The sequence below is a fragment of the Thermobia domestica genome, chromosome 10, assembly GCF_964235325.1.
Source record: "Thermobia domestica chromosome 10, izTheDome1.hap1.1, whole genome shotgun sequence".
In the NCBI taxonomy this organism is placed as follows: Eukaryota; Metazoa; Arthropoda; class Insecta; order Zygentoma; family Lepismatidae; genus Thermobia; species Thermobia domestica.
Window position 1 is genome coordinate 261548766 of NC_137463.1, and position 144179 is coordinate 261692944.

General features: G+C 34.6%; 1 protein-coding gene across 1 annotated transcript; it reads right to left on the reverse strand.

The window, feature by feature from the left end:
* Positions 1–15876: 15876 nt before the first annotated feature.
* On the reverse strand, positions 15877–95819 carry LOC145661918 (pyrokinin-1 receptor-like). Its single transcript, XM_081727267.1, has 4 exons — positions 94964–95819; positions 56534–56736; positions 25931–26092; positions 15877–16149 (listed from the first exon to the last, which is right to left on the reverse strand). Exons 1-4 carry the CDS (start codon positions 95817–95819, stop codon positions 15877–15879), a joined length of 1494 nt encoding a protein of 497 aa, XP_081583393.1.
* Positions 95820–144179: the final 48360 nt, after the last annotated feature.

Below are 144179 nucleotides of genomic sequence, written 5' to 3' on the forward strand. Positions count from 1 at the left end.
TGTGCATGAGTCCGGCGTCTAAAGTTTACACTCAAAAATTTGCGTACCTGCTAAACTGCTCCCAAAGGCCTGAAACATTATCGTAAAGTTTGAAAATTATGCCAATTTAGCATATTTCACTGTCCAATATCTCCAATGGGCTTGAATTTAAAAATCTGAAATTTTGGATATAGTTACTCCTTTAGCATACCATAACACACAACAAAGCGCTTTTTGTGATTTTGAGTAGAAGGAAGTCAAAGTATTAAGGAATGACGACATACTCTAGGAGGTGTTTTGTTCCCAAATTCAACTGAAAATTCGTTGATGTGAAGTAAAATAAAGTAGTATTGGTTACCATCCCATGAACCGGTTCCAAAACAGCCGAGATCAGCACTGCTCTACAAGCAGGTCCTCCTGTGAGTTTGGGGGACTGCTCGCGGCATTGTGCATTGGGATCTGAAACCAGCTGGTTACAGCATCAATCCTCAGCTGTACTGTCAGCAGTTGAGTCGTGTTCAAGAAAAACTCAAAACTCTGGGACCAGCACTGAAGGCGAAAGGTGGCCCGACACCATATTAATCTGGTAAGTTGCAAATTCGTTCAGGTGTTTCCATTTTTGTGACCACCATCTGTATATATATATATATATATATATATATATATATATATATATATATATATATATATATATATATATATATATATATATATATATAAGAAACATAATCTTTTTGAGGGATGCTAAAACCAAAATTATTAAATCGAAGAAATATATTTTTGGGTGTCCTTACCTACTATATTTAGCTACCTATAATCTTGTTTACATCTAAGGATTGTTTGCTAAGAGAAGAGCAACCAACTGTGACGAAAATACCTTTTCGTTAGGAATTACATTCAACGTTTTATTTCAGAATTTTGTTTTAGAGATAGTTTTGTATTCATTCTGGTAATATTAACCCCGTATGCCAAGTATCGCTTTATCCTTTAAATTTTAGAGAGCTTTTTGTAACGTTCTAATTGAGAATAATGAAAACAAACCTACATCATACACATAAATCCTATTTCCTCTCTTTTAAGTTCTCTGTAGTTCGTAAAATCGTCATTGAATACTCAGGGAGAAAAATGAAGCTTAATACGAGAGGAGATTTGGGGAAACCGAGCAATAACAATTAAAAATATACTTGTTCGTCACTGAGTATTGGATTACTTGTGTTTCTGCTGTCGTCAATGATCCTTATGTTTCCTCAGGCACACAGTTAAAGTGTTATCAAGGAAAAGACAAAAATGCGTTAGGTGGAACTTAATCGACATTCTGTTGCTGGAAAGTTGTTCGATATTTTGCTTTGATGAGTGTGTGTGTTAGAGCCGAAGCAATTTGCTTGTTTACTTTAGTAGAATCTCCAGTGGGTTGTGAACTCTTAGTCAGTACTTCTTTTCTTTGTTCTATCAAGTTCTCTTTTTCCTTGGGAGAATTCTCTCCTGTAATTTAATTCACTCTATAAACTAGAAGAGAACGGTTTTCTCTGTGTTTATGTTTCAAGGACATTTCTGTAATGAGTCTCTTGTGTGCGTGTGTGGTCGTATTATTATTTTTTTATTTTTTATTTTTAGAAAATGGTAGTTTGCTTGGCTACTTCACCAATATCGTATTCTTCCGTACTCATTACCTAATTTGATTTCTGTTTATTGATCCTTTTACCCAATCTTGTACAGTGCATATCATGCACTTCCTCGAAGAGTAAGAAAATGCAATCTTTCAGTTCTACGTTCACAATTATGCCGGCTAGGCTAAAAGAGACGGTAATGGTGAGAAATGAAGGAAAAATGAACTGATATCTTGGAGTTTTACGTCCCACGTTTATGCCGGTTAGGCTAAACAAGACGGTGGTGATGAGTAATGAATGAAACGGTGGAATGAAGAAAGTGTGAGGAAACGGGAGAACCCCAAGAAAACCCACGCACACGGTGTTTGTCCACCACAAAGTTTACTTGGCGGGGGCTGGGATCGAACCCGGGACTCCAAGCACCAGAGGGAAATGCTCTACCACTGAGCCACCGCGGCCCCAGAAATGAAGGAAATGGTGGATTGAAGAAAGTGTGAGGAAACGGGCGAATCCCGAGAAAAGCCACACGCACGGCGTTTGTAAGCCACAAAGTTCCCTTGGCACGAGCTGAGGGCCCATGCACCAGAGACGAACGCTCTACCACTGAGCCACAACGGCCTTTCTAAGAGTAAACTAAAGCTATGAAATTGTATAGGGAATAAATCATTTATATAAAGGCGCTGTTATACGAGGTATGCAAAAGAAAGTCCATTAACTATTTTGAGTCTGGTAGGTTAATATGTTAGCTATATTTGGTGACAAGCAGATTTTCTCTTTTAGAAAGACATTAAGAGAAAAGAACAAAGAAAAATTAGTTAAGTTCCACAACTCTGGCGCTAGGTGGCATGAAATGTACTGAATTGTTCATAGTTTCGTCAAAAATGGACAATTTGATTACATTTTTATTTAAATACGTACTATCTGAATTCCCGTTCTTCGCACGGGGAGAATACTTTTCATTTTGGACTTGAATGGGTGAATTTGGATTTAAACGTCATCGGAAGTGTCACTGTTTATCACAGCGATCCCAAAAACTATGTATTCGATTTTAATATCGTTCACTTCTGATCAGTGTTAAATATCTCCCTCTCTCCTCTAAGTTGCACCGACAAAGTGAAATAATAAGAAAAATCTCTGGCTCGAACCTCATCTATGTGGAAAATTTAATAGAGATCAGTTGGATGGTTCTAGAGTTATTAAGTCTAAAACATAGCAACTTTCATTTGTATATATATACTAGCTGAACCTGCGTTGTCTACAAAAAAAAAAAATAATTCATAAATAAGTATGAATCTCCTTGTCGTTCCTCACAACATCTCTACATGACCCTTTACAGGCAAAGTGAAGGACGTTTTGATAAAACTCGGCAAGGAATGCAATAAAGGGTTCTTTTATATATTTTTTCAATATCTCGCATCGTTTGCAAGATTTGAACATACTTTCTTTGGAGTTTGTAATTCACGTGTAATTAGTGTTTTCTTTCTTCTTGTATGCAGTATGTAATAAACAAATACATTACACACACAATTAATTATAATGTGAGTGATACATGGTGTTCATCGGACAAAACACTCCATACAATAAAGATTCGTTTTAGACGGGAGAAATAGTTATACTTCGTTTTTCATTATCATTTGGCCATGAAAAAAAAAAAAAAAAAGACACCGGAGAGATAAACTAACATCGCATACAAATGTGAGGTGTTGGAATATATAACACTCAGGAAATGGTGCTTTTTTAACATTTCAATGCTACCCCTCAAAAATGTAATAATAAAGAAATTACGACCTTTAATAATATTCAATTAGAACTGAACATTCTATACAAAATTTCCAATCCATCAGTAAAAACAACATCTTTCTAGAGCTTGTGGTTTCCGAGAGAGCATTGTCAAAATAATTGCCCACAGACATATTTTTTTCTTGACCACAAACATATAAACCCAACATTTTAAAATATAAATTACAAATAACATGCACTGACTATGGTCTGGTTTACGTCATTTTCCTTTTCATTGGGTAAACATATTTGTTTATTTTTGTTTAAAGAAGAACTATATTTTGCCAGATCTTCCACGAAGCATGTTAATACGCTGTGTTGCCAAACGTCACACGAATAACTGTTTAGATTTCATCATATAACATGAAGATGCTCCCTTTATCCTGTGTGTATTCAGCTCTGGGAATAGTGAAAAGAAGAATCACATATCAGAGGTTACAAAATGTTAGGTAGCAAAACATATCAAATTCAAAGAGGAAGGAGAAATAGAGAAGTTATATGGAAATTTCAGTCAATCTATTACTGCGTGTCACTGACAATGTTTGATGTATAAATTTCATGCAACCCGAGCCTATTTGTTACGTACTGTTTAGCTATTCTTATGATTTTGATATAATGTAGATACTTTAGGTAATTCCCTCATTACAATTACTATTTTAATAGTCTTCTTCTTGTTGTTCACCTCAACCATAGAAATTTTAAAACTTTTCTCTCCATCGGGAGAGCTGTTTTATATTTTGATAAGTTCTTTTCTTCGTAACAGCATCTAGATATACTATCCTTGCTCTTCCTCTTCCAGGTTTTCCTTCTTCCTTTCCCTCTATCAATACGGTGATCCACTTGGAGTGCCGAATAAGATGGCCAACCATACTGTTTCTTCTTTTTCCTATTATCTTTATGATCCATTGTCCTTTATTAGCTTCCTTTAATATGTCGTCATGCTTTTTCATTTCGGTCTATGATATGCGCAGCATTCTGCGCCAACACTACATTTCAAATGCTTTCAGCTTGGATATTTCAGCTTTTCTCAATGTCCACGTCTCTGATCCCTAAAGCTCCACGCTCCATGCTAGAGTCTTAAGAAATCGTTTTCGGGCGTCCAACGACATACGTATCTCTTGATGTAAGCAATCCTTTTTTCTAATTGAAAGTTTGTTTAGCCTGCGCTGTTCTGGAATTTACGTCTTTTTCATTTCTTCCGTCCGAAGATATTAGACTTCCTAAATAGCGTAACGTATTAACGTCTTCTATTTTCTCTCCCTCTATCCATGCGTTTTCCTCTTCCTGTCCTGTTCTTGTGTACTTTATCACTTTGATTTTCTTCTTATTTATCTTCATTTTACATGTTTTTTTTTTCAAGTTGGTAGTTCGATTTTGAAAATGATTCCTGCGCGTCCTTTTCTTTCTCTGCTATCAGTGCCATGTCATCATCATCAAACCTTATTGTACTGAAAACCTGGCCATTTACTTTTACGCCTTTCTCGTTTTCATCAAAGAATTCTTCCATATCTTCTTCTATATAGAATTTGAACAGGAGAGGTGAAAATTCACATCCTAGCCTCACTCCTTCACTTATTCTTGCTTACTTCTGATCTCTTCCTATAACAACTTTTCCGTTCCTGTAAAGTTGGTATATTATTCTTCTGTCTGTGTAATCCACTTTCAGATTTTAATAGTGGATAAGATAAATAAATAATCAATATAGTTCAAATTGTTACAATGTGATGTTTGGAATAAGACAATAGTACCAATATATGATTTTTTCTTGATGTGGGACTTCAACTTCCATTTTAGAGTAGATCTAATCTTTTGTTTGTGCTTTTACATTTCATACTATTACCATTGCACAAACCTAGACAGGGTTCACTGTGGTAACGTAAAAAAGCACTGTTTTCTTTTTAATATTCTGAAGTAATGGATTGCCCATAGGTAAAACCTACTTTAGAGATTTCATTCAGTTACTTAGAAACAAGTTCAGTGAATGAATTATCTAATGAAAGTCTTGGCGTAGTCTGATTTTCCTTTACTTCTCTACTTGCTTGTAAATGAAAAAAGTGAAATGAAATCTTTCAGTTTTACGGCCCATGGTTGTGTAGGTTAGGCTAAAGGAGACGTTGATGACGAGAGAGATGAAAAAAGTGGGAGGAAACGGGAGAACCCCGAGAAACTCACGAGCACGCTGTTTGTCCACCACAAAGTCCACACTGCGCGAGCTGGGATCGAACCAGGGACCCCAAGCACCGGAGGTGAACGCTCTACTACTGAGCCACCGCGCCCCCTTCCATTTGCTTGTCTTAAAAGAAATTGAATATAATTATTTGTTTTATTTGTTTATATTTTTTAACTATTCAACCTGTCGTATGTCTTTCCTAAGTAATTAAAAAATAAAACTAATATGGTGAATAGCAAAGTTTTTTTTCTGCCATACTTCGAGCACCTTCCAAGATAAGAAAAAAATGATTTAATTACGTTTCACACTCTGCACGAACTCCTTTATTTAGCAAAATATTTTCCAGAGTCGTCTCTTCACAGTTTGATTTTCTACTCAGGACATAATTTCCTGGAAGAAAGTCTCGTCCCTAGTATAAATATTTGTGTTACATTTAGAGCAATGCGATGCTTATATTTTTATTCAATTTGATTTCTGAGGATCTGCTCTTTAGAAATATTTCAGGAAACCTTTACCAAGAAAATAGTGATTAGAAGTTGATTTATTAAATGAATTTCCTCAAATCTTGTTATAATGTATAGTGTTTTGATTGCGACCATACATAAATATAATAATCACCGTCTTAAGTGGGAAGACTTGTGATTTCTAGGGAAGGAAATAATGACTATAATAATAACACTAATAAATTTTACTTTTTTAATTCTATTATCTAACACTCATCTTTACTAAATGTATTGATACAAACATTATAATTTTCTTCAAGCACTCGTAAGTTTGGGAGTCTGAAAATACCATCAGCAATAAACGATAGGCGAGTAGCTTTTTAATTGGATTTTCAGTTTAACGTCCCTTTCAGCAGCGAGGCTGTTTGAGGTGGACCTACAGCTAAACGTGGAATGCAGAGAATCGACGCCAGGTCTCCCACGCAAAAGGCGAATACGCTAACCGCTTAACCACATGGAAACTCGGCAAGCGCGCAGTATACAGGATTTGGGCGCAAGGGTTAGTGCTGAGTATATGCGTTGCGACTAACATGGATTTGTGAGATGGAGATACACCTAAAATGATGGAGTAAGTCACAATAGAATAGGTTTATAAAAATATTGTAGGTTCCAAGAAAACTTTATTCTCGTTCACATATCTTACCTTGATCTGATACGTTTTCTCTTTTTATGTCTATCCTGTTGTTGCCTCTATTCAGTTTGTAGTTTCATATTTATCACATATTTTGTTTTCTAAGATGCCTACGAAAGTCCAAACAACAGGGCGAGTCTTACGCGTAACAGTATTCACCTGTGGTGCCTGGAGTTCTTGATTTGTTCCGAGTTCTCGCCAAGTGAGCTTTGTGGTGAACAAACAACGTGTGCATGGCTTTTCTCAGATTTTTCACGTTTCCTCTCACTTTCAAAATTCTACCATTTCCTTCATTTTTCATTCTCAACTTCTCCTTTTGCCTAGCCGGCATAAACGTGGGACGTAACATTCTAACGAAAGTACACACCTTTACTGCCTGAGTTCCGCAGCCTTATTTCATAAAAGTTTTTTTTTTTTTTTTTCGGAAAATTTGGACGCCACAGCGCAAGTCACGCGAAAGATTATTGTAAATGCTATGCCAATTGACGCAAACTAAAACGGTAGTTTGTAGTTACGTTGATCGAACTGTTAAGGAATGAGGCACTCAGATTCCATTGTCGATGGGAGCGCATGGGGTTTGGATCCCACCTTACGCTCAGGATTCACGCAGCCTTGGTGCTCGAAGAGACGCTGGACTTCAGTTCAACCAACGAAGAAAGTACGCAAAAAAACGCAATATTGTATTTTTTGTACACTCTTATAAACACGAGGTTTGCGTTTCTACTACTTGCGCGAAATTGAAGAGGAATTTTGTTGTATGTTTATTGTTATCTTTATGTGTTTCAGCATGAATTTTGTATTAAAGTCACTTTCCAGATTAACTTTCTGGGCAAGGTATGTTTGTGAAACATTGTGGTTCAGTGGTAGGACGCTTACTCCTGGTGTTAAAGTTTCATGCTTCAGTCTTAGACCATGTAAGCATGTAGGGAACAATATGTTATTTCTAACTTTCCTTTTGGTTCTTTCGCTTTCTCCCACATACTCATTCCATCAACTCATTTACAATCGTTCACTTTCATTTATCATACATCTTCTTTCGCCAATAGGGTATAATAATAGGACGTAAAATCACAAATTTCAATTAATTTTTCATAAACTTTCTGAGGCCAAACAATAAAGTGAATACTCACGCATTACATCAATAAAACGACTTTGTATTTAATTTCTTATGACTTTACCTTGTCTACAATTGTACTAATTTACTTGAATGAGTGCATCTCATATTCATTTTATGCTTATAATAACAGATTTAAACCATAAAAAACACATTTTTTCCGACAACTAGTTTTGCACCATTTAATAGGATAGGTTAGATTAGACTAAATTTAGTTGTGGATTGTTAAGAAATGACTTACGCCGCCTGAAGACAGGCCTAGTCTGTGTAACCTTACCTGCGTAGGTGGAATCAACTAAACTACTGAATTCTGTACGCTTTATATCAGACCATTTTTGACGGGTACTCACCTTAACAGATAGCGCGTCGCCCCCGTCGATCATATTCTATTGGATCCCCAACATTGTGGACTATCACACGGCATCGAAGTTTTCACGTCAGCAAACTTCAGCACAGAACATGCATGAAAATTCTGTCCCACTCCTCCCTGCACGTTTTCTATAGACCATACAAGGAGCGCGAGCGGGGTTATTAATGACGTCGTTATAAAAGTCGAAACGCACAAAAATCCGTTGGTCTGGTACCTGGGCTTTTCACAGGAATTTCTTCCTAATTAGTCTGCATTTCCTTACAGAAACGTGATGATATTCTAGTGGTATGACTCGAAGCCTTGTTCATGTGGATCATCAACTGGCTTGCATCCATTTCATACAATCGTGGGATTCTCTCCGATAGAAAAGCCAGAATGGATTTTTGGAAGTATCTTGAATTCACCTTCATGTTTTTGTCCACCTTACGTATCAGCAACTTAGCCTCATATGAGAATCCCGTAACAACCATACAGCCAAGAGAGAAGCTTTTTCTACACTGATGAACAAAGTTGTTGAGCCCTTGCCGTTAATGTCACGGTATGTGATGACACGGCAGGCACTTTTCCTTCAGTTCGTCTTACTTTCGGCAATGTAACGCAGCAGCAGGTGGTGTACATGGACCCTTAACACATTATTAAACCTTAAGCGCTTGGGAATTTTTTTGTTCACAGTTGACGGTGAGAGGTGGAATTTGTGGCCCATATCACGTTGCGTCATGGGGATTTTCTTGGCATGCCCATCGATGGATCTCCTTTAACTGTACATGTGTCACTTTGCTTGCACCCTTCTCCCGCTGGTTTCGTGGGTGAATGTTTCTCAAGGAGAACCTGTTGTGTATAACGGGCCACAATGTGTAAATACGTAAATATAACATAGAAAAGGGAAATTACGTAACCTTCCCAATACCGGTTGATTTTCGGCGTTATTTGATAACATTTACGTACCAATAAGGTCAAATAGAACATGGTACCACCAGTAAACCCATAGTTCCAGCATGTTAAGCCAGATGGAAGCATGAAGTCGAAGATGGTGGGATACAGTAAACAACCTTCTGTAGTAGAGCAAGGTATGGTGTTCTAAGACAGGATCGTAACACCATCACAAGTAGCAAATCAGAGGCTGGGGACTTCTCATCTCTACTTTTAACGATTGCAATATGTGATTATTAGGTAGGGTGTTTCATTTATGATTTCTTGTCAGTGGAAATAAGTGTAGAGGGAAACAATATTTATTTGTGGAATGTACTTCTCACTTGAATCTAACATTGAGTGTTATGAGGAATTGTTTACCCAAATTAAATTGTCCCCAAAATAGATCGATCAGTGATATCAGCTTTACAAAGATAAGTTCCAGTAAGTTTAACTCTGAAGCCAGCTAACTTGATCGTAAAAGTTTACATGATTTTAATGAGTTATTGTAATTTAGAACTATTAAGCAACCGAGTTTCGTTTTACAGTTTGAAACCACAGTAAACTTCCAAATTATGGTAATTCAGTACTCAAACTGGAGGTACTGGTATCTACGTAGCTACTAGTTGCAGTATATATATATATATATATATATATATATATATATATATATATATATATATATATATATAGTTTAATAGTTATATATATATATATATATATATATATATATATATATATATATATATATATATATAAAACTCGGTATTCCTTACTGTTTTTTTAATCTACGGCGATGAAGATTGAAACTGGATATGCTTAATTTGAACCACTTCCAACTTGAATGGAGGGCTAGTGTAGATGAATCCTATTCTTAAAGCACTGGATCAATTGCAAACAACACATTTAGATATCTCTTTATGCATTATGAAATTAGTATTGAAATCAGAAGTATAGTAAATGTATAACTTCCGGTTTCGACGATGGATTTTCTTGAAACCCGAATCGATTGCAGAAAACAATTTCCTCTAGCTGTTACCATTTTTGTTCTATGACGATAAGTGTTGAAAACGAAAATGGTTAACTTCATCCACTTCCGGTTTGAATAGCCTTAACTAAGAAGATGAAACATATTTTTTTAGGACAATGAGTCGATTGCAGAAAACTGCATCTCGATATATCTTATCGCTTTCTGCTCTGTAAAAATCAGTATTGCAACCGGAAGTATTACTTCTGGTTCCGGTAGGTAATTTCGGGCTGTGATGATATGTTTCCTTGAAAACTTGAATGATTTTCAGAAAACCACTTTTCGCTAATACCGTTTTGTTATATGACAATAAAGCTTGAAGCTGGAAATGATTAAATTGAACCAATTTACTGTGTGTTTTTTTAATAAAGGCTTAATAGGATAGATCTACCTATTCTTGGAACGCTGAATTAATTCCAAGAAACAGCATCTCGATATCTCTAATCGGTCTTGTCGTATGGAAATCAGCATTTAAAGCCGAAGTAGTAGTAAATTTGAACCATTTTCGGTTTTCGTAAAGAGTTGTGGGTTGTGATGATATGCTCTCCTGAGACACTGAATCTTTAACAGAAAAGGTGGATTTAGGATTTAGATTCCTGGGCTTTAGGCATCTGTGACCATGTTAGCCCATCACGTTTGAGAGATAACTTCCCTCGGCGAGTATACTATCCGGGGAAAGGGAAGGAAGAAAGGATTGGGATGGCAGAAAGCGGACTGGCAGCTATATATTGGGTACCATCCTAGCATTTTCCTGGTGTGAACGAGAATTCCCAGGAAAATCTCATTCACGATGACTGTCCTGATAAAGCTTTTTACACTTTTTCGAGCGGTGCCCCCATCAGGAATTGAACCAGGGACCGACTGGAGCTACCGTTTACTCAGAACCGCTTGTAGTTTTGTATTACCATTTTGCACTATGCTGTAAGGTTTGAAAGCGGAAACGATTAATTTGCTCTACTTTGAGTTCAAATAGAGAGTTGATGAAGAGGATTAACCTATTATTCGGACAACGAATCGATTGCTAAAAACTACTCTCGATATATCTTACCGTTTTTCCTCTGTGGAAGTCAGTATTGGAACTAGAAGTGGTATTAAGTTTGAGCAATTTCTGGTTTTGGTGGAGTGTTCGGATAATCATGGTACGTTGTCGCTGAATCGTTGGCGGAAAACCGCTTCTCGCTATATTTTTCCCACTTCATTCTATGGTGATAAACGTTAAAACCAGAAATGAATGATTTGAACCACCTCCGGATTGAATAGAGAGCTAATGGAGGAGATTGAAACTGATTTTGGAACTCTGAATGGATTGAAAAGCTGTACTTCACTACTACTTACCGGTTTTGCTGGAATACCTGTCGGCAGACGGACAAAGCCGTTCTCTAAGTCTACCGAAACTAAGCACAGCATAGCTTAGAATTCTAACAATCTTGTTAATAATTTTAATCGAACCTCAGATTTAGTATTTTCAAATATGTCAAAAGTGGGAGTCATTTAAGAATGACATCCTTTAGCTAAAGAAGATATTCATAATCTGGAATTTGTAATAATCGTCAAATAATAGGCGACGGCAAAATTTAAAATCTCCAGATACAACTAAAAGAAGTACACCTTTCAAAGTTATATCACGAATTTTCGTTGATAGATTTGACTTGCTTAAAAATATTATAACGTTAACGATTTAGTAAGAAATATTTATGATGCTAGCTTCTGTAGCATATTTGGTAGGTATATTCAGCCTAAACAGAGATTATGTTATAACTATTCTTGCTAGTTTACAAGGGAAATTATTTAAAAATCAAAACGAACGCTTAGTATCATACAAAGTAAAAACTTATCAGCTCAATTAACGTATATAAATATTTTTTTTTAATTTCATAAGAACATTAAGAATTATATCAAGGCAGCATTCAAAACTTCGTCTCTGTATTTTCATCCTCTTCCTGAATTTCGAATATTACTATTGCAAATATCTTACTAAGTAAAAGGAATGAAATCATAGGAACACTAACAGTAAGTCTTAACAATATTCATTTATGAGAAATTGAAATGGCATACAAACTTAAAAGTCCAGCATATCTGCAGGACCTGATGAAATACTCTCTTTTATCATAATGACCTAAGTCTAATAAATATCAAATCAATAATTTTTGACCAAGGTCAATTTTATGTACTTTTGCGAAAGTATTTGACCATATTTTCTATAAATGAACTATAGATAGTGTTACACCACTAATTTCAACTTATCACCAAGATTTTGTTACTCATAAATCAACAAGTATTAATCTATCAAAGTCACCGACTTTATTGCTAACTAGCTAGATGAAAGATGCTAAGTTTACGTTTTAGAAGGTCTTTGAAGAGTAAGTCATAAAATACTGTTAAACAACCTAAATTATTGTCATTTTTCTTCAGCCTTCACCAAATTCTTTTCATGTTATGTAAGTGAGCTTAAGCATACAGTTCTCTGTTCAGAATTTAAATCGTACGAGTATTGTGCGTTATCACAGCCTTATCTTTACTATTTCTTTTAATTACAAACTATATTCCGTATGACATACCAAATAATGAAAAATTATTTTTCACTGATGATCTCAAAATATACGCATCCGTGCATCATGTCCTTATTATTTACGTCACAGCTTAGAGAGTCCTGCGAACTGTTGTTCAGTAAATAAGCTCCGGGTAAACATAAACAAATGAAACATCAGAAACAAAAGTAGCCTTGAATATGGTTACAAATTTAGTAATACTTCTACAGGACGGTAAAATACAGGTGTTACATTTCACAAAAACTAAGTTCAATTATCACGTGGAATATATTGCTCATGATACTTTAAAATAATAAGGATTCATAATTCGAAGTTGAAAGGACTTAGAACAACGTCACAACACTCATGAAAATAATATTACTCATATTTATGCTCCAAACGGGAATATGCTGTTGTAATTTTAACCCCTTGCAGCAAAGGTATAGGCAAACAATTAAAACAAGTTTAATCAAAATTTCTTAAGTATCCGGTAAACAAAATAACTGGACTTTATTACTTATTTGGAAATGAATGACACACTGGTAGAAAATTTTAATATTTACTCACTAGAACAGAGGTGTAATGGTGGTCTCTGGTTGTAATGTAATGTACTCCTCTAATAATAGTGCGTGTGCAATTCAAAATAAATTCGATTACTCAAACTTTATCAACACTAAACGCCCGTGTTACTTCAGATCGAACTAGAACTAATAATACATGTCTTTTCTGTTGGATAAAAGGGACCAGCATAATGCTGAAGTCACCATTTTGAATAATATATCCTGTCTATAACAAATTATGCGATTAACGTAATGAAATTAATACATGCACAATGTTCTATAACGCACCAGGAAAACTATTGTAAAAACGTAATATCTTAACATGGTAATTATGCATCCGTCTGTAATGTCGATAAACAAATAACCAAAACATTTACCCAATCAATCAGAAAAATATTTCCGTAAAGTTATTGATTACTCAAAACTCTAAAGTTTAATTGAAATGAAATGAAATGAAATGTTTGAGTTTTACGTCCCACGATTATGCTAAAGGAGGTGGCAATTATGAGAAATGAATGAAATGATGGAATGAAGAAAGTTAGAGGAAACGGGAGAACCCAGAGAAAACCACAAAAAATCCGCACGGCTCGAGCCGGGATTGAACCAAGAACTCGAAGCACCGGAGGTGAACGCTCTACCACTGAGCCATCGCGCGCCCTAAAGTTTAATTGAGGCGTCTCATTGAAACAAATGCTTAAATTTTTCAGAGAATAAATATTTATTCATATATTCACTTGGAAATGAATGCAAAATGTACGTTATATAGAGTCTGACTTATATTTACATACCTAGGTTAGATAGGTATATTCATATCATATAATTGTTGTGTTGACTCTTCTTATTCTTTTATAAATGTTTTATAAACAATATTTACCTGTATATATATTTCTTCCAAGTTCTTTATCATATAGTTGAATAAGAAAATCAATTCACAATAAAATCAGTGTTGAACATCGCATTTTTTGTTACAAACATAATAATATTAATTCTTTACAAGGAACTTCCATACATTGTTTATTTCAGTAAATAAATACATTTTAAAAAACATTTATATTTCCTGCACTTTACACACACACACACATACACACAGACACACACACACTGGAACACCATGTACATTTTTCATTATTAAGTACGAAGTAATATTTGAAAATTTTCGAGTTGTGAAAAGTAGATATTGGAAAATGTAATATAATTTATTGATATTTAATAACACACTTACAAAATGGATTCATCAACTTACAAGCATAATGTGGAATTAATACTTAATCATGGATATTTTCTGAGAACGGAGAATTTTCCTTCGGAGTGCATCTTATCAAAAAGTTTGTATGTACCGATCACTTTGAAATGATTTGTAAAAATATTCAGCACGTATAAACATTTTTTACATCAGTTCCTTACGTAAGCGTGGTGAAAATCTTGATTATATGTACGATGGATATCGATGTAATTTGAGTTTTAGATCATGTATTAGAGATATTCTGTAAAATAAAGTTATAGTATATGATAACAGCAACAATTACACATTGACATATTGAAGCGTACAGCATTACTGTTACGAAGGTATCAAAAATTTATATAGGAATAGTGACTTTTGGCTTAAAACAAAGCAATAATAACTACTTCATGTAATACGTTGTTATTCCAATCGCATTTTATACTTTACAGGTCATGCATTAGAGATATTCTATAAAAGAAAGTTATAGGATATGAAAACACAAACATACAGATTGAATATTAGAGCATACAGCATTACTATTACAAGGATCTCACAAATTTATATAAGAATAGAAGTGTTGCCTTTATAACGAAGCAATAATAACTATTTCAAGTAGTATGTTGTTATTCAATAACTTTTTTCTACCTTACACATCATGCATTAAAAATATTCTGAAAACAAGTTACAGGATATGATAACACAAACAAGTACAAATTGACGTATTGGAGCATACAGCATTACTATTACAAAGATTCATAAATTTATATAGGAATAGTGAGTTTTACCTTAATAACGAAGCAATAATAACTATTTCGTGTATTATGCTGTTATTCCAATGGCTTTGTTATACGTTGAAAGAACAAATTAATTTTATTTCATACTAGAATTTAATAAAAACCCATAAGATTTAATAATAGCACATTCGAAAATTAGAATAAGAATTATTTTGATCAAAATATAAAATCACTATTTAGTCTCAAAAATGCTATGTTTTGCTTGTGTTTTGTGTTGTTAAATGGCCTTATCACTGCGAAATTAAAATATCGCTAATTTTACAGTATTATGTGATATCTTCAAATAGCTAAAAGATAATCGAAATGTGGAACAAAAGCACGCTCGAGAATATTATTTTGCATGAGATACCGTTATCACGAGTCACCTAGTAGCTTTCCGTTTGCAGCCATTTAGAAACGCGAAAATAAATGCCGATTTTCTAATTGGCTGGATATCGAAAGCAGATAAGTGAGTGGTGATAAAGGTATCGGATGTAAAATAATATTGTCCAGCGATGTCTTGTTTCACCTTTTGATTATCTTTTATCTATTTCAACATATCACATAATTATTGTAAAATTAGCAGTAACTTCACTGTGTTGGGGCCTCCTAAGAAGAAAACATAGAAACGGCTGTCGTAGGTAGCTTGTGATCAAACCAAACATTTCTTCAGTTTGTCAATCCTAACTATATTCAATGTAAGGTTATATAAGGTCATTATTAGGCGTGTTTGAAGAAGGATGAACTCTATCTTGATGCAGAATTATTCTGAATGGCGGCTGTAATTCTTGCAATGAGCTGCTTCTAGTAAGGTTTACTCGGAGGTGATCCTGTTGATTGAAGTGGAAACTTGAATGTCTGGACAGATGCGAAGTCTCATATTGGTCGTCAGATGAAAGACGATTTGCTCGTTTCAACACAAAATACGCTCTGCGTTCAAGTCGCTTCTGATTACTTTCGAAACACAAGAAAGTATCCTAGAAGAAAGAAAAGAATAGAAATAAGTTTACATAAATAGGAACCTACAAACAGTGTCCAATAGTTTATTTCGACTGGCAAAATATTATTATTTATTACAATTGTAACTTCAACTTAAACAATGATTAATGGGACAAGACGGAAAGGACCTCATAGAAGATTGTCAGAGAAGAAATTATTCTCCTTCTCTGGTAAACTATCAAAGCAGCAATCAGGTGTAACATTATCAGTTCGGAGGAACGGTTTAAAAATCTTTGGCTGACAATATATATGTACTACAGTGTAATAAAAATACGATATAGTCTTTTGCGGAAACTAGTCACATGGACACGGTTAACATAGCATTTGTAAAGTAGGGTTGCCAACACCACTTTCCCCAGACTGTTCTGATCGTGACTATGTAATAAGATGACTCTTGATCAGCTTTGGTAATTTTTCCCCAATTCTCATCTATATTTTTTATGATAAAGCAATAATATAAAGTGCATAGTTTTGTTATTGAATAAAATATGTACGCTCATGTCCAAAATGATTGTCGCATATCAATAACTGTTTCTTGTAAGAATATCATTTGATAATGATTTTGCAGGGTACTTTTAATATTGATAGTATGTGTATAGTAAAAGAATTATAAATACGAAAATTAGAATGAGTAAAACAAAATGTTGCTAAATGGACAAAAAAATTTATTTTCGTTTTATTGTTCTTATTTACTGCTCTTTTGACATGAAATTTGTCAGACACACGTCTTTGCTGATTATACACATACTAATATTATGGGAAACACTGGGCGAATTCGTCATCAAATTATATTACTACAACAATATATTTATAGACATGCAACAATAATTTTGGACATGAGTGTACATGTGTATTATATGAGATGATGCAAAAGATGAATCAGTGTTTTGGAAATCTTTCTGATTCTAGTCCTTCATTGTTTAATTATTTTCACGACGTTTTGAAAATAATTGACTTGAAAGTGGTTTTGTGACCTACCAGAGTAGGTACCTTTCTGGGCATGTATTGTTAATCTGTAAAATATGAGGCAGAGGTGACTCCAGTTCTCTATCTCTTTGGAATTAATGGATGCATTTTACATGAATTTCTACTGAATTAGAAACATTCGATTTTTTCTAGTATAATATCGTAAATACCAAATCATTTTTAAAGAAAATAATACTGTGTTCCATAAAGTACAAGTGGGATGTTTAGTGTCTGAATTATACGTCATTGATTAAGAAGATAAAATAATGTTAGGATGATACAAACGAAGCATTTTCCCAAGTAAGTATATTTTACAAACTGAGAAATGAAAGCTACAGTACCATGTTAATCCAAATAGTCGCCTTTTACAACCACACACTTTTCTGTCGTTCGGTCAATGATTGAATTCCTTGACTAAGTACGGAGTCAGTAATGCGAGGCAGTTCTTAACCGCAAATTGCACCACTTACTTATCAGGGAAGATCTTTCCTTTTATAAAGTGACCAAAATGACAGAAGGGACGGTACTCGGAGTAACAGACATCAGAAGTATGTAGAGGGTAAGAAATACTATCATACTGTAACTAGTGTAGATTCTTCACCATTATATGTAGTTTTGGACAAGTTTTGGCTGCAAGTAATGGTGTTTAGGTGCATAACGGTTTGCAATGATAGTTTTACCTGCCGGAAATACGAGATAAATCACATCAACAATATCATACACACTTTCTGCGTGTAAAGTGGAGACTTGTGATATGGTTTTGGATGTTGTATACGCCCCGTTGCTTTTCTTATCGTTCACAATTGTCTTAGAAAATCCACACTTTATCAGAAGCTACAGTTCGATTAAGATAATCTTCCAAGTTATTCCTCACACTCAAGGAACTACACATCTTGAGACGGAGATTCTTGTTGCTAAGTATCAAGTCATGTGACACCATGACACCATGACACCATGACACCATGACAACATGATTTTATGAGTTACACGAAACCACCAAATAAGAGAGGTATGATGATGAACAAATCGTCTGTAATGCCACTAACACTGCATCAGCAGAAAGAAATTTGGCAACCTTAAGCTAATAGTATTTTCCCTCGCCATTTTTTAACCAAATGCGCAGGGGACTCTGTGCAGAAATACAGGACTCAATTCTTTTTGTGTTGCTTTGCTGAATGTTCTAGTTTGAACTTTTATAGGAAACTCACTACCAATTTTGTCTTATCCAAGATTCACTTTGATACAAATTTCCTCAACTAACCACTTTCTTCTGTTTGTCTGAGAGTTCCAGCTCATTTGCTGTGTGCGGTGGCTGAGTGGTAGAGCGTTCACCTCCGGTGCTTAAGTCCCTGTTTCCGTCCCAGCTCGTGCCCTGTGGACTTTGTGGTAGACAAACACCGTGCTCGTGGGTTTTATCGGGGTCCTCCCGTTTCCTTCCACTTTCTTCATTCCACTATTTCATTCATTTCTCATCATCACCGTCTCCTTGAGCCTAACCGGCCTAATCGTGGGACGTAAAACTTAAAGATTTCATTTCATTTCATTTTCCCATTTGCTGTGCAAGTAGTTTGTAAGGTTAGATATCTGACTTTATTCCATTTCTGTGTTTTGTTGCTGAGATAAGTTATCCACCAAACATTTAAATTAACATTAATTTGCACTAGCCTATTAATTTGTTAAAGAAATGATCTTTAATCGTCGTTATTGTTAGATAATTTATTTATTTCCATGATTTCGTTGTTTTATCCTAGCAATAGTTCTGCTATATTTTGCTTAATACCTAAATTAGTGTTTTATGTTAACACTTAATTAAATGAGTGATTTACTGAGGTATCTCTTCTGTTTCAAACAACTTGCACTTCTGTTTACAGTTTGTTATTAGGTCATTGTTTACTTAAGGGTGAATATGACAATGAGATGTTTGTATTAATCTGAAGCAATACATGTTAAAACAAGTGATTTATTCCTATGGGAGTGATTTCTCAATCAGAGCGTTAGTTTATGAATATAATTTTCCTGATTTAATGTTTGCATCATCCATTCTTCTGGCTTATGAAAAGCATAACCTCGTGTCGGGAACATCTGTTCGACATTGGATAGATTCTACTCGACAAATATTAATTTAGAATTTATTTTAATATGCTTGTTCGAAGAGAGATTAATCATATTCAGCCATAGCTGAAGTGTCCAACCCGTGAATAACAGCTAGTGGGAATTATCATGCTTCCAATGTGTGTTAGCTCTTGCTCCGTTTCAATGTATTGAATTCAATTACTTTTTGTTTAATTTTTATCTCCTCTATTATGTCATAGTAGTTATGTATTTAAACGAATTGTAATAATATTATTTTTTACCGGTATAATTGATTTTTTTCACAAAAAATTCAAAGGGGATCAAATTAAGCACACTTACATTCATACTTTGTATTTCTTTCTTCTTACAATTTAAGTTTTTGGAAAATGATTGTAACATGAGATATGATCCAAAATTTCTTAGAACTTATTTTAATTCAGATCAATGAACGGAAACAGTTTGAAGTTAATTTTGAAATTCATTTATAATCTATCTCACACTGTTTTCTTATCTTGTTACTTGATTAAAATATAATTTAAGAGGGAAGGGAACTAAAATCAATACGTTGGCAAATGTCGTATCTCATTACCCGATCAAAGCCGGAAAATGAAACATTCAGGTAGGTGGTTCAAAATTGATACCAATACCTAGTATTTGAAAAGAGTATCCCAAGGAAAAAAGTTTCAAATGTTTTCTATAAAAATATTCTCCCATTTCAAGGTGATAACTTATAAGGGTCTTTGTTACTAGTAGAGCATGAATTGAAAAAAATCCATATGTGTATATTTTGAAGCTTAGTGCATAATCTAAGGGTATTAGCATATCATTTCGTATATTTAAAATTACGGATCATTTTAATGATTTAAATCCCAGAATCAGTACTTTTACATATTTTTTCATCATCTAACTAATGGAAAAACCCTATCCTAGCATTAATATTTTAATTTCATCTCTGTATATTTTTTTGATAATTGTTTAAAGGATTCTGGAAAATAAAGCTGCATTATTCTACGAGTCACTCAAACTTGTTACAAAAACGTTCTTATGCTCTACCTCAGGCGAAACTGAAAGAAAAGCTAAAGAAAAGTTGGATGCGGTGCTTACCTCAAATCCATGATAAAGTGTTTGGTTAAAATCAAAGACCGAGTCAATCAACAATAGAATCGATTAATCTTTTATCGATCGGTATAGCCCCATGGTTTGTTTAGCTGCGGGCTACCATACATATTTGTAATTTGGTTTACATAATAGTATTTAATAAAGATCATTTATTTATTTATTTCACTCATTTCTTTACTTTCAGATATTTGCCATGAATATTGTCGTTCCCTTCAACTGGTACAGATATGAAATATTTATACGCATTTGTTTTTCTGTGCATATAAACACATCATTACTGCTAATTGAAGCCGTGACTTCCATAACCACAAGTTGAGCTGGAGAGTTATTGAGAAAATATAAACAATATTTGTTGGAAATATGAATTTCGAAATCAGACTTTTTTCATACTTTGTGACATTTGTGATTCAGCAAAGTGTAAGTATGAAAAAAGTCTGATTTCCAAGTTAACAATTCCAACAAATATTCAGTTTATAATGATTTTCTCAATATCTCCCCAGTTGGACTTGTGTAATTATAGAAGTCACGACTTCATTTGGTGTTCAAGAGTTAGGGGTACAATTGGTAAGAGTTTCGAATATTCTCCTGTTCTACTTTAAATGATTGTTTTTGATTTCTTTTATCTCTTTTCCCGTTGGACAAACACCTTATAACAAAAAAGAATGCATTTTCTCACACTAAACTGAAATAATTCAATAATTTGTTTTCTGAAAATTAACAGTCTATAATTTCACTATTACACGATCTAGGAGTACATTGTCTGAGTTCTTAATTAGAATAGGATGTAAGCATTATATTTTGAATTGTTCCATGTTATTTCCAAGTTTGTTCTTCTAATGTGTCGTTCCAACTTTATGAAATGAAATTTTAGAGTTTTACGTCCCACGTTTATGCCTTTATCTTCTCCTCCGGGTGCATCAGAATTCATCATACTGTCATAATCTTAATGTTGTTCAATGGCATCTATTTTGTTTTTTATTCAATAACTTTAACTACAAACATTCTTTTTATTGAACTATGCTTTTTAGGGTAAAGGAGGAGAGTGATCAATGAAAGCGAAAAGTTATGAAGTAATTGTTTGAATATTACGTGAGAGAAAACGAAAACCCTCAAGGGAATGATATTGTCCACCACAAAATCACATGAATGAGGGCGCGGTGGCGTAGTGGTAGAGCGTTCACCTCCGGTGCTTGGGCTCCCTGGTTGAATTCGAGCTCGCGCAGTGTGGACTTTGTGGTGGATAAACACCGTGCTCGTTGGTTTTCTCGGGGTTCTCCCGTTTACTCCCACTTTGTTCATTCAACCATTTCACTCATTTCTCATTATCAATGTCTCCTTTAGCCTAACCGGCATAAGCGTGGCACGTTAAACTTAAAGATTTCATTTTCAATTTCAGAATCACATGACCCAGGATCAAACAAAAAATATAGGAGTTACTGTCACGGATTTAACTTCTCTGATATTATTTGTACTTATATTTACTAGCAATAGAGAAACTGTACATATCTATAATTAACTAAAAGAGAAAAAGATTAAAATATCTATAACAATAAAATCAGTTGTAGATCAAAAAAGAAACATAAAATGGGCCTTACAAACTGAATTCTGGAATAATGAGCTCTAAAAATTATTGTGCAAATTTGGGGACTGTTATGGCTCACTTGTAGAGCGTTCGTCTCTTGTGCTTGGGGTCTCTGGTTTGATCTTGGTCCCGATAAGTGAGTTTTCTGGTGGGCAAATACTATGTGCGTGGGTTTTTGTCGGGGCTCTCATATTACCTTCCACTTTTTTCATTGAAACACTTCTTTCAATGCCATCATCAGTGTTTTCCTTAGCCTTGGTGGACAATGGTAGGAGATGAAACTACCTAGGTCGAAATTTAATTTAATTTCATTGATATTTAATATGACGATAGAGCCATTACTTTTAATTCTATTCTGAATGGGAAGGTGGAAAGTTTATTGTCATCAAATGATTCGTTTCAAGCGGCGAGAACGTGTATCTGACAATTGGAACATGAGGCTTTTGCTGCATAGAATATATCTTTTTCATTTCCATAATGTTTGTTAATTCCCCACAAAAAAATGAAAGGGCAAACAGTTCACAAATGTTAGACTTACATTGTGATTTTGAGTCATTGATCTTAAGTCAATGACCAATAAATTTGTTGTATCTACACTTTCTAATTCAGATACAGATAAGTAAAACAAAATATGGACATAGTATGATTTATAGCTCTGGAGAAAGTACCATTACCGAATAGCCACGTTGCTCGCATTCGATACGGGGGGTAACGTTTCGAAAACGCATTCTCAAATAGCCTAACCTAAAGACGGATAAGATACTCAGCTTGACATTTTCTGCCTATTGAAAATCCATAATTTTTTCAAACCAAATGTCACACAATCCTCGTTGGAATCTACATTTGCATCTGTGGGGCTTTAGCGATTATAGGAAAACCGAGTGGGATTTAGGTATTTTTAAATGCTAATTTGAATGCCATAGCTACTTCAAATGTCATGTGGATTACTTCTAACGCTAGTTGCAGTAACATCGTGAAGTTAGATACAAGTTGCGTGAATACATGGTTCGGGGAGCATTTATGTTGGTTGGGCTAGAAAGGAGTAGGAAAGAGTGATAAGGAGCAGGAAGAAAGAAGAAACGAAAACAGAAAATATGTGTTTTTGCTTTGGGTGCATATGTTGCCCGTATGTGAAAGAGACGCAGATTTATCTCAATGCCCGAAGATGGGATAACACACAGGAAGAATTCAAACACCGTTCATATAGACAGCCAGCGAGACAGCACTGCGTGGTGGGTTGCATATACCGCGCATGAGAACAACGATGAAATGCATGTTGGAAACGAAAATGTGTGTTGGCAGTAGTAACACAAAAACAAAATCGTTACTATTACTGTTAGGTTGTACGCGTATTTTCGTAGTGATATAATGTTGATACTGATGTGCGGTACTGATATTAATGTTGCTGTTTATCTTACGTATGTGGACCACCTGCTATTACATTCTACTGTGTTATGAATTTTTTGTTCCCATTACCCGATATATGCAACCCACTGCGCAGTACTGTCTCGCTGGCTGCCTATACGAACGGCATTTGCATCCTTCCTGCGTGTTATCCCATTTACGTGCATTGAGATAAATCTGCGTTTTTTTTTTTCGCATATGGGTGATGTATGCATCCAAAGCAAAAACACGTATTTCCGTAACACATTGTAACAATGTTGTACACGTGATTGGTCCATTTCCAGATGTTCTAATCTCTTATCATGGGTGCGTTCTACCTCATTGAATTGCGTCGACTATGGGTAGTGTTCCGTACATTTACCCTTTTCCGATATTTCTTCTTATTCTCGCTATATTCCACGTAATTTCATTTTGACCCCATTTTTATGCCTCTATTTGACCCTTTCAGTGCGCTTGTTGGCCGATATAAAAAAGTTTCGCTTCTTTTTCAATGTTCTTTATGTCTGTGCAATCTTATCACAATTGGTTGTTACACCTTGGTACCCTGCCTTGTAAGATCAGCTGTGCAAATGTAAAAGTTTTTGTATCAATTTGGTATTTTCATGTAATAGCCTATCAGCCTCAAGAAAGAAAATTCTTTGGAAAATGCCAATCATAATGATTCATATAAATTAAATACGAATTATGATTTTGAGTATCAAAGTTGATGTGAATTTGGGTGTCACTGAGATTTTTGAAAAATCTAATATGATATTTCATGGATTTCATTGTGCGTTACTTATCTTTTACAAATGAGTAGCTTATTTTAACGAAAAAATACAAAATTATATTTTTACTGACTCGTTAATGTAGCCTGATTATGTCAACTGGATAATATGCAGAATCATAGTTTGCTGATCCCACTCTACTTAAACCACACAGAAAGAACGGATAGCCGACAAAAACTCTGATATTGAATTCACTTAATATACACGATGTTCACAGAAAAACATCAATATTTTAGTCGAAGATTTTGTAAATACATCGTTCATAAATTCAAGACACGTACACTGCCAATACTTGCTTATTATTTTGTCATATACTGTCCCATTGCCCTCAGTCCTTTCTGGGGTGTTATGTAACTCTTACTCTCATTCCTCAGGTTTTAAGTGAATTTTGTTTCACAGTGTCAAAACTAATGTCACTTCCAAACGATGCGAATTCAGTATGGAAACAGATCTACACCTTTCGGCAACAGAGGAATAGCGGGAGATATAAATTTCTAATCTAACGTTCAATCCACATCAAAAACAGTTTTATTATATGGTTTACAATTATTAATATATAAGAATAAATATTGAAATTCCTCCTACTACTTCTGATGTTTGTAGAATTATATTGTTCTTAGGATACTGAAAGTACATAAAGAATCGTTTGTGGGTTCCTACGTATGTTTACGCTCTATCAGAAATAATATTAAAGCCAGAAGAAATAGCAAATTTCTTCCATTTCCAGTTATAATAGAGGAGTAAACTAGAAGATGGAAACTATTCTTTCAATGTTAAATCGATATAAGAAGAAAATCTGCTTCTTAATATCTATTATCGTTTATCACTATCGTCATCAGCATCGAAAGCGGAAATCGCAGTTTTACACAACTTCTGGTTGTAACAGACAGATAGAGCTAATTCTTAGAATGCTGAATCCACATCAGAAAGGCTTTATTAGCTATGTTTTAGTGTTGTAATGTATTCAGAATCTAGTCATTTAAAAAATATTATTATTATTATTATTATTATTATTATTATTATTATTATTATTATTATTATTATTATTATTATTATGTTATTGTTCCCTTGCTTTGGTTATTATTTTTACTTCACGGTATTGTAGTTTTGTTTTTACGAATTTAATTTTTCACCTGTTATCTACTGGAGCATGTTGGGAGTTTGCTGGCTCGCCATGTACAAATTCTCGGATGCTTCAGTTGACGTAATTGCCTGGTGAGTTAACTTCATTTTTTTTATAGCTCATCAATTATCTATAGTTTTGTGACATTATAATCGAGTCTTGCCAGTAATATATGTATTGCAGATAAGTTTAAAATATATACATATATATTTATGTGAATCTTACGAGTATTAGTTCATACATTTTTCATACATAATAATTATAATTATTTGTCATTTTTTTTTATCTTTTGGCTGACGCCATTTTTGTAACAAAAAGAAGAAGGACTATTATTTCCTCGTGGTTAAGGTAATTTTGAACAAATCTAAAAATATTACATATCCACAACTTAGAGTTGACAAAACTAAATTGCGTTTAGTTTCTTGTTGAATATTTTTGATAATTAAAGATTATATGTACAATTGTTAATTATTGACTTTTTTTAATATTTCTAAGAATCAGCAGTATAACCTCCATAGTATATAAAATTCATGTATGTATTTTGGCCAGAAACTAAATTAGATTCTCGGGAAGTTAAATAACTCATCCAGATGTGTGGCTGTTTTGTCTCTCTGGCCTTACAGCCTGCATTCCAATACATGTTTGGATTTATTCAATTTTGTCTTGGGTGGGTTGTGGGGGTGGAGAGAGGAAATGGTTACATATAATAGATTACGTCAACTCACTCTCGTATGTTTTTGTTTCTGGCCTTTAATCGAAGTAGCTCGGGGGCATGTAGTCTTTGCTATTACTTGTATTTGCTTGATAGTGAAGGAAACCTGTCTGTCTTTCGTGTTATCAATTGGATTATAAACAACAGGTGTAGATTGCTGGTGTGTAGCCTTGAACTTACGAATACAGGTACGTGCTATTATTTAATAGGAAAAAAAACAAGCGATAGCTATATTCTATTATGGTCTTACAAACTTCATTTATTTGTTTTGCAAACAAATATTTGTAATAATTCATAATGTCAGAATCTGAAGAAGATAAGGACATGCACCTTACTCGTTCCGGAAAAGTATGGGGTTCAAAACCCGAGGCGAAGTCACAAGTTACTCAAGACCTTTTGGTGTAGGAGGTGATAGTAGTGGGACTAGTAAACATATGATAGGCGGACAAACACTACCTTATATGAATGAGAGTTCGGGTTCAATCCCCTCATAGCAAATTAGAACAAAATGTACAATTGAAGCTTATTGATATGTATGTGAATCAACTTCCGATGTGCGATGGTAGAGTGCCCGACCAGTTGTATACCTTTTTAGTCCAATTGAGTGAATTGGACGAGTTGGACATTTTTCCTTTCGAATGTTTAATGTTGGCAGTGAGATCCAGGATGAGAAATCCTCTTAGTGATATTTTTACTGAAGCGTGTTCTTTAGCTAGCGCTTGGGACCCTGTATGTAGGCACGTTGTTCGGCAGTTAATTTCTGACTGTGCTCAACATCACCTTATGGTTACTAACTTTTATCGTCCCCAAGGTCCATGTGAACGTATTAAGGACTATGTAAAGAGGGTGTGTACTAGTGTAAAAATTTTAGATCTTACAGTGGGTGAAGAAAGTATATTGCGTGCAATTGCTTCGGGTGTTACTCCCAGTGTTAGGGAGAAATTATTCTATGCTGGAATGCCTAAATCCATGAGAGACTTTGAACAATTATTGGAACAGTATATGAAGCATGAACTTTATTCTCTGCAATTCAATAATTCGTTTCAACCCACATCGTCTTCTACGAGAACTGCTACTGAATGTGCTTCCCCCTCGTTTCATAAATCTAGATCGGGGCATTATTTTTCTCCAAAAGGTGGTAGAACTTTTCACAATAAAGATAGTGCTGCGCGCTTGCCTTCGTCTTCCTTTAATTCTAAGAACATAAAAGGACATTCGTATAATACTGAAGGCCAGGGACGCTTCAGTACCATTTCACAAGAGACTAATAGAGGTGTTTATGTGTTAATTAAGCTGTTTAGTAAACAATATCATGCTTGTATAGACTCAGCATCTTCAATCAATTTAATAAATAATGAGGTGTTTCAGTTTTTGAAAACAAAAATGAACTTAAAAATTATTCCTAAAACATTTAAAGGAAAGGCAGTTAATAATACCGAACTTGTGTTAGACAAGTGTGTACGATTCAGTTTTAAAATACAAAACAAACTTATTAGTGTGCGCTCATTTGTCTATCCAGAACTTGAATTTCCTGTTTTATTGGGTTTGGAATTTTTGAATGATGCTCAGTGCTACATGGACTTTAAGAGTAAATCTTTAAAACTTCAACGCTATCAACTGTCTATTCCCCTACTTACGGGAATAACAACTCAACTCCCACCACCCTCCCCTGGATCTTTTTCCAACATGGATACTGGTGCCTTTGATTCTACTTGCAGGAAGTCTGTCGATGAAGGGCACCCAATACACGCTCTTTTTGGGGATGCTGTCACCTCAGATACTTCCTGCGCTGTTCGAATGTTTAACAATGCAGAGGATCGTCGATCTAAGGTTACATCTGTTTATTCTGTTGCTGGGGCACAGTGGAAGGATTCACATTCTCGGCTATCTGAGGGGAACCTGATTCCTGGCGTTTCTAGTGAGGTGGATGTCCCGGTAAGATACGCCACTGCCATTCAAAAACAGCAGGTGAGGTCTTTATCTATTAATAATTATGAGAATCGAGAGTCCACACGTTCAGCGAGTGCTTATCATTTGCCAGCGAAAAATGAATGTTTATCAACAAAAAGACAAAATAAAAATAACAGCTGTTTTCCTATACACCTGTTTGTGCCAGACATTCAACCAGTGGAATATGAAATGTACTGTTGTAGTGTTGATAATGCAGCCAACTTGGCTCCTAGTGTTGATACGAATAGTATTATAAATAGTGTTGATAAAAAGTTGCTTGTTTCAAATCCTACATTAAGTTCGTTTGTTCAATATATGTGTGATGAATTTAAAGAAGTTCTTACACATAAAATAGGTAAGGTTACCAATTTTGAATATCACTTAAAATTAAAGGATAACACTGTTGTTTGTGAAAAACAGTATCCGCTGTCGAAAGCTCACAGAAATGAGATGAGAAAATTTATAGAAGAATATAAGCGTAATGGGGTCATTCAAGAAGCGAATTCTGATTACCGTTCTCCTTGTTTCATTGTTAAAAATTCCAAAGGTGAAGGGAGAGTAGTTTTAAATTACGCGAAATTAAATGAGCATTTAATGGGTGATAATATGATCTGTCCTAATGTAGAAGAGTGTATGGCTTCACTAGCTAAAGCTAAGATAATATCACATATTGATGCCAAGCGGAGTTTTCATCAAATTGTCCTTGCAGAAAGTAGTAGGGCCTACACGGCCTTTGCTTTTGAGGGGAAAACCTATGTGTGGAATAGAATCCCTATGGGAATAAAGATAGGAAGTCAAGCAATTACTCGTGTTTTGTATGATGTGCTGGGTGATCTAAAAGGAAAGGGTGTTGATTTCTATATTGACGATATTGTCCTAACTTCTTCAGATGTAGAATCTCACAAGAATTTGTTGCTTGAGGTATTTTCTAGATTGCGTTCTAGAGGGATAACGGTCTCGCCTCAAAAGTGTAAGCTGTTTCAAACTTCTATTCAGTATTTGGGTTTTTTGTTTTCTGATGGTAATGTTTCATTACTCCCTGAGCGTATTGAGGCGATCCGTCGATTGCCACCCCCCCGGTGTAGAAGAGGGGTTCAGAAATTAATGGGAGCTCTGGGGTATTATGCGAAACATTGTCCTAATTATGCGGAAATAATGTCTCCTATTACGGAGTTAAAATCTCCTAAGAAAAAGTTTGAGTGGGGGCCTAGGCAGGTTGATGCCTTTAAAAGAATAAAGGAAGCCTTTGAAGAAAATATAATACTAAAGGTTCCTGACTTTAATAAGAGATTTTATCTTCAGGCAGATGCATCTCTAAAATGCCTGGCTGCGACAATCTCACAAAAGACAACTGATTGTTCAATGCTCCCTATTGCTTTCTACTCTAAACGTTTAAAGGAGGCTGACGCTAATCGTACAATTTTTGAACTGAAACTGCTTAGTATTTTTAATGCGGTGATTAGATTTCAGCAGTTCTTGGTAAATGAATTAACTATCCTTACTGACAATATGAGTTTGGTACATATGTTACGCAATCCTAAGAAAGTATCTCGTTATGGTAACATAATTCAAAGACTTTTTGAGTTCAATTTTAAAATTGAACATATTACCTCGGGACAGAATTTAATACCGGATTTTCTCACCCGTATATATGACACCAATTTGTATGATGTGTTAGATGAACCACTGGATGAAGATGTTTATGCTAAAAATTTTATATGTAGTTTGCGAGATTTGCCTCTAGCCTATGGCGATATTAGGAATTATCAAAAAACTGAATCTGATACGAAAGACATATATCAACAAGTGGCTAATAATGGAAATAAGTTGGGTGATTATAGAATAGAAAATGGTATTCTTTACCAGCGAACTAAAGCTCGTAATGTTCAGTATAAAATATTGTTACCTTTGGGTTTGAGAAATATGATCATGAGTTACTATCACGAATTTCAGCTAACGGGTAATCATATTGGTTATTTTAAAACTTTATGTAAAATTCGTAGGCTTTTCACTTGGCCTAATATGATGACTGATATCAAGTCTTTTGTAACCACTTGCCATACTTGCCAAATTTCGAAACCTAGACTAGCCAAACCTCAAGGGGAATTAATATCTAAATATAATAAGATTCCAAGGATATTTGGTCTAAGGTATTTCACAATATGGAAAAAGTATGGAATGAACGAAGACGTATTTATAATAAACGAGTAACTCCAGTAACATTTTCAGAAGGGGATAAAGTGCTGTATCGCTCTCATATTCTGTCGTCTAAGAAAGATGCGATTAATAAATCCTTGTCGCCCTTATGGGTTGGGCCCGTGGTTATTGACTCGTTTTTGAGTAAAAATACAGCTTTGTTATTCAATGAATCTCAAAATAGGAAGTTTCCTTATCATGTATCATTATTAAAACGCTACTTACCTCGGATGCATGTTAATGATCCTTAAGGTTTAAGAAGGTCTGGCATGACTACTACATATATAATATTTACATATAAATATGTTTCTCTGGTTTTGTTGTGTTAATTGCACTTTATAATTTGTTTTTGTGGCCACAAAAACGTCAAAATTACCTATATGTAATACTTATTTCATTTATATATATTTGGTAGTTGTTTCATTTACTATATATTATATATATGTATTTATGGTTTATATATTTCAATGATCTATTTTCTGAATAAGGTTGGTATCATTCTGGGCCTGAAAAAGTTCAGCCTGATCACCTGAACTTTTTCAGACGGAGGAGGGTGATATGTAATGTATTCAGAATCTAGTCATTTATAAAATATTATTATTATTATTATTATTATTATTATTATTATTATTATTATTATTATTATTATTATTATTATGTTATTGTTCCCTTGCTTTGGTTATTATTTTTACTTCACGGTATTGTAGTTTTGTTTTTACGAATTTAATTTTTCACCTGTTATCTACTGGAGCATGTTGGGAGTTTGCTGGCTCGCCATGTACAAATTCTCGGATGCTTCAGTTGACGTAATTGCCTGGTGAGTTAACTTCATTTTTTTTATAGCTCATCAATTATCTATAGTTTTGTGACATTATAATCGAGTCTTGCCAGTAATATATGTATTGCAGATAAGTTTAAAATATATACATATATATTTATGTGAATCTTACGAGTATTAGTTCATACATTTTTCATACATAATAATTATAATTATTTGTCATTTTTTTTTATCTTTTGGCTGACGCCATTTTTGTAACAAAAAGAAGAAGGACTATTGTTTCCTCGTGGTTAAGGTAATTTTGAACAAATCTAAAAATATTACATATCCACAACTTAGAGTTGACAAAACTAAATTGCGTTTAGTTTCTTGTTGAATATTTTTGATAATTAAAGATTATATGTACAATTGTTAATTATTGACTTTTTTTAATATTTCTAAGAATCAGCAGTATAACCTCCATAGTATATAAAATTCATGTATGTATTTTGGCCAGAAACTAAATTAGATTCTCGGGAAGTTAAATAACTCATCCAGATGTGTGGCTGTTTTGTCTCTCTGGCCTTACAGCCTGCATTCCAATACATGTTTGGATTTATTCAATTTTGTCTTGGGTGGGTTGTGGGGGTGGAGAGAGGAAATGGTTACAGTGTCCTTACTTTATGGTGATTATATTGTAACAACAACAACAACAACAGCAGCAACAACAACAACAACAACAAAATATTACACACTTCCAGTTGAAATAGAAGAAAACAGTCGAATATAGAATTTTCTTTTGTATCTGTCTACCAAGAACGAAAGTGTTAAAAATTACTATTACTTTTTATTGTAATATTGATCTCCATAAATCAAAAACGACAAGACACGTCAAGAAGCTGTCTTTCGGAATAAACCGAGCGTCCCAAGAAAGGGTTTAATTCCAATCTTTATATGTGTATGTCAACATAAATTAGTGGAAATGTTCAATTTCCTACTTCAACATTAATCAATAATGTAAAAAATAATAGAGACAAACATATTTTAGTAGAGATTTAAAACCGTAGGTATTTATTCTTACGAGATGTGGATTTTTCTTTTCTTTTAAAGCTTAGGAAAGAACAAGGTACAGAAGTAGAAAGCATTATTGGAGTATGTGATTTCATTGAATGACTATGTCTAATATATCATTTTAAAAAAGTGTAATACAAAGAACAAACAAATAAATGTTATTAATATAAAATATTTGCAATCTCACAGGTTCTTAGACTAAAATATCTCTTACAAAATATTTGGAGAAAAACTGATTATTGATTTTAAGATTTAACATTAAGTAATAATAATAATAATAGTATAAATGTTGACATATAGTATATCATTCTTTAACAGCAAAAAAAATATAACGTCACATTCATATATATTTATATGTACAAAGTAAAACTTATAAATTAAGTTTTGGAATCCATTCAACTAATCGTTATTCAATTTACGCTGAATTTTAAGACTTGCAGTTACGATTACAGTCTAAGATTATTGCTGTATTCGCATATTTGAAACCCTTTATACTAAGTGATCGATTAGTGGAAATCTGAATAAAGTTTGAAGGGTTAACCATACCAAACCTATTTCTTGTTACAATATTTCTGCTAGATAGTGCATGTTTCACTAATAAATGTAGTAGTTAAGCTTGTAAACTGAGAGTTTTGTAGCTGTAATGGAAATTCGTATGGCAAACTTCGTTTGAAAACCTGTTTGTCAATTTTCAATTTTAGTTTTAAAATTTGTTTCAAATTTAAGTTTGAAAACCTCTTATTTAATTTTGGAAAGTTTTGTTATCTGAACAAAAATGTTACAAATGTCTTGTATTTACTTCATAAATTAATTCGAAAATTAATGGTTTAAAGTCTTTTAAATTATAGTTACAGAAAAATATACAGTCTCAAATTTTTGTTTGTAATTTTTCTAGTTAAAACTTTCTAAATTTTAAATATCGTTTAAAAAGATAATTTTAATGAATAGTTTTTAAAAGTAGGAAAAAAACGTTTTAAAATTTTTAGTTCAAAATTTTTGTTTGAAACCTTTGGAATCACTGAAAGTCGTTCGATTAACTTTTTTTTTCAAAAAGTGCCTTGAAATTTTTGTTACATATTATTCAAAATTTTAGACCACACATTTCCTTTAAAAATTCTTCTTTCAAAGATAGCTTGAGAATTTTTAGTTAGAAATTTTGGTTTGGGGAATAATGTAATCACTAAAAGTGTGTTACTTTTATTTTACAAATGGCATTTAAATGAAATGTTTTAAAATTTTATATTGAAAATATTTTTAGAAAAATCTTTGGACATACTGAAGTTTTAGTTTGTTTTAAAACTTATATTTAATCTCTTTATATTTCAAATATGAAATTTTCAAACTAAAATTTCAAACACATTTTAAAACCTAAATTATCAAACAAGTTTCCAAACAAAGTTTGCAAAATGAATTTCTATTCTACGACTACAAAATCCTCGGATTATAAACTCAACTACATGCATTAGTAAAACAGACATCGCCAAACAATAATATTATGATAAGAAATAGATTTTATGGTTAATTCTTCAAACTTTATTTTGTTTAAAGTTGTTTCACTCAGTTTGATTGAAATCCTCTTATATGCTATTAACTTCCATTATCTTAGCTCTATTTTAAGTTTTGAGAAGCAAATCTTGAGAAGCGGGCAAAATCATTAAAACCGATTGGTATACAGTAACAATCATTTCATAGTTTGAACCTTATTATTTACACAGTTTAGTTTGCACTTCTTTTGCCAACTTTTATTAACTTTTAACTTTTATTCAAACTGAAATCTTCTCAAGTCCATGTCTAGTTCCTCATAAATCAATACTTCCATACATCCATTATCGGTGTCGATAAAACTACTTGATACTTGAGATCAAAACAAAGGAAACGCCTTAATGTTTGTTCAGCATTGTGTTTTGGTAGTGAGTGCTGTCTGTCTTTTTGTAAGGTTTCCTTTGTGCTGTATGATTTTTTTATTAATTTCGCGTCAAGTTACACTTGTATTGGTGCAATGAGGAAGTCTGGAGAAGAGAATGTTTTCATTATTAAGCATTACTTCCTTTCCTACTCATATTCAACATTGAGAGTAGAATTTTAAGAACAGTTTCCCAATACTAGTATTCCAGGAAAATCAACAATATATAAACTTGTTTCGAACTTTTGTCAGACGTTATTTGTACACACAAGCACATAGAAAACAAAACACGATAGAAAATACTATATTCTTAAATAAGAGTTTTGTAAAACAAAGATAGTAGTTCAAAATCATCACGGAATTGTACGTAAGTTCTAAGGACCAAGTAAATTTATCACCAACCTCGTCATACATGGCTTTTAGGATGGTGTGCCTACCCAAATATAAATAACAAGTTGTCCAAAAGCTTAATATTCCAAACTTAGAAAGTATTTGCATTGGTTCAAATCTTGGAACCTATTGGCCATTGGCCATTGATTATTGGACGAAATGTTCCTCAGAAATGAAACTTTTTTCAACCCTAACGGTTACGTCAACAGTCAGAATTACAGAACGTGACTATTGATAATTCACGTATCTTGCAAGAACAAGAGTTGTATCCCGTAAAGATAGGTGTAGTGATCTATTTTACGGGTCCGGATAGTCGTACTTTTTTTCTAATTACATTTGATGACACAGTATACCTTTAACTTATCACACAATAAACTTCTTTGCTTGATATTGATGTACGTGATTTGTTGGTGTCAGCAAGATAGTGCAACATGTCGTTAGTCAGATGAAAGATTAAACATCTTGAAAGAATTTTTTACTGACCGAAAATAAGTAAAGACTTACAGACCTGTCGTAGGTCTGATTTAATGCTTTCGATTTTTTTGTATTTCTATATTACTCTGGGGATATTTAAAGCAAAAAATTTAAAAGAATAATTCTTAAAACATACAAGACCTGGAAATAAATATTTAATTAGTCATTAAAAACATTATTGTTTCTATTTATTGTTAAGTTGCTTTTAGGATGGTGAACTGAGTGATCTGTGTTTGAATCAAAACGGGGGGTATTTTCAGCATCTGCTGAAAAACTGACAAGTCAATTGCTGATCCATAGAGATGTTGCCGGCCATATGTAGGTAACATTATTTTCACGAACATTTCAAAGTTTTTTCTATTATTTTCGTTAATTTCATGATGAATACACTTTCAAACCACACTTTTCCTTGGCACTGAAATTCACAGTCTAAATTTATGAATACAATGATTTTCCTAGTTCTCCCTAATAAGATTGACTATTGACAGAAATGAACAACTCTTGTTTCACTGCCATAGATATCAAAATACTCCATCTAACCAAACTGGGAATTAACGAGGTAAAGTCCATACATATTTGTTATGGGTCGTTATGCATGCATTGTAAAAAAGTATATTTACATTATCTGCTACATAAGACAGCACTATATGAATACTAATGAAGTTTATAAACAGTTTTAAAATAATCATATGAATAAGGCTTCTTTTTAGTATAAGAATTTTATATATATATATATATATATATATATACCAATTTCAGTTCATAAGGTATACCATATGCAACTAAGAGAAGCATTGTAAGTTCAACACCCTGGTTTATCAAAGAGAATATAATAGGTCAAACACTTCCAATGTTTGAATTTTGGCAAATGTTTCCACATAGAAACGGAGAAACAGAACCGAACAATTGTGCAGTATTACATGTTAAAGTTCTACAGAATATTTCTCAAATATTGTTGTTTCAATGTATCTCTTTCAAAATTCAAGAGTTGTGTGTTAGGTACCTAGGTCTTATGAAAGAGAGTGTAAACTTGTATTTAACTGTATAACCAAATAACCTTATTTGATACCCACAGAGAACCACAGAAATACATACTATCGCCTTTACTAACAAATGTTTAGATTTGATAATTTTCAGATTTACGAAGTTGTCCTCTGCACTCGTCTCCAAACTTTAGGGAAGGGTCAAAGTGCTCACTGCCAAAATTTAAAGATATGGTTTTATGTGCTCTTAGACCAGGGACAATGGATCTTGAGTCCAAGACATACATAAAAGTTAACCTAAGTTATGCTTGTACCATTTCCGGGATCGATTCTCAGCAAAGAAATTATGTGGTTCAGATTCTATGTTATGGTATAGGTCCACATCTTATATTGAGACGTTGCTAAACGGACCCTAACTTCTGGTGCATTCACCTCTTTTTGCTCTATTGGAACAAATACGTTATTAATCCGCAGTATATCAATAAACTAGACTAGAAGCAAGAGTAAACTGCACTATTAAGTAGAAGATGGTTGAATTTGATTTTGAATTTAGCGTTACTTTAGCAGCGAGTCTATATGAGACGTGAACTTACAGCTTAACGTGTCTTCCGAAGCACATGAGCTCTCGATTAGAATCGAATCCTTGTCTCCCATGCCAAAGGCGCGCACGCTAACCGCTTAGACACGAGGAGCTCAGCAATAGAATATTGCACCTATCACCGTTAGTCATAGTGACACTCACACGTCTAAAAATGACTTACATATATTCCTTCTAGGTATGGTGTTATGATAAGGATGCCGAGAGTTCAATAATATCTATTATAATTTGTCATTATGAAGTTATTCAGTTTTATACTTAATGGAACTGTCAAACATTCCTGTATGTTTATATTGGTTAGGTTCATTCCGCCAATCTAATGATCATATCTGATCTGCTATTTTTCCTATTTTTCAATCGCTATAAAGAAGATGTACACTTTGAAAGATTGCTCAACTTTTATTTAAAATGAAAGTCCTTCGAAACAAGTTTTTTTTTAATCGACTTTCTTAACAAACATAGTTTAAACTGACTGTAATTTTAACGCATTCTTCTGTATGAAATTAAGATTTATTTTCACTTTCAAGAACATATTTTTGTATGTGTTCAACGTTACCGAAGGTCAGTTGAAGGTATCTTCTTTGTGTTGTTCTGTGAAGGCCAACACTCTCAAAGTAATGCGATCGTTTCTCTTTCGCCTCAGCAAGAATTTCATTAAAGACAATAGATTAGGAACAAGAGTCGGCGTCCAACCGTCGAGACACTAGAGCTAAGAGAGTTACAAACACAATGTTATTGAAACCTTCAACAATAGAGCATTCCTAGTTCATCTAAAAGTTGTTATTTTAGATTTTCAGTCGTTACTCCTAGCAACATTGCTTCGAGTATGCTCTTATGCTTCCGGTAATATACAAAAAATGCTTTCAACGTGTTTACGAACTAGATATATCTGATTTTAACGAAGAATCTTTACACAGTAGAATCCTATACAAAATAGTAACTTCAGACTATACTTTTAATGGGCTTGCTTGTTAGCGAAGTTAACTAAGGGGTGTTTCCTCTTCTGTCAAATTTAGAAATGTTTTTATCAACGTGGTTAAAGAACTTTTTTTCTTAAAAAAGTGCTTATTATATTAGGGAGTTTGTCTTACCAAACCTAAATTTCTTTCTATATAATAGTCCAGTGGTTCTCAACCTAATTCCTTTTACGATCCCCATTTTTCACACCCTCTTGCCAGCGACCCCCTTATAATTTCTGGTTTGTAATAAGCTTGTGTGGGATTTATAATATACCTATTGCGGAGACCTCGCCATATCCATCTATTTCTTTGAATCCATTTCTTGTATATTTCTTGTATAGTCCTAAAAGCGAATGAATTAAAACCAAATTTTGTCAGTTTATTCATATTACAAAAATATCGAACCCGGTTCGTCATACTGTTTCAAAATGGAGGCCGTTGAACAATTTTCAAACTTCATAACTCCCTTAGTTTTGGGTCATATGATAAAAAATATAGTGATTTGTAATTTTCGTTAGAAAAACGTGGACAGTTGTTGAAAAAGGTATTGAGTATTTTAATGTTCAAGAAGCCGACATTTTGAGTTACCACATATTGTTGTGAATTTGATACATTGTTGTGTATGTGTTCAGTATCACCAAAAACCGTTAAAAGCAATTTATTTACATTTAAAATTTAGAACACAAATAAAACTCCACACCAAAAATATACCTTTATTGTGGTAAGCTTGCTGGAGAGAAGACTTTTCGTTCACACACATACGTGTACAATTCTGCAGAGGACCACAAAGGATCCAAGACAAAATCAATCCCTTTTATGGCCGACGGAATAATTTGTCTATTGTTGATTTATCATCAAACGCGACACTGCGGATTAGTGTTTTTAATCTTAATTGTATTTCAATATGCAGGTTTTGTTGCGTTTATATTTTTCTGGTATTTCAATATACCGTTCTCATTAGATTTATACTGCACCTCTTTCATTGAAATTGGTTTTTAAACAACTCTGCACCCGTTGAAAATATTTAGTAGACCTATTTTTATGTTGTTCTTAACAGTATGTATAAAAATAAAAATATGCCTATCAGAACAAAATTCAAAATATTATTTAAAAATATTTTCTCTATTAGATTCTAATTATATTTATCTCTTCCACTTATCTTCGCGACCCTTAGATTGAGAAACTCTGTAATACTCTGTCCGTATTTCACATAGAAACGTCTGAAGAGCTGCTTAATGGGTCACCATCAATTACGGCCAGAATATAGAGGGTAAAACATTAGAAATAAAGTTCGTTGAAGAAAATGATCCATCCACTTGATCTGAACACGCAGGGTTTGTCCCAAAAGTTCCCGGAATGATTATTTTACAATCATTTATTCAATGTCAGTTTACAATTTTTTCACAATGTTTACAATATCAATTTACAATTTTTCAGAACTTTTCAAAGTATTCTCCCCTTGCTTCGATGCACCGTTGCCAACGTTTCACCCAATCATTGAAGACATCCTGGAAGTCGTCAACGAGAATCTTCAGTGAGGTCGTCACATCTCCTTTCACCGCCTCCAGCGTCCCATGCCGAGTTCCTTTCAGGGTTCCTTTGATCCTTAGGAACAAAACGAAATCCGCTTATGCCAGATCAAGACTGTACGGTGACTGGGGCAGCGTTGCCACACTCATTTTAGCCAGCAACTTGGAAACAATGAGCGCGGTGTGGGTTGACGCGTTGTCATGCTGGAAGGTCCACTTATCGCGAATTTCGTTTCGGACGTGTCGAACCCTGTTGCTGAATCGTTTCAACAACTCACGGTAAAACTCCTTCTTGAGTGTTTGTACTTGTGGTACGAATTTGCTGTGAACCATACCTTTTCTGTCAAAAAATACAATGAGCATTGCCTTGATTAGCGATTTGCTTATCCTTTGTTCTTCTCGGGCGAGGAGACGTTTTGGTGTGCCACTCGCTACTCTGACGCTTTGATTCGGGATTATATTGAAAAATACATGTCTTGTCCCCTATGATCACTCTACCCAAAAATTCTGGGTCCATTTCGTAGTGTTCATGTAATTCCTGGCAATTCAACAAATGTTTCTTCTTCATCTCACTCGTCAGGACTTTTGGCATCTTTTCCGTGCAGAGTTTTTTTCATTTGAAGATCATCTGTTAAAATGCAATGAACGATTGTTTGGGCTATTCCATACGCCTCTGTAATCATTCACACACTTAATCACTGATCATTGTCAGAAACTGGTAGCACTTTTTCCACCGAGTTGTCTGTTTGTGATGTCAGCTGGTGTCGCAAGCCGTCATCGTCGTTGACGGATTTCCGATCTTCTCAAAACCGCATGTGCCACATTAAATTTACCTTTTTCATCGCCCCCGTCACGGTAAGTTTTCCAAAACATTTCGAGCATCTATGCCCCGCTTTTACTCAGTTTCACTCAAAATTTGATTGCATAACGCTGTTCCATCAACTGGTCCATTTTTTGCTCGACGAGGGCGCAGTAGATATCTCTGCGCGAAGCGTGACCCTACCTCAACAGCTGCCCGCAGGCGGCTGATGCCGGTCTCGTTTCCAAGCTTAGATCCCCCATCACTTCCCCTCCCGAAACTCCGCCCCGTAAGCCAGCGTTGCCAACTACAAAACGTCATTCCGGAAACTTCTGGGATAAGCCCTATACGACATCTTATTATTCATTAATGGGGATTATTACATTTGATTTGTTCCTTGGTAATATCCAACCAAACTGCATCTTTACATCAAATTGGTTTAATATCATTAAGATAATTTTATTATTCTAACCAATACAAAACAAAAACCTATATCTATTTATATATATAACACCTCTACTGGTTGATTTATTGGCTATACCGCATGAATTTGGTGGACGTGGTCTTGAGTTTGATTCCATTTTAGAGTATTGAATTCACTAGAATGACACAGAGCATATCCAAATTGTGGTAGGTAAGTGGGTCAGTGGTAATAGATCTAAGGATGAATTATCAGGCTTAACCCACTGCGGTTTCGGTCTCTTTGACGAGCATGATCGGATTTTTATCTATCCTTGATATTTCTATATTCATTTTACTCTTGTATTTCAAATTATAGAATTAACCATAAAGGTAAGTGTTTCTGTTGAAACGAACTTTTAAAAAAGTGACAGAGTGTTCACCTATGATGTGTCGAGTCCCTAATGTATTCCCAACTCTCGTAATGTAGGCTTTGTAGTGAGCAAATACCGATAAGTGGATTTTATCGAGGTTCTTCAGTTTCTTCTCGCTTTCTTCATTCCACAATTACATTCAATCCTAACATCTTCTTGTCTTTTAGCCCTCGCGGTATATCCCAACTGGAATATTTCAATCTATTTCGTTCTATGTAACTTGGGGCTGACAAAGTATGTACGGTGCGATCAAAAAGTACGGGAAATGTAGTAGCACAGTGCCGCTTATCGGGATTTTAACTAGTAAGACCAGTAGAATGAATCTTTTGCATGTCGAATTTGAACGAGTCGTGATATGTCTTTTTTCTTCCATGGCGAAAGAGTGAAGACGTGTTAAGAATATCACGCATCATCTATTTCGAACAACGCAACAAGGTTATGTTTTGTTTTAATCTGCAAAAAGTGACAAAGAATCTCACGAAATATTAAAAGTAGTGTATGGTCATGAAGTGAAGGCATTGAAGAACTGTTTACAAGTGGCATGAGCGGTTCGAAAGCTGAAAAGGATCATTTGTAGATGAGTGGCACAAATTGTTCGTTCAAATAGACGATGACTATTTGAGAGCTTTCCTAAGGTCCATGCGAACATTTGAGCTATCGATTTGCAAATAAGAAGAGTGAGTGGGCAATTCGTTCCCTAGCTTTTGAATGACGAAATAAAGGATAATATAGTGGGAGTTGGCACGAAATTGGGGAATCGTCTTGGAGCAAACTTGTATTTCATGAACAGTATTACAATTACTAAACTGTGGTAATAGAAGACAATTTAACACCATTCCAGACATTGACAGGGTGACGACGATGTAGTTGAAGACTCTGAAGATAGAAGACTCCCAGAAGTGCTTTCAATCGAGGAAGTAACGTTGGAATAAGTGCATAGTTATTTTTCAAGGAAATTGATTTATTTTTGAGGTAAGCTTATTCCTTCGTCGCTAACGAAATGATATACTATATTTTTGATCAAAATTTGTAAGTTCCTGTACAAAACGATAAGGCATAGTAGGCTTTTCAGCATCTTATTAATATAGCGGATATAGCGGATTTCCATGACTGTGTCAAACCTGAGGCCATAAGTATCGACGCCTTGTTTGCGTCGGTCTAGTGAATCGGACAGACGTATTCGAGTGCAATTACTATAGGCTGCTGCAGGTGCCCAGTATCTCGATAAGCAGTTCAATATTGTTTAACAAAGCAGGACATTTTCACGGTGCTCATTGCTGCAGCTTACACTGACTACACAAAATAGATGTGGAAGACTACAATGGGTCCCGAATGTCGTGCGTGGACAGAAGAATGCCAGGACATAGTCTTTCAACATAAATTCAGCTTCTGTATTCAGCATTATGATGACCGTATCGTATCTGGGGCTACCATAGTACTAGGTTGACCGATGCGTGCATCTTACATTGCAAAGTCTGTCAGGCACTAGGTATGGTATGATATGGTGTGGTATTGTGTGATATGCTATTGGAGATCTCGTGCTCTTCTGTCCTAGCATTAATGGATATTTGATCATCCAAATAAACATTGACGTGGTGTTGGACCTGATTGCAGTTCCTTTAGTGCCATAAGTAACTAACGTAGGCAGTTATGACAAGGAATAACGTAGGCAGCAACTATAAGACATTTACTTTTGTAAAAGTTGTAAATGAGCGACATAGATTGCCAGGCTTATTTTTTTAAAAAAAATAAATTTATTTACATTTAATTGTTACTTTTGAGCAACAATAAGATAGACGAAACAGTGATGGTACTAAAAATATTAATTCGAGATGTGAACGAATTTGCACGCTTGATGGTCTCTACGTGCCAAATAAAAGTATTTCACTGAGTATTTCCCTATTAGTTCTCACGTCCAATCGTATCATAGAGCAGTAATTTCGGAAATATTAACAAAATTATAGTAAGCTTATTTAAAAAACTTTGTACTAATAAAACTCACTCCCAAGAACGAACGTACCGCCTTCATTTCTTTCACAGGAAGTTATTTATGTCACATTGTAGGAATCTTAGACAGTTTTTTTATTTATTCAATTTATATGAAAAGAATTAAACCGTTTTTGAGAAAGCTTCCCGAAAATAACTTACCCCTAAGAGCGAATTATCGTTTCGAATTTTTTCAAGAAGAATTGCCTACGTCACTTTATAGGCTTCTGAAATATAAAAAGATAGCCAGAGTCAAATTGTCAAAAAACAAAATATAATTGAAACAATTTTACAACAGATTGTGAGAATAAAATGGGTCAAATAATGTTCAAATAGTCGTATATGCTTTTCCAGAGAGCGCTATTTCTCAAAATAGAATTGCAGTAAGACGTATTTATAGCGCTTCTTCTTGTCGAAACCATTGGTAACAAAGTTGTTAAATCAGGGATGCAAATAACCTAAGATAAAAACTACTAGCCCACATCCCACAATAGAAATTATTTACTTACCTCTGAAATAAATAATAGCGATATTAAAAACTCGCCCGCACCGATGAACCACTCGCCCCGGGCGAATGGGTGAGTGGATATTTGCATCGCTGTGTTAAATTTTTATGATCGTCTCTGAGACATGATTGGAAAATGAGAATGAGAGAAGAATTCATTTTAACGAGAAGGTGATTCAAGTAAAAATCAGATATTCTTGTTAGAAACGATTCTAATAAAACCATTCAATTGAGAATTAGAAATAGGAACGGCTTCTAATGAAGAATAAAGCTCATTATACGGTCTTAGATCTTCTTTACCATTCAACGCTAATAAGGTGAACCTCTTTAATAAGTAGAGAAAAATAAAACTTAGAATTTATTTATTATATATCTCTTAATCTGTCTATGGAAAAAGAGGTTGATTTGATTTACTTGTATACGGTCTTTCCATTTTTTTCTGTCAACCGTTATTTTTTCTTATTTTATAAGTAAACTTACGAAAAACCTGTTTTAGTTCGGATTTGAACCTCCGATTTTTAGATTTTATTCATTTCGTTTCTCATTTGGACTACAGTTTTCATGAAATGTCATACCTAATTTGTATGGTTATATAAGAAGATAGTTAACAGAAGTTTGCTATTCATGTTTGTGGATACAAAATTTTCATGGATTGCTCCATAAATCTGTGAAGCAATAATTAGATACAAATACCGTAATACTGCAGCTAATATTTATAATAATTTTCTGACCAAAAAATATCTAATGGGATTTTATTGTGTTTCGAATCTGAATCCACGACAGCCTTGCTCTTCGGAATGAAATTCCAGTTTCAGATTGCAGTAGTGTCATTTTTCCCTCTACCGAAGTCTCTTGTAACAGTGTTGATAGTGGAAAAGAATTAGACCATATTTAAGTATTTAACTTTTAATTTAATTATTACTCGCTACAATTGAATAAGAACATTAAACTTTGGTGAGGGTGAGGAATTGAAATTTCAGGTTGAGTGAAACTTGAGTGTGAAGGAGAAATACACTCAGCAGTGGAGGTGCAGAAGGTAACAATTGCGAGTAATGAGGTGCACGTTGAGTGTGGTGTACACTAGAAGTGGGCTGTTGCGTATAGGTTGATATTAACGAACTAGGATTCGTGTGATTATTAAATTCCCTTAAGAGAAATGTTGAGGGGCGGTTGGGTTGGCCGAATGAAGAATGAATTGCCTGTGACGAGATTCCACATAGCTCCTCTTCTGCATGAGGTTCTGGTCCTTTTCAAATTGATGGAGTCGATTCTGCAACTGTTGTACCGTTTGGAATTATTCCAAAGCTATCTTCTGTAAAAAAAAATTCTTTGTAATTCTAATGAGAGAAAATGGATCTTCTGTTCCTCTGAAGCCGCTAGCATTAACTGTCTAATGACCCTTAATTTCCTTAAGAACTAAGAGTCGATCAGCTCACTTTCGTTCTGCTGTATTTGAAAGATTTCTAATTATGCCTTATGCTGGTAAATTTGGACGAGACAATGAGATCAATTTGCTTTTAGGTTGGTCGTAATCTAGTTTTTTAAAATTGATTTTGTTTTAGTAATTGTAATAAAAAATCGAGGGCTACATCCTGCAAATACATCGGTAGTATTTCTTCCTTCTTTTCGGGGTCCATGCTGGAGTAAAGGTAAATGATCGAATAACATAAAAAATCGATCCGGGTCGTCTGTACTGTGACCTGAGTATCTAGTTGGACGGAGAATATGAACAGGTATTCCGGAGCCTGATTCTGCCATATTACTATAGCTCTCTATACGTACATTTTCCAGATCTAGTTGTCGGAATAAACGCTGGCAGCCTAAAACGAATCAATTTACCGTTAAAAGTGTTATGGAAGTGGTAGAACAATACGGATACTGTCTTTATACAATCCTGTCTTATTATCACCAACAGTAATACACTGCATTTTATGTCAGTTTCTAAGTCCGCTTCTGTTAATAAAAATAGTGTCCCGTAGGGAAGTAATTAAGAAATGTCTGTTCAATAGACGCCGACGCTCTACCATGTAAAATTTTATATTTGTGTAAGGTAAAACAAAACATGATACACGGGAGTTTGGACTTTCCTGTCACCTTTTTATTATAAAAGATCCTCTTACGTACAGTAATATATTACAATAAGTAGTTTCCTCCAATATGTTAGGTAAAAATGTTGAAGGAACTCAATAACCAGGCGTCTTAGGGCTTTTAGGAAATATATATCTCAATTGACCAAGCGTATCTCAATTGAGAGGATAAGGTATTCCCAATGGCCAGGCGCCTTAGGGCTTTGGTGGTTTGATCAGCCTGAAGAGATTGATATTTCTTGAGTTGTGCTGATGTCTTTTATCCTAAAATATCGGCTACCTTCGTTGATCTCCGTCTTCCGACTGCTGGCGATTGTGGGCGACTCTTCTTCGTTACTATCGTCTGCGTTGTATTTATTTAGGGGAAGGTGTTGTACCTTTGAAACAATGTAACTTTGAACACCCGTGCTTTTCTCGAATTCAGAGCTATTTAGGTGCAGTGATTAAAATGCGTTTGAAAGAGTAAATAAAAAAAAGCACTACAAATACGTTTGGCTGTTGTTTACTGAGTGTTGTGCCGAGTAATGTTCCTTTTAATTTTTTCACCCCGAAAACGAAGATTTTTTGTAGTTACCTTTCGAGTTTTGTGCTCTTCGGTTTTCGCAACTTGTGATATTTATTTATCCAAACTTAGGGTAGAATCATTGGTGAATACAGTAATATTTTTAGTTTTAACTTCTGATCAATATTTAAGCTAGTGAAGAACTTCTTTTCATAATGGTGACCCTCTTGTACCTATGAACATTAATGCATCGTGTACCTTTGAACGATAAATAATATTGTTTAAAGCTACACAATGTAAGTAGTTAAAACAATTGATATATTTTATATAGGTAAGGTTAGGATATAAAGTTATTAATTATAATTTTAAATAGTTTCTATATATTCGCTTATTGTATAACATAATGTTAAGAGTTGTATATGCTCAACTTTATTGTTCACAAGTTTTTGTTAGAACTTCTATTCAATTTTTAATTTAATTAATAAAATTTCAATTCTGGGGAACTGTTTATAGTTAAACCTTTTATTACAATATATAACTATTAATATTTGTGGCTTCTTTTTATGTTATTGCCTCAGAATCATTGTAATTATCAATTTTTTAAAGGTACAAGAGGGTCTGTTCAATGGTACATGACCATAATGTACCTGTGAACAAAACGGATGTTTTCTTATTATATCCTATAAAAGCTACTGTAATTATGTAACACGTTTAAAAATCATCCTATCTGATAGGAAAAAGATTTAAATTGGGGGAAAAGTACTGAATATTAGCACCAAAATTTCGAAGACTCTAAAAGTGTTCACAGGTACAGCGCCTTCCCCTACTGACAACACGTGTAGTACACGCATTGTTACAGCATGATGTGAAGACATGCGGAACCTTAAAGTACAGTTTACACCTATTAGTAACATCAAGAACCTCGAATATACAGGGTATCCAAAAAGTAATGGAAAAAGAAACCACAGATTCCTCACAGCAAAACAAGCAACAAAGTATATATAATAGATAGTCCGGAAGTGGACAGGAGCAGAGTTAGACAGGTTCGAATGTGGGGAAAAGGAACTTCACACCTGAATAAAGGGATAATGATAGGAACTTGATAGACCACAGTGACCCTATAGCTTGGCCTCCCACATCAGTGAATTTGAATTGTGTTGATTTTTGTGTTTGGGGACACCTCAAGAACGTTGTTTACAACTCTCTTATTGACACATCTGCCGACTTATAAAACTACATTAAAGATGCTTGCGATCAGTTACGCAACACAAGGAGTGATATGATTTTCATATATTTCTCAACCCCCTTCCTAGCTTCTATTATTATTCTTGTATTTAAGTGTGAAATTTCTTTCCTCCCGTATTCGGAGCTGTCTAGCTCCGCCCCTGTTAACTTCCGGACTATATGTCATATATTGTTGTTTGCTTGTTTGGCGCCAGGAATTTGTGGTTTCTACTTTCGCCATTATTTTTGGGGCATCCTGTATAAAGAAAAAGGAGATAGATTTGATAAAACGTCATTTGGAGAATATACAATTTTTTCTTTAACATAATGCTACCAGTGCAAATAAATCGAGGTATAACTTGATACCCTGGTGAAGTTTTTGTGGAATTTGTGGTTGCTTAATTTAAACTTACCTATGTCACGGAAAAAGTCTGTTGTTTCTAGACTACACAAGCCGCCGGAGCAATCAATAACTAATTAACTGCTTTTAGCAGCTTAAACTTAGTTTGCTTGAAGCAACTTCGGTAGTTGGCCTTTCTACCAGTATTTTTCATTGATGTTTTGTATGTTCTGGACGAAATTCGCTAACTTCTCCATAAAGGTATTAAAGCAAGATTCCTTCGATCGCTTGGGTTGTGTAATGCCCAAAAGCTGCCCCATTATTTAAAACTAGAATGTATATTGTGATATTTTTCGACCTATCGTTGTAAGAACGAATTGTTTGCCTTTTATGTTAATATAGACTGTCTTGAGACTTCCAAACTATGCCATTCTTAAGTATGATTTTTTTTAGAACTACTACTACATTCGTTCTGAGGTATTTAGAACGAGACTTATTTAGCGAAAAGATGAGATATTTAGCGAAAAATAGTTTTCAGTATAGAATCATCATCTCAAGAATATATTTTAGCGTCCCCATTAAACCTTTATTGAAATTGAAAGTGGCAGAAATAAACAATTTCCAGTTTCAACGTAGATGCCATGCATAAAAGAGATAATGGAAGTGTGATGTTAATTTTTCCATAATAATTTCACCTGCTTCACAATATACTTTATGAATCTTTATTTTTCTCCTAGAACCTTTCCACTGCAGTCTATAAATTAGCATAATTTGGAAGTCTACGGTAGATTCACAGAATGAAACGAAACAAATGAATTTTCTTATTCTTCGTATTTGACAACATCCAGACTTTTGTTAATTCCATTGGCTGAAATGCCTTGTCTTCGCACGGGGGGAATAGATTTATGGGAAATATTTGAATATTTGAAGGTGTGTTAAGAGTCTTACACTTCATGGAGAGAAGAACCCGGTATTAAAGCACAATGAGATTGCCACCAATCAGCTCATGGACTTCAAAAATTATGAATTAGACACTATAATGTCCGCTTCCGATCATTTTGTATATCTCTACCATCCCACTTCCTCGTTAGGTGTGCCAGGTTGTCTTAGTCCGACAGTGCTCTTTTCCAGACTATAAATAATATGTATCAAGTTTGATTAAAATTACTCCAGGCATTTCAGAGTTTGTGCTGTAACATACATACATAAACACACACACACACACACTCGTATATGTTTATATATAACTAGCGGTAAACCCCCGCTTCGTTTGGTTATATTAGTAATATCTTAAAATATTGTAATATATTCCGTTAGTCAGTCACTTTTTACACTGAAGAGCTCTCTGATATCGGTCTTTTTCAATCACTTTTATATATCTTCCTCCTCCCTAATGTGTGGGGCTAAATTTGATTTAAAGCACATGGGATGTGTCATTGTTCATCTCAGTGATAACGAAAACTATGGAATTGTATTGTCATTTGCGATCCTTTAGATCAATAATGTCTTTTTCAACCTCCTCTCCCCCTTTCCTAAGGAGCATCTTCAAAGGGAAACAATAAAATTCATCCCAGACCTAAACTTTATCTATGTTGAAAATTTGATCGAGATCGGTCGGGTGGTTTAAGAGTTACTACGTCACTAACATAGACACTTTCATTTTTATTTATTAATGAAGAAATGTTTTACTTTTGTTCTGAAGTAGTTATTAACATATTTAAATACAGAATCTATAATATGTAAACAAATTTTATGACTTTAAAAACCGTTCTCCTAGAATTGTATATACTTTAGACCAGTGGTTTCCAAATTTTCAATATACGTGCACGGACAAAGAACGGAAATATATTGAGTTCTCTTAAATAGGAAGTACACACTCCAAGTGACATTAAGCATATATAATTTCGCTGACCGCGGATTGGCGGTTCAAACATATTGCTTTGGATGACAATTAACATTGTAAACAAATCATTCCAACAAGGGTTATTATTCTTCGCGCAATAGGGGATTTGCAATATTGTAGCAACCACTGTATTAGGTATGCTCAATTAGGCACATTTTAAACTACATTTATTGTAGCTTTTCCTGGTTCCCCTGTCAACTCACACCCACACCAACCATAACTCACAAACACACCCTTATACATATATCGGTATATCTATATCTATATCTATATCTATATCTATATCTATATCTATATCTATATCTATATCTATATCTATCTATATATATATAGATATAGATATAGATAGATAGATAGATAGATAGATAGATAGATAGATAGATAGATAGATAGATAGATAGATAGATAGATAGATAGATAGATAGATAGATAGATAGATATTTGTAAAATGATCTTAAAACTTTAAAAATGAATCTAAATTCGCTTTGGCTTTCTATGATATAATTCCGTTTTCCTTAATTTCATTGAGTGCAAGAAGGAGGATGTATGAACCCTGATCAAACATAATTTCTCTCCGTAAGAAATTGGTAGCATTTTTCTCCCCAAAACGTGTAAGTCTATAATGGCTCTTAGAAGAATTAAATTATCAGAAGGCAGTGGTAAATTTTCTCAAGTTGCGATTTTATTACTCAAATAAATCTATGGACAGAAATAAAAGCTTTGAAAAATAAGAATTCTACTTCATTACTACTGCATTTCCTTTCAAATAAAATGTTAGATCCACTGCCCTAATTATTCAAGCTGTAATGTTTTAAATTGAGCCATATCGTTCTCAAGCCATTATGGAAATATTTATTTACAAAAGATGAAAAAGTAATGTAAATGTATGTTTTTTTGTAAAACTCGGTCCGAAGAAAGCATTGCAATGGTAAACTACTCTTATAGAGTGTTCAAGAAAATAATAAATGTCATATTCCAGCGTTCTTAATAGAACATTTATTTATAAAATATGATATAAAGCTGATATGCGTTGATATCAGGACGATATGAAGAAATGCAAAGATTTTATTAAAACTCCTGTAGGAACATGGGATTAGAAGAAAGTGCAAGGAAAACTAAATGCATGGATGTTCGCCGTGACCGTTATACTGAAAATTGTGGAGGCGTTAAAAAAATCAAATAATATTTTCCGCAAAGTGGATATTTCCAAATATCTAGGATCAACACTAAAAGCACAAAACCATGTACATGAACAAATTAAATGTCGACTAAAAGCACGAAATTTGGGTTATTATTCAGTACAAAAACTGCTGTCTTCTCAAATCTTCTTAAAACATGTGTAGTTAAAAATATATAAAATTACATATCCCAGTTACTACTGTCCGGTTACATGAATATTATTTTCGCAAGAATAAACATTGTGGAAATCTACAAGACTTTCGGAAGTTGACATTTTCTTCATTACCATTCCCTGAAACTATATATATATATATATATATATATATATATATATATATATATATATATATATATATATATATATATATATATATATATATATATATATATATATATATATATATTGTTTTGTTGTCTTTCGTGATTATAAATGCACAATGGCATGCACATCTGTATGTGTTGCGGTTTCGATGACCACCAAACACTTACCACTTTTATGCTGGATAATGTTATTCTTGAATATCATCAACCGTAAGTGCATTCGTTTGATTGTTTTGTGATTTTCGTCCCCATCGTGTTAAGTGGTTCTGCCCTACTACATTTGGTTGTTTATATGTGATTAATGAATTTCTGCCCACTGTCGACAAATGTCAAAGTGATTTTCAAAAGCGTCTGTTGGAAATGCAAATAATATTCCAAGATACATAATTTATTTTTGGAATGAGTGGGTACCCACAGTCTACTGTGACCTAAGCGTACTTCCGGTTCGCACTTTAAAAGTTGTGTCGTTCGGGGAAATGTCCACTAGTAAAATCAACGTAATAGTGCTCCAGTAAAGGAATTCGTTCTTTTACAGTTATTTATATATTTATTTAACACGATAAATCAACAATACACTTTCTAAAATATGTTTATATTCACAAATATTAGGTCGATTCATAAATTCGCGCAGTTTTCCTTTGGGTTGGCAACAATGGGGCGTAAAGCGATTGTTTATCGTTATCCCGTTGTTTTGCCGTAGTTTGGAGTTTGTGTGTTTGTAAAACACAAGTTTTCTTGATTATGAACGAATTATTGTGTATATATATTTCAGAGAAACTAATGGGGAATGTCAAGTTGAGAAAAGTGATTATTTCCGTCACATTATACTCTTCGAGTTTAAGCGAGGACCCAGAATTTCCCTGAGCTTGCTCCCTCAGATTTCCATCTTTTCCCCTCTCTCTCGAACCACATTCAGGGGCAAGTGTTACCTGATGAATATTCTCCTGATCAACGGCTAACAGATTTCTTCCAGTCAAAACCAAAACAGTTCTACAAGCGAGGCATTCAACTGCTTCCTGGAAGTTGACAGAAGGTCATAGATAGTGGAGGTGAATACATCACTGAATGATTGTGAGTTAATGTGAGTGACAGTAAAATGTACGCAATGTATTGTTACACTTATAGAACATGTTCATGTTATGTCTATGTTGTATTTATATTTGAATTAACAGAACAGCAGAAAAAAAATAAAATGTAAGAACCGCATGAACTTATGCATCGACCCATAACTAAAGTGGTTTGGTATTATTAATTAAAATTGTCATTTAAAAAGTACTTTAATTGTTGTGTCGACAATTGTTTAAGGGAAGAACGCAGATTGACAATATTTTTAATCTTAAGGTGAATATTCGGATCCAAGATGGACGGAAATCGGGAATAGCTGAAACTTCATAACGAAAAACTGCGAAACTTATACAGTTTATATAACATTATTGGAATCATTAAATATAGGAGGGTCAGGTGAACAGATCTTGTAGCCAGAGTGGAAGACAGAACAAATGTTTTTAAAATGTTAACTGCATACACCATCGAAGAAAAGAACATTAGAATTATCTAGACGCAGATGGGAGGACTATTTTACGATTGACCTCGCAGAAATAGCAATGCAAAGTAGAAATTGAACCCAGTTTCTACTGACAAAAACTAATGGAAAACTTCTATGAATGCAACATTGAGCTCCGAGTTCCATATGCTTTAGAGAGAGTTAACCCTTTCGGACCAGATGGTCACATTTGTGTACATCATATTTTAAGATTAATATAATTACTCTGGAGAATTCAAAATGACTGGGCTTTCATGTCAGTATCCTTTAAACTTGTCTAAATCACTTCCCGCTTTTTCTCTGGTGCTTTCATCTGTTGTCAGGAAGCTATGCACATTTCTGGCAGAGTATTTGCAAGTGCTATGACGATGGACGAAGCTCAGACGCTTAGGCTGTTTTATTCTTGGCTAAACAAACTATTTGCAATAAATCCCCTTCTGCTTTAGTGATGTGTTTTGAGCTTCTAAACTATGTAGATCACAATGATGTTTTTGATTGCCATTTTGTATTTTACATACCTATTTCAACCCTAGTGCACGCAAAATGTTTCTTCCATAATTCTCTAAATATGACACTCGTAACCTAATTGACGGATGTATTTCATTTGTTAAGTCAAAACGAATAATGGAGGCGCGATGGCTCAGTAGTAAAGCGTTTACCTTCGGTACTTGGGGCCCCTGGTTTGATCCCAGTTCGCGCCCTGTGGACTTTATGGTGGACAAAAATCGTGCTCGTGGGTTTGCTCGAAGTTCTCCCGTTTCCTCCTACCTTCTTCATTCCACCATTTCACTCATCTCTCATCATCACCGTCTTCTTTAGCCTAACCGGCACAATCGTGGGACGTAAAACTTGAAGATTTCATTTCATTTTCAAAATGAATAATAAGACAAAATTAAAATCGGAGAGTAAACAAAAAATCAGGGCTGCAAGGGTTACTTATTCCCGAAAAAGGACCGGTGGTACCTTTCTTCCCCCGCCCCCTTAGCTGCATGACGTAGGGTTACCACTTTTTAGAAGCTACTGTAGGGATATTTTTTGTATTTATTAGGGATGGGGAAGAGAAGAAATATATCAGCTGTCCTTTCTCCGTTCACCCAATACTGGAATACAGGTATATATCTCTTTAGTAAAGAGTGATGTATGTATCTAATTTTATAAAAAGAAAATGAGAAAACTTAAATCATATAGGCCCTACATTCTACGATTATAATAATAAATATGGTCAATTCAAATAGTACTTAGGCTATGTATTTGCCTATATGTTAAACATTTAAATATGTGCAAAGTACAAGTAGAAGTAAATAACGTATCCCAATACTTTAATATAATAATAAAAGTCAGGGAATTTTAAAGTTCCAACATAACCACGTAGGGACCGGTTTTTTTTTTTTTTTTCGAAATCGAGATTGTCCCAACCATATCAGGACAGGTGGTAATCTTAGTAAGAAATAGTTGGACATTTTGATTTTAAAACGGGAGAAGTCTACTAAAAATGGTCCAAGATCTGAGATTAATGTCAGGTTCTACACTAATAAAATTAAAATTCGAGACTAAAATCCGCTCGTTTATTGGTTAGAACTTATGTTAACTACACCATTACCGCGGCGCTCTATTAGATAAAAAGCTCATACAGAATAAATGAATGAAAGAAAAGAAACAAAGAAATGCTATTGTATTGTTAAGTATTAAAATATATATTGCTACTTGTAGCTGTATGACTCCACATATTTTAAAGACACTAAGGAATAGATTATCATGAATTATTTCTAACTTAAAGTTTTCTTTATATAGGTGAAATTATTATTTTATTAGTTTTGTGGCATATCAACTTTCATATATCTAATAACTCAATATACATTCTACTAATTAAAAACTTGTATTATACGCATTTCGCTATCTATCTACCTATCTTTAATCAATGGAAGTGAAAAATTGAATTTCGCTCTGTGAATACAAATGCTTATTGGTGAGTAATATTGGTTGCACATTTGTGTAATATATGTTATTGAATTCCTGAATATGTCTGGCACATTAATTTAAATACTCAGTATATAGTTTTGACCTAGAATGGAATATATGCTTAGGAATTTATACCTATAGAATTTTTGATTACAAACCAACAAAGCTGCCGAGGCAATGTCGAGTATTACTGCTAATACAGATAATTCTTCAAGTAACGAAAAGGAAACAGACTTGAAAATGAACCGAATAAAAAGTATGCGGTGGTCATAATACTGGTTTAGTTTTAGAAAGGTACTCGTGGGCTGTTGCAGATAACCAAAAAAGTATGTACGTTACTAATCTTCTAGAATCAGTACTGGGAATATTTGTATTCATTTAAAAGGTGAAGATCAGGGTCAAAACCCTATGAGTGCAAGTGGACTATCAATTCAAAATATGTATTATACTTATTCGTGGATCTCACTTGATACGAAAGTTTTATTATCAAATATTTTGTCTGACATGAGAATGATTAATTATAAATGTTATGAATAAGTACAGAAAAGTGACAAGTATGATCAAACCTAAACCTCTAGGATGTAAACGTCTAGATTTACAATATGTTAGATGTTTCCAACGAGTTGAATATGTGTTTTTCGACAACCCAAATATAGTACTTAATTCTTTACCTTTAGAATATGATGGTATTCATTTTAATATATTCGTTTCTAAAGCTGATGTGCACACAGAGAAAAATCCGTTCTCCGGACAGCGGTATATTGTACAAATATACGGAATCCTCTTGCTTACTACAGAAATCAGTACGGAGCATATGTTATCCGTATGCTACATAGGAACTGCCCTTAGATGTTACATCATGCCGTTGAAGGATGTCTGACATCTAACAGTTTCCCGTATATCATATTCAAATACTTATGTTACATTCCTCAGCTATATGTTATATACGTCCATTTGTATGTGAGATCCTGACCGCCTACATTGTTTCATACAGGAAGTATGTATAGATGGAACACTTATAGAGAAAGTGTTATAAAACATGCGTTTTCAGTTATACGTCTGCTGTACGTTAAGTCCAAAAACTACAGGAATTACGGATGTAACCTTTCTTTTTAAGTACACCACCTACAATTTTTTTACTCAGTGCAATGGCTAAAATATAATTTATACTGACATACTGCGCAAACTTATTATATTGTACCACATAAGTCTTCAGTTTCTAATGAGAATCCACTTCAGGTTACTTTACCTGATATTGTTAGTTCTTCCCAACAGCCAGAAAAACCTTTAGAAGTTAATGAGAACAAAATAGAAGTTTCCATATTTAACAGAGTCTAAATCAATTCAATTAAACGGATTTAATCCCACTTGTATTTAAGGAAAAAATAAAATCCAGAATTCTACCTAACGTCACATTTTCTCTTGAAACCTGATAAAGAGAGCAATGATCAGATTGATAACCCAGACAATATAAATACCAGTAATAGGGTAGATAACCAAAGCACAATAGATCATTCAATGTCTGACTATAGTTATATTCCACCAGGGCAATGCTAGAAATCTATTTCAGATGAACATGGGGATCAACATGATATGTATGTTATACGTGTTAAACGAAAACAGATTAATGATAATGCAAGAGGAAATATTTCAATGATAATAAAACTCGATTGAAAAATATATTTGGGATCATTATAAGGTTCATTTTTAAGTTATTGTTTTCATAGAACTTTACCAGAATTACCGAAGTTTTCTGATGTAGAACATAGTACTTGCGAAACAAAAATATAGAAAATGAAATTAGAGCTGCAGTTTCATGGGATAATTTAATTGTAGAATTTAAATGTGTTTTGATTTCAGTTAAAACCATTATTTCTAGGAGTAATTTGTAGTTGTCTTACGGAATCTCGTCTTACATCATTCATGAATATTTATTTATAGTACTTCTACCAAAATAGGATATCTTAGAAATTACTAACTGCAACACAATTGCATTGCTAAACACACCACATGAAATATTGTCACGTGTGTCGTTTAACCGATTACGTCGAGTAATACATTATTATTATTGATAAGAATCAAACGTATGGTGTACATAACCGTTCAATATATAACTGTATATATCTACTAGGCGATGTTGCTAATTATAGTTACTCGAAACACCTTTACGGAAAGTACGCATAAAATATATTTTTTTAGTTATACGTTTGCTGTACATTAAGCCCAAAAACTACAGTATTTACAAATGTAACCTACATTTTTAAGTACACCAGACACGTTGTTTTTTCTCAATGTTCAAAAGGGTGGATCTAAATATGGCTCCTTGTGTAGCAAAAATGGTTGATTTTTTTTATCTCAAAAAATATATGTACAGATTTATTCTGTTTCACGCAAATTTATAGCGCAATTTTTATGTATCTTTTTTCCAATAAAATAATTAATAAACTATGTCGAGGCACGCACTCAAAGAATAACTTTACAAAGCAATCAGCAAATGGTAAATGATTACAGAAAACTTTTCTTTTTTACTTTCTATATATGATGTGATTAACTTTTCTATTCCTGCACTGTATTCCATTCATGTTTTGTAGTCTCAACAAGAGGGTAACTATTATAAACACCTACCTTAAAAGCTTCCCTGAATTTATGAGACATAATGTTATATACGACAGGGTTGATAGTAGTCGATAAATAGTAGAGCACTCCAGATGAATATGTCAGAATGCTATATACACTGAGCATTTCCTCGGACGGTGATCCATACATGGCAAGTAGACGTTGAGCATGGAAAGGAGCCCAACAAATGAAGAATGCCACAACAACAACAACTGGAAAATAAAAGAAACAAGTTGTTTACGTTACTGTATTATTAAATCCAATATAAAGTATATAAGATTTACTGAAGTAAGCTTTCACAATTACGGTATTATTTTATGTATATATTTTTTCACGGTATCTGAAATCACTCAGAAAGGGGCCTTATAATAACATCATAGTCCAATAAAGAGTGATATGTTATAGCAAGACTATCCATGGCTTTGGATTGATTATTTTAACAAAAGAAACACTGACCAAAGCTTAAAAGAAAAGAAAATAATTTAAAATTTGTCATAACAATATTACATATATGTTTGTATTTTTATTTATATTTGATAGTGTCTGAAGAAGGATATGTTAGATATCTGAAACCGTTACTTATTGGGGGCGCGGTGGCTCAGTGGTAGAGAGTTCACCTCCGGTGCTTGGAGTCCCTGGTTCGATCCCTGTGCGCGCCGTGTGGACTTTGTGGTGGACAAACACAGTGCTCGTGGGTCTTCTCGGGCTTCTCCCGTTTCCTTCCACTTTCTTCATTCCGCCATATCACTCATCTCTCATCATCACCGTCTCCTTTAGCCTAATCGGCATAATAGTGGGAAGTAAAACTTAAAGATTTCATTTCATTCCGTTACTTATTATAATTTAAAATACACTGAGTTTTAAGCTGTGGTCAGTGTTTCTTTTGTTAAAATGATATATTATATTCGTTTGTCATAAAGAGAAAGAAATATGCCAATTTTGTTAGTTTAATTCTCATTTTATCTTTGTATGCTCTGTCCAAGTTGAACTTTGTGGTGGACAAACACCATGTGCGTGGATTTCCTCGGGGTTCTCCCATTTCCTCCCACTTTCTTCATTCCACTATTTCATTCATTTTTCTCATCATCACCGTCTGCTTTAGCCTCGCCGGCATAAGCGTGGGACATAAAACTGAAAAATTTCATTTCATTTCCTGTATTCTCTGTCAGAATTGTGTAAAGCGGGAGGAATGATAGTTCAGTGGTAGAGCGCTTACCCCTGGTGCCTGGGGTCTCTGGTTCTATCCCCGGCCAAGTAAGTTCGTGGTGGACAACTCCGTGTCAGTGAATTTTCTCGGGGTACTCCCGTTTCCCTCCACATCCATATTCCACCAATTCTTCCATAATCATTCACTTGCCTTAATCATCTCTCCCTTAGCCTGAAGTTCATAATCCTGGGATGTTAAAATATTTAATTTCATTTCATTTTGATTAGGAACTTTTTCACTATTCATTCTTAGCACGAATCAGATAAAATAAGTCATATTCAATTAGCAAATGAATTACATAGAAGCACATGTTAAAGATCGGAGGAAGGAGAGACCGAATAAATAATGAGAGGATATGGGAAGTGAAGGAAGAACTATTGCATTGTGAGGATAATTCTGGATCCACAAATAATGCTCATGTAATTAATCGCTATGCTATCTAGCCTGTTTGCCCTCGACTTTCTCTATATCAGGCTACATGCCTTCTCCTTTGTCTTCCCGTGTGATTTAGGATGAAGAGGAGCAATGAATTACGACATCACAGCTTTCAATTCCAAATAAAGGAAATAAGTGGAAAATAAAATTCAGCTTATTTAGATTGGTGCCTTATTACGCATGAGTCTTTCAATTTGTCTGGGAGTCAGGTAAAGAGTAGTCATATTTATTTTATTTATTTTATCTGATTTGAACAGAGCAGGTTACAATTCATTTAAAGTGTTCATACATTTTTTATACAATTTTTACAGCTATTATATGCTATTATAATTTCCTATTACTATATTTTTCTTATATGTTTCTATCTTACAACTTATATCTTTTTTTTACTTATACTATTATTGGTTTTAGTCATTCTTCATGTTGGCGACTTCTGGAGTATATTAGTCTTTGGTTTTTCGTAATAAAATATATCAAAGCTATCTGGTCGAGTATTTCGAGGTGGAGCATGAATATGGAAGGAACAAATAAGTACATTACAGTCAACTTTACCATTAAATATTTTATAAAGGAATACCAAATCAAATAGAGTTCTTCTTTGTTGTAAATTCATGACATCAAAGTTAGTATTTAAAGAGTCACTGCTATTTGCTTGTGGGTATATGTGTGTTACTTTGTACGTTAGATACCTTAAAAAATTTGCTTTTTTTCTAGTTCGGCAATATTTTTTTGAAGAGCGGATTATAAATAGTACTTGCATATTCCAACATACACTTCTTAAAGTCTTTGAAGTGTTTTAGTTTTTTTGAATTATCGCCTAGTTGTAAGTAACAATCTATGATTTCTATGTCTTTCGTTAATGATGTTGTCAATATGACAATTGAATGTTAATTTGGATCATATAAGATACTTAAGTCCGTTACTGTTTCCGGAGTTGGTAGTATTTTGTTGTCAATTGAATATGATAAATGTGTCGATACCTTCCGTCTGGTAAATGTCATTACTTTACATTTGTTAACATTTATTTCAAGTAAATCTTCCTCACATCACTTAACTACAGATATAAGATCCTCTTGGAGCTTCTCACTGTCATAAGCAGAATTTATTGAATAATAAATTTTTAGTTCATCTGGAAATAATAGTTTCACCTCCATGATTTCAATTAATGCATCATTAATAACCAATCAACATACTTTGTTTCACATATTGCAAAGTTAAGCCTGTCCCAGAAAGAAAACGACCAGTAAGAGGTGGGTGTGCACGAGAAGACAAGTGAAACAGTAAGATGCTGGTAAAATAGTGACGAGGTAGCAACATTGCTGGTGGTGTGTCTATGCTTGCAGGTAAAATGGCATCATAACAAGAGGTACGACAAAAATTAATTACTGCGATAAAAAAAAAGTAAAAAAAAAAAGTCCATTTAAACAACGATCTACTGTGAACCGTAAATACGGATCAGGAGGAAAAAATAGGCTCTTGCAGTTAAGGAGTTCAATAGAAAGTAAAATCCAAACTTCTGGATGATGAATATGACCAAGAAAGCAAACATTTCGAAAATAAGTCTATAAAAGGTACAGTTAAACAATTATAAAGTACAAAATGTACGGATTGCTGCCAAGAGAAAGATATTGTTCGAAAATTGTGCTCTAAAGCTTTATAAACTGTATTTGACAAATTTTGCATCTTCTATTATGAATAAGAAAATACACTGTAAATGTGATTTCAGATAACTACTTGGTCAAGACTATTATGTTGATAAGGAACGAGTGGGTATGACCATCAATCTGCCAAGGAGATCTAAGAAAATTATTAATATTTTCAGTACGAAGTTTGAAGATTTTAATTTTAAATTCCTGAAAAACTTGCCAAACAATTCCTAATTTACTTATTTTGCAGTGCTCTATATTTTATGGATAACTCTACAAATATATATATATATATATATATATATATATATATATATATATATATATATATATTAATATACATGTGTGTGTGTGTGTTGCAGATCATCTCAGGCAAGTGTTTTCGAACCTACTCAGTAGAAGTTTTATATAATTAAAGGTAAATGTATTATTTTATTTTTTCTTAGCTTACAAGCGTACATTTAGTCCCGTTTAAAGAAAAAGGCATAAGATTTATTTCGTCCAGCAATATTGCATTATTTATTTAGGTAACTATTTATATTTTGTTCACTTGGAAAATTATTAATGGTCTGGTGGGGAAAAATCATGAAATCCACCGCGCCTCACGTGTGTGATGAAAATAGGTTAAATAGTTAATAACAAGTTTCGAAAGTTCATTTCAAACTATTCGATTGTTTTCCCTGATTCGATCACACACAGGATCGCTTTCTCTTTTGCATATTAGATATTATACAAGCCATACCAAACTCTACCTATGAGGAAGTGATGGTCCTTATGTAAAGCGTCCAGGTCTGTGGTTCTATGGTTTGTGGTTCGATCTCAGCTCACGCTAAATGGGAATTGTTGTATACAAAAGCGTGTGCCTGTATTTTCTCGGAGTGGTCTCGTTTCCTTCCACTTTCGTCATTTTTTCATTTCATTCTATCATTTTTCCTGTAGCCTACACTGCTTAATTTTTTAAAAAAAGATTTTGATTCCACTTATGCATTACTTCTATTATACAGACATATCACATGTTCTATTTACAGTTTTTATTTGGTTATTTATAAAACAAATTAGCAAACATAAACCATATTGTATGCTTCTTAGTGGAATATTTATTTATAAAATAAGAACAAAAAGTGACCTGATTCGTTTTTGGCAAAAATCGTCTGGAAAAAACTCTTCCCCAAATGTAAACTATCCTTTGTGATTTTTTAAAATAAAAATAAAATATCATATTATAGGCTTCTTAATGAAACATTTATTTATAAAAATGAACATTTATTAATGAAATTGAAATATCATTGCAATCGCCAAATTCGTTTTTAAGAAAATCGCCCGAAAGAAATCATCGAAAAAGGACACTAACCCTTCTGAAGATTTTACCGGAGAAGCGACTTAAACAATAATATATTGCTCTTAATAGAATTTAGATTTATGGAAAATAAACAACATCGTTAAAGCCAACACAATTTTGTGACTCGAATACATGTTATATTTTTCATCCTCTAGCTTTCAAAGGTAGAAAGAAAATTAGAGAGACGCACTGGAGAATTGTATAAGAAAATTAAGTTTAAATTCTGTTTCAATGTCTTTCATGGTATGGCCTCTAGGCGAGCAACATCAGGATGAACGGACGAAGAGATGGACATATGTCGAAACATCATTTTTTCCGGTATGTAGGGACTATGAAACGTATAAATCCTTTGCATAAAATCTTTGAGTTTTACGTCCCACGGTTATGCCGGTTAGGCTAAAGGAGACGGTGATGATGAATAATGAAGGAAATGGTGAAATGAAGAAAGTGGGAGGAAACGGGAGAACCCCGAGAAAACCCACGCACACGGTGTTTGTCCACCACAAAGTTCACTTGGCGGGGGCTGGGATCGAACCCGGGACCTCAAGCACCAGAGGTGAACGCTCTACCACTGAGCCACCGCGGCCCCCAACCTAGAATGTGTCTTCTTTTCTCTCAATTTTTTGATTTCTGTCTATACAGACATATTAAATGTGTTATTTACAGCTTTCATTTGGTTATCTTTCGTTGAATTTCACTAAACTATACCATATTGTATTATTCTTAATGACATATTTATTAATGTCACTGTTTCTCAACCTTTTGGGTCTGGACCACTAGGGGGGTCGCGAGAGAGTTTTATGGTGGTCGCGAAGCGGAACAGATAAATACAATTAGAACCTAATACCAGAAAATATTTTAAAATATTATTTTGAATTTTATTCCGATAGGTATATATATATATATATATATATATATATATATATATATATATATATATATATATATATTGTTAAGAATAACAAAAATTAGGTCTATTAAAAATTTTCAGCAGGTGCAGAGGTGATTAAAAATATATTTACATAAAAGAGGTACTACATGAAACTAATGAGAACTGCATACTGAAATACCACAAAAATACAAATGCAACAAAACCTGCAAATTGAAATACAATTAAAATTGAAAGCTAATGAGATACTGGAGCATAGTATGATTTCACTAGTGCGGCATTGTCCTGTTCAACCGTCATGAAGCACATTCAACTGATACGCGATTTCTTATCTTTGTTTTAAAGCTTACTATGGAAGAAAAACCATTCCGGCCAATGGTATTCATTTTGAAACAGTATGGCAGATTGGATTTGATATTTGTAATAGGAATGAACTGATTAAATTTGGTTTTAATCCATTCGCTTTTAGTGAAATTACTTTACCTACAATATAGAATAATTTAATTCTACTATTATAGAAATAGATGGATATTGTGAGATCTTCACAATTGGTATATTAAAAATTCCACACAAGCTTATTACAAACCAGAAATTATAAGGGGGTCGCTGGCAAGAGATGTGAGAAAATGAGGTTGTGATAGAAATTAGATTGAGAATTACGGATTTATGTAATATTCACCATATTTTCAGCATATTTTCATTTCTCCTTTCGTTGCTCGAAAGTAAAACTGTATTAGAATATAACCAAAGTAGTTAATGAATGTGTTATGCAACGTGTTTCTGTATTCAACATCAACACCACTACGTCAAAAAGTTTATTTGCATTATCCGCTGCTTGGTCATGAGGAAACAGAGTTTCGAGTGTCGCTTTAGATCCCAAAAAGGTTTTCCACGAGCAACCTTGAGCTTTATTCTTTCGTTTCCCTGGTAACCCAAACCATTCTTATTCCATTACCGTAGCCTCAAAAATAGAAACAATCTCTCTGAACTTCACATTAGAGGAATCATTTCAACAAAGCTATTGTCAGGCTTTCACGGAGAAAGATCAAAAGCGTCATTAAACAGAGTGACGTTACAAACCTCATATTTTTTTTAGGCAGGTAGTATAATTTATATACATTCTAAACGGAAAGCGTATTGTGGTGGTCACCAAGCACCTTTTATTGTTCATACAACCAACTTCTATTTATGCAATTTTTCTACTATAAGCCAAAAAGAAATGCAACGTAGCCCTTGGTCTTACGGATTTCTCTTTCACTGTTGAAAGCAAACTCGAGCAGCCAATTCAGTTTTAAAATTCTGATTTTAAATTAGGCTAAAATGTGTATTATACCATACTGTCGTATACGTTTTCAATGTACAGGTATTTTACCTATGGACCTTTCAACCTAGTATTTTTATGAAAAATGTCTTACAAGATAAGTTTGGAATAAAGTACTCGCCTGCAGAGAAACTAAGCATGCAATTTGAAGGACCAACTCATACTGATTACAACAAGCAAATAAAATTCCTGTACGGTTGAGAACTGTTCGAGAGATTCAACTTGGAAGTTTATATGAAAAAATTAGTATATGCGCACAGGCCCGTCGCGTAGATGTAAGCGCCCGTTGCGAGAATTCCCAGGCTCCCACCACCAGTGTGTTATGAGAAACAACGAGAGTTTATTCTGTACTCTTAGATTTAGAAATGGAACGTAAGATCATAATGTAAGATAAAAGAAGTTAATCAATTTTTTAATGTCAATTTTTAAAAGTGAATGGCTTTTGTTATTAAAACATAAAAGTTAATGGAAATAGGTTTATTTTGAACTTGATACACATCAACGTAGTAATACAATAGAATATACAAATAACGATACAAACATTAAATTTCACGATTTAAAAAAAAAGTTTGTCATACAGGGCTGGAGAGAGTTCCAGTTGAATAATCCTAGGCCTACATAATGTTTTACATTGTCGGTAATTTTCAAGTTCAATACTCTATCGTTAGTCCCTTAAGGATCTAATCTAGGTCCCCTGTTGTTTCTTCTTGTTATTAACTATATTTCTGTTTGCATTAAAACTTCTCAAGTTTTTTTTCATTTTGCCGACAATCTCAAATTATGCTCCAAAGTAAGTTCAGTTGATGACTACGTGAAATTTCAATCTACAAAGAGTTCAAATATAGCGTCAGTGCTGGATTTACGTTTAAGCTAAACAAACTATAGCTTAGGGCCCCATTCGCTTGAGGGCCCAAAAATTAAAGGGAAAAACTGATTGTAACTTAATTTCCAAATAACAAGAAAAATCAAATAAGATAAAACGCACATAAACAATGGTATTTTGTATTGTTATGTACTAGGCTTTTATGAAGTAAGTAATAGTGTTCTATTTCTCAGCCCTACTTGTAATGAGGCCTCTGCTATCCAGCCCTGCTTGTAATAGGCCCTTGTTTCTATTTAGATATCCATTAAGTCCATAAATTAGCACAGGGCACAAGATTTCCGGTCGCCATTTCGCCATTGTCGACTAGAAATTAAGAGCTGGCGACCAGGTAGGAATGGTTTCTGCCAAACTCACAGGGCTGCGCAGTTTTTGTTCCACACGAAACTAATTGCCACTGAGTGAGAAAAATCACAAAATATGGAGTCTTTCTTTGTCAAACTAAAGGCTGGAGGAGGGGCGGACCTTTCATAATTTGTGCGTGAGAGATACTGATGACCATTTTTTTTTTCTTTTTTTTTGAATTGGCGAGTGCATCTGACTTTGAAATTTTGCACCCTGAATTAGCATATAGCACATAGAGGTCTGCACGGACCGGAATTTTTAGCCCGAGCCCGGCTCGTGAATTTGCAATGTGAGGCCCGACCCGATTCCAAATATGTTTTAGCATTTAGGACCGAGCCCGGCCCGAGCTTGTGTAATTATCAAATGAGCCCGAAATAAACCCGAAACTTAATAATTAACGCTAAGTTGTATTTTTATTTACATCAATTAGAGGTTTAATATTGCAGTTATGCTTTAAAAGTTCTCCAGAAAGAAGGGTGCAATATATATCGTTGTACAGTATATTTACAAAGTAAGGCCCGAAAAACCCGAGAAATATGGTTGTATATTTAAAAATTTACAATCCGGGCCCGAAGTGATATCTGCTTTGTAGGCCCGAGCCCGTGCAGACCTCTAATAGCATATATTCAAGCCTAAAATGTGTCGATATTTTGTCGCTGAAAATGAAAGCTTGACGTATGAAGGGCCCCTTTCAATAGCTTAAGGCCCCATCAAATTTAAACCCCACACTGTATGGCGTAATAATAATAATAAATGAGTCCTGAATGTGTCCAAATGTAAATCTGTATCTTGCACGAGGAAAGAAAATTCAATTAACTTTACCTATACAATAAGCGCCATTTCCTTGTCTAACCCGAAATATTATCAAAGATCTAGAAGTTATATTTGATAGTGAATTAATGTTTGCTCAACATGTTGACGCAATAACGAGTAGTGCATATAAAGACTTAGGTTTAATTTATAGGGTAGTGCAGGTTTCTAAAAAGAATCAACATTTATAAGGTTATATTTTTCATATATGAGGTCAAAATTAGAATACTGTTGTTCTGTTTGGACACCAAATGTCACTAAATACTCTGATGCAATAGAAAATATACAGCTTATTTTTTAAAAAAGCTTGTATACCAGAAAACTGGTTTCTAAACAAAAAAGTCCCCTACGAAGACTTAGCAAGGAACTTTAGTTTTCAAACCTTAAAAAAATGATATGGATGTTTGATCTGTTGTTCTCACATAAATTATTAAAGGGTAACATTGACTGTCCAGAATTAGTTTCAGAAGTATTATTACGTACGTATATTTGTGTATGTATTGTGCAGTCGCCCCTTGTCAATCTGAAAGCTCAGATAACGTGCTAATTAATTGTATAATTGGGGATGTCGAAACTGACAAGTTGCGCCCAGGATTTTCTAAATATTGAATTTGGCAGAGCATAAAGTACAGGATCTGACCTGGGTTACAGACAAATAAAATGGAACATATAGAAGAGAAACATATTGTGATGTCAAAGGTGTTGAAGTGAGTGAGAAAGGAATGACTTTTAGGATTGATTAATCTACTCGCACTTGTGGACCTCGGTGTCTCCTCTTCGATGGTCCTTCCAATGGATCGATGCTCGTCCATCAGTCTCTCTGATCTGCAAAGCGCCCAAGTAGCCGGGAGTTAAGGATAATCGAAATCCAAGCAGGGAAACCAACATTACGAAGACGGCAAATTCAATCAAAATCGAAACTTCTCTTTAGTAAACAATTCATTGTAGTCAACAGGTATATCACGTTAGCTGATACAACATGCTCTCTAGGTCAGAGCAAGGGAAAACTTATCATAAGCTCGAAAATGAAGTTCGCATTCTACATTTTAACTCGTCTCCAATTCAATACCGACTGCCTCTTCCAAAAGTCTCTCGATCGTTTTGTTTAGCGTCCCTTCCGGGTTCATATCCTGTATCATTGACTGTTTCTTCTGTCTCGACTAAAAGTGCATACTCATAGATTAACCAAAGGTAAGGTGATGATATAAATGCGGACGGGGAAGCAACCTGTTTTTTTCATTAATGAAGAAATTACAAGCGTAACAAAGAAATGACAGACAGCAAGAAAACTTCCTAGTAGGAAAAGCAAATGGACTTAGAAAAAAAAGCGAAAAGTGATTCAACTATAAATAAACGATGATGCTTTTCACTGCCTTAAATTTTAAAATAAATGTCCCAAACTCCGAAATAAAATGTTTCATTATGAGTCCAAATACACATATCTTAACAGTATAATAATGTATGTATAATAGTGTATGTTAGATAATTATGTATACGACACTATAACTGAACATTAAGCCTATTGTGCTGTCCGTATGAAATAAATAAATAAATTTTACTTGTGGCCTGATTATTATTAAAATATCTGAATTAACATTTTTTTTGAAAATTTGCATTTATTAACATAATCTGAATTCTTTGAATTTTGTTGATTTTCCGTTCCGGCGTCCCTTGGTTGCGGCACCCGGGGCGTTCGCCCCACCCACGAGACGGCCCTATATGCGCATTCAAACGCTTTAAGTACAAAATTGTTAGCAACGGGTATTGACATACGAATTGAAATCTATTGGAGGTAACAAGAAAAAACTATTTTGCAATAACTAACTTGTTTGTTAGTTAAAATTAGTCGCTATACTGTTCACAATAATGATAGGTTAGAGATTCAAATTGATCACTGGTGTTCATCTCTTTTATGAAGAATGACGCAGGCAAAAGACTTTGCGCCATGCACCATTATCTGTGCAATTGTGTTGCATCTGTCAAGGGAACAGTTTGACAGAATAATCAAAGCAAAACGAAAATTGGATAGGTGATCCAAAAGGTATATAATTTGTTCGGTAACCTGCCTAATGGAACGCAAACTGAAACAATCCGATGTATCGCAGTGATTGGAACTAATTCATTCGCATGGACACGAACTTTATTTGATTGTTTCGTTGGTACGTCATAACGTCCGGATGAAGAAGTTTCGTACTATGTACAAATCTTCTGCCATAAGCTTAGATTTGTCGGAATCCAAACGCACCAAGTGGTTGTACAAATCGTGTGAAAATCGTGGATTTAACGCTAAATGTCTCGAAAAGTTCTCGACCGTACAGACATTTTATTAGCTTGTTGTAATCAGCATGAAGTATTCTCTCAAATGGTATGCCTAATTGTTCTGCAGTCGAATGCTTTCTCCCGAACTTCCCTTGTTAATGTAGGAACTTTCCTTACAATTGACATTATCGAACAGATGTTCATCCATTTCGATATATTGAAACGACAGAAGAGTGGATATCCTAATTACACGGATGTGTTAATATATATTTCTCTTAATGCAAATGTAATTCTCATAATGCAAAAAACTTTAAAATTTGGATGGAAGGTCGGAAAATAACTTTACGTCCTTTTTTGTAGATTAGATCTCAGAGCATGTGCGCTTCTGGTAAACAGTATCGTGTCAGTGGATTCTCTTGGGCTGCTGTCGTTTGCTCCCATATTCCCATTTCACCAATTTTCAGAAACATTCTGTATCACATAACATCAATGTAGTTGCCTTAGAAATCCCTGTAGTTTTATCTTGATGTATTTTGCTGTAATTGTGTAATGATAACCAAGAAAGTTCCGTCGCTTTTTGTGGAGGTCTGTGTTCAATTGGCTCTTACACGGTGAGTTGGATGCGAATGGAGGTAGGGCGAAGGTCAGTTGTTGGGGTGGGTATATCCAACATACTACCTGGTTGTAGCAGTTCAGTTACACAGTGAATTACGTAAGGACAGAGCGAACATGAGACTTCCACAGAGCGTCAAAAAGGCGTGTATGCTGTACAAGTTCAAACTGGGGTCAAACGCTGCTACAGCGGAGCGGAAGATATACCTTTGGTGAGGGTGTCGTGAATACGCGGAGAGTGTACAGGTGGTTTAACTAGTATAATGATGGTGACGAAAAAGTCGAAGACACACCACGTGCTGGAAGATCAACCCATGTAAAAAATGAAAAGCTTCAGGCAGCAATTGAGGCGAACAGTAGCCAAACATGTGAGGAACTGGAACTATAATCTAGTATGAGTTGAAAAACCATCCGGCAGCACCTCCACCAACTTAGGAAGCACCAGAAGTTGTGTCAATGGGTCCCACATGATTTGACTCCTAGCCAGAAGGCATCGCGAGCAGGTGGTGTTTCTTTGCTGTCTCATCTAAGAAAGAAGCCATTTCTGGACAGGGTGTTGACATGTGATGAGAAGTGGGTCCTGTACGAAGCTCCATGGCACCGTCATCAGTGCTTAGCATTCCATGAACCAGTTCCAAAAGAGTTAAAACCGGCACTGCACCAGAAAAATGTCCTCCTGTGTGTTTGGTGGACTGCTCGCAGCATCATGCATCGGGAACTGGTACCAGCTGGCCAGAGCATCAATGCAACTGTGTACTGACAGCAGTTGAGCCGTGTTGAAGAAGAACTCAAAACTCTGGAGCCACCACTTGTGAATTATAAAGGAGTACTTTTGTTACAGGAGTTACTAAGTCTCAAGTGGCTAGGACGATCCATGACACCATGCTACTTCTTGTATGTAAACGCTTCTAAGAAAGAAAGAAAAACCATAAAAATTAAGGAAAGGTTATCACCTGGTAGAAAAAGATCCTGAATATATTTTAGGTGGGTATAAACTATTGATAAGTGCAAAGAATGGTTAAGATATATAATCGCTTAGGTTAAAGATACATTAAAAAGAACTGCTTATGATGAAAACGATCTACATAGCGCTAACGCAAAGGCCAATGAAATCATATATAATGCTGACGAATATTTTCCTCTTCCTTTTACGGTGTAAACATATAAAAAGAAACATTTTTTAATAGTATTCGAAACTAACAAGAAAAATATTATCATGCTATCAAGCACATCTGTATTGAAGTCTATTTATAGAACCGTAGTCTTTGAATATGCTGATGTGTGTAATTGTTCTGTATGACTCTACAAGCGTACACTAAATGATACTGCGGCGAACTTAGTAAAAGCTAACCTCAATGCAGATCCCGTAACCATTCAACAGATTGTTTGTGTTATGTAGATCCCGTAACCATTCAACAGATTGTTTATGTTTATCATAACACTCCAATCTGCCACTTACAATGAAATAATCAAAACGCATGCTTCCTTTCACGAAAAGAATTGCAGAACCCATGAATAAGTTGACAAGAATTACCCTCTAGAGTTGCGTGTCTACAGCACTGGTATTACTGAATTTGCACCTATATCACGTCACCAATTGTCAACAGTGCCTTTTGTGGTTACCGGTATTATTTTGAGCATTCAATTAACAGCTTTCACTTAAGTTTATAGTTCAGATATCTTCACTTGCGTTCAAATTCTAACGACGGTTCCAGTGACACCTAGTGAACATTTGCAGAGTCTTGGAGAGACGCTAGATCTACCGGAACATACAGATGTACGTAATGGTTCTATAAATAAAATTTCATAATATATGTTTGTTCAAATCCGAGTATTTTCTATTTACAATTTCCAACCGTTATCTTCGCCCATATTTTTCAGTTAGTTACCTATTATAAATATAAACTACCTAAGCTCTCCTCAACAAATAAAGGACAGTCTGTGTTTTCTACAGAAAATGGGGGAATAATTTAGTTTCCGGGAGTGGGGTATAATCAGCTAAGAAACATACCTAAACTGTATATCAATCAATTCAACTTGAGGAAACAAATCGATTGGTACCGATTTTAACTACGTCCGATTTACTGAGCCCAATATAGTTCTCGGGAGTGGGGTATAATCAGCAACGAAACATATATAAACTATATATCAAACGATTCAGCTTCACAACACCAATCGATTGATTAGGATTTTAAATACTTCCAGTTAACAACTTCCGGTTTACTGAGCCTAATTTAGTTACAAGGCGTGGTTATAATCAGCAACGAAACATATACAGGGTGTAAAGAAAGGTTGTTTACAACGCTTGGGATGTGATTCTACAGATGAAAACAAGTAAAAATGTCTATGTAACACAATGTCCATCTCGGCCTCCTAACCGAGTTACGAACGTCCAAAAGGGTGGGAAAATGAACTTTGAAGGCTAATTCTGGCAAAACGACAAGAGATAGAAGATCGAGGTTAGACAGCCCATATAGACTCTCAACATGGACTATCCAAAGATACTAAGATTAGATGTTTACAAGGCGAGCGCAAGGGGTTCCCCAAAGGACGCCTTACTTTGCCCTTATAATATCCGCGGCTTGCTTCGCATCCTTTGGGGAATGCCATGAGCACGTTCTTGGCAACATCAACATTAAAAATTATTGTAGGTATATTTATTGTTTAGTTGAAATTAGAAATTTGAAATACCTGTGTGAATTGGCACACTCAATGTTTTGAAATTAACTTTAATATTTTTTTTTTTTTGAAATAAACTATTTTCTCTTCAAAAGAGTCAATAAGAAAGGAAAAAGGGTGCCTAAGTTTTGAATCGAAATCTAAAAGCAGAAAAAACCAAAGTGAAGACCAGTGTGAAGTTGACTAGCAAATGTATCCCTCAAAAGTATTTTTTTTTTTTTGTATTGCAAAAGATGACTTTTTTCCCTTCAAAACAATCAACAACAAATCAGAAGCAAACCACCTTCATCAACTTTCTTTCGTAAATATATTCTTATGTTACTCGAATCAAATTACATTTCTCCAAAATAATCAAAAGACACCCATATTAAACGATTAATTTTGGACTTGAATCGAAGGCCTAAATCTAAATTTATTTTGTAAATATCTCTATTTTCGAAAAAAAAACAAAACAGGATTTTCTCTTCAAAATAACCAATAATAAACAATTAGCTTCTGTTTTGATTCGAAATTTGAAAGTGGGACTACTGTGAAGTTTCATTACCCAATTCTTTAGTAAACACTTTTTATGTGTTACGAATACTAACATTTTTTTCTTAAAAATAATCAGCAATCGCATATCTAAACGACTGATTTTGGTTTCCAATCGAAATTTAAAAATAGCAGGACCTGGGTATATTTGGCCATATCCCAACTTTCTCTTGTAAATATCTCTTTACCCTTTTCGAAAGAAGCTATTTTCCTTCAAATCAATCAATACGAAACGAAAAGGAAATGATTGGGTTTACTTTAAAATCAAAATTTGAAAGTGTGAGGGAGGCCAGTGTCAAGTTCCCTCCCAACATTATTGGATAAATATCTCATTACGTTTTCCAAAACAAACGATTTTCACTTTAAAACCATCAATAAGAAACGAAAAACAAACGCTTGACTTCGGTTTCGAATCCAAATTTAAAAGTGGGTATGGCCAGTGTGAAATTGGCACCTTTATATTTTTCGAAAGAAACGAGTTTTTCTTTAAAGCAATCAATAACAAACGACTGATTTTGGTTTCGAATCGAAATTTGATAGTGGGGGCCAACTTGACATAGGGACTCTAGTGATCACAGATGTAACAACCTAACCGTAGAAAAAAAACATCGAAATACTTACTGTTCTCTATTCATGTAATAGCTTTGTCATGTATTTTTCTGTTTTGTTCTTAAGGGAAAAGACCTGCTAACTAACTACACGCAAAAAAAAAAAAAAGAAAGGTTACTAGTAAACAAGAAAAAGGTGGACAGTAACCAAGTTAGTTTGTTAATATATAGACAACAGAGTCGTGTGTCCCAGCAGCCAAGCCAAAAAGGTTAACGAGAGAAGGTGATCGTAACCTTGCGTTACAGGTTAACATTGCTAGGTTACAGTGTAATAACTCACAGGGGTACGCTAACCGATCACGTAGTTACCACTATCAATCATAGCCTGTAACCGGTAACCTTGTTAGTATGTTGGAATAACCGACTGCTCGATTAACGAAATAGGGTGCGACAACTTCCTAACCGTGTATTTTGATTAGTATAACATAATTAATAATTAACAGTAACAGATATTCACTCAGCCACGAGCACATCAAAAAAGACAATACTAAAATAGATAATAACTACCTAAATTTATTTTCATTTCTAGTATGTAGTTTTTTTTTTTTTTTTTTTTTTTTGTCATCCCTTATAAGCCACCAATATCACAAGTATTTAACAACTAACAGTGAGAATTTGTTTACGGAAATACGGAAATAAATTAGAGAATAAAGAGGGCTCCTTAGCAAGAAAGCTCGCCCCCTTGAGTGATGCACCAACCTATATCTACGTGCACCTCCTACATGCAGTTAGAGATCTAAAGCAGCATGTCGAGTGTTGTGTCGCGTCACGGTTTTTATCCAAAGACATTTACCGGACAGTGTGTATTAGAGAAAGAAAGAAGGGTAAAATAGAAGATAGGAAAGCGCGTGAAAATTTTTCGCCTCACCATTGGCTTGGGTAGTAGGAGGAGAAACCTGGAAACACCTGGAGTCCAGGAAAACCCCCTTTATCGGTCATGCTCGTGCTCAAGTATTTACATGGCAAAACCACACTAAGAAGGGGTGGTAAAAATCCATGTAAAAGCATCTTTACTGTCTGTATTGATTCCCTAACTTAAAAAGTCAAGTGTGAGTTATACTATTGTGTTAAGTTGTCTGTAGTTTGGTGGACAAGTTTTGTTAGTGGGACTTTTGTTTTTTTTTTTTTCATGCAAGTCTCTCGTCTTCTTCATCCTTGGACTGCGTCAATCTAAAATGAGACTAAGATATATACATATACACGATTATGTAGTATTTAGTTATATTATAGTATTTGGAATATGATTGATATTAGTATCCTATTGGACTTGTCAGTTTTGTTAATACTAGTGATATATCAGTGATTTAAGTAGGATGTATTAGTTATTTATTTATTTTTTTTTCTGCCCAACAGGCCTCGTCATACCTTTTTATGTACATATTTACATTTTCTTTTTCTTAATACTCTGAAAAGTGTTCTGGATATGTTTCTATTTTAGCGCGTGAAGCGGGCGTTTGTATTTGTAGTAGCTTTCTGGAATTGTGTAGCTACCCAGAGAGCTCACAAGGTCGTTTTCTATTGTTTTCACAGAGTGATAGAAGTTCCTTACTAAGTACTGTATGTGATCTTCAATCAGAGTCAACCCTAGACGCTGCTGTAGGCGCAGAACAGGCAAATATCGGGGAGAATTTGTTATTATGCGCACAGCGTTGTTCTGAAGTCTCTGCAGAGCCCGCGTATAACAAGGTGCAGAGAAAGCCCATGCTGGTGCAGCGTATGTGACTATTGGCCTAACTAGCATTTTGTATAATATAACTTTGCTCTGCGTATTGAGGGCAGGTGAGCGGAAAAGTCCGGTTAGGGTTCGTAGTCTAGCACTAGCCTTATTTCTTTGGGAGTTCATGTGGTATCTAAGGGTAAGCCTTTTATCTAGTATTACTCCCAAATATTTAACTTTATCTTTCCATACTATTGGTGTGTTATAAAGAGTTAATTGGTTGTTTGGTTTTCGTTTGTATTTCTTAGTAAACTGTATGGCTTCACATTTTTCAGCATTGACTTTAATTTTCCAACGTTTAAACCAGGGTTTAAGTTCGTTTAGGTGATTCTGTATATACTTTGTAACTTGATTTGGCAAGAAAGATGACGCGTACACAATTGTGTCATCTGCATACATTGCTATCTGTGTTTTGGTTGTTTTTGGAATATCATTAACATATATTAGAAAAAGAAGTGGCCCTAACATAGATCCCTGAGGGACTCCTGCTTTAATGTCTTTTTCCTTGGTGGTTTTTCTTTCGTGTTCAACGAAGAATTTTCTATTCTTAAGGTATGAATGCACAAAATGGGTTAGATAGTCAGGAATCTTATATTGTATCATTTTATATAGGATTCCCGGGAACCAACACCTATCGAATGCTTTCTCGACATCTAGCAGGGCCGCGCCTGTTATTTGTCTTTTATTGTATTTGTCTGTTATAAATTCTATTACACGCACTAATTGGTGTGTTGTAGAATGTTGTGCTCTAAATCCGAATTGTTCAGGTGTGATTATATTATTTGTTGATAGAAAGCTTCTGAGTCTTCTGAACACTATGCTTTCAGCTACTTTGGCCATTGTATTCAGAAGACTTATAGGCCTATGGTTCTGAGGAAATTTAGCATCCTTATTGGGCTTAGGAATGCTGATCACCTTGGCTATTTTCCATGCATTTGGAAAATAGCTAAGTTTCATTATGTTGTTAATGATGTGACTTAAGTATGATATACATGCGTTAGGGAGGTGTTTTAAAACTATATTCTGTATTTGATCAGGGCCTGGTGCTTTCAGTGGCCGAAGCCGTTTTATGATACCATTTAGCTCTGCAGTATTAGTCTTCTTAATTTTGTCTAATGGGGGTGCTTTTAAGAATTCAGTTACTGTCCGTTCAACTTTTACATCGTGCTTACGATCTTCAAGCTCATGATTTGGTTTGAATGAACCCTCTAGGAAGTCAGCCAAGGCTTCGGCTTTTTCTTCTGGGGAGTAGACTAGTCCGTTCTTTCCATGTATACATGGCGTGTTAATGTTTTTTGTAGTTAAATTCTTAGTATATTTCCAGACGCTTCCGTCTTTTAGTGACATTTTTGAGATTTTGTTTTCAAAGATGCGGTTTTTATACGCGGATATTTCTTCTTTAATGCAAACTCTATATCTATTTACGATCGCTTTATAAAGTGGGTCTCGAGTTTTGTTATATTTTTTGTGAAGTCGGTTCCGCGTTTTTATCATATCTAAAATTTTTGGGGGTAGTGTTTTTAAATCTATCTTATTAGTTGTAGAGGGTATAGTTTTCTCTGAAGTAGTTTTAATAAGTGTGGTTAGAAAATTTACGGCACTATCTATATCTCCTTTTGTTTGTATTTCAATCTTTCTATTTAGTCCTTCTAATATTAATTGTTGGAACCTGGTCCAGTCAGCATTCTTATAATTTAGTCTCTTTAGTGGTGGCTCTTTGTCTTGTTCTGAATTTACTGTGACAATAATTGCTGTATGATCTGAAAGGAGATCATCATCAGCAATTATTGAGAGCGGTAATTGAATATTCCTGTATAATGCATAGTCCAAGATATCTGGATTACTGTTGCAATTATGAGGATAGTAAGTTGGTTCATTTTGCGTGAGTATTTCAATGCTTGATGTTTCTAGATAACTTTGCAACTTTTTTCCATTTTCGTTAGCTCTTTTTGATTTGAAAACAGAATGCTTGCTGTTCCAGTCTCCAATTAATAAAACTCTGTTTCCCAGGCGGGAAAGAAGCGTGACATCGTTTGTGTCTATGATTGTATTTGGTGATTGATATATTCCAACTAATACAACCGGAGTATTTTTAACAAATATTTTAATTGCGATGGCTTCCATTGTTTTTAATTGGGGAATGGGTACGTATTCGTGTTTATAGTCGGACTTAACCACTACCAAGATTCCTCTTCCTGCATTTGTATTTGATTGATCATGTCTGAGAATACGGTGCCCTTGGATATACAATTTGTGGTACGTTGAAAGCAGTGTTTCTGACACAAAAGCTATAGAGATGCTATTTTCATTTATGTAGCTCTCCAGTTCGTCCTTCTTTTCGGAGATGCCCTGTGCATTCCAAGCTAATATTTTTGTTTGTTTCCTAACGCGGTGCCCCATCAGCGGTTTGAGCGACTCTGATTATGAAATTTATGACGTTTAAAAAGAATTCATGTTTGTTTTCAGCGTAAAACTCTAACAGACGTTGAACGTAGAACAGCGTTTTACGTCTGTCATAGTGAACACTGAAATCATGAAGCATTAACGTAAGTGAATCTAAACTTGGTTGCAGTGACCGAAATGCGTTGTCTGCGTTGTCTTTTATGGCTTTGGCGCGCTGTTGTCGTATTCTAATGTTTTTCCTCCCCTGTTCTGGGTCTGTGGTGGCTTCAGTGGGTGAGAATGTATCACTGTCTGTGTTAAAGTGTATTTGTTGTTGCGTATGTTCTGAGTTTTTGTCTTTGTGTATGTTTCTGCTGCTACCCTGTGCACTCTTAGGGATAGGATCTCGCACGACCCCAGATGGAGCTGTGCGTGAGATTCCGGTTATGATTGGTAAGTGTTGGGGAGTGCCCCTTAAGTTAGGTAAAGGTGTAAGGTGTGGAGTGGGAAGCAGTCCAGGTTTAGGGGTAGGTAGCAACGCAGGTCTTGTTGTGTGTGTTGTTTGTGTCGTCTTCCTGTTTATGTTGTGCGGTGCGTTTACTCGTTTCTCAATGTTGTCTGCGCTAGTTTTGGATGTCGTTCCTCTTTGCCTCGATTCCACAATCTTTTTATAAACTGTTTGGGTGATACTCTTCCCTATAAGCAAAGACGTAAAAGGATTTTGATATTTGTACCGTAAAGCAACGTAAAACGCATTATGTTTTCTGAACACATTACAAAATTATTGTTACGAGTGTGTGAATTATTTGACGACAATTACACAACTAGTAGTGCTACCATCTAGTGTGGATATTTGTACTAGAAACATGTCACATAACATTTTATTCATTTAAATCTCAGAATATGCATAAACCTCCGTAAATAAACTTTCCTTCACATTTCTCTATTAATTTATGTAGAATCCATATTTTAATAACTGTTTTCCTATTCCTTCGGATGTATTCATAATTCTTAAAACTTTTCGTTCTTAAAATTGCAAATGGCGACCTTGCTGTTTGTACTTCTAGTAATGCAGTGTTACCAGTAAACAAGTTTCGGAGGGTTAAATTTGCCTTGTGTGAAAATCAGTTGATAACAACACAGTGTTTTAAATTAAATTAACCTTCTTGAATTGGTTGAATTGGTAACCTATTTTATAGGTTAATAGCAACCAAACACTGGATTGTTTCTACACATTTTCTAGTAACCTTTCTTGATTGATTACCGGCGACCTCGTAAAATTAACCTTTTTTGTCTCAGAAGGGTTGTTACAAATTATTAACAGGTTCTAGCAGCTAAATTGTCCATTAACCCCCACTAGGTTACCACTTATTTTTCTCAGTGTAGCTAACTTTATGGCCTATTGAGGCTGGAGGTTCAATACTGCGTTCACAAAAACTCTCCATTCACTTCTGTCCTTAGACAACAGGATCCAGTTTCTACTTTATATTCCTATTTCTGCGAGAACCATCTTAATATTGTCCTTCCATCCGCGCCTAGGTTTTCCTATTGGTCTTTTTCCGATTAGATTTCCAGTTAAAACTTTGAAAGCATATACTCGCATATACTTTTTTTCCATTCTGGCTACATGACCTGCCTACCTGGGCCACCTAGATTTCATAACTTCAACAATGTTTGATAAACAATATAAATTATGCAGTTCTTCGTTATGAAGTTTCTGTCATTTCCCATTCCTGTTACTCTTGGGTCCAAACATTCACCTAGGGAATTTGTTCTCAAATACTCTCAGTCTGCGTTCTTTTCTCAGAGTAAGTGACCAGTTATGAAAACATACAACACAACAGACATGATTATCGTTTTGTAGATTTCTTAAGCTTCAAATTCTACGACAGAATGCTCGGAGATAAAAAAAAAAAAGATTTTGTTGTTAATAATAACACGAATTCCCTGCTTTCAGTATTTATCTTATTTCTTCTTAGATACGGTTTTGGTAGGTTAATATTGATCCTAGATATTTGAAAGTATCCACTTTGTCGAAAAAACTCTTTGATTTTTTGACGTTTCCATGATTTGCAGTATTACGATCTCGATCAATTTCCATGTATCTACTTTTCACTGAATTTACTTCTAAACTCATGTCCCTGCAAGCGTTTAATAAAATACCTGTGCGTTTCTTTCTATTATTCTTCTATCATCATCTTTCAGATTTACATAATCTTCATATGCCATAATTTTCATATGAATACCATTTAGTTCTAGACCCCTGGTTGCTATCTTTGAATTCTCTTATAGCATATTGCAAAACGAATTTGAATAATTGTGACATCAACACATCTCAGTGTTTTAGCCTATTTTCAACGCGAAAGCTCGTGGAAAAGTATTTCCCATCGCTAACTTTGCTTTTGAATTCATTTAAATACATTTTAAACTAGTTTGTTTAGTATGCCAAATTCATTAAGAATATTGTAGGATGTTTCCCTTCTAACCGAGTCGTAACTAACTAACTAAAAACTAACTCTATAGCCTATGGAACCCGGAGGTTCAGTGCCGCGTTCACAAAAGCTCTCCACTGACTTCTATCCTTAGCTAATTGCATCCAGTTTCTACTTTGTATTCCTATCTCTGCGAGATCCATCTTAATATTGTCCTCCCATCTGCGCCTAGGTCTTCCTAATGGTCGTTTTCCTATGGGTCTACCAGTCAAGACTTTGAAAGCGTTTCTACTTTCTTCCATTCTAGCTACATGACCTGCCCACCTAAGCCTCCTAGACTTGACGACCCTAACAATGTTGGGTAAACCGTATAAACTATGTAGTTCCTCGTTATGAAGCTTCCGCCATTCCCCATTCTCGTTCCTCTTGGGTCCGAATATTCTTCTCAGGATCCTGTTCTCAAATACTTTCAGTCTATGTTCTTCCCTCAAAGTAAGCGACCATGTTTCACAACCATACAGAACAACAGGCATGATTATCGTTTTATATATTTTAAGCTTCGAATTCCTCGATAGAATTCGCGACGACAAGAGATTTTGAACCGAGTCGTAGGACTTTCTAAAATCAGTAAATAATTGATGCACTGGATTATAGTATTCCAATTTCTTTTCGAGTATTTGTGAAATGGTAAATATCTGGTCGATAGTTAATCAATTTCGCCTAAATCTGCACTGATAATCTCCAGTAACTTAATCTGGTTATTCGATCAATCTTGCAAACAGAATATGTAAGATACTTTTATAGGATGTTGATAGAAGAGCGATGCCTTGATAGTTATTACAGTCAGTTTTGTCACCTTTCTTATGAATTGGTAGTGACCAGTGCCGGATTTATATATAAGCTAAACAAGCTTTAGCTTAGGACCCCACTCGCTTGGGGCCCCTAAAAATTTAAAGAAAAACTGATTGTAGTGTAAGTTCCAAATACGAAGAAAAAGCAAATAAGATAAAACGCACATACTGTACAACAACGTTGTTTTGTATTATTATATACTAGGCTTTTATGAAGAAAGTAATAGGGCTCTATCTCTCATCCCCACTTGTAATGAGACCCTGTTATCAAGATCCAATTATATTGGAGCTCCTGTTTCCCAACCCTGGGCCCTTTTGTCCATTTAGATATCCATTAAGTCCATAAATTAGAATAAAGCATGTACTCGTATTCAAACCTAAAGAAACCAGCAAATTTTGTCGTTGTAAAAGAAAGCTTGACATAAAAAGGGCACCTTTAACTATTTGCTCAATAGTTCATCGATTTCCTCTAAACCTGCACTGACAATCTCCAGTCATTTCATCTACGTATGGGATCAGTCTTGCTAATAGAATGATTGAGAGGATTTTGTAGGATGTTAATAGAAGAAAATGCCTCGATAATTATTACAATCTGCTTTGTCGCCTTTCTTGTGAATTGGAACAAAGATTCATTCTCTCCAATCTTCTGGTAATTACTCCTTGTTCCAGATAACGAGAGTACGTTTCTGTATCTTGTTCCATAAATTTTTGCCTGCAGCTAAAATTAACTCAGCCGGAATTTCGTCTATGCCAGGAGATTTGTGTTTCTTTAATTTCTTTATAGCGATGATTCTGCTGTGTGCATTTTACTTTCCCCACGAACATTAGTTTTTGACTGTGTGTTAAGCAAATCTCCAAAGCAATCTTTCCATCTATTAAAGATGCCATTTGTATCAATGAGAATTGTTCCGTCATCTCTCTTTAAATTATACGAACGAGGTTGATACCCTTTCTTAAATTCGATGATGCATTTATACATGTCTCGATTTTCTTTTAGTATTATCCTCAAGTTTATTAATTTTAACCTTCAAAAAATAGCATTTCTTTCTTCTATACATTTTGGAAGGTTCCTATCTGATGTCAACGGAATTTTGTGTACATATATCGTTTCAATTTTGTACCCAACATAGTTTCGTCTGTGTTTCCTTCTCAGATAGTTTAATATATTCCTGGTGAAACCATGGTTTGTTTCTACGTATTTCTGCGTGTCTCATTTTTTTTCTTTTGCTGAACTTTTACTGCTATCCGTAATTTGAACCCAAGTATCCTCAACACTAGTGCTCTAAAAACCTTCTAAAACTGAGAATCTATTCGACACTTCAATCTGGTATTCCTCTCTAGCCTGCTTCTCTTCTATTATACATTCAATTACATTTATTTGCATCACTCCAATAGCATAAGATGTTCATAATCAAATGCGTTTTTTTTTTTAGTTTACCTGCCCGTTCAAGGAAAATGTCGTTTCATCAGGCAATACAATGCAATTTACGTTAATACTAGTGTAATCGATATTTTGTATCATTATTTCGCAAAATCCATTTCGTCCGCAAAATCCATTTCGTCCCCAAAATCCATTAGGGTGACGAAAATATTTTCCCGCCAGCTCGTGTACTAAATGCACTTTGTAAGCTTTAAATTTACTTTGGACCAGAATTTGTTGGACTGAACTCTGAGAAATTATCATCGTATTAGCAACGTTAGTTGTCTAAGATTGAGAAGTTTCCTCAAAAGATTGTAATACATCCAAACAATTTGTCTCATTGCTACAGAATTTCGAACTTCCTGATTACACCTGGTCTTTATACCTTTGGCATAATTCTCACTAACACTACAAGCTACATGAAAAACGTTTACAAGTAACATACGGTAAGAAGTGCAACTGAGTGTATACTCTAAGGTTACAAAAGTTGCAGTCGTAACGAACCAGTTCAACAAATAAATAAACGTGTTTGTTAGCTACTACAAAAAAATCTGATCCATAAACAAAAACAAATTATATTGGAATGTGTTTCGGGGGGCCTTACTCCTTAAACCTAAGCAGAACTACAAATAACAACATACCCAACTTCGGGTAAATAAATTAGGCTCTGCAAACCGGAAGTAGTTAAATTCGGTACACATCAATACATTCCGTCAAGCTGAATCGACTGATATATAGATTGTATATCTTTCGTTGCTGATTTTAGTAAACCATCGAAAACTAAATTAAGCTCAGTAAATCGGAAGTAGTTAAAATCGGTATCAATCTACTTTTTCAGACAACCTAAATAGATTGACTATATTGGTTATATTTGTCAAATAAATTGATTATATTTGTTTCAGTGCTAATTATACTCCACCCCGGGAACTAAATTAGGCTCAGTAAACCGGAAGTCGTTAAACAAGAAGTAGCTAAAATCGGTATCAATCGATTTGTTTTGTCAAGCTGAGTCGATTGATATATGTTTCATCGCTGATAATACTCCATTCTCAGTAACTAAATTAGGCTCAATAAACCGGAAGTAGTTGAAATTGGTATCAATCAATTTGTTTTGTCAAGCTGAGTCGACTGATTTAGAGTTTATATATGTTTCGCTGCTGATTGTCCCACCCCCGTGAATTATATTAGGTTCTGTAAACCGGAAGTAGTTAAAATCGTTATCAATCGATTTGTTTTGTCAAGCTCAATCAATTGATATATAGTTTAGATTTGTTTCGTTGCTGATTATAACCCACTCATTGTAACTAAATTAGGCTAAATAAACCGGAAGTGGTTAACCGGGAGTAGCTGAGGTCGATATCAATCGATTTGTTTTGTGAAGCTGAATCGATATATATGTTTCCTTGCTGATCGTACCCCAAACCGGGAAAATAAATTAGGATATGTAAGCCGGAAGTAGTTAAACTCGGTATCAGCCGATTTGTTTTCTCAAGCTGAATCGACTGGTATAGGGTTTAGATATCTTTCGTTGCTGATTATACCCTACTCACGAGAACTATATTAGGCTCAGTAAGCTTGAAGTGGTTAACCGGAAGTATTTAAGATTGGTATGAATCTATTTGTTTTGTCAACTGAATCGATTATGTAGTTTAGATATGTTTCGTTGCTGATCATAACCCACACATAGTAACTAAATTAGGTTGTGCAAACCGGAAGTGGTTAACCAGAAGTAGTTAAAGTCGGTATCAATCGATATGTTTTCTGAAGCTGTATCGATTGATACACAGTTTATATGTGTTTCGTTGCTGATTATGTACCACATCCAGGAACTAAATTAGGCTGAGTAAACCGGAAGTAGTTAAGATCGGTATCACTCGATTTGTTTTCTCAAGCTGAGTTGATTGATATATAGTTTATATATGTTTCGTTGGTGGTGGTGGAACCGGAAGTGGTTAACTGGAAGTGGTTAACCGGAAATTGTTAAAATCGGTATCAATCGATTTTTTTGCCAAGCTGAATCGATTCATATATAGTTTATATATATTTCGTTGCTGTTTATACCCCAACCCTGGAAACTAAATTATTCCCGAAAACGAATTGCATTTCGGGAAATACTTCAGATGTGGAATAGATTTGTAAATGTATTGCTGTCGGAATATCGCATTCCTGAATGTCATATTATTAACTTATGACACCAGTGTAGAAACTTTATTTCGTATTACATATGCAATTTTTAAACTAAACGAAACTAAAAGACGAAATTAAAAATAGGAAGATCTCTGTTAAATCGTCTAGAAATATACGCTTAAAATTTTGGAATTTGGACCCTTTGTTTTATAAGTAATCCTGCAGTTCATCATAGGTTTTGTTTAATTTATTAAAAAATATGGACTAGTGAGATTCAGCAGATATGATGCACCTTTAGTGGACATTTAGTTGACTGTGGAAATAAACTTTCAGATGATCCTTACAACCTTTACGAGACACGAGGAATATTATTTCGTAGATAACAATTAACCAAAATATTCATTTAAATATAAACAATGGGAAAAGATAGAACAAAAAGTTCGCATTGTATAGTCAACTTTGGTTTTATTTTATTATTGTTTTCCACTGTCATTTACCAACTATGTACTGTCCTTTCACTTTCAAAACTTGGCAACCCTAATATTAATTGAGGAAAAAATATAAGATTACTATAAATGATAAATATAAATATTTTATTTTTGTTAATTTTGTTGAAATTTCCATATTAGATTTCTATATTTTTGGGGCAAATTTATATTAATCTACCATCGTGAAAGAGACAAAATGGATGTCAAACTAAGTAGAAGCAGATTGCACTCACATATTTTAAAAGTATTTTCATGAAGTTTTAATTGAATGTTTGTTTTCTACCAAAGAAAGTTATATGAGACGTAAAGCTGCAGCCTAGGATGGAATCCGAATAAAATGAGGTCCCACTGGGAATGAAAGTCGAAAGAATTCTATAGTACTATGACTTTCTGAAGGAGTTTTAGACCCTACGTTTCAAGAATTATGCTTCGCGACACTTTTAAATGTCAGAATGATTTATATCGGAGAAATATTAAATGACGTATATAAGTCATTATTGTAATTTAAAGTCATAGTGACAGTTTTTGTAAGAGGCGTATCGCTAATCCAAATTTTTTGCTACTCTTTTTCTCCATTTAAGATTTTTCAATTCGTTTTGAACCATTTTCAAATGTAGAAGAGAGAAGCGGACCATATTTCACTTCGATTATTGACACATTGAAATTTAACGTCCCACTTAGCATGCAGACTATATGAAACGTGATTGTAGAGCAGAATGTAGGATTGAAAACAATTTAACAATCTCCAGCAATTTAATCCAGAACTTCCGCAATGAAAGCGTGTACGTTATTCGTACAGTTATCAAATAGCTTTACTACACCCTTGCAGTACTATCTTAGTCAGTGTAAGTTAGAGACAGAGTGGCTTAGAGTTCGCCTCTCGCACCGTGTGTTTCTGGTTCAATTTAAGGTCATATGTGTTTGTAGGAGTTTGATTTTGATTTTCTTGAGGTTTTTAGTTTATTCTCATATTCAGATTTCACGAATGTGTTCGCGAAATGAAATGGAATTTAATTCCAACGATTATGTCTTATAGGTTAAAGAAAATGGACCAAAGTTTATGATTATGAAAATGATGTTGTTCACGAATAATTGAGTTTAACGTCCCTTTCAGCAGCGAGACTATATAAAACGGTACCTACTGATTACCGTTCAATCCGAATCATATGAGCTCTCGCCTGAAATCGAACCTGGATTTCCCACGCCAAAGGCGCATACTCTAACCGCTTAGCCACAAAGGAGCTCTACTCACGAATAAATCGTATGGCTTGGGATCGAACCAAAGACCGCTCGCAGGAGAGATTAGGGCTCTAGCTCTGAGCTATCCTCTCTCCTTATCTATTATAATCATTCACTTTCATCCATTGTCAATCTCGTTTATCGTGGAGGACATAATTGTGGGATATTAACTTAAATATTCCATTTCCTTCTACATTACTGTAAGTGCCCTATTTACGGGCCTTCTGACGAACAATCCTGGAAAGACATTCAATTGCAAAAATGATGCACTTAAAAGATTGCAATTACTCCAAAGATCACAACATGCACATACCGGAGCTTTAATGCGGTCATTAGGCTCGTTAGAATCAGATAATGGATCCTGCCTCCACAGAAGACAATAACTTAATTCTGCTTTAAAATGGAGACCGCAACACAAGATGTCTTACAGAAGCAGAAACCTTAAGACGGAACGAGAAAAGGTTTCAGAGATCGTTACAGTGACTCAATTCGACGTCTTCCCATATTGATTATCGCTCTCAAAGAACCGAGTATTTTTTTCCTCAATGGAAATTCTAGAAGCACAAATTGGAAGAACTTCTTCGAGGATATGACAATGTCATACTTGCATTTTATTTGCGCAGTCATTCATGATTGATAACGTTCCCCGTCACGTCACGTATCTTGTTTCCTTTAAAAAAAAATGGCTTTGAACGACAAACTTGTACGTAAAAAATATATTTTGTTCTGGAAACGATAACATCGTAACAAATTTCTAAAACATGAAGAAAAGTAAAAGCAATAATGGAACAAAAGTAAAAATAAATAAATGTACTGTTTGATACGAAATCAAATGTAGAATATATAAAAAAAGAATTAGGCATTGAATCAAAGAAAAATTCAATTCAACTTCGATAATTGCTTAATGCAAAGTAATTTACAAGTTTAGTTTCCTCGAAATAAACAAATATCTGAAGCAATGTATATGCAATATGTATTTTTTATCTAACATTTGATATATAATAAGTATAATAACAACTGAAGGTTAACATTTTGTTGTGTAAGAAATTAGATATGCACGTGATAATGAGGAGTTTCAGTAAAATACGGATTCAAAAATTAGTCAAGACATTGATATAAGCTATTCCCTAAAATATTTCTTCGTACACATTTCAATATTTGAAAATGTCAAGGAAAGAATTCCATTCAAGATAGACGAAATTTTATTGGTTCACGTCACATATGTCCCTAAAGTTAACGTCTGTTTTGTGCCCAACATAGCTAGTATCTGCGCATCTATATATTATACGATACTCTAAACAACGCATATCGATACAGTTATGGAAAGAAATAAAGTGAAATTACATCTTTTAGTTTAGCGCCCAACGATTAGGCCCTTTAGGCTTAAGGAGATGATAATTATGGCAAGTTAATAATGATGGAATAATTGGTGGAATGATCATGTGGGACGAAACGGGAGTACTTCGAGAAAATCTACGGAAACGATGTGTACATCAGAAAATTTCTTGGCCGGGGATCGAACAATGGGTCTCACGCACTAGAGGTTAGCGCTCTACCACTGAGCTACTGTGCATCTGTAGTTATTGAAGAATGGTTTCTGAAATTTGATTCGTAGCAATACCGAACACTGCGAAGCTTAAATAAAAGTAGAAAATACGAAAATTAGTCAAGCATACGTATTGAGTTCCTAACACAGATCAAGAAACATTGAACTGAACTAAAAGAAAAAGAGGTAACTGCACGCGCCTTTTGTGTGGGGGACCCGAGGTTGATTCTCAGCTGAAGCTCATGTAGTTCGGATTCCACCTTAATCATTAGATCCTATCTTAAATAGCCTCGCTGCTGAAAGAGTCAATAAACACAAAAACAACTCAACTCAAAGAAGGAATCTTTTCCTGCTGATGGAGTAACTATCACGCGTACCTTTCGTGGAGTAGTCCCGGATTTTATTCTCAATCGAAGAGTTGAGTTGATTTTGAGCTTAGCATCTCCTCCAGCAGCGAAACTAAATGAGACGGGACCTAGTGATTAACCTGGAATCCGAACCATAGGACCCGGGAATCGAACCGGCTCTCCTGCGCCAGAGGCGCGCACACTTACAGCTTGTAAATTATTCATTGTAACTTGGGAATATTCAAGATTACTAATAAAACTCCAACTGACCAAAGCACTATATATATTTTAAGATTATATATTTGTGTTACAGTTTCGGTTATGTATAGCTGGCAGATAATGTGTTTGAGGGAGGCTATGTTGCATAGCCGAAACTGTAACACAAATATATAATCTTAAAATATATATACTGCTTTGGTCAATTGGAGTTTTATTACTAACAGCTTAGCCACGAGGGAGAACTCCCAATGAAAGAGTACAAACATTTGATTATTACATACTTATTTACTTTCAGTAATAATCCGTTTTCTTTGTCATAAAGGGCATGAGCGTGGTGGGTTAAACTAAATTGATTTTTATTCTTTTATTTTGTTTATTTTTTATTTTTTTATTTTTTGTGGGGGGAAGAAGTAAATAAACTGCCTCCTATATGCAGAATTAGTTCAAACACAACCTCTAATGGATGTTATTATTTGATTGTTAATCTCACTTACTTCGAATCTCTGTAGGAGGCTGCGTTGGCTCAGCAATAGAGCATTCCCCTTTGGTGTGTAGAGTCCTTGATCGTTGGTGAGTTTGATGCCAGCTCGCAGCAAGTGTGCTTTGTAATAGTCAAACACTGTATTCATGTGTTTTCTTGTTTCCTCCTAATTACTTCATTCCTCTATTTCATTCATTCTCATCATCACCATCTCTTTTAGTTTGCACAACACAACCGTGGGACATAAAACGGAAATACTTCAATTCACTTTTTCGAATCTCGTATGTAGTAGTAGGCATATAGGGAGAAATGTATTTTTGTTTGATTCGTGAATTAGCTTACTTTCACGATTATTTGCAGTGTGAAATTTACATATATTTCAAAGATAAATCATGTGCGCGGTGTAAAAGTGAAAATGTAGAACATTTGTCCTGTACATTTTATGCACATTATAATACTGACATATACTAGTAGTAAATATGCTTTTTAAGATTTAAATTATATTTCATTAAATAACCTTAAAGTGGAAGCCAATATAAACTTGCTGTGCTGATACGAAGCTAGTTTGCTAACAAATTGTTTGTAATAAATTTGATTCGGTATCTTTTGAGTTTGTATGTGGAACAACTAACTATACAGTGAGGTTCACCAACTAAGAGTAACATAATTAAGTCTGACTGTATAATCGAAAAATTAGAAGAATATTGGGTACTCTATCAAACTCAGCGACTTCAATCATGGGTGTTATAATTATAGTTTTTACTGCAAGGATGTCTGTGTATTGTTGCAAGTGATAAAAAAATCAAATTATGTGTGGAGTTTCACATATTCCCATTTTCTTTTTTAAAAAAGAATAATTCAAACTCTTATAAGGTAACCGAGAAAGTTCTGTCGCTTTTTCATCCACCACCTTGGAACATCGATATGCCACCTAAGACGTACAGATGAAAAATTGTCTCCATCAGCATGGACGACCTTCTGGAAGGCCATGAGTCCCATCGCGGTAGAACTTGGTAGACCATGAAACGAAGACGGTATCAAGTGCATTTTGCACCTCTACTAGGGATTGGAACTGGCGTCTTCTAAGGTGATGGTCTGAGGAATGGAACAGATGATAATCGGAGTGCAATTTCCAGGGTGTATTTCGAATGTAATAGTGTTTCCTATCCAAGGCACAGAATAGTGTTCTGTAACAGAAGAACCCTTTTGCGATTCAGAAATGCTGCTCCAGAGTTTTGAGTTTGTCTTGAACACGGCTCAATTGCTGACAGTACACAGTTGCATTGATGCTCTGATCAGCTTGTACCAGTTCCTGATGCAAGATGCCACGAGCAGTCCACCACAGGAGTCCAACACAGGAGGACATTCTGGTGCAATGCTGGTTTCGGCTGTTTGGGATGTTAACCAATGACGACTGCGTCATGGAGCTTCATACAAGACCTACTTCTCATCACATTTCAACACCCTGTCCAGAAATGGCTTCTTCCTGAGATGATGCAAGAAAGAAACATAGGTGAATACTCGCGTTGCCTTCTGACCCGGAGTCAAATCATGTGGGATCCATCGACCCAACTTATAGTGCTTCCCAAGTTCATGGAGGTGCTTTCCAATGGTTTCACAACTCACACTGAATTTTGTCCTTGTTCCCCACATGTCTGACCACTGTTCGCCTCAATTGCTGTCCGAAGATCTTCATTTTGTACATGTGTTGGTCTTCCGACACGTGATGCGTCTTCGAGTGTTTCGTCACCGTCCTTAAACTTGTTAAACCTCCGCTTCACTCTCCTAGTAGTCACAACATCCTCACCAAAGGCCTGGCATACATTGTTCCGGTCCGCTGTAGCTACATTTGACCCCAGTTTGAACTCGTAGAGCATACGGTCTGTGGAGGTCTCATGTTCACTCTGTCCTTACGCAAGTTTACGGTGTAACTGAACTGCCACAACCAGGTAGTATTTGGATATACCAACATCAGCAACTAATCTGCTCCTTATCTCCGTTTGCTTTCAACTTACCAATGGAACATAGACCTCTACAAAAGGCGACAGTACTTTCTTGTTTACTTTTATATTACGTTCATATCTTGAGAGCCCGTTAGACTGACATCAATTATTGGCACCACCTCATAATTTCCGCAGAAATATAGAGAGGTATCGTTCCCAGTCGTCGCTGCTTATGTTACTTTGTAAAGTCAAATTATTTTGTTAATATTACATATAGAAAATAGAGAAAGATATATTTATTTATTTATCAAACTGCATTTTAAAATTAATATAAATATCATAGTAGTAAAAATTCCCATTATACGTAATTGTGTGCTTATGTAGTTACAATTAAGTTAATTAAGTGTCTATTTCTATTTAGAAAGTGCTTTTATATTTTCTAAATGTTCAGTTAATTCCAGCGAAATCATTTTATGGATAATTTCCGAATGGTATTAATTGGGTTCAATACTAAAAATCCACTTAGATACCAACATTATCCTCAAACTTATGTAATGTTAGGGAGAGTATGAATTAAATCACTTATTGAATGTAGGCTTCGAGCTAACCTAGTTTATGGTTTGAGTAATCCTTTTCTTTAGCCCAATCTCAGAATACAATTACAAGGAACAAGTTCTGCACTCCCTTTGATCATCGGATGATATAATTTCTTTCCATCTTTCTCCATCTTTCTGTCTGTATATGTGTGTTTGTGTCGAGATGTGACCACTTCTTGGAGTAAATTCCAGATTCCTTACTATCATCAGTTCGAATAAAGAAAAGGGTATTTCGCATTCGAGGATCAATCTGGCTCTTGTAGATGCGGTCTCGAGTTCACTATTATCAAAGAGTATCGATTTTTATTAATTTCGGTGATGCTCACTCTATGTCTGACTCACCCTCACCTGAATTCGGGCTTGGCATCCAGAATGAGCCTGCACTAGATCGATGTCGCTTTTATTTGATTCATTGTGTTTCCTTCAAATTTCGTACAGTTTTACTCTTCTGGGCTTCGTGGTTTGCAAATTATTTATAGTGCTCGTGTAGAGTCTTAAGACCCTTAACGGCTAACAGACGACGTCACCCGGCGAGCATACTATCTGGAAAAGTAGGAAATGAGCAAGGTTGTATGCGACCTCGAACCTATCAGTTAGATACCATCCCGACATTTGCCTAATTTGAGCGATAAAAACTAAGGAAAAACTCATTCAGGATTTCACCTTTTCGACTGACTGCATTTCTAACAAAGTTTTCTTAACAAAGTAATCTTTGCTTCTTTTACCGCGAAAAGCACCACTTAGCACCAGTAGTCTATCTATTTTTTTTTTTTTTGAGATATTAAGAAATGCGTCATGTTAAGTAATCTTTTATACGATGGAAAATAATATATCTACAATCTTTGATTTCTGTCTTTTTACATTTAATATACGTTTAACTTAATGCAAACTAATAATTATTTACGATCGTTTTAACAATTTACACTAGCTATTTACTTCTTGTCAACCCTTTAAGTACTATGAAATGTACATCGTAGTATACTTAAGGATTACACTTGCAAATAGCGATGTATATACCTATCATGCGAAATCATGGCAGGAGATTGATCCCCAATATAATAGCTTCAAACCTGCTCCGCATTCAACATACAAGAGATCAATCTAACAGTGATAAGTGTTAGACGAAAATAATGTCCTCTTTGTAAAATGAGTGGTTAGGAAGTAAGCCTATGTTGCACGGGGTCCTGGTTTCGACTTTTGGTGGAGAATAATGAACGCATTACAGTAGTCTAAATTTTACCTTATATTGTAAAGATCTCTTGCAGAGTTTTCGTGATTAAAATGGGTTCTAAACTTCAAGAAAGAAACATGGAGCGGAATGAAGAATATTAAATATAAACAAATTGTTTTAAAATTGTAATTTTGCAATTTTTGATGAAATGATTTATTTATACTCTTAAGACAATAAAAGGCAGAATTGTTTGCAAAAATATTAGAAAAGAAGATATAAGTTGATTAATCAGCTCAATATATTTTTTTAAAAAATACGTAAGTTAGTGTACTTAGCATATATATTATTTACATGACGTGTCTGGTAATAACAATAACAAATCGACCCCAGAAAGCAGAAAGGCGCTAAGCGCCATTTTCCTTGATTTCCAACTAAGTGCATATCCTGACTAGCAATTTCATGTTTAATGTTGTGCAGAAAGGAGATAAGTGGCAGCAGACAATATGAAAGATCTGTAGTGAAAATTGAATTCTAGAAGAAAGAAATAATCGGAATTAATTGATGTTTCATTCGTCTTTATTCATCTCCTGTGAAATTTGCATTTTGGCGCTTTGCACCTTTCTGTTTCCTGGGGACGAAATGACAACACGCTAATACAGTTAATATCATACTGTTCTTGTCAGAAATTGTTATTTACTAAAAACGTAAAGAAAACAAGGGATGTATCAAATTCAGTGTTGGATCTTAGAAGTAGATAAAGATAATGAAACAATAAAAGAACTTTTGATCTCCTTAGGTTTATCCACTGTCTACCTCTAACAATTTTCTCTTGGTGAAATTGTTGCAGGAAGTTTCACGACACACACGAACGAGAATGCCTAGAGGAAATGGCTGAATAGAATAGCCTCGGGGATAGGTCAGTGCCCTTAACTATCCTTTTTTCACTCTATTCCGTTTGTTTTCCCGGGTTTCCAAACGTCTCTATCTGGACATTCACCTTGTATTTTTTCCACTCTTGGACAATGTTTACCACTAAGATCAATGATATGACAGGGTCAAAAGACTAGTTGAGAGGTTCGTATATTCTTTTTTTTATATTATCTTATTATCTTTAGATATATTACTTATCTCTTTGTATCGTCTTCGATTTCCACTTAGTTTCAATTCACACTTTATGCTTTAGTATCATCATTGATTACATTTTATCCACATCTCGTTTCTAGATGTGGTTAAATGCACTTTGTTTATGCTTCGTCGCTCTGATTTTCTTTTATTTCTGCTTTCTATGTAATTAACTTACTTTATTTACTGTATTGCTTTGTCTTATTTTCAAATATTTATTCTTTTTAACCTTGCTCTTTATACTTTAAAGGTCTATAAACCAAATATTTAACTTCCAGCAATTACGCAATTAAGGTTAAAGATGACGAAATGTAATTAAATAATTATGGACATATCAGTGGAATGAGAATGTAAGAAAAAATGGGAGGATCGCGTAAATAAAACATCAACGCGATGTTCTTTTCCATAAATTTACTTCATTTGCTATCGAAACAAGGTGAGCACTCTCCAACTCAACCATCGTAAATTTCTAATGTTATAGTCCGCCATTATGTTATTACCAGGTATTCTATACTGAGTGGGCATAAGGAACTAGTTCACGCGTTCCCTTGCACTCTTTGCTTGAAAATACAGGAGAGCCTGAAGACTTGTTTTAATTATTTACCCTAAATTTCAATAGACAAATGTTATGGCGATACTTTTAAATACTCGTATACAAGCTAGCAAACTTCTTTCTAGTTCTTACCTTGTTGTTTCTTAGCATTAGATGAAATTCTTTAATTATCCTTCATCAAGCTCTATCGTGAGCAATTATGTTTTAAGTTACTCCCTAATGATCCATAATTTTATCACACAACCTTGAATTAGGATGTTCCCTCTCATCAAGTCAAGAATTGCTTCGGTCTAAATTCTTCTTGTGATACGTCCAACTCACTGCTATATCAGTGCCTTTTTAATGCTAGTGTTCCTCAATTCTGTCATACTGTCATCCATGCATTTATTTTCCTATCTTGCGGGTGATTTCTTACATACTTACATCTATCCATGCTTCATTGTGTAGTCTTAATATGTTGAATGTCGGGTTTTGTAAATGTCTATGTGTCCGATCCACAAGACATAAGAGAGATAATGCATAAATTGAAAGATCACTCTTCAGACATTTTGAAATTTAAGTTTTTAACATAAAGTTGTTCTTCTAAGGATCTGTTGTCTTCATAAGAATTCATATCATGTTGTATACATATAATATCCATATCATACTGTGATAAAAACATATGCTTCTCATGTGTGGCAGAATGGATTTTCAGTTCCAGCTAAAGTACGTTACGTTGTTCAGTCGTAATGCAAACTTACTTTTTTCAGTTTGCTCTTGTGCATTCGATAGTTACATTACGTATTGAACCTGTTCAGAACCTACAAGTCTTCAATTAGGTATCTTCTGTTTGACATTATTTAGTCAATTTTGCTTGTCTATTCACTTGAACATCTCTACGTCTATTTTCTGTGCGCCTTCTTGTAGAGAAATTTCTTAATGTACACCTTCTCAGCTTCGGCAAATTTTACTGACAGCTTACCAAATTTGTCTAATTTGATATATCATAAACTTTCTATTGATTTTATGTTTTGCTCTTTTCGACCTATTCTGGTGCTCGAAATTTTAAATGATAGCCTTTACTAAATTATTTCCACTGTTATTAAACCCTCTATTTTATAATAGAATTCTTCCACTTCCTCTTTCGAATGTCTTGTTGTTGGAGCATATACTTGAATCAATTCTAGTGTATATCTCTCGCGAGGTTTGAAAACAAATATTGTTACTTTGCTACAGATAAGATGCATCTACAGGACAGAATTTTGAAGATTTTGTGGTGAACAAAACGTTAAGGAAACATGAACATAACATTATAACTCAAATAAATACAAACATAAACACTTGTAAACTTATACCACTCATTAGAGATTTATGCAATGCAAAGAATAAATATAATGTACAATATATTGTAAAAGACAAACAAACAAATAGAACATACCGAATACAACCACTTTGATGCTGAGAGAAACGAGAGAGAATTTCTCGATTTGATAAAGAATGGTTCAAATTATATAAATTACTGTGCATACGTTGGTCCAAAACATACATGTCCAGAAAAATAAACTCCGTATCCTTTTATTTAAAATGTATCTGGGAAATACGGAAAAATATGAAAATCAATGTGTGTGATGAAACGTATAATTTTGTAATTTCAAACTAATATCAATTTCCTTAACGCTTATTGATTATTTTACAAAATTCTCGTAAGTATGCATAAACTTTCCGTTACATACTATAACTATACTATTTACAAATGTGTATATGTTGATATGGACAACAGTCTGTAACGTTTGGTAGCAATTTTTTCAATGACCAGACTTGAACATTTTACTTGTTAAGATTTGTGACGAGACATGGACAAACATGTTTGTCCACAAAGTTCTGATATAATACAAAAGCAACCCATTAATGGTGGATGTATTTTCAATTATAAAGAAGACAGTTTCTGAAACGAAACAGGTAAATGCAGAAAATCTTCGGAAAATACATAAGTTAAAATATGTTTTACCTTGAGTGATATCATTGAACATTTGGTGAATAAACTACATTTTAATTAGTTCCAGAAAGTATAATATAACGAACTTAGGGCTAATACGTAGGTGTTATAATACATAACATCTAACATCTATATCTTGTATTTCCATTAACTTTTTCGATAAACGGGGTATGGATTTGTTTTTGTCATCTTTAGTCAGTGATGCAGACATATCTTCCCTGACCGAGTTATTCCCGCTTAAGAAAATCTAAAAAAATTGTGCTACTTACCTAACATTTTCACAACAGGTCTTGAGCCTGGAGGTGTAACAATGCGTTTCGTTTTCAGGCTATCTTCACTCTCTCTACTCAAAACTGTACATTTCCGATTAATTTTACTGGACTTCTTTAGTCGAAACCCAATCAGTACGTACAACACAGTGATAATTGTCATTGGCACAATGAAAAACAAACAGGACGATATTTCAAAGGAATGTTGTATAATAATACGCTTAACAGTACACACAGCAACGAGTCCATCGGGACGAGATTCGGAACATAATTTTCTGTAGTCAAGTCCAAACTGAAAAGCTTGGGGAATGGCGAAGCACACGGCCACTAACCAAATGAAAATCACTGATTTAAATGCTCTTCTCAATTTGGACCCAGTGAGACATTTCAGTGGATGACAAATTGCCAAATAGCGCTCAACTGTAAAGGCTGTCACTGTCAAAATAGTAGCATTCGCTGAGGTCTCTGAAGCTAGTCCACGTATGATACAAAAAGATTCTCCAAAGATATATGGATAACGGTACCAAATAGCATAGATTTCTTGTGGAAGTCCAGTGATTAGCAATAACAAATCAGACACTGATAAACTGAATAAGTAGTAATTAGTTGGGGTGTGCATGTACCGATTTCTTATAATAACCAAACACGTTATAACATTTCCGGTAACGCCTGTAAGAAAGGTAACTGAGTATATGATTGTTATCGGTACTACAACTGAAAGGGAATCGCGAAGAGGACCAAAGTGTACACATTGGTCTTGCGTTTCATTATGGCATTGTTGCACTATCCCTGTAGAAGGGACTTCACTCGCGTATACTAATTCACTAAAGGTCTCTACAGAATTTGTCTTGTTCATAGTGTCGAACATTAGAGTGTTATATTATGAAATGATGGTTTGTCTTTCTCAGTACACTCTCTGTTCATGGCGAATTCTTACTATCTCCTTAGCAGCGACCTGAAACAAAGAGAAGAAATTATTGCACTACGTTATATTGATACCAAGGTTTTCTAAAACTCAGAAATACACAACAGCAAGTAATATTGGTATCATATAAGTACATCTAAGCACACAGGAAATGTCATTTATTCTACACATGACATTTTATTTTAAAAGGGACACCACTCGTTTCTTCAAATATTCGACATTTTGGAAGGTTTCAACTATAGAGATTAGCGACAAACACATTTTCAATATTTTATTCAATGTTAGTTCAATATATTTAAATTAGAAGCAACCCAGTTAAATATTGCTTATTATTCCATTGCTAACACCGTATAAAGTTTGAGTACAAGGAAACCGTACTATTAATCACTGAACATGAAATGTTACTTCGTAGATCAAGGTTGTCGTGACTTCAGACCACCATACAAAATTATCCAATCTACTACTGGGTATGTATAGACATATGTAGAACTACATGAACAGCCTGACATAAATAACGTGTACCTTTCGGTTGACGTGGAAACTTAAAATTTGGCATGATTGTAGATTTTCGATACTAATCCAAAGAAACATTACCAATATTATTAACTTTTAGGAGGTCTAAAGAGGAAGAATGAACAAATTTCAAATGTTATTTAAATGGGCATTATTTTAGACTTACGATCTCATGTCTTAGGAACTCGGAATAAAATCTTGAAATTCAGTATGCTTGTACGTTTTCTACAGGATTATTTAACAAAATCACTAGCAATAAAAATTTTCAACTTTAGAGTAGTTTCACGAGAAACTTAAAATGTTCCCCATGTTATTTATATGGGACATCTACTACACCCCAAAATTTTTGGGCACTTCCTGTAGAGATACAATGATGAAATTTGGTATATTGTAGCTTTTCGGGATTAACCCACGGTAACATTGCCAAAATTGAATATTTTTAATTTTTAGTTGATCTAAGTGTTGGATGCGGAAATGCCTCATGAAATTTAAGAGTGCCTTTTTTGGATGTATAATCTTATAGTTTAGATACTTGGAATTGAACGAAAATCTTGAAATTCGGCATACTTGTATGTGTTCGTTAGCGTTGTCCAATTAATCACCAAAAATAATTTAAAAAAACAACTTTAGAGTGATTGTATAGGGAAATGAAAAATATTTCCCATTTTATTTTTATGAGACATGTACACTTCAAAATGTTCCGGCACTTCATGTTTGGATACAAAGATGAAATTTGGCATGATTGGCATCCTTCCGAGAGCAACCTACAGAAAAATTGCCAAAAGTAAATATATTAGTTTTTAGGGGGTCTAAAGAGGGAAATGAAAAAATCTTCATGTTATGTAAATGGCCATTTTCTTGGGTACAAAATCATAACTTTTAGGTAGTTGAAATAGAAAAAGAAACTTGAAATTTTATAAAATTGTGGGTTTAAGAGGTACGAAGTCGTAGGACAATCAAAGGCGGGCTGGGGCAAAGTCCTCAGCTGGCCAAATTCAAGAAATATTAACATCAAATCCACGAAATTCATTCTTGACGCAAACGTTGATAAATACGTGGTGTCAGGCCGTAAGCCGAGGAAACGCGGAAATCTGGGGGCTCTTTCAGCAGATAGCCAGGCTAGAATATATATATATATATATATATATATAGGTTGTTCAATCTACATTGGCCAATTTAGAAGAATCCATGGCGCCAGGTCCGTAAGTGCTGGATGTGTTTCCCTTGGTTCCTAATAATAGCTCGACAGCGTAATTTCCACTGTAATAGGCTTCTCTGAAAAACTGGGAGGGTAATCTTGTCCCATTTGCTTTGCACAGATTTTCAGAGTCCTTCCACAGTTGTCACACGCCGTTTTTCCAAAGCCCGCTTCAGCAATCCAAATTCACAATAGTCCGTAGAACTTGCATCTGGAGATCTAACAGGTACCTCATTGAAAGGTATCACCTGTATACCACTTGCCTCCTATATCTCCCTGTAGAATGCGAGAGACGATCGTGAGGAATATGATGAAGTCTTGTTCATGTGAATGCGCACCAGATTGGCGTCATTTCCGTACATTGTTTTAATCTCATGCTCGTAGATCGGCCGCATGATCTGCTCCTGAAAATACTGCGAATTTATTTTGCAGTTCTTCGCCACCCTGCGAATCTTTAACTTACCTCGGTAACAGTAGCCAATAACGACCAGAAATCCTTTTGGGAAGGATTATTTACAAACACGGACACACCTTCTGAAGTTCTTGGCGCGTTTTTCTCGGTACATGATGACTCTCGGTTTGCCGCAGTCGGAATGGTAAATCCACACTTCATTGAGCGTTACGACGTACATCCACCTTTGTTTTGCCAGATGCCGTTCGTACAGCTTCCGGGCGTTATACTTTCGTTCCTTTTGGTGGGCATCCGTGAGAAGATGGCCGCAAGCTTTCGCGACTTTTTCCACCTTGAGTTTATGGTGTAACGTCCGGCTCATAGTCCCCAAAGACACGTCAAGACGATTCGCCATACACCTTTGTGTTGGTGGATTTTCGTGCATTGACATTTTGCGAGGTTTCCTCTGCATGGTGGAGGTGGCCTTGGTGCATTCCCGCTTACTAGGCAACTTCGTTGGTGATCCAAATGGTGGAGCTTCGTTGCCCTTGTACTTTTTAATAACATTTTTATTCCACTTAAACTGATGTTGCATCCATTCTTCTTGCACTTTATTCTAATGACAGAAAGACTAAAGTGGGCGTCATAAAGAGCCGCAACATAGCCTTCCCAAAATCGGCTTAGTTTGGTCGGCATTTTGATCACAGAGCGGAAACGCACACACTTGGAAACAAATTTAGCGCAATACTCACAACAATGGTCCTGTTTTGTGCGTTATTGTCGTCCGCTCGGAAAACCAAATTCGTTCCCAGGAAGCCACTGCACAACACTGCAAGACGCCAAGAACCAGGTCTGGTGAGTCGTCCATTCTGCCCGGGAGGGGGAAGGAATGAAATCGGCCAAACGTAGGCTGAACAACCTCTGTATACTACCTGAATGCGGTATAGGAGCAGCGCAAAGTAACTGGATAATTCGCTGGAATATTTTATCGAAAGTTGAATGAGGAAAATAAATGTAAATAACGTACAATATTTTTAACGAAGAAAAACAATAGTACATCATTCAAGTTCGAAGAATACTTGATATTCGAAGGAAAATATACACATGTTTGATTGGTCTTGTTTGTCTCATAAGGTATGTTCGCGAAATGTCACCTCGGGAATGGTGAGTGCAAAATTGATTCAAATGCAAAGCACTCCGCGACGCAATATGTAATGTACTAATTTTTGCGGCTCATACCGGTAATTTGCATATTTATGGGTCTTCATATATCTGAAATTCATACACTACTATAACACTACTATCCATTTCATAAAGATAGGCCCCTGACTTGGCGGTGCTGCCGTGACGTCCAGTCCTAACTTATATTACATTGTCGTACCTCGTTGGAATTGTTGGAATGTTGTCTTTTCAATACTTAAAACATACAAATTTTCTTTGTACTGTGTAGTGAGAAAAAAATAGAAATTAATGAAAAAGTGCGTATTTTTTCGTACTTTTTTGGTAAATCAATGTTTATAGGACTATATCTCGGAAAGGAGATAACATAAAATAATTTCCTGTGCACCATATGTAGATGCATATGTTACCTGTAAGTTCTGAAAATTTCATTACTGAACACGTAGTAGTTTTCTTGTTATTCAGTAAAAAGTGAGGCATCATTATCTCTGAATTGCTGCGGTGTATTAACAATCTTAAAAAACTTTTAGAAAGATCTTAAAGTAGCTTTTTCAACCAAACTGTTTTGACTTGTTTTAAAAGATAAACAATCACAAATATGACATTATGATTTTCTCAGCTTTGCGCCCTTCGCTATCGCAGCTTATACGGAGTGCTACGTTGCCACATTTTCCTGGCGCATATACACTCTCAGACGGACGGGTATTTAAACTTGTCACGCACACTGTCCGGCACTTTTTAGATATATTTTTAAAATTTTATGTCTCCACAGATTTTAAACCAATTTCTTAGAAATTAACAGGATATACAGAATATATGCCAAATGTTCAAAATTAGAAAAGCGAACTCTTATTTTGTTTGGATTTGCATGTGATGGTCTTCGAAAATTTGTTGCTTTTTGTCAGTTTTTCACTTACTGCACGCAGTACAAAATACACTTGCACAGAAACAAATACAAGCATAAACTTTATTATATGATACAACCTTAGTTGATATGTAATACTGCGTTTACACTTCACAGAAGATCTGTTCCACCACTTGACAGACATACTAATAGCTCTTGCGTAGTTGATTTGTAAAAATCGCGTAAAGCTGGCTTCCGTGCAAGGCTTATGTGAATAATTAGTGTAAAAAGTTCCTGGTTTTTAAATAAAGTAACACGCTTTCATTTAGAAAACAAAGATTTTTGTTTTAGTATTTTTTCTTTTTCTCAATCTGCTGTTTTGCGCATTGATTCATAACTTTTACTACTATTCCTGGGAGAGCTCATGTAGTTTGGATTTCAGTAGGTCGACGTCTCATATAGCCTCACTGCTGAACAGGACGTTCAACTCAAAATCAATTCAACTCTTTTTTTTTTACTATAAAACTTCATCGGTAAAAACAGCTGAAACACTTTATATGCGGAATACTCTGTAGATAACCCAGCATTTTGATCAATTCCGGGGATACCACTAAACAGGGGTTTTGCATTTACTTGAATTTTATCGCTCCAAGCTACATCAGAATCTGTCTTTGAATAGGAACGACACGTTTTTTTCTCTCTTTCCCGGCGCAGCCGCAGATTCACTTGAAACAGAGTTACTATCTTGTTCACTCCCGAATACGCCACTGAGCACAGAATAATCAATGTCATTACTATTCATTACTAACTCATAACCGTCTGAGTCGGAGTCATTCATCAGTTCTGCAATTTCATTATCGCTAAAAATTTTGCCTCTTCTTTTTGTAATACCGCCGCTCGTAAAGGAATATCCATATATATATATATATATATATATATATATATATATATATATATATATATATATATATATATATATATATATATATATATATTTTAATCAAAAACCACGACATATACTAAGGAAAATATAAATGCCCATTCGTCCGTCTCATTGCAATGAACCCATATGGTGTGAGTGCATGTCTAAGCTTTTGACGCCTACGAACCGAAGGGAAGTGTTGAAGGCGTAATCAGTGCAACGTGATTAGACGCAAATACAGCCCTCGTCACCTACACATTGCATAGTTTTCTTTCGTTGAAAGAAAACAAAGGACCCATTCTGTGTTATTGTATACATTCGGCAGGGGAATTGATCGCAGAACTTGGGTGAACACGTGATTGCCAAGGATACATTTCTTTTTAACCTTTAACATGTTCGTAAGCTGGAAAGCGTGTATACGGATAGATCTTGAGGTAAAAATGGAGCCATTGTTAATAAGTGTACAGGAAGATAACAGGAGCAGCGATGAGTCAACAAACCCATTACGAAAGTGAATGAAGTAAATAGATTAAGAGATGAGTTTTTGGATGTTTTACTTCAACGTTTTATTTCGATTAAATTGAGATGTGTAATGCATTATTATTATTTTTATGATGTTGTGAAAGATTATAATAAATACTTTTTCCTATTACATTCTTATGAAGTAAGCTTCGCGCTACAAGCTTCCTGAACGCGACAACACTGCACGACAGCGTTGCCGCACTTCCACTTACTGTATGCTGTTTCTTCATATAAGCGCGGGGAATTTAAAGATTGGGCTGCAACATGGCTCACCGCTTAACGCAGAGAACATGTTGAAGTAAAAGAATTTTTTTTAAAAAATAAATACTCTACAACTAAACCCTTTTTTGTTAATAGTTCCAAATATTTGGAACACTAGACTTCCAAATTTTCGAGCAGTGTTTTGTACGTTTCTCTAACTACCATGGTAAAGGAGATCAGAGCGTCGTACATTTGTTTTAATTACACAAAAAGTATCAAGTGATGAAAATTGAAATTCTCACAACTTACAGTTAATGGATGCATCTACATATTGTACACAGGAAATTATTTCACGTGATCTCTTTTCTGAGATATAGTACTATAAACATTGATCTACCAAAAAAGTACGAAAAAATACGCACTTTTTCATTAATTTTTATTTTTTTCTCACTACATAGTACAAAGAAAATTTTTATGTCTTAAGTATTGAAAAGACAACATTTCAGGAATTCCAACGAGGTACGACAATGCAATATAAGTTTTGACTGAACGTCACGGCAGCACCACGAAGTCAGGGGCCTATCTTTATGAAATGGATAGTAGGACATAAAATTGCTTTTAATTTTTTTAGATGTAACTGGACATGAATGTTGTCATATACAAAATAAATTGTATCAAGTACTAATCTCTGAGACATGTTACCCATCCCAATTGTCATCTTGGATCCACCATATTGGATTCAAATTTCGGTTTTTAAAATGGAAATAAGTGCAAGTGGTACATCAAATTTATGTACAGTTTTCTAGGAAATTCACTGGTGTATTGAATTGTATCGTAGCTTGTACCTTTTGGAAGGTATTGCATGTTAAACTTCTCCAGGCACTTTGCGAATAAACATTGCAGAGTAATATCAGTTACGTTTACGCTTTTGATGATGACAAATCAAAACAATTCCTAACTGGAAAATATTGTAGATATAAACAAACTCTTTACAACATTGGTGTTATGATCTTATTATATTTCTGTGAGTGATTGTTATTATTTCCATGTTATACTATAACAAGAAATATTGTATTACGGTTAAAATGCCTAATGTAAATTCAGATATGACCAGATTTGGGTAAAGACGTACCATTTCTCTATTAACGTCTGTGTTTATGTAACGTCTGTGTATAAATCAAGAAAAAGGTCACATATACACGTGACGCAGTACCATTTTCTATTTGGTTCAATACTTGTGAAGTGCCTGACATTCATCATGCAATACCTTGCAAATGGCACCAGATACGATAAAACTCATTACACCAATGAATTTCTGAGAAAATTGTATATGAATCTGATGTATCACTTGCACCTTTATCCATTTGATAAGAAAACAAAAACGAAAAATCAATCCAATATGGCGGATTGAAAATGGCTGCCGGGGAAGGTAACATGTGTCAGAGAAGCAGTACTTGATCCAATTCTTTTGTGTATGTCCACATTCATGCCCAGGAACAACTAAAGAATCTAAAAACAATTGTGCGTCTGAGCGTTAATGTAGTGTATGATTGAATTCCAGATATTTGAAGGCCCATAAATGTGCAAATTACAGGAAGGTATGGGCCAGATTCAGTTTTCAAATTTTGGCGGGACGGGCAAATAGATTTCTATGATGCCAAAGTTGGTTGGTAGTTCTAGAGCTTAGCGTCCCTTTTAGTTCCGAGCCTGTATGAGATGCAGACAGTTCTAGCGCGCCTTAGGTTTGTTTGGTAACTTCAAGACCAAGTCGGTGCTCTGTAGAAACTACCATTCAGAGAATGTAGAAAATTATCTGTGGAGAATATACATATCCAAGGCTGTAGAGAATATACTGTAATGTGTAGTGTTCGTGCATTACACGATGTATGAAGTGTACGAAAAGCAGAACGATACGTAGGTTCAAAAAATTAATGTAGAACTGGGAATAAATCGAGGACTACACGCACCATAACCACACTTCGTACCACTTATCTACTGAAGTGTATTTATAGCTGAACATTGCATTTGTCGAAAGATAGAATGAGGTAATACTTCTAAGAGAACTTTGTGCTCTAAAATATATTAGGCGCAGTTGCGTCTGAAACACCAGTAGCACGTGACAGACACGACGAGCCGTCACTTGGTACCAGATATCACCAAATAGTTACCCATATGCCAACACTATTTTCACAATCACAGCTGGAAGAGGAGGTACATTATAGCGGAGACTATGGATGTCGCAGTGGAAGGAGTCTATGAACATCACAGTCATTGTAATTATCACTTACATTCTACGTCCGGTAGAGCTGTTACTTGGTAAAACAGGATTTGTCATTAGTGTTATATGAAAAAATCACATTACTTCTAAGATAAGTTTTATGACACTACATTTGTTTTCATATGTTTCATGTAATATAATTAAACATGTGATTGATCGTTAATATTTTACTTGTGACGGAAGAGAAATTGTTGTGCAAATTTATTACGATTCCTCCTTAGGATTAGGGATATCAAATTTGTTATTTCGACTTCTCGTCAACGATCAACATTCTTTGTGTTTAGAGAATTGAAATTTGTATTTTATAATTTCCATTTAATACAAGCAATCGTGTTTATCGGCATTTTCTGGTGTTTTACATGAAAAGAGAGAATAGAATGGGCAAGTCGAGTTGAATTTGTCCCTTTTGTATCTTGAATTACTCATCCCGGCCGAAGTTTGACTGTAATTCACGAAATATGTCACAAAAAGACAGAAATATAATTGTGTAAATGAAACTGTTAAACTAACATCAATCACTATTCTAACATCTATCGTATATACTGTTTTTAAGGAATCTGTATAGAAAGGGTTATCATTTACTGATAGAACATGTTTTTCTTCTTCGTAACGCCTGTTGCATACTGTCAAGAGGGTGGCCATCCAAACCAAGACGGAGAAAGACAGAAGACAATATGAAAGAGAGAAGCCTGAGATTGTTGCCTTGTTTCTCAGTCTATACGCTGCTAAAATACCGTTTTTTTTTTGTTTTTTTTTTTAACATTGTAGACGGTACAAAATCTCTGTTTGACTGTCCTGTCCTGGCCAATGTACGGCCAACTTACACGTTGTCTTTCAATGTTGTTTCGACTGTAAATAATCATCGTATGCATACAGAGACCAGAAAATATGAAATAAAAATCTTTAAGGTACCCATTATTTTTGTTTTAACAACTTCCCATTCAAATGTAATATTCATCAAATTATTTTGTCTCTGCAAAAGAGAGGAAATTTTTCTAATTTTGATTATAATTTCAAAATCTTTTATTTTTACATTTCTTGATCTTCAAACTTCACAGTTTCTCCTTATGTTTGAGTTCCACGGACTTTATATCTTCGATTATCACTTATCACTATGAAAGTTTTAACTCGTAAGTACTACACGGAATCTATCAGACTCTACGTTCACCATAACTTCCCGTTCTACCGCCTTTCCAAATTGTCGCTTCCACTACCGTCTTGTTTATATTGAGTGTATATGCCAAAATTAATAACGTGTCGGTAGTTTTCCCGCAATATATTATTCGGAGTCTGACAGACTCCGCGTAGTAGTTATGTGACACAAAACATGCGTAGTACTTAATTAACTGATCACGTACACCTGTCCTTCAATATAGTACCCAGTATTTCAGAATATTATTTCTGTTACGACGTATAGAGCGTAAAGAATATTCGGACCCAAGAGGAACGAGAATGGGGAATGGCGGAAGCTTCATAACGAGGAACTACATAGTTTATACGGTTTACCCAACATTGTTAGGGTCGTCAAGTCTAGGAGGCTTAGGTGGGCAGGTCATGTAGCTAGAATGGAAGAAAATAGAAACGCTTTCAAGGTCTTGACCGGTAGACCCATAGGAAAACGACCATTAGGAAGACCTAGGCGCAGATGAGAGGATAATATTAAGATGAATCTCGTAGAGATAGGAATACAAAGTAGAAACTGGATCCAATTAGCTAAGGATAGAAGTCAGTGGAGAGCTTTTGTGAACGCGGTGCTGAACCTCCGGGTTCGATAGGCCATAGAGTTAGTTAGTTAGAGCGTAAAACATTTCAAATATTTTCTCTCTATGCCACAGGAAATAAAAGAATGTATGATTAATTTGACTTAAGGAAGTATATCCCTTCTTGCAACCATGTTGTAACGATAACTTGTAGAAAAATGTATATGTTATTAAGGATAATGGTCTGTATCATATGATATCATTACTTATGGTCTGCATCGTATGGTAACATTTCGTTTTTGTGGTCAAATGTGTAGAAAAAACGAATAAACGAAGTTTCTACATGTTTGATACTTGTTCTTTCTGGATAGTTACAAACTCTCTCTCTCTCTCTCTCTCTCTCTCTCTATATATATATATATATATATATATATATATATATATATATATATATATATATATATATATATAGGACCACCCTAACTACTTTTTATTCCTCTTTTCAATAATATCCAAAGTTATTTTCTTCCTCACCATTTCTAACACTCCTCATTTGTTTTCCGATCTATTCAGTTCATTCTTTCTATTTTTCTCCACACACACATTTGAAAATCTTCCAGTCTTTTTCATCATTTTTAGTAATGTCCATGCTTATTCCCCATGTAGCACAATACTCCACAAGGAGCATTTTATGAGTCTTTTCCTCAACTCTTTATTCAAAGTCCCACAAAATAGACTTCCGCTCCTCCTAAACGCTTCTTCCACCATCCCTATCCTTGTTTTATTTCACGTTCCTAGTCTATATCATCACTAATAACACTTGTGCAACGGAATAATAAGTGCCTTAATTTGCATTGCGATAATGCGGAAAAATAGCTTAAGAGTGTTTCTTTCAAATATATATAACACAATTTGTTTCGTTCATTCTGTTATATTTTTTAAATCTCAAAACGTCTGTTACTTCTAGACAGCCCTTTAATGTGGGAAGGAATATACTTTAATGTGTTACAAACGTACAAATCTGTTACAAAGCTACAAAAGTATTGTTGTAGGGGGTTGAAATATCTACAAGAATTATCCTCAATAGTAAAGCAATTTTCTTGCGTGAAATGCAACCTAAAATTGCACACCACATTCGTTGATCTGGATCACAATATGTCTACCATGTTCACATAGAAAAAAAAGTCGGTTTAATTAGCTCATCCACGTATTATTATCAAACATGTTTTACCTAAAACTTCAAGATTAATAAATTGTCTTGCAATCTAAAACACGCTTCAAAATGAAACATAAACACATGGTTCTTGTTGCTTATTGAAGCTGAGCGTCTTTTTTCAGCACGAAGGCTATGAATTCTAGCAGAAATCAATCCCGCGGCCGCGTTCACACAAAGCGCACACGCTAGTAACTAAACTTGCAGGAAACATACATTACATCCTTCTAAATGACAGAAGAGTAGAAGGTAAACTAGAGAAGAAACGAACAATGGGAAGAAGAAGTAAGATACAAGACAGCTACTAGTCCTACTGTGTATTTTGTCATGAAGTCCTCGAAACGTTGGGACATAGAAGCTAAAGTTGCACGGTGTCATTAAGATGTTGGTTACTAGATGGTTGCAAGCCACAGAGAAAATTGAGAAACTTGTCGTGGTGTTCACCTTGGGCTTTTAATTTTTTAGACTTCTAGGTAGAACCTCAAATGGTTCTCCGCGGTTTAGGTCTTTACGAATACACCCTGGTTTGGCTTTCTTGATAACATTTTTCACTACATATTTTTTCAGCACTCAATAGATTATTTTCTCTTTCTCTCTCGCTCTCTTTCTCTTTGTACACTCTTTCCTCCAAAACTAAAGTTGAATTGTTTGACTTGAATCTCTCTGCTCCAACCTCAAGCTGTAGTCTTCCTCTCAACAAAGACCCAAAGCTATTTACCTAACCACAAAACAAAAAGGAGACGAAAAGAGTTTCTTTGCTTTGAGCAATAAAAGATAAAACGCAAAGGCTTGCGAGATACCACAAGGAATGGATTGTGTCATTTGTTTTTATTTTGTTAAAGAAAGTATTTCTGGGGTCTATATGACTTTTAGTATCGTGCGTCTATATCTCAATGATGAATGTAGTGGATCGAAAATTTATCACCAACAAGGTTTAAACTCGATTGATTAATTGAATTAGAGTTCCGGGTCACGTAAAACACCGAAGCTTTATAAGAGGGGGGACCTAGAGCTTAATATGGATTCTAAACCGCCTTAAAACGTAGAATGTATTCAATATTTCTCCATTGGACATGGAAAGCGAGATTCGTATATAGGAATATCTGTTTCTATAAAAAAAGAATAGCAAGGTTATACACATGCTCCCAACAGAACATAAACTAACTCTATATCCTATGGAACCCGGAGGCTGAGTGCCACGTTCATAAAAGCTCTCCATTGACTCCTATCCTTAGCTAACTGGATTCAATTTATACTTTGTACTCCTATTTCTGCAAGATCCATCTTAGTATTATCCTCCCATCTGAGTCTAGGTCTTCCTAATGGTTATTTTCCGATTGGTCTTCCAGATAATACTCTGAAAGTGTTAATGCTTTCTTCCAATCTGGCTAAATGACCTCCAACAAAACGTGCTACCTGGAAACAAACTTCAAACGATAACCACGTCAACAATCATCGCTAGGTGAATGAAATTCAAGCAATCAGCACCACCCGGGCAAAAGTAGCAGGAACAACACAGCAGTCTTCAATCTCACCGATTGATCACCATTTCTAATCTCTACAACGGCTGGTCTCTGAAAACACCTCACCACTCAGCAGGACACCTGGTCTCTGGGTTTCTACCTCCTCTTAGGAAGCCTGGTCTCTGAAAGGTACCTACGTACATCTTGGTCACAAGAGTTTCCGTTGCTTTAAGGTGCTTGGTCATTGGGATCCAACAAATTTACTAGGAAGCCACCAAGACATCTACAGGAACTTATATTTTATCTTTAATATTTATTACTACTGTATATAAGAAGAAATTTTTATAATCACGGAAGATTGGGAAAAGTCCAAATTCACTTGTACCACTTTTTAACTCTACACAAATTATATGAAATTTTACAATATTGTGCAGACTGAATTGCTGTCAAACTATTGTAATAAAAGGGACATGAGTACACATATCTGCCTAGGATTTTTACAATGATATTCACTGGGATATTGACCTATGTTGCGTAAATAAAACCAAGACTTATGAAAAAAAGAACGAATTTTCTTAAAAGAGAATGAAAATGAGGAGAAACATGAGATTAACTTAGGGATAGGAAATCTCAGTTTCAGTACCTTTGTTTAAGTTGATTCTGGATTCTTTTTCTTCGTCGCTAACTGCTCTAGAAGTTTGAGTCCTTTTGGGTTCTGGCTCTTAAATATAAACTTGGCGTGAATAAGAATTAGTAATTCTCATTGTCTGTAATTTGTTGGTTTTATTTACAAAATTAAATCTAAACTGTTCCAGAAAATGTGATCTTTCTTATTTTTTTAAAGAAAAATATTACAGTTATTTAGTTTGTCTAATTTATCGCATTATCCGGTTTTTATTATAAATATATCAGGTATTGTTTATAGGAGATGGTAACCCAAATAATGGTACATGCAATCGTCTTTGAGAATAGAAGGAAAATAATGTCCGTGAAGTTGGCCCAACGACTTTATTTTCTGAATCGAAAAATTATCGTGCCAGGAATTAGTGCTTATTAGTCTTTGATTCCCAGATTTAATGCTGATCTCGTTGATAAGTTAGGGTACAACAAAAGCGACTGGGCCAATTTCATACTCGTGAAATATGTCATCCTTTTAGAGTTTAAAAACTTTAGCACTAGAAATCAGTGCCGAATCAGGATAATTAGTGCTCGATTTCCAAAGATAGTTATTGTGTCAAGGCTCGATAATTTTTAGAATATGAAAAAGTGGTTAGGATAACTTCACGGACATGATGAATTTAGAACCCTGATGTTCCGTTCACCACGTTCAACTTCGATTTTAGACAAATGCATCATGTTAACTATTGTGGAAAAACATATTTTAGGGTAACATAACACTTATTTTTCGAGGCTCTAGAATCATCTTCACTAATCGTATTTAAAATCAAGAGATAATACGGAACTGTACACTCCACACATGAAAAAGTACGTCCTGTAATTTGCTAAGCAATAGTAAATCATTTTAGGTGGGATTTAGGATTTAGATTTTTTTTTCGGAATTTATGGTCATGTTAGTCCTTCACGTATGAGGGATGACGTGCTTCGGTGAGCATATTATACGGGGAAAGGGAAGAAAGAAAGGAGTGGCGAACGAAAGAAGTGACCTGGTACCTATGTGTTTGGTACCACGTCCACATTTGTCTAGTGTGAATGAGCCAAAGAAAACCTCATTCAGGATGGCTGGCATGCAAAAGCTTTTTACACTTTTTCGAACGAGTGCCTCCACCGGGAATCTAGCTTAAGCCATTCTTTTACAATACGAAGTATATGTTTCACTTAGGGCTAATCACCAATATTTTGAGTTGAAATAAGTGCAAAGGAATTGTTAAAAATGACCATGTGTACTAAAAATAAATGAATAATCGATGTTAATGAAGTAAATAATACTCTTGTTTGATTATTTTGCACATATTGAAATACATTTTTTATAAAGTTTCAAAAGCAAACTTGAATGTAAAGCATTTAACTCATTCAACTTCTCATTCTTGTGTTAAGAGTTGATGTTTTGACAAACAGCATTTTGACATGTCAGAAAATGATAGCCCTACAATAAAAATTATATCTCTTAGAATGTGGCAATCGAAAACTACTTTTGATCGTTTTTGCTACTTTTAGAGAATTTAATTTGGTGTTACTTAATTGTCACGATAATGTTATTTTCATGATGTTTCCTTCATCGAAGAAAACACTTTAGAATTTAAAAAGAATTGAAACGAAAAGAAAGAAACAAAAAATAGTACCATGTTTCTGTAGCTAGAACAGATTAATTGTATTTACATTAATTTCAATGGAAAAAAATAATAAATTCAGTTTTTGAAGCTTTTGCTTGACGAACAGCATTTTGATGGGCAAAATTATTCCTTTCGGTGAATCAACACATTTACTCTGATTCACTAGAATGATTCGATAATTTGATTCGTTCATATGAATCGTTTAGATTTTTAGCACGTTTTCTTCGCGCAAGTGAATTGGTTGGGAGTGATTCATTCATTGAATCATTTAGGTGTCGGCGCATCTATTTTGCTGGAATGAATTATTTCATTATATTAATTGTTTGGGCTACTGCACTTCTTTTCTATGCAATTTAATGAATTCCTTCTGATAAAATCAATTTAATGTATCGTCTCTGCGCGCACATGGATGCATTGGAGTAACTGAGTGGCTCGGGTAATCGTTATAAGCTTCACTGTGATTATGAAGTTTCAATGTTATTTTGCTCTATTCTCTTTGTTGTTATAGTTGCATTCTCTTTTCATGTTAGGGCTTCGGGCTAAAACTAAAACTTTTGCAATCTACATCTTTTATTCCAAAGTTAGTTTTCTAGGAACTTTGTTGAAACGTACTCTATAAGGTTTTCCGGGATACAGGCCCGCAACCAGCCACAGAGGGGGCCCGCAACCACCAGGTGGGGCCAAGTCATTAAAACTTCTCTTACCAATATCTACATTGAGTTTTTGTATTAATAATAGCATTTTGTGTTAATATTTGGAGGTGCCATGAAAAGTTTCGGGGGCCAGATCCCCCAAGGCTGTCCTCTGGTTGCGAGCCTGTCGGGATACAAGAGTTTATAACTACGGTATTTGTTTCTGACTTCTTACTGTTGTACATATGAATATGGATAAAGTTGTAGGCTCTGAGCTCTATTTACGAATTACATTTCTGGTTTGGTTTTAAATACAGACAGCAGTATACAATAGGTCTGTAGAAGTATATTCGTTTCTGGTACGTAAGTTCTTACGTTCTATTTTCCCAATTCGTATGAACTTTGTAAAGGACTCACCGTGTCCGTGGATCTGTTTGGTTGTAAGTTTTACAGTTTTACCCTGTTGGCTAAAGAATAGGCAGATGATTAATGAAGGTAAATTATCTCGCCTATTCATGTCCGTTTCAAGTAGTGAAGCAGAAACTAGGCACCACTAAGCATTGTTCCATCTGAACAAGTACTTTAAAAAAATAAAACTGTACAAATATATACTGAAAGACATAATGCACTAGCTGAGGGGTACTGTCGCTCAATGGTAGAGCGTTTACCTCCGGTAAGTGAGGCCTCTAGTTCGATCCCTGGTAAGTTTGTAGTGAACAACATTGTGACCCTGGGGTTTGGTGAGGTACTCCCGTTTCCCCTCTCATTCTCCTTGCACCAATTTTTTCCATACCACTTTCCCTAATCATTGATTTCCCTTAGTCTAACAGGCATTCTTGCGGAACTAAAATACTTCTATTATATTCTGAAATACGTCCTATTTTAATCTTGCCTACAAAAAAAAAAAAAAAAAAGATTGATCTTTTTGAACGCCTTTGAGCTGAAAAAAAACAGGGAGTTGACGCGTTGACATATATTTAATAATGTTCTTTTTTGAAGATTTTAGAAGACTTCTCCCAGGGAGACTGAGTATTCGACTGACAAAACGAAACATTTCAGTTTTATGTGCCATGGTTCTACCGTGTATTCTAAAGGAGACAGTGATAATTAGAATTAATGAAATGTCGATATGAAGAAAATAAGAGAAAACGGAAGAACCAGGAGAAAACTCAATTTATGATGTTTGCTTTCTACAAAGCCAAGTTGGTGGGGTCTGAGAGCAAAGGTGAACGCCCTACCACTGAACCACCACAGTCCCAATAAACAGGAGATGAATGTTGTACTGTGAAAATACTGATAACTCAAATTTAACCCGATCGGAGAAATCCGCCAGGTGGAAGTTCTTAGTACTAAGGCCACCCCTGGAATCAACACTGTCTCTAGTATATTCCTAAGATAACACTATTCTTTTACTTACATCTATTTCAAGCAGTAAAGCAAAAACTCGGTACCACCAAATGGTGTTCCATGTGAATAAGTGTTTCTCAAACTGGACAAATATTTATTGAGAGGCACAATACACTATATTACCAGAAAGTATACATGCTCGTCTTTCCGCATATAAACACGCAAAGCCCATTATGTATATTGTAAGTAGCTTACAATGTATAGTTAAATAGCTTACAACGTGTAGTTGTATAAATACTGAACTTTAGTATAATTTAGTATTTTGAGTTATTTGTTAAAAATTAAGCTTTACGTTTTTCGCTCGTGCAGTTAAAAGTGATATAAATAATTTTATCCAATTCACGTACAATATCTTAACAAAATAGATAAGTGCTCATCAAGAGTATGTAGAAACTAACAACGAAATCGTATTACGCCTAATTGGACAGCACAATCGGTACTTCACGTCCTAAGATAGCAAGGAGGAAGCAACAGCAAAGTTTATTTTTAAATTAAATTGTTTCTAGCAACGCAACTTCCTTTCTTCGTTTCCTCTGTATCTGCGGAAACAGAAAAAACAGAAGCGGGCGTATATTTTTCTTTCCTTTTCCACTACTCGTGAACTGCAAGTGGACCTGCAGAAGCAACACTACTACTTTTCTCACAGAATCTGGCAGTTTGTAATTCACAATTCATTTTGATCATGGCAAGCAATTCAGTGAAAAGTACTAATGATTCATTAGAAGAATCGATTAGTTTGTGAAAAGAAACATTGATTCATGCCATGATTCGTTCACAGTGATCGAATCGTTTATGATCGACATAACACTAGAACAGCATTATGGAGTGATGGAGTGGATTAAGTTCAAAGACCTAGATCCACTCTACTATATATATATATATATATATATATATATATATATATATATATATATATATATATATATATATATATATATATATATATATATATAAAGCTACTATTATACTGTCACTATTTGGTCTAGTGAACCAGTGATTCCTAATCGTTTATTGATATTGATCCTTGATATTTGAAAGTATCCACTTTATCTAAAGTAGTATTTGATATTTTAACGCATCTATCACTTGCCGTATTACGATCCCGACGAATTTCTATGTGTTTAGTTTTCTCTCCATTTGCATTTATTTTAAACCCATGTCACTGCAAGCGTTTAATAGGACCTCTGCATTTCTTTTTATTCTTCTCCTATCATTCCCTATTAAATTTCCGTCATCAACATCGCCATAACCTGATGAATACCATTCAACAAGAAACCCTGGTTGCTTTCTTTGATTTTCCTTATAGCGTATTCCAGGACAAAATTGAATACTAATGGCGACAACGCATCTCCTTTCTCTGACCATTATCGACGTGAATGCTCGTGGATAAATTTTTTTCTACCCGAACTTTACTTTGGGATTCATTTAAACATATCTTAATTATCTAATTAGCATTTTCGGTATTCCTAATTCTGTAAGAATGTTGTACAAGGTTTCTCTCTTAACAGAGTCGTAAGCCTTTCTAAAATCAATAAATAGTTGATGTACCGGGGTATTATATTAGTACTTCTTTTCGAGTATTTGTCGAATGGTAAATAACTTATATTGTCGTTAGTTCGATTTCGTCTAAATCCGCATGACAATTATAACAGACTGTATATTATTATTATTATTATTATTATTATTATTATTATTATTATTATTATTATTATTATTATTATTATTATTATTATTATTATTATTATTATTAAACATTCTGCCTGTTTGCAGGTCATAGAAATGATTATGGTGTTTTTTTTTCTTTTATTTATTAATTTTAGTTTTGAGCCTGGGAATGTTTCTTCCACGTTTTTCGATCCTCAGCTTCTTCTTTTAATTCCCAATATTTTCTTCTATTTTTCAAATCATGGATCAGATGAGTTCTTCTTCCTATTCCTAGCTTTCCTTCCATTTTTCCTTTTATGGCCGTATATATATGGCAACAGTTAATCGCGTACTTGTTGGCAAAACCCACGTGGTTCGGATTCCACGTTAATCAGTAGGTCCACGTCTCATATAGCCTCGCTGCTGAAACGGACGTTAACCTAAAAAAATACAAAAATTATTGGCAACAATCAACATTCCTTTTACAGCTACAAAAATTCCATACTTTATTAAGATTTCCTCAAACACTATATATAAAAATTTACCTTCAAGAATGTTATTTATTTTCTGCAGGTTAATGAAATCTATCTACTTGTATATCCTTAGATTTAGACAATATTTTAGTTAAACAGCAATAAATATTTAAGTTTGTTAGTTGTTGAGAAATGAGTACAATATTATACTAAGTTAGAGGACTTAGAATACTATGCAATTCAGTTTAGGGATTTAGGATGTTTGTGCACTCAGATGAATCATAACGTTGCAATAGAAAGTTTCAATGACTTAAAAATACGTTATCCAGTATAATGATTTATTTGACCTTAGTCGCAAACAAACAGAAAACAAAGTTAGTCGCTCCCAAGACATTTAATTACAACATTATTAGACTCTTTTACTGTCTTCTTAGAGTTTGTGCAGGAGTAGTCTTTCAGGTCTTTGCTTTCGTCATATTATTACATGATGCCACTGAATAGACATAACGGTACGTATATCACAACAAAACATAAACTACAACAATCAGTCACAAATTATTATAACAAAACACAGTCTCATCATTTAAGAATTAGCCAGAGGAAAGTCATGATTCCACTATATAAGTAGGGTTTCACGCTTTTGCTAAGATTTTTAATTTGTATTTTTTTTTCACCGAAAATGAAAATTACTTCATTATTACAAAAATTGCAACATAGGTTACAAAAATATATTTTATATATTTTATATATTATTAATTAGCAGAAATTGCGTGAGTTTGGTGAGAGGAGGGTGGTTACAGAAGGTAACCTCGCACCAAGTGGTCAAACGCCTGTGTGTGTGTTTCCCCTGAGTTCTCCCGTTTCCCCCCACTTCTTCATTCCACCATTTCTCATCATCACAGTCTCCTTTAACCTACCCCTCACAAACGTGGGACGTAAAACTCAAAGATTTCATTTCATTTTCCAAATTTAGCGCTTTATGCCTAAAATTGAGCGTATTCTCCCTGTACGAAGGAAGGGTATTCTGCTAGCACACACACACACATCTATATATATATATATATATATATATATATATATATATATATATATATATATATATATATATATCGGGTGTTGCAAAATAAGTGTTAAAACTCTTTTGAGGTGACTCCTGCCACTGAAAGAAGTTCTCTTGAACTTTCGGCTATCGGACATAGTTTCGGATCTACAAGGTACCGAAAGCGTGGGAAAATAACTTTCGAACGCCAATAGTTCGGAAACTATTCAACGTAAAGAGGGCGGGTAAAAAAATCACTGAAGAAGTCATACCTTCTGTATTGAATTTTACATGTTTCACAATCCTACCACGCACGCGCAAGGGATTCCCCAGAGGAACGTGGGGTGTCCCGCTTAATCTGCCAAATGAAAATTGGTCTAAATGAATATGAATTGATAGGGTTTCTACTAGGTAACAATAATTCGTTTGTATTAAGTCGATATCTGGAACAAATACAAAATGGCGGACACCTTCATGCCTGTTGTGTGTGGTTGCATAATCGCCAGATATGGATGCTGGCCAACAGTGACGTACTAAGTATTAAGTGTAGCGAATTTGTACTCAAATGCCTTTGAAAGACATCTGGAGTGTCGGTAGAGCACAACAGATAAAACAGGGTGATTCACATGTGCCGAAACACGTAACGAAAATGCCCAGAAAACATGCACTCATACTAAGTAAACGTGAGTTCTAAGCGTTGGAAATGTAAGGAATAGCATCAAGAACATGAAATCTATTGGCAATTCACGAATAATATTCCATCAACCGATGCAATATGATCTGCATGGTTGCATACCAATAAGGGTGCAACAACTGAGGCCAAAATAAAATTGTTCAAGGGGACTCACAAAGAAACTGGGTAAATTAAAGAAATGTCACTAGTGGGATCACATGATCGATACTGAAATGTGGCCAATGTGTGTGTTGATATCAACATGTAATTAATGGATAAATCAACATTTCTCACTACTGCTGGGACACCGTCTCACGTGCGAAAACTAGGAAAATAACGTTGTACACTCTGTTATTACATCTGGTGCACTTTTTGGTAGAAAGTAACTATAATACGATTGTATCAATGTCCCATTTTTTTTGGGGGGGGGACATTGTCGCACAGTCGACACATATGAAAAGAAATCTCTTAATCCATGGTTCAAATTCTGATAGAGCGTGAAAATTACAAACTTGTATCATGTCCCACGTCTTCTGTTACATATGACGTACTCGAAGTATAGGAAAATACCTCCAGAAATTCGTATCTTACACACAGTGCACATACCAAGACAAAAACAAAAATGAACCAGTTTGGCACATGTAACACTACACCTGGAGCATACATATGGAAAATAAAACGACATGAGAAATAGGAAGAAACGCCTTAAAGCTCTGATTGTTTACAACTGTGCTATAGAAGTAAGAAAATGAAACACACAAGCATGTCGGGAGGCTGTACTGGAGCGCTTGCTAAACAAAGAACCCTTGAACAATTTTATCTTGGCCTCAGTTGTTGCATCCTTATTGGTATGCAATAGTGCAGATTATATTGTATCGATTGATGGAATATTATTGGTGAATTGGCAATGGTTTTCATGTTCTCGATGCTATTCCTTACATTTCCGACGCTTTGAACTCACGTTTACTTACGAGGAAGGTCCATAAACCGTGAGAGTTGAATTTTGATGAAAATTTGTGACAAGATTCAGTTCAAGTTGCTAAGTAATGTAGTAATAGTCACTCGATGCGCAAATGCTTCGTTAAGCTGCTACATCGACGCCATCTTGAAATCCAGTAGGCAATGTCCAAGAATACCCTTTTGGCACAAAAATGAAAAAGCTTTTGATCGATATGACTTCAGTATTGTAAACCTAGGTAGAGCATCTATATGTAGGACTACTTCTAGTGCATGATCGCCATCTTGAAAGGCGCCATATTGAATCGCAGTCAAATATGATAAATAGCAAGGGGGTCATGTGGGGTATCAAATAGCACTGGAATTTATTCCTGAATCCATTTCCGCAACCAAAGTTTACATATCTGTTTTCACTTCAGAGTTAAGAGGTCTCTTACCCACAGGAATATATAAAAAATGTGCGAGTTAGGCTTGTGTTATGAAACACGTTCGTGCGAGCACTTGCAGGATTTTAACTAATGCAGTAGTTAATGCAGTATAATAGCTACTATAGCAATCAAATCTTGATACTAGTAAGAGAAGTCGTTAATTAAATTGAAATGTCTGTAGTGAAAAATGGAATAGCAGCACTGTAACAAATTATACCTATTTCAAAGTGCGCTATATATATGAGTGTGTGTGTTGCGATTATGCATAGCATTTAAATGCTGTAATATAAGTTAGTGCAACGGCACATATGACTTTACAAAAATATGTCTTGAAGTTATTAGAAAATTAATAGAAAAATTATTAGAAAAATAATATAAACTGGTGCACATAAGCAAATATTAACCTACTAACCTTTTGCTCTTCAGTTGTGATGATGGAGATCCAAAACGAAGTGATTAACACACAGCATCATGGAACAGTGCAAACACTTAACATATTCACTTTCGTCACAATCTTCATGGCCACAGACACTATTTTTTACTAGTCTCCAGAACATTTGTAAATGAATCAACTATTGCTCCTGTTACGTACCCACATTTCTGCCATGTATATACAAGCATTCCTTTAGGGCTGGCGCACAAAATTGACGATACAGAACAGAATGCATTTTCTTTATGAACATTCTGCTATATAACTTGTACACCGAACAAGTGGACACCTGCTACAATTAGTTATTTATCACAGTTTTGATATGAAAACTAGTCTTGCCCTTATTATAAGCAAGTGTTTTATCGTTAAAGGTGGAAAGATGCAGATATTTAATTATTTAATATTGTAGGAAAAAGCAAGAAAGAGGCTTGTTTTATGGATAGCAATCTTGGTATTTAGATGGTATTGAATCTTGTAATATTTATTGCCATCTATTTTTAGCAGGTGTGTATGTATTCTCTTATCACTAATAGCAGAACAGACACAAGAAAAGTGAATTCTAAGTTTCCGGGAGTATCTTCTTCTAAGAATAGGCTGTGAATTGATAATTTAAATCCACTTCATTGTTCAATGCGGCAGCAATAAATCGATTGTATTTAGCCAAACTGGCAAAAAATACATTAAAGTATTTTAACTTCGTAATATACACGGTGAATTATAGGTTGTCAAGTATGAGTATTGGAAAACGAAGCAATATTCTACAACAATGATGGTCTTTGCCTAAGGTTTCAAGACTGGAGAAGAAAACTTAACACACTATAACGGACCACGTAAAATTGCCTAAAATAGATTTTTGGCTTGATACAGTTCAACTTCCCACATTTATGCCTGGTATGCTAAAGGAGACGTGGACCTATTGATTATAGTGGAATCCTAACCATTTTGGTCGTTCAAATAATATGCACCAATTTATATCATTTTCTAATATATATCCGAACAATCCCTTTGGTATTCTCTGCTCGTCAGCACTATTAGGCATATGTTTCATCGACCAGCAGTCTATTCCATCGCACTTTGAAATAGGTATAAATTGTAGCATGCTGCTATTCCATTTTTCAATACAGACATTTCAATTTAATGAACGACTTCTCCTGATTGGTTAGTGGCTATTGCACTGCATTAACTACTGCATTAGTTAAAATCCTGCAAGTGCTCGCACGAACGTGTTTCATAACACAAGCCTAACTTGCACATTTTTTATATATTCCTGTGGGTAAGAGACCTCTTAACTCTGAAGTGAAAACAGATATGTAAACTTTGGTTGCGGAAATGGATTCAGGAATAAATTCCAGTGATATTTGATACCCCACATGACCCCCTTGCTATTTATCATATTTGACTGCGATTCAATATGGCGCCTTTCAAGATGGCGATCATGCACTAGAAGTAGTCCTACATATAGATGCTCTACCTAGGTTTACAATACTGAAGTCATATCGATCAAAAGCTTTTTCATTTTTTTGCCAAAAGGGTATTCTTGGACATTGCCTACTGGATTTCAAGATGGCGTCGGTGTAGCAGCTCAACGAAGCATTTGCGCATCGAGTGACTATTACTACGTTACTTAGTAACTCGAAGTGAATCTTGTCACAAATTTTCATCAAAATTCAACTCTCACGGTTTATGGACCTTCCTCGTTACTATGAGTGCATTCTTTCTTGGCATTTTTCGTTACGTGTTTCGGCACATGTGAATCACCCTGTTTCATCTGTTGTGCTCTACCGATACTCCAGATGTCTTTCTAGAGCATTTGAGTACAAATTCGCTACACTTAATACTCAGAACGTCACTGTTGGCCAGCATCCATATCTGGCGATTACGCAACCATACACAACGGGCATGAAGGTGTCCGCCATTTTGTATTTGTTCCAGATACCGTCTTAATACAAACGAATTATTGTTGCCTAGTAGAAACCCTATCAATTCATATCCATTTAGACCAATTTTCATTTGGCAGATTAAGCGTGACTCCCTACGTTTCTTTGGGAATCCCTTGCGCATGCATGGTAGGATTGTGAAACATGCAAAATTCAATACAGCAGGTATGACTTCTTCAGTGAATGTTTTACCCGCCCTCTTTACGTTGAATAGTTTCCGAACTATTGGCGTTCAAAGTTATTTTCCCACGCTTTCGGCACCTTGTAGATCCGAAACTATGTCCGATAGCCGAAAGTTCAAGAAACCTTTTTCTTTTTCTTGTTTCAGTGGCAGGAGTCACCTCTCAAGAGTTTTAACACTTATTTTGCAATACCCGATATATATATATATATATATATATATATATATATCGGGTGTTCAATAATTGGATATACTATTGGATATACGTAATTAACTAATTAACAACGCTATGCACTATCATGTTGCCAGCAGTGTAACGAAAATTCAGTATTAGTTTCATCTCAATAATTGGTATGATTGTTGTACACCGTATATTCTTTAAGATTACTAATTAATTGTTTTCTTCTCCGTTTTCTCGAAAAATATGCAGCATGTTTTCACACTCACGTACATCATTTGATATATATCTTTCACATTTGTTTAATCGATAATGATATTGTGGAATTTATTTATTACCAAGTTCCTAAATTAACAGTACTTGGAGTACACGCTCTTAAAGCGAAAGACCAAGGTTCGATTTCAAGTAGGAGTTATTGTGGTTCGGATTCCACGTCAGAAAGTAAATCCACATTTCAAATGGCCTGATTGCTGAAATAGACTTAAAACTCCAATTAAAATTAAAAAAAAAAAACAATACTTAAATATACGTATATGCTATATGAAGGCAAGCTCAGAGTATGAACTAACATTTTAAAACTTTACATAAAAATATTTAACATGTATTACTGAACTGTTAATCAGCAATGAAATGAATATGTTGAATTTATTAAACCACAAACACACACATACACACACATATACACCACACACACACACACACACACACACACACACACATACACATACATACCTACATACATACATACATAAATACATAAATACATACATATATAAATGTGTGTGGTCTCATCCTTGCATTATACCTAGGTAGTAGAATCAGTGCCACTATAAGTGTACCTATTCATCCAAATTTTAAAGCTTTTAAATCAGTAATGCATACTAATAGGCACAGGGAGGTAGTTTTTATTGCCTCCCTGTAGATATATATGCAATGCTTACCGATTTTAAGTCGAGTCACCAAGGAAACTTTTGAAGCTAATCTTATTGATCCACGACATAGGAGCACAATCATTTGATACACGAGTGCTAATATCCGGTAAGCGAGATTGTGTTAATGACCTAAGGAATGAGGATGAGGAACTTAGCTCAAGAGAAACCATTTCCTGAAGAAAACAAATTTAAATTCATCACTTTATTCGATACTAGGATGCACAAACTTAAGATGACAATCACCTTTGTGAATTTTCTGGGATTTCGTCTTGTGATATCAGTGATACTGCATATCAAACTAGCTTTACGGTTTGACAATAATTCTTTCAAAATTATTTTTCAGTACTTCCCGTCGTCTTGTTCCGGAAATAAACATACCCGTAAACCGTTTATCCTAATACGTGAAACGTATACAACTAATAGATTATAAGTAATAGTGTTTCGCAAGTTTAGTGTTTGTGAAACGTTTTACAGATTGAAGTGTTTTTAAAGAAAATGACTTAACATTGAAATCAACAAATAAATAGGTACGATAGACAGTAATAATATCAAACTAGTTTCAATTGACTGATTACTGAATTAAACAAAATTGTACTAAATTTCTAATTTCTGGTCCCACGCTTCCACATTTAGATTACGTCAAACGGATGATTGCCGAAAGTGAACGAACATAAAAGGAGTGGTAGAATAGTCATGTGGAAGGTAACGGCTGAACGCTGTAAAAGCCTACATACATGATAGTGTCTACCACAAACTCACATAACCTGCAATATAATGAGTGAACTCTCATATTGTAGGTGAACGAGGTAATAGTTGAACACTATAAAAAGTACAGAGTGGTTCCGAAATTGGCGTACCCTTATTTGGTGTTTTCTGACGGTTTTAGGTTTTATCCACTTTTGTCTCGTAAGATTGCTTATCATTGTCTGGCAACATTGCTACCCATGTGATACATCAGGATGGAGCAGCAAAGCACTTCGCGATTCACGTGCCAATTACCTGAATCAGACTTTCCTGGCCGCTGGATTGGAAGATGTTGTGCATCTTCACCAGCTCCCTTTGCCTGGCTTCCAAGAAGTCCCGATCTGACGACACCAGGCAATGTTCTCTGGGGTTTCAAAAAGCAACAAGTAAGAAACACTCGATATCACATAATGCAGGAATAACGAGCAAGTGTGGAACACGCCTTCACGCTTGTGACTCCAGAGTATCTCCACAGAACATTTGCGAGAACTTGGTGCAGAATCCAGCTGTGTTACGACATGGATGGTAATTGTACAGGTGTTTATGACTCTTAAGGCTCTTCAGACTTCAAGGTAACTGTGTACAGACATTCTACCATAACTAACACTATACTGTTGAAAATAAAAAAGGGTACACCCACTTCCGGACCAACCTGTACAGACTTTATACTGTCCATCACAATCTTAGATGACCTGGAATATAATCAAAGAGATGAAAGCTCTACTTCTGATCCTCTGTGTTTCCTGATTATTAAATGAATATGAATGTTTGTGACACATCATTTGGAGTAATGTACACAATAATTTATTCTAGCGAATGGAGCAAAATAACGGAAAACTAACATATACGAGCAAAACTCGTAAAATGGTGTAAAGTCTTTTAATATTTGTTTTTGAAATATTTTTAGAAAAAAATGACTTAATGCAATATTTTCGCAAAGTAATCTTTCGGAACTGTAGAAGTAGATATTAAACATCATGCTAGTATTGTCTACATACTAAATTCATTAAAAAATAAAATGTGTTTGGATGCTCATTGTCTATTCCATCTGAAGTTCTTAAAGAAAAGAAAGTTGAAGTTTGAAAATAACATAGGATTTATTACACAAAGAATTTCTATTAATATTCATGTTGTTCTCTTTCTTCCAGCAGCTAAACAATTTGTTTTACTAGTACATTCCATCTTTCTTTCTTTCTTCAGATGCAATCCATTCCGATGGTCATGAAAACAGTTTTTTTTTTGGTAGAAACTTAGTAAAACAGTAGAGTTAGTAATATAATACGAGTTTTAGGGCATTAAAATAGAAATATTTCCTTTCTCAGTTATAGAAATGGTATATAGTGAACAATTCCTATGTATTGTTTGTTTGATGCATAAAGTTCTATATCTATTGCCTTAGTATAACAATATTGTCAATCACTACATTTATAATATGTATGGCGACGAATTGTCAATCTGTGCGATTAAAAGTCGAAGAGGTGTATAGGAGCCAGAAGAACATGAATTTGGAAGAAACTGAGAGCAATTTTTTTCTAAATAAATAGAATCTATTCTTGTAGCTGCTATATTTTCGATCTATTTGTGACTTAGGTTAAATTGAATTTATATATAGCTAGTCTCTGTAATGATTAGTAACCAAATCTCTCTTTTTTTTTTTTTTTTTTTTTTTTTTTTTTTTTTTTTTTGCTTGCAAGGGACTAACCGGTTTGCCATAAGGACCAGACTGTGGAATGAGATCAGGTCAAAAGTCACGTTGCTAAATCAAGTCTGGAGACTCTAAATCCAGATGTGAGATATTTCAAGCAAGTAGCCTCCGCGTGGGTCACCCTGGGTAATTTACAGAAGGTGCATATACATCACTATTATTGATTTTACTCAAACAACTTGACTTTTGACAATGTTCTATCATAATTATCTTACGTGGTACAAATCGTTTTTAAGCTCTTCATTACGAATTTGCAATAAGCTTTCGATTTGCCATCTCCTTACTATAGTTTTTGAGATATGTGAAACAATTCATTCTTTTATTGATTTTCCAGTGACTTTAATGTTGATGTTTCGTGTTGTTTTAACTGTGTTCCATCCATTCTAGGACAATTTACTTTTGGATTTGAGGATCTTGCCTTTTCCACATTTACATTTGGAATATCTCCCATCTTCCCTAGTCTGTTCACATCACTGGAACCGGATAAGTCCTTTGCTTGCTTTTAGAATAATATATCAGCGCCTCTGGTAGCTAGTTGTATAACTACTCGCTTAAGTAAATGTCATGCATACCACAAATCTCATATCTTTGGGTGATAGTCTAGAATGAAATCTATTATAATTTTAAACTTTGACTCCAAAAGTATGGATTTTTCGTGCGTTATGATTCTAAAAGCTGTAATGTGTTATTCAATCAAAATACCAGTTATTTCTAAAGATGAGAAATTATAGTGTGGTGCCAAATCAGTGGCGTAACTAAAAGCTTGGGGGCCCTCCCTTCTCTACGTCACGTTTCATGATTTGGGGCCCTGATGGCTTGGGGCCCTCCCGCATTGCGGGGTCTGCGGGGCCCTTATTTACTCCCCTGTACCAAATGGAATATTGTAAACTTCTGGTAAGTTGTATATATATATTTCGATTTATTAATTTTATGGTTATATTCAAATTATTTAATAGAGGATCTATTTAGATCATCATTAAAGTCCACTATTATATACGGTTCCAGTATGTAATTTAATTATCAAATATTACACTGTTACGAGGACGCGGTGGCTCAGGGGTTAAGCATTCACCTCTAATGAGTGAGAAACCTGGTGCGATTTCCGCTCTAGGCCAAGTAAATTTGTGGGTTACAAACACCATGTGCGTGGGTTTTCTAGGGGTTCTCCCGTTTTCTCTCACTTTATCCATTCCTCATCCACTCATTTCTCATCATCAACATTTCCTTTAGCCTAGCCGGCATAATTGTGGGACGTAAAACTTAAATATTTCATTTGATTCCATTGAATAGAGATACGTTAGGAGTCATGTTCATTTATATTTATTTTATATTGAAATTTATTTATATTTATATTTAGAATTAACATAAATAAACATGCCAGTTTGCTAGTTTATATTTCATATTTTGCTCTAATTGTTTTCGGTTATGGGGCCCCAGTGGCTCAATGGTAGAGCGTTCACCTCTGGTGCTTGGGGTCCCTGGTTCAATCCCAGCTAGTGCCCCGTGAACTTTGTGGTGGGCAAACACAGTCTGTGTGGATTTTCACTTACAGTGTTATCTTATTTGGTCAAAAGATTCATTAGAAAAGTTTTGATTAGGGAAAATCCGTGCGTATCATATTGAGCACGTATCATAATATATATGTTCATTTTTGGTCATTGTAGGCCAGTAAAGTAATGATGATAGATTGTCTATAATTTCAACAAAAATAACTGTATTTGTCTCATTATCTTCTCTGAGTGCGAATATATGGATTCGACCCATTCACACCTAAACCTTTGGGAGTGATGCAATGTCCCATATGTAAATAAAGCCTCCTCTTCAGTAATAGATTGTTTAGTTCTAAAGTTTAAGAAAACCGAAAGCTTTCTCATTTAGAAATATATTTAGGACTCAATGGGTTAATTACAACCAGATCAAACCCCTCTGGAAAATCCTATGGATTAAAATATCGTTTAATACATTGTTAGATTCCTCCAGCCCCCTGTATATATAGTCGGGTGAACAAAACACATGTCTTTAAAGCAAACTCTATTTGGCACGTATCATATTGAGCATATACATTCACGGAAATTTCGAAGTCGTTTTTCTTTACAGATACAATATTTTTTTACTTCTATTGTTGCAAAAAAAAAAATAGTAGTTTGAAACATAAAGCTTCACGAATTGCTGGATGCAATCAATATGTAGGGGGTTAGAAAATTCAGTAGTTTGGTTTTAAGATTTCTGTGAAATGTCCAAAAGGAAAAGTAAACGAATTAACTCTGTGTCAGCTGGTCGTTGGTTACAATTTTCACAAAGTCACTCTCCTGTCAATCTTAAGAGAAAATTTAAGACTGATTGCTTCATTTTATCTTTAACTTCAATATAGTCATTTCTTTCAATACGCACTAATTTTAAGAGATACTCCAGATAAATTACCAGAGCTCTCTCGTGGCAATATAGTTAGAGTACATGTCCTTGGCACTAAAGACCTAGGCCCGAATCTCGTTCAATGTACTGGTTCAGAGAGAAAGTTCTTGTTGATATTAAATAAAAGAGTGGTGTTGATCTAAGTAAACATACATGTATGTTTGTTTTATATAGTGTTCGGTGTATTATTCCAAGGAAAGGGAAAGATTTACGTTATCATCTTTCTCAACAGAAATTTTGTACATGATATGGAGTTAGAGCTAACAATTTTTGTTTTTCTCATCAAAAGATCCAATATATTTCAGGCAAAAATTTTCTTATAGGCCTTATATCTCCAGAATTACATAAAATGTAGCCAAAACAAAACAAACAATTTACTCAGTATGATGTGCTTATTCCGTAAAAAATACGAAAAATCGATTTAGAAGCCGTTCAAAAATTTTGTGGCCACTGATTCAAAAAACTCAATATATTTCATTCAATCAAACATTTTCTTGTACTGTCCATATTTTGAGAACTACATATAGTGTATCTAAACCAAGATTAACAATTTACTCAGTATGATGTGCTTATTCCGTAAAAATATGAAAACTCGATTTAGGGACCGTTCAAAACTTTTGAGGTCCCTGATCCAAAACTAATTATTGGCCAAGTTTGCAATCTTTTGATCCATTTTTCGGTCATTCCTAAAATTCTTGTTTTTCATAAATTTACTTTGTATGAGTCACAAAATAGATTTTAAAAAAATGTAAATGAAATGATTTTTCGAAGATTTTCTTCGTAGTAAATAAGAAGAATAAACGTATTCTAGTATAATTAAGACAAATATGTTAAATATATTGTTGACCAGCATTGGCATTTTTAAACAATATAAAGATTAGCAAAACAGATTGCAACTTAGAAACATATTTCCATTTAAAAAATGTTTGAAGAAACAAAACCTGAAAGACCTGAACTAAAAGTTGAATTAAAATGAATATAATTTACGGACAAATTAGTAACATAAAATTCAAAATATACGAGGATACGAAAAACCCATTAAATTCTTAAATGGAAATGGACGAGCTGTTGAATGCAAAATCAAAGATAATTTCAAACCTTTTAATGAGCTTAAAGTGAATATGTTTTTTATTTGTAAATCTAAAAAATAAAAATAAAAGATAATAACTTTGAAAGAACTAACGAAATCATACTTGAATTTACAGACTCAAGTGTATTTTACGCAAGAGCTAAAAATAAACTCAAAATAGAAATGGAAGAGTTCTTAGGATTAAGTTATGGATGGATATTATATGCTATAGATTTTTAGAATTAAGAATTGATAAGTATGTTTCAATTTAGGAGCCTGGTATGAAAATCCGCGACTTCATTTCAATTAGTTTCGAGTAATCTTGTAAAACGTGCAGTGAAGCTCCATGTACACTCGTACAAAGTCCAATATTTGAAGTGTAGTTTTTAGTATGAAATATTAAGCTTTTAAATAAAATTCTATTTCCATGGAATTCATTTAGGTCAAACATATAACAAGCAATATATAAATCAATTTCCGTAAAAAGCAAAAAAAAAAAAAAAAAAAAAAAAAAAGTGGATTTGGAGACTTTTGATACTAAGCACCCCAATTATTGGCTCTTCTTATATTGAACTTACTGAAAACTTGCAAAACTCGTTTTAGGTTTTCCTGCATATAAATCCGGGCCCAATAAATGGGAAAGAAAACATTTGGTATGCTTTCATGAAAATTTTGACAGCGATTTAAATCAAATTACAAGGTTCATAAATCACACACAATAATTTAAACAGTGTATACCTGACAGTGTTTGCCTTTATTTTCATAGGAATACGTTAATACCTTCCTGGATGAATGGTAGTATCAAACTGTATATAAGCGGAAGTATTTAGACATAAAAATGTTTTACCTCTCTTTTAAAACTAAAGAAATTAAGAACAACATAACCAGATGTAGTTTCTTGGAGAGTTTAATCAAAGTTTATTGCTTTGTATGACTTCATATGTAGTTATAACTTCATTAGAAAAACTAACACACTTAAAATTGTCATATAACACATACGTATATATGATCATACAGAATAATTTATTGGAAATTTGGTGTCATACATTGCTTGTAACAATAAAATAGGTTACGTTTCACATTGTCAGACTGTGGCAGGTTTCCAGATTATAGAGATGCAATATTTGCCCCAAAAGAATTTCTTGGAAGGTTATAATATTATTAAAAGAATGAAAAAGAACGTAGAAAGAATATATCGTTCAGACACAAGATCCATATCAGGAATACGTTTCTCTGTATATGCTCAAGTTAAATCAAATATTGAGAACGGGGCGCGGTGGCTCAGTGGTAGAGCGTTCACTTCACGTGCTTGGGGTCCCTGGTTTTATCCCAGCTCACGCCGTGTGGACTTTGTGGTGGACAAACACCGTGCTCGTGGGTTTTCTCGGGGTTCTCCCGTTTCCTCGCACTTTCTTCATTCCACCATTTCATTCATTTTTCATAATCACCGTCTCTTTTAGCCTAACCGGCATAACCGTGGGACGTAAAACTCAAAGATTTCATTTCATTTTTATCTCTTTCAGTTTTCTGCTCTACATGGATCAATACCCAATTGATTATTCACAGCAATTCATTCCTAGGATGCTAAATCTATACTCGTACCAATAATAATTAGTTACTATCTCTTATTAACTTTGTGCAAACACATATCAACAGTATGATGAAATGAGGGGGTTGTAATTTAATACATCCAATACTTGTTCTTTAATGAAATTTACGATCCCTGTTCAGTACTGAGGCTATATGAGATATGGATCTACAATTTAAAGGGCAAATAAATCCCTGTAATACGTTCAATTATTTTGAAGCCGGGTAAATATAAATCAAATGCAGGTTCTCCAGCCACCAGACCAGCGAGAAGGCTACTTCCAATACATAGCATAGTTTGGAAACTTACGATTACTATATTTCACTTCGAAGTAAACCTCGCCCAACTTCTAAGTGAAATAGACTAAGAGATTCATGTACTGTCTGTATTACTTTAGATATAAAATACAAAGAAGGATAAAAAGATAACAAAGCATGATAAAGAGAGAAAGAAAAGTACACCTTAAAGAAGAAATTACATCTAAAGTAAACACAAAGAAGAGAACTCTTGGTGTAAGCGGATATTGAGGTAATTAATCGAGCGTTCCATTGACAGAGTGAGCTGTAAAAGCATTTACGTAATGTATTTACTTGTAACTGAACTAGACAATTGAGTGAAACTAGCATTAAATTAGCTTCGAAGATTTCATTCTGTTGCCATTGACCTACGATGTAGGCTTTCAAGTGGCATTTTTAGATCCGAATTTAATTTAGTTTAACCTCAGCAAGCTTATATAATGGTACTTGCTGTCTGCGTGGGATTTACACAAACTTGCTTTTAGAGAACGCTTGGAAAATATCACCTAGTAAACTGCAATTATTTCCCTTTTACTTTAATTCTTTTAAGTCGTAATATTTAACAGAATGGACGAAACTTCATTCATGATTTCAATTCATGATTTTCGTATAGGACAGTTTTAATTATTCAACATTAATAGTCGTGAAATAATTAATTGAAAGTTTTAACAACGTTGAGTAGCTGCACCTATGTTTTATCTCATTGATTTGAAAGAGTGATTACTTTTCTAATTTCTTTCTGATAAACTGGAATGTTAATGCTTTGGTATTACTTCTTCCTCCTTCAGATTTATTTAAATGTTTCTTCGTGAAAATTAAATTTATTTTTACGTTATTATAACATTTTGTAATATACTTTAATTTAAGTAATACTAATATTACATGTAATGCAAATACATTTTGGAAAATCAAGATATATTTATCTAGTGTTGAAGATGTTAGTAAAATTACATATCTAACTAACTTCTATCCTCTATAGAACCCAGTCAACTGCATTCAATTTCTATTTTGTATTCCTATTTCTGCGAGACCCATCTTAGTATTATCATCCCATATACTCCTAGGTCTTCCTAATGGCCGATTTCCGATTGGACGTCCGGTTAAAAGTTTGAAAGCGTTCCTACTTTCTTCCATTCTGGCTACATGGCCTTCCCACTTGAGCCTCCTGGACTTGATGACCCTAACAATGTTTTTATAAATGGCATAAATTATGCAGTCCTTTGTTTTCCTCTTGGGTACAAACGTTCGTCTCAGAAAGTATGCTCAAATACGTTCAGTTTGCGTTCTTCCCTCAGAGTAAATAATCATAGTTTGCAAGCATACAGCACAAAAGGGATTATTATCATTTTATATATTTTAAGCTTCAATTGTCAGACAAAATTCGTGATAACAATCGGTTTTGAACTCAATAATAACACGAATTTTTTGCACATAAAATCACATTTTAACAAAAGAAACACTAAGCAAAGTTTAAAACCCATTTTATTTTAAATTATAATTTGTAACTTTATTGTCGATAGTGTCTGAAGAAGGGTATGTTAGATATCCGAAACCGTTACAAATTATAATTTAAAATAAAGTGGGTTTTAAGCTTTGATCAGTGTTTCTTTTGTTAAAATAAATCAATCCAAAGCCATTGATAGTCTTAAAATCACACTATTCAAATTATGGTTAATTTGAAAGAAACCAGGAAAATAACTCCATAAAGAAATCAATGAATTAAGATGTAAAAATAGTGTACACACAAAACATTACTAACACTGTATCAGCATCATTCCCCTTACTTGTAAGGAAGCGAATTCAAATAATTTTCTAGATAATGTCGAATATACTCAGCGAGAGTACTTCTCATAATTACTTTAGCGAAACAAAATAAATATCATATTTTGGTCTGACTGGTGAAGAGTTGTTTGGTTCGGAGGTTAATGCCCCTTTCCAATGCATGGGACAATGATCCACTGATTATCATGAAATTCGCATCACGTACGCTCCCACCGTAATTCAAGCTGAATATCTTGCGCTTAAAGATGTATATGATGGCTTTAAACCTATGACAATGTTTGACTAGTTGAAAACGTTTAATGTGTTTAAATAGTAAAAGGAATGGGACGTTTTTCACTTTATAAGGGGAATATAGTGTGTTTCTTATAGTATAAAATGGATGGTAATGTTCTTTCCACTGCATAAAGACGATAACCTTTTTCATATTGTGAAAGGACAGTAATACGTTTTCGTTTTACGTTGTCAAAGATATTATGAAAGCATAATAATATTTTCATATTGTGAAATATATGTGATATTAGTTTTCTTTTTTGTACTTGTAGGCAGTTTTGTACAAATGCAATGTTTCTCATGATCTGAAAGGTGAGTAATATATATCAAGTTGTGAAAGATATGTAAAGCTTTCCAAACTGTGAAAGGAGTGTATTGTTTCTCACATTATGAAAACGAAGCAATGCTTTTCTCATGTTGTGAGAGAATAGTAATGTTTACTTACGTGTTAAAAGGGAATAATCATTTTGATATTCTAATGGAAGTTATTGGCTTTTTCTGTATGTGTGTGTGTATAACACATGCAATTATTGACACCTACAACATAAACACCTCATATACTCATATACCAGTACTGGTAAACTATCGTTTGGCCAACTGGAGCCTTTGCCCTAGAGACCCACTCTTGCTTATTAATACTCACGAAATAGCACGGGAAGGTAACGACACATTGCTTAGAGCTCACCCAAGCCACCTCATCTAACAGAGAGTATTTAGTATATACATTTTACTTACAATTATAACAAATTATTGAATATTGCACGTTATGAATTATATTTCATTATTAATTACGTTTTACCTTAACTATAATGCACTTATTACATCCTCCCGTTTGTCTTCACTCTGCCGCAAGTAATTTTTGACCCTTTCTTCCCTTCATATATGCAAGCTGAGTGGTATCGTGGTGGGCAACAACTAGTACTTACCAATGAATGATTGTATATGATATATACTTATCATACTGCTTTATGTTTGGAGTATCAAGAAACAGACATTTCAGGTCATCTACATGTTTCCTATAATTGTGTAATTCCTATTTCGTATTCTTTTACATATTTTGTTAGGATTGATTTGTGGAAAACCACCTTACATTTTTATGATCGCTTACCTTTTCTGATTTTACCTTTTATTCTGTTATAAAACATTACAATGTCCTTTCATGTATTGCACGTACTGTCATCTAAGTGCCCCAGTTCCCGAATCTCCTTGAAGAGGCTGCGTATTTTGCTTCTTTTCCGCGGTCTCGGCGAAAGCATTTTGATTCTGTTGCAGACTAACACTCTTTTAATCCCTTTTCTGGACATAGCTTTATGGCAATTGAATTTCTTAGACCGCACTGGGGAAAATCCGTTCTCCGGACAACGGTATATTGTATAAATATACGGAATCTTCTTGCTTACTACAGAAATCAGTACGGAGCATACATTATCCGTATGCTACATATGCACTGTCTTTCGATGTTACATCATGCCGTTGCAAGATGTCTGACATCTAACAGTTTTTCGTATATCACATGCATATACTTATGTTACATGCCTCAGCTATATGTTATATACGTCCATTTCTATGTGAGATCCTATCCGCCTATATTGTTTCATACAGAAAGTACATATAGATGAAACACTTATACAGAAAGTTTTATAAAGCATGCTTTTTCAGTTATACATCTGCTGTACGTTAAGTCCATAAACTACAGGAATTACGCATGTAACCTACCTTTTTAAGTACGCGACCCTCAGTTTTGTTCTCAGTGCGATGGTAGTTTATTATTATTATTTTATTGCTATTATATACATATTGCTTATATTGGTCGCTTGTCTTTATTGCTTCCTCCTTTCTTTTCTGAGGGATTATTTAATTTCCATTATTTTCTAATTCTCTCTGTTTAGTCATGATTTCAAGAGGTGTTTGGGGGGGGGCGGTGGCTCAGTGGTAGAGCGTTCACATCCGGTGCTTGGGGTCCCTGGTTCGATCCCAGCTCGCGCCGTGTGGACTTTGTGGTGGACAAATACCATGCTCGTGGGTTTTCTCGGGGTTTTCCCGTTTCCTCCCACTTTCTTCATTCCACCATTTTCACTCATTTCTCATTATCACCGTCTCCTTTAGCCTAACCGGCATAATTGTGGGACGTAAAACTAAAGATTTCATTTCATTTTTATTCAAGAGGTGTTTATTAATATACTGGATTCAAAAGTTGTTAATCGCTGATTTCATGTAATGATTCAGTTTGTACTAGTAAAACTTAAATTCCGTGTGTCATTGGTTAGAGTCAGTGCTTCATACGCGAGAGATTCTTGTTTTTAAACCCGTATCCCAAAACACTTGTCTTAAAAAAAAAAAAAAAAATCTTCATTCTGTAAGTATCAGAATTTTTTGTCTCTCTCTGCGAAATCACCTGATACTTGAAACACTGTTCTCCATTTTAATTCGACTAAGAAGTATTGATTCTTATAGTTCACAAAATAAAAATTGTCCTCAGAATGTGGATGTTGTCGGATAATTTGTTTCTCTACTCTAACCTTCCATATGTGAATGTATCCCTCTGTCTTTTTATATTTGAATCTCTCTCTCAATGATTTAGATTTCTGGGCTTTCGGCATCTATGGTCATTTAGCCCGTTATGTCATCCCTCTGCGAGCACACTAGCTGGGGAAAGGGAAGAAAAAAATGATTGGGAATGGAAGCGGCCTGGGACCTATAAGTTAGGTACCATCCCGGCATTTGCCTGGTGTAAATGGGGAAAACCCAGGAAAACTTGATTCAGGATGGCTGACCTAGCAAAGCATTTTACACTTTTTCGACCGAAATCTCCCACAGGAAATCGAACCGGGGACCGCTCATACCGAAGGCGAGAGCATTAGCAACTTCGCTACACGGGGCAACCTCTCTCTCAATGAGGTCCCTCACGAACTCGCATGACTTCTAATAAACTGTTCGATTCTTGAAAACATCTTAGACCCCTACCATTCAGCCAGGCTCCCATAGGTTTGTTGCTGATAGGCTGCGGAGAGTTTGGCACTACAAACTGTTAAAGTAGGCACAGCATTTAGTAAAATAGTCGTTTTCGCTCTGATGACTTCTATGATAAGGATGTTCGCTGCAGTGGGCAAGCAATCACAAAAATTGGATGGTATTCTTACAAAAATTGAGCGAGATCGGCTTGACAGTCAAGACATTGCCAATTTGCTAAGCATCCATCATCATTTGGAGAAAGTTGGGTAAAATCTTCATAAGCCCCTGGTTTGTATGCAACACACCTTACCTTGTCGATTTTTTTTTTACAGCAGAATTAAGGACAAGTTTTTCTCACTGTCAGTCATTGTTGATTTAATTATGAAAAACTACATTGAAATATAATCAATAATTGTCGAAACAATCGCATACGTCTCAACACACATATATACTTACATACGTATAGAGCAAATTGAAGTTATTGAAATGAAATCTAAGTTTTACTTCCCTTGTTACTGCCAGATAGGTTAAAAAAGACTGTAATGATGAGAAATCAATGAAAAAGGTGCAATGAAGAAAGTGGGAGGAAACGACGGAATCTCGAGAAAACCCATGCACACGGCACTTGTCCACCACAAAGTTCACTTAGTGCGACCTGGTATCGATATAAGGAGGATTTCGTTCACCTGAGATCTTTTTTTTTGAAGTTGGTTAAAACTTGGTAACAATTTAAAACGTGTGTCAGGTTACGAGAGTCTTATTCTGTAGATTCGCTAAAAAAAAAATAGTGCTGACACAGTCTTTGATCTGATTTACGTTCAGTATCGATTTTATATTTCTGCTGAAAACAGACTTCGAAGAAATAAGTTCAAAAATGGATATACAAATAGCCAAAGCGATCAAACGTTTCAAAGTTGTATTTTGAAACATTCATCGTCCCAGAAATAAATTAAATGTTTCCTTTGATCACCTACAGCAACTGAAAATGATAACTGTACCACTTGCTGTTAGAATATTGCACCCATATAGATACAAAGTCTACTGTAGTTTGACAAAGCAAAACGAAACTCCCTTCTTTTCTTCTATCTTTATTTCTTCTTCTGAGTCTTCTTCTATATCTTTTTTTAGTTGGTCGGGCAGCGTTTGTGTGCGCACAGGTGGTTCAGCTGACTGAAAGTTTCCTTCTGTCTGCATCCTTCTGTGCAATCCATGCGTTTCACTAAATCTGTTTAGTGAAAAACAAAAGTTTCTTAGAACGGAACCATAGGACGTAGAAAACTGAAAAAAAAAGGGATTTCCTGCTCTATTTAACCTGTTGCGCTCTCCACTTTTAGTAACAGGAAATCTCCGTGTCTTCTTCAAACATAATACATCACCACCCGCTGAAATCTCCAGTTCACTTCCCACTTTGGTATGTTTCTTTCATTATTATGATTTTATATATGTATAAATTGTTTATTTTATAAGTATGATTCAATGTATCCACTGTAATTAGTATTCTCTTGGCGCACTAGTTGCTGCCAAGGTGTTGTTGCCAATAAACTGCTGTGAAATTAAATTATTATTATTATTATTATTATTATTATTATTATTATTATTATTATTAATAATAATAATAATAATAATAATAATAATAATAATAATAATAATAATAATAATAATAATAATAATAATAATAATAATAATAAACTTTCAAACTGTGCTATGGATAATTATCGCAAGTCTTATAGAACTACTAGGTCCGTCAATCCGTCTGTCGATCAAGAGGGTTTTTGCAATTCTTTCGGCGTCCCACAAACAGGTTCTGTATCCTGCGATAAACCTGTTTCCAAACGGAAGTGACGCAAATTAACCATTTTCGATTTCAACGTTATCGCCATGGAACGAAAACGGTGTTTTATAAACGATTCATGGTCTCAGGGAAACATATCATGACTATCCTTAATATTCTTTGTAAAAGATAAGTGCAGTGCGGGATCTAGACGATAAAAACTGGGGCAGCCAGCCAGAACTCAGACTATGGAAGATATATTATGAGTTTGATTTAAAACTATAAACTTTAAAAAATATATAAATAATAGCTTAAATTATTTTTATCACTCAAAAATCTGGGGAGTCCCAGGTCCCACCGTCCGGCCTAGATCCGTAAATCAACTTTAAAAAATAAATAAATAATAACTTAAATTATTTTTGTCACTCAAAAGAAGAGGGACACTAGTACTCCGGCTCGGTCTTAAATCACCATTGCATAAGTAGTTCATATTTGCTGTTATTTCCGATTTGAATGTTGATTGCCATAAAGTAAAAACAATAAAAAAAAATATTAGAAACGCATACTTTCCAATGAATTCAGCGCTATAAACTTCATTTCCAACGTTATCTCTTTGTTCAAACCAGAAGTTGTTAAAATTAATCATATCCGGTTTTACAATTTACCATCATAGAACGAAAACGGTAACAGATAGAAGGAAATGTTTTGTTGCAAACACTTCAGCCGCTCAGGACAATTTATCATGACTATTTAGGAAACTCTACCGATACCGCGAATAGTTAAAATTTACTATTACTTAACGATTATTTGCAATCAACTCAATATCTCAAGAGTAGGCTACGTCACTTATGTTAACCTTTATTCAAACTAGAAGTGGTTCAAATTAACAATTTCCAGTTTCAACGTTTATCTCCATAGAACGAAAATGGTAGCAGATAGCGAGCAGTTGTTTAATATAAGTGACGCACTGTGTGAGGATAACATTTTATGGCTATGTGCGACACTCTATGGAAATTGGAGTTATTCAAATTTACTATTACTTACAGTTTCAATAATGATTTCCATAGAGCAAAAACGGAAAACAATAAAAAGATGATTTTCCTTCATTTTTTTTATTTGCAATCGATTCAGGGCCAGAAGAAAAGGACCCCATGTCCTCTGGGACCCTCTAAAATGGTAAAAGTCAACAATTTCTGGTTGCTCGCCAAAGAACAAAAATAGTAATAAGAAACGAGAAGCGCTTTTTAAAAATTATTTTTGCAGTTGATTCACCATTTTAAGGGGACGTACAACCACTGTATACGAATTTACAAATATAGTAGTACTTGCTTTTTTAATACTTATTTTCATACAGTAAAAATGTTAAGGTAAATCAAAAAGCAGTTTTTTGACACTTGACACAGATTCAGCGTCCAAGGGATGATTTTATATAATAATAATAATAATAATAATAATAATAATAATAATAATAATAATAATAATAATAATAATAATAATAATAATAATAATAATGTTTATTTCATTGCCATAAACTGACTAATTGGAAAAATACACCACCTTATCAGACAAGTATAAACACATATTGCGTACAATGTAACCTACCTACTAAAACAGCAAAATAATAATAATAATAATAATAATAATAACAATAATAATAATAATAATAATAATAATAATAATAATAATAATAATAATAATAATAATATAATCGAATTAAACAATAATTCCTTATAAAACTAATACAAAATATTTTAAGTCTCAAAGTATATACAGCGTCAAAAATACTGCAAATAATATTTGTCGAACTTTAAAATTTATGCTTCTGTACTAATAAAAATTAAAGTTTCAAATTAGATTAATTAGCCATTCTTCTTAAAATTACAGATTTTGAATTCAAGAGAACTAATGTTTGATCCATTTCTCATATTATAAATGGTTACATTACGTAAGCAGTATTCACTATGATACCTATTTGTCTAGTATTTTCTTAATAAAATCTGTTTCAATAAGTTTTTTTCACCTGTCACTTAATGCCTGTAATCCCCAAAATAAGGAGCGGATCCAGGGTGGGGGCGATCGGGGAAATCGTCCCCCCCAAAAAAGAGTAAATTTTCTTATTTTATATACATAAGTATAATCCATCCCAGAGTTTGGAGCTCTTGAAAGTAGCTCTAAGTAGCAGTATTACAACCCACCGCGCTCCCAGAAGTCCGCCCTGGATCCGCCCATGCCGAAAATTGATTCCAGTATTCATAAGTATGTGAGTAATAGTCTCTATTGAATTTATGTCATAGTAGGCTAGTAAAATATTTTTGGACTGGCTCAGCTTTATTTCCCAATGTTACACATGTAGTATTCCAAATAATAATAATAATAATAATAATAATAATAATAATAATAATAATAATAATAATAATAATAATAATAAGAAGAAGAAGAAGAAGAAGAAGAAGAAATTTAGTGGATATTGTGCAATACGGTTTACGTGTTTTCTATCTATGTTGGAAGATATTTAATAATTTTTCCACTGTTTTCTGTGGTAGCAGCAAGCGGTGCTTTTCTTCACTGGTACAGGTTGATAAAGTGTGTTCAAGCAGAACTGACAAGTCTCTTTTAATCATTCTTTCTTTAATTGCTCTTCGGCTTATCTGCCTATCTTCAAAGAAATAAATCATTTTCATTGTCAGATACACTCGGTGCTCTGCAACAATGTTCTACACAACAATGAACTAACTAATCCCTACGAGAGTGGTTTTAGTCTTAATATATATATATATATATATATATATATATATATATATATATATATATATATATATATATATATATAATAAATGCAAATACACCGTAAATAAGTGTCTAGTTTGTGTTAATAGTCTGGTTTGCTTTATTCACTATATAAATTTTATTCAAGTGAGTTTCATACGAACAGATTGTGGTCGAAACTGATGATTTTGGTGTCGGTGGGAGCATTCGGTCAAAAAATTGTAAAAAAAAAAAAAAAAACGCTTTTTCAGGTCAGTCATCCTGAATGAGGTTTTTATGGATTTTCCTCATTCACACCAGACAAATGCCGGGGTGGTACCTAATATATAGGTCCCAGTCCGTTTCCTTCTTCCCTTTCCCCGATTAGTGGACTCGCCGAGGAACTTTATCCTTCAAAAAGCGTGACGGGCTAACATAGTCATAGACGCCGAAAGCCCGGAAATCTAAATCCTAACATCTCTTATGATTTTGGTTAAGTTTTCTAAAGATGCTATGAGAAAGTTAATCTCCTTCCAACAGATTTTCGTTGTCAGACCCTGTCTCACCCTGTCTCATAGTGATCGGTTAATCGAAGTCCATTGTAGTGGTCCATATTTCTTAGTAGATCTTCCAATTTCGTGAAATGCAGCATTACACTCTCAACAAAGATTTGTAGTCATTAACGCCTTCAGTGTGGGTGGCGAGTTAACTCGTGTCTTGAAAACGCACCTGCTGTGCGGATGGCGTATATATACGCTTTCATTTTGCTTTGGCTATTTTGTATTGCGTATGGCGAATATACTTGCCTATAATATGAGTAATGTTATCCCGACAATATTTAGCGAGTTTGCGCTCAGCTAGTTTCAATTGTTGCTTAATTAAAAGAAGAAGAAGAGGAAAAAGAAAAAAAATTAAAATAGAGTTTGGGCTTCGTCAAATACAGTTTTCATTCTTTGTTTTGTTTGAGAGCAGACAGCATTCAGTAATGGCTTCAAAACGATATTTCAACGATGCTGACATCGAGGAAGAGTTATTAATTAATGATTCTGATGTAAGTGATTTTGAAACAGATTTAGAATCAACAGGTTTGGAGTCGGAGGAAAGTGATGATGGCGGTTTTAGTGATAACGACAAAAAAACCTACACTTTGTGCAGCGGTTCGCATCTGAAAATTACGCACTGAAGGGGTTAAATAAGAAGAACCAAATGCGACTTGAGGAATTGAAATCTACCTTTCTAGTTAGTCCATCAGATTATTTATAAGATAAATATTCAGGAAATACACTGAGTATAGAATCTTGTTTCAGCTTCCGAGTTTATAACTTACTTTAAATTCTTCTTTGGAAGGAAAGCTAACTATTAACAACAGATTTGTCGGACAGAATCTACCTACTTCTTCTCTTTATGTCTTGATATTTTGATTAAACACTTCTCCGTAGTTGAATTATCGGTTGTATTTCGTTAAACGATACCACAATATATCTTAAATGCATATTCGTGACTTACAGAAATGACACACAACAAAAATGTATTTTAACACTTAAACCGTATGCCTTATTCTCCAATTCTTAACCGTATTTCCTGTCTCTCAGACGGCCACCGATATATATATATATATATATATATATATATATATATATATATATATATATATATATATATATATATATATATATATATATATATATACATTTTTAGTTTAAGATTACTGTGGAATGGTTTATACTTTTCTTCAACACGTTAGAAAACAACAAGATATTCTACACTTACACGGATACATATATATATACAGGGTGTCTCAAAAGTTCCCTGACAAGGGTAACTCTGTTATATTAAGAGTTACAACAAAATGTAAGAGTGAAAACCGTCTCCAATTATGATGTTTCCAATCTAATGTAAAGGACTTTTTTTTAATCGGTTTAGCCCTTCGGGGTGCACACTCTTTATGCGCTCCATGTTAAATGAGAGTGCCACATTGCCATTTACTTGGACCCACAAAATAAGGGAATGAAGTTACTGTCTAAGATGTCAATGGTTAGCCCCCATTTCAAGCAGTAACTTCATTCACTTATGTTACGAAATAAGAAGAAGAATCAAGTAACAGACTAATGAGAGCTTTTATTTCTTACGGATTAGAGTCTCCATAAGTATGTTTGATAGTTGAATTAGAATGTCCTTTTTTTAGCTATAGCATTTCCTTTGTTTGTCTCCAAAACAATAACATTTATTATTGCATCTGTGAAAAGTAAGGACCACACGTCATGTTTGTAAGGATTTTGTACGAGTACTCGAGCCTGAATAGTCAAACCAGGAAGCCCATCTCTAATGATGTTATGCTGCAAAGTCCTACGGTTTCTACTAGGAGGATCTTAAGAAGACCAAGTGTAACCATCCTTGACCACATAATTTGCCGGGGAACATCAATTTGTACTGGTTCAGGCGGTGGCAATCCTGTCAGGTCTTCAACATCTTCTCCTTCTGAATTATCTTTCTCTTATCCTTCAAACTCTTACTCCTGTATCTTCTTTACAGCAATCGTATCGTTAGGATCGTAATCCGGGTCTGAGTCCGTTTCGTCAAACTCGCTAAAACTCTCACTAGAAACATCACTTTCTTCTCCCACTAAACGACTAATAGATGCATCAAAGTCACTATCGGTTGGACGAGAAATACCTCCTCGACTAGTACAATGACTCTCCATTGCAGAAACATTCATAGAAACATAGTTCATAAAAAAATAAAAAAAACACCAGACTTAAACATTTTTATACGCTTAACCGTATACCCCGTCACACAGACGGGGAAGAAAGTAACAGTTCCCGTATGCCCCGTCTGTCAGACATACTAACTTTCAACAATTGAAATACTACATAAAGATGCCAAGCTCGTACTGAGTCGTAGAAATTCCCAGAGGTGCAGGATGAAAGGTGGGGAAAGGTACTGTGGAGGGGAGGTTTCTAACGCCTTCATTTTTGCAATACCATGAAAACTAAAATAACTCCCCGTCTCACAGACGGGGATACGGTTTAATTATTAATTTGCAAGTACGTTGAATCGAGCATTGTATTTTCATAAGTTTGAGATTTATAGAAATAAATTACTTTTAGTGCTGCTCCTTGTATGGTTGCGAAACATGGTCATTTACTCTGAGGGAAGAACGTAAACTAAAAGTATTTGAGAATAACATCCTGAGACGAGTATTTGGATCCAAGAGGAACGGAAAAAGGGAATGGCAGAAACTTCATACCGAGAAACTACATAATTTATACGTTTTATCAAACTTTATTAGGGTTATAAAGTCTATGAGACTTGGGCGGCCTGGTCATGTAGCTAGGATGGAAGAAGGTAGAAACGCTTTCAATGTCTTAACTAGAAGACAAATTGAAAAAAGACCAGTAGGAAGGCGTAGGCGCAAATGGGAGAGCAATATTGAGATGTATCTAACAGAAATATTATTAAAAAGTAGAAATTGGATCCAGTTGGCTAAGGATAGAAGTCAGTGGAGAGATTCTGCGAATGCAGCATTGAATCTCCGGGTTCCATAGACCATACAGTCAGTTAGTTGGTTAGTGGTAATATTAATAAAAGGTTTATAAACGAAGCAGAAGTTCTTATAATCCTCTGTTTTTAACACTTTCATCGCTGGCTGCATAGTAGAAGCCAAATTCCTTTTATCCTTGTATCTTCGTGCAGATCAAATGCAATGAAACAGTGTATATTATAACTTACTTTACAACAAAAGGAAAAAATACTAATAATACATATAGTACTACCAAACTATTATTATTAATATTAATCCGGCATTCATAAACAGGGGGTGTTTGAAAACCACATCCATAATGTTTGAGAGGTGATTCCTGGTACCAAAATAAGACGAGAAATATAGACCAACCTGTGTGCATATAGGCTTCCTTTTGGAGTTATAGGCTACTGTAAACAGGATAAAAGTGAACTTTAAAGGTCCATAGCTCCAAAACTACATTCCTGGGACCTTCCGTACTCGGGTCAAGACTTCACTTAGGAAATGATATTGCTGTGTCCAAAAGAACGTGTTTCAGAATCCTAAGATACTCACGAAACACTTTTTATAGAGGGAGTTTGACTATGGGTATATAATTTGAAGTACTCAACAACTACCTCTATAAAAATTGTTGCAAAAGTACCGAAGGATTCTGAAACATGGATATTTGAACAGGACCCATACTGGTTCCTAAGTGAAGTCTTTACCCGACTACGGTTTTGGAACTATGGAACTTTAAAGTTCATTTTTTCATGTTTTCGGCAGCCTATAACTCCGAAAGGAAGTATTTGTTCACATAGGTTGATCTGTAGTTTTTGTCTTATCATGGTGTCAGGAATCACCTTCTAAACGTCTTCTGTGTTTTTGGAACATCCTATATATATATATATATATATATATATATATATATATATATATATATATATATATATATATATATATATATATATATAAATTTTATGTGTATGTGTGTCTGTTCGTAGATATGTGTTATTTGAATCAGTCTTTGAACAACTTGGTGAATAATGTCTGTGAAACTTCTTGACTTCTTGATTGAACAGGTGTGTGTTTTCATTAATACAACATTGTATATATATGATTTTACTAAATATTGTATATATATTCATCTTATGCTCTATTCATCTTTGCATCTTTATGCGTAATTCCCTTTAGTTATTCAAGTTTAGTAAAAATCATATCCAGACAGAAACAATCTGATGGATATAGTTGAAATAATATAGTTTTACATCAAAGACAAAAGATAAAGCATGAAATGTATTGAGGAACGCTTATTCAACTTTATTTCCAAAGCGATCAAAGAGAAAGATGATACTTTTCAAATGCATGACTCGCAGTAAATGAAGTTTGGTTAATAACTTTATTCGAAGTTTCATTTTAACTTTTCTATCACTTTTTATTCGTTTTAATTAGTTTGAAAAGTTTCTCGTTTCAGGTTAGAAAAGTTTATTAAAAGTTTAGGTTAGTCCTTTGGATTATAACGGCTTGATTCAAAATGAAGGAGCCTTTATGTAACTAGTTTGATGCTTCTACAAGTTCGTGTATAAAGTTACCAATTGAACTATCTATTGTAGAAATACGCATATGATAGTTTAGAACTGACTTAGGACTGACATAGTTAGGGAATAGATTTGCTCTATAACGTGTCTCTTGTTGCACTGAAAAAGGAAGTATCAATGAGCCCATATCGAAACCTACTGTAAAATTTCACTCAGAGGAAGGTAGTCCCACAAAAAGACCACACAAAAAAAAGCAGCTGTGTTTTTGAAGTGGAATTAATCAAAATGGCAGAT

Coding starts and splice junctions, on each gene's coding strand:
- LOC145661918 (XM_081727267.1), bottom strand. CDS start 95,819: ATGAACAAGACAAATTCTGTAGAGACCTTTAGTGAATTAGTATACGCG. Junction 26,093..56,533: donor AATTCAGGGAAGCTTTTAAG/GTAGGTGTTTAT, acceptor TGTATTCGTAAG/TTCAAGGCTACACACCAGCA. Junction 16,150..25,930: donor AGAAACAAAAACATACGAGA/GTGAGTTGACGT, acceptor TCTTTCTTCTAG/GATACTTTCTTGTGTTTCGA.